Genomic DNA, 139,528 nt, shown 5'->3' with positions numbered 1-139,528 from the left:
ATAGATGAAGGCCTTTTAGATTTTCATTTGCAATCATTTTTTTTGTTGTGTTTTGTTTATTTGGAGGAAGATTAGCCCTCAGCTAACTACTGCCAGTCCTCCTCTTTTTGCTGAGGAAGCCTGGCTCTGAGCTGACATCCGTGCCCATCTTCCTCTCTGAGCTGACATCCGTGCCCATCTTCCTCTAAGTTTATACGTGGGACGCCTACCACAGCATGGCTGCCAAGCAGTGCCATGTCCGCACCCGGGATCCGAACCAACGAACCCCGGGCCGCTGAAAAGCGGAACGTGCGAACTTAACCGCTGCGCCACCGGGCCGGCCCCTCATTTGCAATCATTTTTGAGGGACATTTGTTTGATCCGTAAAAGAAATAAATCCTTTCCTGAAGATTTATCCGATCAATGATCACACTCAAAGGCAGACTATTTAAGCAAGTTTCAAAAATCATCAAGCTATTAGTGCTTTTTGCTCTAAACAACGAACTGGAACTTTTATTTCTGGGTTCTTTTGTATAAACAAATCTTTTTGCTCTGTGCACTACGGTAATACTGTGCCATTTGAACTCGCAGAGAGGTGTATTAAATAAATAAATAATTTTCAAACAACAACAAAAATCTTTAGGCAATTTAATAAGTACACAACTAAAAGAAAAGCAGTCCTTTCCAAATCTTTCCTTAGTTGCAGAAGAATGTGAAAATTCTTTATAAAAGTTTCACTGTTATTTATAAAGAATTTAGGAAGTATGTTCTTTTCCTGCTGTATTGTAAACTATTTTGAACTTCACCATCATGACCTGAAAAAAGAGTGGAGAAATACTTTAAGACCCAACTAAGCATGGACAGTCAGATTTTAATCCAGTCTCTCACCGATTTCCTTTAGAACGTTGGTCAAGACATGAAATACAGAGTTTTCAGCATGAAAATGATCTGAAAGCTCCCAGGGAATTGAAACAGGAATTTGAGTGAGGTCGTATTTGCATTTTCTGAAGCTATCTGCTGCTTTTGGGTGCCTATTCTTTCACTAAATATTTATTAAATACCTATTTTTTTGGCAATGCATCACACAGATATGAAGATAAATCAGAAAAGGAAATTGGTCGGAAAGATTTTACTGTCTTAGGAAAGGAAATGGAAACTTATAGGATGAGAAGAGTTTGTGATCTTGACTAGGAAACTATATTAAGTGATATTTTAGTCTCTAATTTAAAACCTTAAGGAACTTATCACATTCTATCTAGGGTTTAGATGCCCTAGTTCTAACAAATTTTTTTTTTTTTTTGCTTACAAATTTCATTTTAGTTTAAATAAAAACCATAATTAGGGGCTGGCCCCGTGGCCGAGTGGTTAAGTCTGTGCGCTCCGCTGCAGGCGGCCCAGTGTTTCGTTGGTTCGAATCCTGGGCACGGACATGGCACTGCTCATCAAACCACGCTGAGGCAGCGTCCCACATGCTACAACTAGAAGGACCCACAACGAAGAATATACAACTATGTACTGGCGGGCTTTGGGGAGAAAAAGGAAAAAAATAATCTTTAAAAAACAAAAGCACTATATTTAAAAAAAAAAAACCCATAATTAGTGCTTAGTAAATATCATGCACATCTGTGTGGGGGAGGGCCTCTTTGTTCTCTATCAGGCTCTAAGATCTCAGACTGTTAATTTCTTAACAGGAGAAATGGTTCCATGTTCTGCCAGTGGTGACTGTGTCCCATCAAGTCTCACCCTGAGCATTCCCAGGTCTTGATTTATGCACTCACTGAGGGGAGCGCCTATCTTCAGGGCCACACCTCTTATCACCTTTGCTGCTTTTGGCCCATGGCCCCAGGAAAGCAAAGAGTACTGCATTGTGAAGTGATGAGGAAGGAGGTCTCTTCCAGGATTCCAATGTACTGTCTGGCCTTGGCTGGTCTCTCTACCTCCCTGGGTCTCAGAATCCAGGAGTGGGATTCTGTGACTGTGTGCCTGTGTTGAATGACAGCTCTTCTAAGCTCTCCTTCTGTGTAAATACAGCTCAAGGAGGGAGCTGGATCAGGCAGCAACTAGTCAGTCACCTGGAGATGCTAGAAAGGCTCTGTCCCAGGACTTACAGCTTTACCTGGCAGAGGCTTTTCTGATTTCACAAATCTGTAATGCGTCTGACCGTGATTTGTTCTTAACCTCGTATCTTGGGGAAGTGGCTCTTTTTTATCAGTGAGCTTGATGTTATTTTTGCAAATGCTTTTCATTTCAGTTCTAGTTATTGAGACAGTTCTAGAAAATGAGGAACACAATTTTAGAGAATGTGATGATGTTGGCTACAAAGTGACATTTTACCCAAGTGACTCAAAAGACAAAAATGACTTTGGCTACAAAGAGAGACCAGAGGCTAAGGCCTTCCAAGTCATATTAGATCTGGGGGGAATGCAGCATACCAGCTCTGGCCTTTTGAAATCAGAGTGTCTCAAAATTTTTCTCCAAACATTATTTGGTGAGTTAAACTATTGTTTCTAGCTAATATTTTTTTTTCCCTCAGTAGAGGAAGGGAGCCATTACTTTTGGAATGATTATTATCTTAATAAATTCTAGTGCCACCAACCTACATTTGAGAATCAATGCAGGTGTTCCTATGTGAAATGGTCCCATTACAGAAATGTTAATTAAATTGGCAATTGTGGATTTAACTGGGCAGAAAGACTCCAAGGATAACTGTCATTAATTCTGCCCTTTACACTTATTTTCTTTAGATGGATTAGATTCTACCTATTTCGACAACTAACAATGATGCTTTAATTTCTATTATGAGCTCTTCTCTTAAAATCTCTTCACTGTGATTGAAGTATAGTTTCCTTCTTTCTAGTACCCTCATACTGTTAAGTATATATAATATATATATAATATATATAATAGCTGCCGCCTATTGAGATCTCACTGTGTGCCCTGTCCTGAGCTGAGCACATCAAATACTTCAGCTCACTTAATTTAATCTTCACAGGCCTACGAAAAAGGCATTATTACTCCAGCATTTCGGATGAGGAAACTAAGGCCCAAAGAGATTAGGTGACTTTCCCAAATTGTCACAGAACTGGTAACTGACAGGAATAGGATTTGAGCCTGATTTTGACTTCAGAACCATCCCCTTAACCCTATAGCCATTCTATGGGTGTTCATCAAGGCCCAGAGCCAGCTTTACTCTGACTTGTGTGGGCCAGTGATTTGGACAACTGCAAAACTAAATCACATGTAGAGAGACAGGGAAAGCACCAACCAAAGATGAAGACTAAAAGGAGGAAAAAAAAGAAAGAAAATGGTGGAAAGGAAAGAAAGATGAACGGAGAAAGGAAGTGAGAAAGAAAAGAAAGAGAACAGATACAGCATGTGATGAGCTGTTGACTTTCTGTCTAGGCTGTGGTCCTCACTGTGGGGTAATCCTGATCTCCAGAAGACATTTGGAATGTCTAGAGACATCTTTTAATTGTCATATTTTGGAATAAGGGGGATGCTACTGGCATCTAGTGGGTAGAGACTGGAAATGTTGATAAACATTAAACAGTGCATAGGGCAGCTTCCACAAAAAGAATTACCAAAATGTCAGTAGTGCTGAGGTTGAGAAATCCTGCTCTAGGGTTTGCTGGCCCAACCATTAATATGGGAATAACTTTGTAATTTTCTTTTTTTTTTCAAGTATACTTTGTTTTTGTTTTTGGTGAGGAAGATTGGCCGTAAGCTAACATCTGTTGCCAATCCTCCTCTTTCTCTTTTTCTTCCCAAAGCCCCAGTACCTAGTTGTATATCCTAGTGGTAAGTAATTCTAGTTCCTCTATATGGGACCCTACTACAGCATGGCTTTATGAGAGGTGGGTAGGTCCACGCCCGGGATCCAAACCAGTGAATCCTGGGCTGCTGAAGCAGAGTGTGTGAAATTAACCGCTCGGGCACGGAGCCAGCACCTGTAATTTTCTAAGAGATCTTCAATTACAATTCTCAAATAAGTTTAGTGTACACAAAAACATGAGAGAAGACTTCGGACGGTTAATCTCTCTCTTTTTTTTTTCCTGCAAGATCTGAGAGAGAAAAATTCTATAATGTAGTTTTAGAGTGACACTTTTTATATTTTTAATATAAATGGAAAATACATGTTATTCAATATAAATTACAGCTCAACTAAATTCAGTCAACTCTAAGGAAGCAGAACTGGGTTGAACAACCAGTTTTAACTGTTCTGTGTGAGGACTTTAGAAGCCCAGTGTCAGAAGTAGGAGAAACATAAGGGGCCATTATGTCTGGCCCATCATTTTACAGAGGAGGAAGTTAGGGCTCAGAAAGGTGAAGCCTTAAGGTGACTTGCCTAAAGTCATAGTGGCTGGGTTGGGACAAATCCCCTGCACCAAATTTGCTTCTGCAATTCACTACTAACCCTCACCATGGAAACAACTGAAGCATCTTTCTCTTTAATTCCTCAAGTCTATTGGTTAAAAGCACCCAAGGACACAAACACGTACCCTAACACACACATTAACATTTACAGACTCTCTTAAAAGTTTTGTGATGATTGATAAATATTTGCTCTTCCTTCTGAGAAGAGAAATGTAATAATAATGAAGTACTGCATTTGATTGAACCAGATTATAGTTTTCCCATGTTGGTAATTTTTGTAGGTGAACTTTTATAAGTCACAGTAACCAATGAAGACACTAATAATTTGAAGTGTGTCTAACTTCCTTATCAGTGTAACTTAACATGGAAGAATGGAGCTCAACAATTAAAATCAAATGCATGAATGAACCATGCGTTAATATCCAAACGCTTGTTAGATGCCCATTACTTGTTTTCAGCATTTTGGGTAATGACATGATGGCTATCACTTATTAGGTGCTTCTCTGGGCCAGGCAGAGTTCTCAGTGTCTGTGTTATATGTGTTGTCTCGTGTACTGCACTAGCTCCTGTACAATCTAGAGATGAGAAGAAATCGAAGTAGGGTTCCTTTGTCCATTGAGAATGTGTATTTAATTAGGGAAGCAATGCATATGAGGCTGAAACCCATTTATATATGGAAATTCCAGACCCAGTCTAAAAGGAAAGTGAGTAGGAGGGAAAGCCAGTACTAGTCAGAACATGATTTTAATCAGACAGGGTTTCTAGGAGAAGGTGGGTGTACAGCTAAAACCTAAGGGAAGCAGAGGTGAAGGAAAAATACAAAGAGAGAACAGGAGGAATGGGTCCCAGGCAGTGTGAAATGTAAAGAAACTCCCTCCCAACTGCAGTTGGGAAACCATGTCAGTGATACTGGAATGTATATTTGATTGATTTCTTCTATGGTTATATTTGAAAGTGGAGTTCCAAAACTAATGATATGACTCAGGTGAATCGAATTAACTTGACCACCCCAAACCTGGCACCTGAAGCTTTTGCGTGCAGGTCAGAGGGAAGATGGGCAGAGCTAAAAGGAGCTCTGCAGAGGGACTATGGATCTCCCAGATGCAGAAATGCCTGGAATTTGCCTTCCAGGATGGTGCTAGGGAGTCAGTCCACACCTCCACAGTGCATCTTGTAGTTTGCTTCTTCATCCAGCCAACGATCTTACTTGGTGGGAGGAAAAAAGGAAAAAACATTCTTCTGTTTTCTAGGTGACCAGAAATGTGCGTACGATGGTGGATAGATTGGCTCACTGATGTAGTTCAGAGGTATAACTCACTCAAATATTACATATAGTGAGTTGATTAAAAAAAAGCAATAACACTAACTTTGTTTTAATAACACTAATGAATTACTTTAAAATAATATTTTAGAGAAATTGTAACAAACATTCTAAATCTAGATATGACATTTCAATAAAAATATGTTAAAAAAATATAGCCTAGGGTCCGGCCCAGTGGTGTAGAGGTTAAGTTTGCGCTCTCTGCTTCAGGAGCCCCGGGTTCAGATCCTGGACACGGACATACACACTGCTCATCAAGCTGTGCTGTGGCGGAAACCCACATACAAAATAGAGGGAGATTGGCACAGATGTTAGCTCAGAGGTGATCTTTCTCACCAAAAAAAAAAAAAATATATATATATATATGTACGCAGTCTACTAATTTGCCATAATAATTTTGGGGGCACTATCTCTAGTTGAACTAATACAGGAGAGGCTTGATTATCACTTTTGTTATGTAGGAAAATCAAGAGGAATGGTGAGGTTGAGGGACGACCCTGGGTCCACGCAGTGAGTGAGAGGCAGCCCTTGTGTCGTTAGGGAGTAGGCTATTCTGTTTTGAAAGCAAAACTGGCTCTATTTTTATTTACTGACTTACATTTGCTTTTACCTCTTTGATTTTTTTCCAGTGGTTCTTATTTGCCCCATTCCCTGGATCATTACTCCTGTAATCTTTAAAAGGAAGTTATTAGAGGCTGTTGACATACCCTGTCCACAGGATTTCAAGTTAGGAATAAACTGTATTAAAAATCATATTTTAAAAGTTTTGTATAAAGGGGATTTGTAATTAAAATAAGACATTCCAGATTAATCTGTGATACAAAATGAAACAAATAAAATGAATGAACTATGGTGGAGGAGATAAATAACAAATGCAGATAAAGAAAACATGTTTCTTTTTATTACCATGTAGCGTGGCTTTCATGAGGAATGAAACTTCATATGGATCTGAAAATTCGAATTTTGGCATAGTTTGCTATTAGGCAATGGGAAAAATATAGCTTTTATTCTCTATGCAAATAATAGCCATATTATAATTTGGGCATTCATGGGAAGAGACTGAAAATTCATTTTAACAACTACTTTAAAATCTTTTTTTGATATTTTGATCTGAGCGAAGAAGCCTAAACCAACTTGAGGAATTGGTTCAAAAATAATACAATGAGCAGTATTTTATTTTTCAAATTCTGAAACATTGACTAGGGACTGAATTTTCCCTTCAACTTTCCAGATTCTGGGTCTACGTATTTATATATAAAGAAATAGTTGGGAAGATCATTGGTTAGATACAAAGGGTGGAGGAAATCATGGAAGCCTAGAAACGCAGAGATGATCACGAGTGAAAGAAATATACTTGAGACTCTCATTGTAGAACTCACCATGCTCTTGAAAACTCTCTGATCTAGAAGTAAATAAGGTGGTTGGACTGAGTACTTGTCATATAATCACACATGATTCCTTATGCATTTACACAGATAGCCAAGGGAAGTGTGGAAAAGAAGTCATTTGTCTTGAATGGTCGCATATTACAAGAAATAAAAGAGTGAAATTAGATTCAAGTTATGCATTTTTGGCAGGAATAGCACAGAAATTATGTGTTCTCATCGCATCACATTAGAAGGCAAATGATGTCAATCTGTGCCACAGCTGGTGATCTTAACATTGATTGCTTGGCTCAAATGGTGTCTGCCAGGTGTCACCACTGCAAATTCTCTCTTTTCTGCTTATAAGGAGGGAACACTGGACAAAGGCAATTTGAGAGATATACTACAAAATAACTGCTGATATCATAAAAGACTGAGGAACTGTTCCATGATAAAGGAGATTAAAGAGATTTGATAACTGAATGAAATTTTCTTTTACTATAAAAGACGTTATTAGTATAATTCGTGAAATCTAAATAAGGTTGTAGATTATAAGTAGTATTTTATTAATACTAAGTTCTTGATTCTGAAAATTGTCTTGTGGCTATATGAAAGGATGTTTCTGCATTTAGGAAACGCATACTGAAGTATTCAGGATAAAGCAGCATTATGTCTGCAATTTATTCTTAAATGGATCTATATAAGGCAAATGGAGTAGAATGTTAATATTTGGAGAATCAGAGTGAAGTATATACTAACACACACCTCAGCAATCTATAAGGCAGAAGAAAAGGCCCAGTTTTAGCAGCTGGTCTCTGTTTGTATTTCTTGCCTAGTCCTGGGGAAAATACTTAGACATCTTGCTCGTTAACTACCCCAACTATCACTCTCACTATTTTTCACTTTGTTCTGTTTGCATTTATACAGACTTTATGTTCAGATTTTCAAATGCAGTTACTTTACAGCCTTAGTGAACTCAGCTTTGTTAGGAATAAACCTGGTTGAAAAGCTATCTTTCCCAGCCTCTGATGGGCAGATAGTCGTAGGACCAGTGAACTCTAAGTGGCGTGTGGTGTGAGACTTCAGGAAGGGTGCTCAAAGAGAGCAGACTCAGCTGCGAAGGGCACATAACCTTTTCTCTCTTCCCTCATCCTCCTGCTTGCAATATGGCTATGACGGCAGTCATTCTGGGCCTTGAATTGAATCTTAGAGATGGAAACCAGGGCTCAGATGGTTCAGCTGAAGGCTAGAAGGAGCCTGGGCCATTGACCACTCGGGTCACTACACCAACCCTGGGCTGCCTACCTCTGGATTTCTTTTGCATAAGAGAAAAATAAGCTTTATCTCAGTTAAGCCATTGATATTTCGGATTTTCTGTCAAATCTTTTCTTAAATGATTGACCACATTACTTTGAATTTCTCAATAAGACAGTTTCTCCAGGCACTTACTATATTAAGGTATCAAATTAATGTTAATTATATTTCCCCCAATCTTTTGTTTGGCATGCCTCATGGAATGAGTATATGACTGAAGACCAAGAAATTCTTCTTTAGTTTGATAAGGAAGGTTAAGTCAAAACTTTTGCTTTGCCTTTTGGATCTTCCCAAATGGGTGAATGTGGAGGACCCAGAGATGCAGTGATGACAGTTTTCTTCTGGTACACAGGACATATATATGTTTCTCCCCCTCTTTCAAGACTTCAGAAATTCACTAGTTCTGGAAAGGGAAGGCTTCTGATCACTGGGAGCGGCTGACAATGTCAGAAGATGCCTATTAGGAGAAACTTACAGTAGAATCGGCATCCAGCACAGACCCTCCTAAGACAGCGCTGTCAGCACCTCTCCTTCAGGCCTGAGGATTCCACTGGCTCCCCGCTGCATCAAACTCTCTGTCTGGACCGTAAGGCCTCCAAAATGCTTTTCCATGCCCTTTATTTGTCTGATTATTTCTCTAAATTCTTATCAATTGTACATCAGTTACATCATTCCAATTCTCATCTCTAGACTTTTCTTACTCTCTACCTAATTTTAATATTATTTAGGAGCCAGTTCAAGTTCTACTTTCCCTTTGAATTATACCCCTGTTAGTTCATGCTCATTGATTTCTCCAATTACAGTTAGAGTCAACACCACACATTTAGTAATTAATCATCATTACATCTTTCATGGCATAGCCTCTCTCTGGGCTTGATTCACATTTCCTTGAGGGTAAACTACACGGCTTATCCCTCAGTGTATCCTATAGATGCCTCTTCTGTTCTTCGGTGTATACAGCTTTCTGTATCCATGCTGTTTTATTAAATTTAACACACAGGAATGAAGTGGGTAAAAGGTATTTTAAAGAACAATAATTTAATAGGAAGGAACATTGTGAAGCTGAGAGAAGTGAAATGAATCTTAGAAGATAAATTTCAAAATAAGGATTAGAACCCAAATCTTCTTGTTTCCTAGATCTTCCTCGTCCGTTAGGGGACACAAGTTAGAATGTAGGCTCCGTGAGGGCAGGACATTAGTTTGTTTTATTTGTTGACATATCCCCAGTGCCTGGTAGAGTGTCTGGAACACAGTACAACCTCAATAGACATTTATTAATAAACAGAATGTGGGCTTTTGATCCTAGACAATAATTTGGCTCTTTATTAAAAAAGGACCACAAATGTATAAGCTGATTTTCCCATGTCTTCAGGAAGGGGCCAGAAGAAGTTTAGTCTATTTGACTGTGGGAAGCAAATAAAAATAGAAGTGACATTTACAACAAAGAAAAATATGCATAAATATATATGAAGCACCTCTTTCTTTCATGTTCTTCATTAGCTGATAAAATGAACCATCGTTCAACTGGTTAGTAAAATTATTTTTCGCATTTGTGAAATAAAGCACATTTTTAAAACTTTAAAAGAGATTATAAAAAAGGAAACTGATCATTTATTTTGTGAAGTGAAGAATTCTCTATAAATGTGACTTTATTGCTATATAAATATGTATATTCACATGACAGTTTTGCTTGAAGTGTGGCCAAGTGATAATGGGGGAAAGGGAACCAGATTCTTTTGCCTATCAACTGTCTTCAAACTTTACACCTATATTAATAAATCTTCATTATTGATAGATGGTGGGATTCCTAGATGGAAATATTTACAGGGGTAGGAATTAAGTGTGTTTTTTTAAAAATAGAGGGGCCAGCCAGGTAGTACAGTGGTTAAGTTCGTACACTCTGCTTCAGCAGCCTGGGGTTTGCAGGTTTGGATCCTGGGTGTGGACCTAGCCTCACTCATGAAGCCATACTGTGATGGCATTCCACATAACATAGAGGAAGACTGGCACAGATGTTAGCTCAATGACAATCTTCCTCAAGCAAAAAGAGGAAGATTGGCGACAGATGTTAGCTCAGGGCCAATCTTCCTCACACACACACACAAAATAGAGACATCACATGCAGCAGGAATGTCCTGATGAGTACCATGGAAACTAACCTGAAGTTAAATGGAAATCCCCTCAAATTTCCCAACTTAGAGTCATAAAAGCCTGTTTCACCAGAGGGTTTTTGAAGGAACCATATAATTTTGTGTCTCACAAGTAAGGTGTGGTAAAGATGCCTTCCCATTTGTTATTTGCTTATGCATGTTGGAGCAGCAGACACATGAGGAAACATCTGAAGAATAATATTTTGATCCTTTGGAGAAGCCACATCAAATGGTTGAGGCAACCAAGGAGTGTCAACATTCTCTGCAGGAGGAGACATCATGGAATGGTTAATGGAGTAATCAGAGTTGAAGACATGCTGCAAAGAAACAAAAGACATCTCTCCTAAAAACTACAGAAACTGCAGGAAGGACACCTGCCTTGCCTGAGTGCTCTATGAGTCGAAAGTGACAACTCTAACACATCTCCACTGTGGTCTCTGGAACTTTCCTGGATTCCAAATAATGGCTCATGAGAATAAATTGATTTCCACTTGTTCTATGCATTTGGGACATAGATTCTTAAAATAAATAACGTGTTCAAATAGGGTGGGCTGGTCCAGACCTAGGTAAATCATGGGGTTGCCCCATTAGTTAAGATGTGAGGGCTGGGGGTGGGAAAATTGCACCTTCATAGTCACTCTGGTTGTGTACACAATCTCAGGTAGGGGAAAGGTAAACCATCTTATGGCTGTGTGTAACCCACTTGGTCATGTATAGGTGAGAGGAAAGGAAGAACTGGGGAGCCATGGTACCTGTGAGAGAAGGGTATTGTTCTCTCTTCTTCCAGTGCTCCATGGGGACTCCATTTTCTCCCAGCTGGTCACATTCTCATGGGCCTCCTCCACCCTTTCAATTAGCCTTTCCATCTCCTGCCTGCCCACCCCCACCACCCATCTCTCCTTTATCCTGGATTCTCTGGCAGCGCCTGAGCTATTTGAGGTGGGTAGGTGTGCCTTTCTGTGCTGCTTTTTCTCCCCTTGGCCATTTTCTCAGCAGACTGGCTGGAGAAGAGTCCTTAGAACCCAGTAACCCTACAAAGTCCTAAGATGACTTTAGTCCACTTGATTAACTCACCCCAGACTGCCTAGTGATTTTCACGGAGATTTGGCTGGTGTCGGAAAGGAACTATGATATTGAATCTAAATATGCTGCAATCAATTAAGAAACATGATTAAACCCAACAATTCTTAGCACGTACTTATACACATTCATCAATACTCATCTGAAATGCATAAGCATCTTCTAGCTTACACAGATCCCATTTTTACCAAGATGGGAAAAGGCAAAAAAGAGAGAGTCACTATGGTGAGGGGTGGGTGGGGAGGGGTTGGAGGAGTCGAGGAAAAACCCAGGGAATCAAAACAGACTCCTCAGTCCTGGGAATGCAGCTCCAGAGGTTACTTTGCTGCCCTCTGTGTTTGACCTTAGCTCTCTGCTCTAAAATGGTAGTTTTCAAACTTTAAAGCGCTTTAATGGGGAGTGCAAAGTTAATACAAATTCTCAGGCTCCACCCCTAAAAATATTGATTCGGTAAATCAGGCACAGGGCCTAGGGATTTTCCTTTTAATAAAGATTCCAGAAAATTCAGATTCATGTAGTCCTATGAAGTTTTGTAGGGAATGGTGTGTGTGTGTGCATGCGTGTGAAACTTCCTTTAGAATAAATGTGACCATATGGAAATTCAGAGTTGTTATTTTGACAAAGGAGAAAGAAAGGATGTCTGAATCAAGGAAGGAGAGGGGAAACCTTTACTTATTAGATGCCATGAGGTCTAATAATCTAATAGGGGAGGTGTTCTGTAATTATTTTTCTTGTGCTTTTTCACCTGACATGTGACTTGATTAGGTTTAAGATCTGAGCTCACAAAAAAAAGCAGTCTAGAATTCCACATAAAACATTAGGGAGGTGGGGCTCTTCAGACAACAAGCCATTTGAGGAGAGAATACAGAGTGATGGAAATGACAAACCGATCTGACAGCGAGGAGTTCTGGGGTCCAGTTTCGGCACTTCTTGGGACAAACATTTTAAGTTCTCTAGGCATTGCTATTCTCGCCTCTAAAATGAAGGGTCTGGGAAAGGTGGTCTTTTGGTTCTTCTAGCACTGAATTCTGGAGAAGACTTTGTAGTGGCCTTACTGAGTGATTCATTGCTGCTAAAAGTTGGATAAATGAGGCTGGCCCCGTGGCTGAGTGGTTAAGTTCTCGGGCTCTGCTTTGATGGCCCAGGGTTTCGTTGATTTGGATCCTGGGTGCGGACATGGCACCACTGGTCAGGCCACGCTGAGGCAGTGTCCCACATGCCACAACTAGAGGGATCCACAACTAAAATACACAGCTATGTACTGGGGGGATTTGGGGAGAAAAAGCAGAAAAAAAAAAAGAAGATTGGCAACAGTTGTTAGCTCAGGTGCCAATCTTAAAAAAAATATTGGATAAATGACAGGTAGTCCATACGCACGAAGTCTTTAAGGGACAAGATACTACCCACAATTTTATTCAGCAATTACTAGGTACCAAGATCTGTGCTTCATGCTTTTTAGGTATGTTTACCAAACCTCCCCCATATCCAGTAAGCTGTGTTTCTTTACTATGATTCTATAAATGAAGATAATATGATTCAGGGAAGAGACACCACCGCTTACTAACTCTGTGACTTAAGTAACTGAAAGTTACCTGACACTTTCTGTGCCTTAGTTTCCTCGTTGGTAAAATGAGGATTATAATGGTACCTCCCTCATGGGGCTGTGACAAATGGTACATATTATGCAAGTGTTTGCTTGAACAGTTATTACATATTTTGTTAGAGGTGAGATTCAAACTCAAGTTGTTTGAATCTGAAACCCATGCTACTTCCTTGCCCAATGACTGGAATAGCATTATTCCAGTGTTCGAGCCCAGACTCAACTCTGTGAGTCAAGATGCATCATTCAGACTTGAAAGCACCTGGCAAGGGAGGATCCAACATGTTCCCAAACTAGGACCAATTAAAATTTTAAGCCATTGTATTTCACGTAAACCTTCTGGAAACAGAATTAAATCCATGGTTCCCCAAAAATATGAAATTAAGTATAACATGCATATTTTAAGAAGATTCACCCACACAAACACACACTGTTTATTTGTCACTCTCAGTGTGCTTGTATTGTTGGAGTAAAAACTTTAAAGGTGGGTGAACTGAGGCACAAAGCAATGCAGTTGTTTACTACCTAGTGTATCAAGTGCTCTCATGGACTTCACGGTCCAGTAGGGCTCATAAGTAAATAGAGAAATGTAAGAAAGAATTATAATGTTGGGATAAGGTCTTCTTTACCCATCCATTTATTCTTTGTTTATTTATTTGACACCAATTTTCTTGTGTTCTAACCTAGATCTTTTGCCTCCCCTGACAAGCTTCAGTTTATCAATTATCTGCACGTTGCTTAGGGTCATCTCCTTCTGCGTCCTCTACTTGTCAAACGCTTATCATTTTTAAAGTGTTATCCTAGTTTTATTTTGCAGGTTTGTAAAAGTTTAACTTAGTTCTGTAAATAGACCTAACATAGTTGCTGAATGTAGATACTCAGTTTTGTCTCTGAATAATATCCTCTCTATCTCTCTATCATCTATTTATCTATCTATCATCTATATTAGAGGATATATTAGCTGGCAGGTGATAAATAAATAGTTGTTGAATGAATTATAGAGAGAGCAGCCATTTTCTCCTCTCGCTCTTGCATCTAATTGATGGGCGATAACTCGTTCCATCTTCCAGCAGAGGGCAGTAGAATACGCTCTCTGGCTTATAAAAGCCTTGGGAGCTACTGCTGATATTTTGAAAGGAAGTACTGTGTTCAGACGTGTTTGAAGACAGAGTAATGTGAGTTTTTGGTGAAAACAAATTTAGAGGAAAAGTGGGGGTTACATTAATTCCTGTTAGAAATCAGAATAAAAAATGATTTCTCATTGTAACTTTTTTCTTCTTCAGGGAATTGGTAATTGGTACAAGACTCAAAGCATTCATCACCACATAATCCTGTCATTTTCAAGTATCTTCATTAATTATATTCTATATTTAAATGATATTTAATCATATTGTATTTCCTTGTGAAATGGGTTGTAGAACTATAAATCTGCCCCTATGGCTACTAGTTTATTTTGTAAAGTAAATCTATGCCTTATAGGTACTAAACTATTCAGTAGTCAGATAAATGTGTGCCCTATAATTATTAGTTACTTATCAGTTATCCAAGAAACATTTTAAAAAATAACTTTAAAAAGTGTTTTTAGGACAGAGATCCTTTTCCAGAGCCCCACCTCTGTAGATTTTTCCCCCAAACCTCATTTATTTGTGCCATACCTGTGAATGTGTTAGGATTTGCAAAAAGTTTTCTCAGCCCTCGCCCTTTGATCTCATGACCTGTTTGACCGTATTTTCACACCCTCTCAGTCACATGTACACATCTCTATCATCCACAAAGATCTGCCCACTCTAGTCCCTCCTTCCCCTGCGGTTATCATGGTCTGTGCCAATTTCCAATTAGGGAGACAGAAAGGAAAGGGAATAAGAAAATCCAGACATTCCCTCAGATCACAACTCCTCGAGGGATCCTGGTGTTGGAGACACTCAGCAGCTCCTTCTCCATGATGGAGGTGAAACTGGAGTTTGGGGAAACAGTGGGTAGGAAGAAGAATGGGCCACAAGAGAGCTCATAGTGAATAGAGAAATGAAATGAAGAATTATAATGTTGCCCCTCTATTTAGCCTTTGTTTATTTGACTAATATTTATTGATGACCTACTAACATTCATTTAAATGCAATTGCTTAAAGTTTTGAGAAATATTTTCTGGGTATGCTTTGATACTGGGTACCATTTTCTGCTTTATGAACTCTTACTTTTGGGATAGAAGAAACGTTTTTTTTTGTAAGGACCTTGTATTAGACAGGTGTTTTCCAAAGAATACTTTTAATTTCATTCTTTTATTCATCCATGTTTAAATGAATGCTTCATGTCAGGCACTGTGTTGGGTGATAGGGATACATCAGTGACAAATAGATTAAATTTCCCCACACAACAAGGTTAATTTGAAAGCGTAAATTAAAGAGAAGTCCTCAGACAATGGTTTTGTCCAGAACTGTGGAGGGTCTGAGATTTTGTCTAACTTGCAAGTTAACAAAGCCTGCCACAGTTTCACATAAGCTGGCAGAAGACATGAGACTCCTACGTCAGAGACAAAGGACTTTATTACTCACGGTAATAGCGGAAGCCAGAGTGTAAGCATTGGTATCAGCTTCTAATTCCCGCAAGACAATGTAAAGAGGGCTTGTTGATACCTATACACGTAGTGGATTGTGTTATAAGAAAGGGAACCTAAGCTTATGGAACACGAATCTTTTAAAAAGGACAGTAAACAAAAGCATGACTACTCTCTGCTCCAGAAGGAGACATCATCTCTATCTCCCACAACTGTTCACAGTACAAACATCCTTGAAAAGCTAGTTCAGACCAAAATAGTCATTGCACAAGACATGTAGAAACACAGGAGACCCATGGAGCACTGTCTCCCAACAGATTTGCCTTTGTTTTAGTCAACTTACAGCATGGGCCACAAAATTATTACATGGCCAAATAAGACTGAAAGTTCACCTGCTTCTTCTGTGAGAAATAGTATGTCTGGAGATATGCTTAGTGGGTCTGCACAGGTGAGCTTTTGTGAACAGCTGGCCTCAGTGCGTTAGATCTGCACAGTTTGGTCCCATTTACAGACATGTTCTCAGTGAGGCTGGGAGGTTTGAGGGTTTTATATACTCCCTTTTATGACTGCTAGACGTTTGTTACACCTTTTAGCAAACTTTAAGCCTGACTTTTCTGTTTATGTTGAATTTATGTGCTTATGTAAAAAGATAAGAAATAGGTATGATAAAATATACTTGGAAATAAATTTCTCCTCAAACATTAACTTGTAAAATTGTCAAGGTGGTAGCTCTTAAGAAATGGTCACAGAGAATTTTCTGGCCAAACTTTTAACAGATAGTGAGATTGGGGATCCTTTGTGATTACATAGATAATATTTAATTATTACAATTAATTTGAAATTTAATGTTACAGTATTTTCATGCAATATATATTTAGTTCCTTATGCCATAATTGTCATGAACTTGAAAAATGAGAAATGATATACTTGTGAAACATAGAAAACATCCAGTTTTGGGGGTTGCATAGATAAAAGTATTTTAAAATAGAATAGGAGACAAGACCAATGGCTTACTTAGGTAGGAAGAGGATTTTTTTAGGAAAAAAAATCACACTTGAAAGATTCAACTTCACATATGAATTTTACCCAAAATCCCTTGTCCTCTCTTTTTTGGATAAACAAATAAATTGTAAATCTAGATGACCTCAAGGATTGATTGATTGATTTTAAGATTGGCGCCTGAGCTAACATCTGTTGCCAATCTTTTTTTTTTTTTTTAAGATTTTATTTTTTTCCTTTTTCTCCCCAAAGCCCCGTGGTACATAGTTGTATATTCTTCGTTGTGGGTCCTTCTAGTTGTGGCATGTGGGATGCCACCTCAGCGTGGTCCGATGAGCAGTGCCATGTCCGAGCCCAGGATTCGAACCAAGGAAACACTGGGCCGCCTGCAGCAGAGCACGCGAACTTAACCACTCGGCCACAGGGCCAGCCCCCTGTTGCCAATCTTTTTTTCCTTCTTCTTCTTCTCCCTAAAGTCCCCCAGCATATAGTTGTATATTCTAGTTGTAGGTCCTTCTAGGTCTGCTAGGTGGGATGCTGCCTCAGCATGGCTTGATGAGCGGTGCCATATCCTCGCCCAGGATCTCAACCTGCAAAACCAAGGGCCACTGAAGCAGGGTGTGTAAACTTAACCACTTGGTCACGGCGCTGGCCCCAACCTCAAGGATTTAAATAGGAGTAGCTTTTCCAGGTTTTCTCTAAAAAGAAGGCAGGCTTAGCATTTTTATACTGATGTCATCAATGTTTGTAACTATGACTCACTCTCATGCTGGGCCATCCCCTCCAAGAACACCCCATCCAAGAACAGGCAGACCAAAAGGAAAGACTTTCCTGTCCTCCCTCTCACCCCTCCAGATTCTCTCTAGCCTTGTTTCCCCCTCCATATTAAAGAGAAGTCCTTTTCTGCTTGACCTTTGAGACCCTGCAGGCTTTACAGTTGGAGGTTCTCCCTATTGCAGTAGGCCCTGCTCCTTTCTTGCAACCATCCCTTTGAATGAAATTTCTCCTTAACTAAGCCCAGATTAGTTTTTATTTAACACACATTTAGTCTCTAGTATTGTTCTTTTCACTGCTCTGCAGGAAAATTTTGAACCTTGTCTATATGGAAAATTAAGTTCAGTTCACAGACATGTGCAAACCACTTGACTATGTATGATGATGGATGTTAACTAGATTTGCTGTAATCATTTCCCCAAATATCCAATTATTGAATCATTGTGTTGTAGACTTTAAACTGCTGTAATGTTATGTCTCAATTAAAAAAGACCAAAACAAACAAGACCACATGACTATTATTTCCACAGATACGTGGAGTACATCTAAAATGTCAAGTTCACTTTCAAAGGAATCCACGTTGAAGATAAAATGTGATGTAGCTAATACCTGCAAGTCAACTGGCTGTCAGATCCACTATCAACATTCCTCCTTCCAGGGAACTAGAAACCTTGAACACCAAAAGAGGAGGCTTTGTGATGATCTTTGGTTGGGTGTCTTCCCTGAGGGCTTCAGTGACCCTGGGTTTTGAAGATGAGAATCATCTGGCTCACTTGTGTGTCTGAGGGTCAGGGTGGGGGCTGCGGCTGGACAAGTGCTACAGCATCCCCTCAGGATCTTCCTAATGCTCCTTGTCCATGTGGTTCCACCAGCACACATCAGTTTTCCTAATAAGATTTTAAAACACTTATTTCCAAGCTCTCCCAATCACTCACCCTGTTTCCAACTAAAAGGGAGCCTGAAGAAAAAAGGAGTGGGATAAGAGGTCTACTGGGGATCTATTAAGAGTTGTCATGGACTGAAAACTCCAATTGGTTTCATCACTTTCTGGAATAAAAACCCTCACTGGTTCCCTATTGTGCTTATGAAGAAACACAGGATCTTCAGTGGGGCCACATGGCTGAGAATATTTCTGCAGCCTCATCTCTACCCGCTAGGGCTGGCTCACCTGCCCCTGGCTCACTGCAGAGCAATCTCACTGACTTCTGACAGTTCCTACAAATACCAGACTCTCTCGTTCCTCAGGTGCTCAGCACATGCTATTCCTCCACCTGGAACGCTCTTCCCTTTCTCCTTGGACTGGTTAACTACTACTCATCCTTCAGGTCATTCTCCCTTCCATTAGAGAGGTTTGCCCTACCTTCCTTGCCTAAATTGAATCTCTGCCATTTTGTCTTCATAATAGCACTTACAATTGGTGTATTTGTTAATTAATTTTAATAACATTATAGATAAGTGAATGAGCATTCACTGTGAGTCAGGCATATGCTAAGTACTATGCATGGTTTGTCTCCTCTAATTCTCGCTCTATTACATATCCCATCTTACGCAGGATTTAGAGACATCACGGAACTTTCCCAGGGCACACAGCTAGGAAAGTGCTTGAGGCCAAATTCCAATGGAAGCAGTCTGACTCCAGCACCTTCTTCACCCCTGACCCTTTACAAAACTGCCTCCAAAATGACTTTCTCTGTGCTAGGCTCTCTGGGAAGCAATTTGCACAAACTCACAACAATCCTGCAAGGTAGTACTGTTAGTATAATCATCTTCATTTTACAGATAAGAAAAACAAGGCATGGAGAGTAATTTCCCTGAAGTTACACCCAATCTTAAAGTATATATTTACACAAGCCAGAGACCTTACAGGAAAATGACCAGGCCGAGGTCACAATCCAGGCAACTTGGCCTCAGTCTCTGCTTTAAATTCATCTGGTATGTGGCCCCCCGTGCTGCTCTCCCCCTCTGGCTCCATGGGTACAGGGACCCTGTCTATTTTGCTTAGCACCACATATGCAGCACAATGCTAAGCTCAGGGGAGCAAATCAATATATATTTGTTGAATGAATGGAAAGACAGTGTTGGTCTTTTCAGTCATAGCTGAAAAATTTGTTTGCTCAAACCAGCATATATTTTATTAGAAATTATTCTCCAAAAACTTACAAATACATTGGTTACATTAAACTGTGAAACAGTTCCATGCTTTGATCACTCGTCAATGCTTTTGGTGACTGCATAGAGCATTTCCAGCAGACACATTGTCAGCTCACTGAGAGCAAAGGTGAGAAGTTCTTCATTGGCCCCTCAGATTTCAAAAAGGATGTCACCCTGTTTCCAGGATAGCAGATTTTAATTGACAACTGTGTCACTTACAAGTGATGGGTAACAAGTCAACCCAAAACTCAGTGAATGTAAACAACAACCGTTTATTACTTCTTGTAAGTCTAAGAGTTGCCCAGGCCATTCTGCTGATCTGGATCCAGCTTTGCTGTGCTTGATTGATCTTGCTTGTGCATCTGGCTTGAGCAGGTTGGCATGAACAGATGATCACCTGGCAGGTTGGCTGGTAACTCGTCTCTTTTCCACGAAGTTTCTTCTCCAGAAGGCTGGCCTGGATAGCTCCTCTAGGCAAAGGGAAGAATTCAAGAGAAAGAGACAGAGAACAAGCAAGTGCTTTTTCAAGCCTCTGCTTGCGTCAAATTGTTACTTTCCCATTGGCTAAAGAAAGCCGCATGGCTAAAGCCCAGAGCTGGTGTGGGAGGGCACCATCAAAGGGTATGGGTACAGGAAGGTGGGGAAATTAGGGCCATCAGTGCAATCAAAAAATGCAGCATGGAATAGTATTTACCTAGAAGGACGATCTTGAAGTCATTGCAACCCAATGTCTATCAGAAGGTCAGCTGAGAGGGACAGTCTTCTTAAAGCCCTGATTTGTGGATTTAGTTTCTCTAAATATAACCCTGGACTAAGTCAGGCCAGTAGAGGACTAAATAACTGGACTATAGTTCTGACCAAGAAGGGTCTTGTTTTCACTGAACTGTGTTTTGATACAATGCCGTTTGTCTAAGAAACAGTCTTTCTTCTTGTTGGATGTACTACAGTGGTTCCTAATGAGCAGGACATAGCATGGTAGGATTTTGGCCTCCAGGGGGACATTTAGCAATATCTGGAGACAGTTTTGGTTGTCACAGCTGGGGGAGGGTGGCTGCCATCATCTAGTGGAGAGTCCAGGAATTGCTGCCAAGTGCCCTACAATGGACAGGACACGCACCCACAGCAGAGAATTACACAGCCGATATGTCAAAAGTGCTGAGATTGAGAAACTCTGATCTGTTGAAAGAATGTTGTTCATAGTTCTTTTTCCAAGGATTCTTTTGAAAACTTTTTTTTTTCTAATCTAAGTGTGAGAAATAGTTGCGTTTCTGCTGAGCAATTGGTTTCGCTTAGTCCTAGACAGAAACACAGTGAATGAGTAAACAATCAACTTTTCCATTTTGCAATGGCTATTAGAAAGCTCAGAGTTATATGTGTTACCACCTATATGTAGCAAATACTCATAACTCTATTTTTTACTATTTCTGGCCCTATTTTATAACTTTACCATTAATTTGCCTTTTTATTTCTCAGTTATTTCTAATTTATAGTATTTTCTTATTTGTAGAAGTTCCTGAAAACTATGTTAAATCTTATTTTTGAAAACTCCAGGGGCAAAAATGAATAAATGAATCAAATAAAGCATTTCTTGTCTGTGACCAAAGACTTACTCAAAAATTAGTACATAGTGAGAATTACTATTTATAGCCACTGGAAATGAGCATGAGCTCTCAAATCTAGAAATTGAAATTAATATGAACCTTAAAGAAACAGGAACAATGAAAACAAAGGTTTGACTAAGATTTAGTGTTCTAGTGCTAAACTCATTCAGCATCTTCTATTATATGTTTAGCATAGTGACTGGCATATACTAAGTTCTCAATAAATACTTGTTGAGTAAGTGGATGAGCGAATGAATGAATTTAGTTGGTCTCCATTCCGGCAAAGACTGTGAGAGAATTTTATTAAAAAGATTTCTGGGTTCAAGAACATCTTTGATGATTAAATATGATTTATTGCTTATGGTTAGACTTTTAGCTTGATCAATTTGCAAAGAAATCTGGGATTTTCAAAGTTACCATTGTGTGTTCTAGGAGTTATATGTCCATGTGGCAATGAAATACGTGCTTATATACAGGGTAAGTTTAGCCGGACAAAGGGGCAAATCATACGCAGTATGCTCTGAGCATAGTACTGCTTTTTCCTCCATGTTCTAAGGAAGTCCCGGGCAATCTTCTCCAAAACCCTTTCAATAAAACCATTACAACAGTCTTCTGTCTCAAAATCATTATAATAGCTTTATAACCTCTAGGATAAAAGATAACTTTCAGTGGAATTCTGTCATTCATTAAGAAAACAAAGACTGATCCACTATAAAAAGGAAGTTAACTAATTAGAGAAGACATTTATGAAGCCAGAAGGAAACGTAGTTTTTCTATACCCCCACAACTACTTTCAGAAAAAAAATACCATCTTGACTGTGCTAGTAGGCTTCAAATAGATAATTAGGATAATTAGAAACAATAAGCATTGATACCCATTTCAGTGCTGTTTGAGGATGCAATGATTTGCACAAAGAATGCTTTGCTGTAGATGAGACAATAAGTTGTCAGTTTTATTTTTCATTATTCTTGTATTTAAAATCTTAGTTTTAACATGTGCTTATGGGATTTATACATTGGAGACTGAGGGTGATAATGACTTTCTGTGTCAATGCACGAGATATATTTTGCCTATCACTTGTCACTCTGGCACTATGAATCTGAGAACACTTCTGGGGCTTCCAGTAACTTATGGTTGTCCCATCTCTTCCAGAGAATATTACATATTTTCTTTATAGACCTTGGATTGGTCCTTGAATTCCATTTCATTCATTTTCCCGTCATTCATTCCTCTCGACCATATGCCAAGTAGGCACTGGGCTAGTTGTTGGGAATACAATGGTAGGCAAGATACATGGATCTCTTCAAAACCTAATGATATTTAATACTAACTATTCCAACATTTGCAGTAATATTAACAGCTAACATCATTTGGGCCCTTACTATGTTTCAGGCACTCTTGTTATTGTTTTACATGGAAAATTTCATTTAATCTTTAAAACGACCTAATGATGCAAATTCTATAATTATCCTCATTTTGTGGTTGTGGAAACTGGGAATACTGGAAGTGAATTCTTCCCTAGAGGCTCCAGATAAGAGCCCAGGCTGGCTGTTGTCTTGAGCTCAGCCTTCCAAGAGCCTAAGCAGAGACTCAGCTGAGCCTGGCTGGACTTGTGACCCGTAGAAATGTACACTCGTAAATGGATGCTGATTTACCTTACTAAGTTTATGATAATTTGTTATGTAGCAATAGAAAACTCATATAGTTGCATTGAATCAGTAACTTTTAAGCTGGTACCTGAAAGATAAGTAGGAGCTTGCTTGGTGAAGGAGGTTAGGTAGAACATAATGTTCCAAGTTAAGAGGACTATATATGCAAAGTCTTAGATTGTGGAGGTCTTCAGGAATTCAAAGAAGCTTAACATACCTGGACCATGAAGTGTGTATGTGGTGAGGAGGAGGAGGGAATGTGAAGGGGGAAGCAGAGATACAAGATAAAGCTGGAGGAGGCTGGAGGAGAAAGAGAAGGCCAGGTCAGGAGGATCTTGTAAATCCTCTAAGAGTTTGACTTTATTTTAAGGGCAACAGCAAGCCATGAAAAGTTTTATTTGGGATGTGCAAATCAGATTTACTTTTTAGAATGACTCTCTACAGGGTGGAGAATGGAATAAAGAACAGCAGGACTGCAGGCAGGAAAACCACTTAGGAGGCTATTGCAATGATGCAATTATGAGTTGATGGTGCCCTGAACTAAGAGAATGGCTGCTTCATACTGCCAGTCACAAGGCTCTGACAAATTAATTTATTATAATATTATGGTATTAGTTTGTCAGAACCTGGTGATTAACTGAAGTAAGGGGTAGAGATAGGGAAACATTTAAGATGACTTACAGGTTTTTGTCTTGGGCAACTGTATGAAGACATCATTAACAGAAATAGAAAACTCAGGAGGAATAAGAGTTGATTGAGGGAGGGGATGATTAGGAATCCATATTTTGATATATGTTGAGTTTGAAGATGCTGTTTTTCAGAAGGAGATACCCATAAGAATTTGATTACAAGTATCTGGAGTGCAGGTCAATATTCTGGGATAAAGAGATGGATTTGTAACTCATCACCTTGTGTTAGGCTAGGCTAACAAATAGTGACAATAGACCCTCCTGCCCCTCCACAGTTTCAGCGGTTTAACATAATGGAAGTTTAGGTCAGAGTAATGTGCACTTCTCTTCCATGTGGTCCTTCAGGGATCCAGGTACTTTCTCTCTTGTGTTTCTGGCATCTCTAAGACAGTGGTTCTTCCCTAGGAGTGATTTTGTCGCCCAGGAGATATTTAGCAATGTTTAGAGACAATTTTGGTTGTCACAATTAGGAGAGACGCTACTGGCATCTAGTGCAAAGAAGCTAAGGATCTGCTGAATATCCTACAACACAGAGGACAGCCCCTCACAATAAGGAATTATTTGACCCCAAATGTCAACAGTGCCAAGGTTGAGAATCCTTGCCCTAGCACTTCATCATCACCTCACGCAGCTGGTAGAAGAGGACATGGCATGGAGGCGAGGGCATGGCTAGTTCTTACTGGTAAAATCTGGAAGCAGCAAATATCACTTCCACCCCTCCACTGAGGAGTGAACTTAATCACGTAGCTACAAACAGAAAGGGTGATAAATTTAATCTAGGTCAAGGGTTAGCAAACTACAGCCCTCAGGACTAGTCCAGCCCCATTCCTGTTTTTGTAAATAAATATTTATTGGAACAGTCATGCCCGTTTGTTTACATATTGTCCATGGCTGCTTTCATGATACAAAGGCACAGTTGAGTAGTTGCAACAGAGACTATACGGATGGACTGCATAGACTAAAATATTTACATCTGGCCTTTTGCAGAAAAAGTTTGCCAACTCCATGTAGAGATATATAACCAAGACAAAGTTAAAATGAATTTTGTTAGATGGCTATTGGTCTTCGCCACAAGACATGATAGTTGAAATTACGATAGAAGATGATAATGTCCGGGGAGAATGTGTGTGGTGAGAAGATAAAAGATCCTAATATTATGTACACAGATAACTTTATTGACAGCAAGAACACCATGACTGGACTTGGAAGGAAGACTAAACACAAACTTAAATATCATCTTAGTGCTCTTTCTCCAATAGCCATTGACGTGAAAGAAATTAAGAAAATACAATGTTAAAGAAAGGATAGCTTTGGAAACTTACATTAGACTTTGGCATCAACTCACATGTCCATGTTTCCTTTTTATTTTTATTCTTTTCTGCCTTTTATGGGGGATTATTGAGTTATTTCAAATTTTCTTAAGTATCTTGGTCTTTTTGAATCCTCTATGATGGAGATGGGAAGTAGCTGAAATATAGTTTTTAAGTGTAGTAGGTATGAATGTCTGTCTGCCAATTTGGACATATGAGAAATGTCACTTTATTTTCCGTAACGTGATATAATTTCTATATTTTAGCCTTCATTTTAAACGTGGCAGGAATTTGATCTCAGCCCACTTAGGGTCTTCTTGGGTGGTAACTATGTCTCAGAGTTGGGTGGGGAGGGCTTATGTAGCACCAAGCTATGTTGGGGAACATGTGCCTGGATTTTCATTTATTGATGTTGGCATCTGCAGAGATGCCCATTCTTCTGTATTGTGTGACGGTAGGCCTGGAGATCTGCAAACTATCTTTCTCATAACTCTTTGCCTGCTGGCTTCTAATTGGCTTCTGACAATGGGAGACAATGGTGGGAATTCAATGGAAGGAGGAGGGGAAGACGATGTTTCACATATTTCCAGTTCCTCTCAGCATCCCTCAAACAAAAGAAGAGGGTTGTGGCTCCAGCCTCCAGGTTCTTTTGCATTCCCAGCATTAGCCGTGTTCTCCCCCACCCTGAGAGGAACCACCAGCAGCAGTCTCAGAAGTTCAAGCAACAACTATGCCCTCCTCTAAACTTCCAGATGCAGGTAACCTCACCTCTTTCCTTTTGTTCTCCTTTTTCTTATTTTCCTTTTCCTTTTTTTTTCTTTTTAAAATTACTAATATTTGCATGATTCAGTGCCTCATTTTTGCTCTTTCAGCCTTCTAATACCTGTTTAACCTGTTCTATTTATTAAGTCCTTTCTCTTTGAAATCCCTAGAGCCATTTCTGTTCTCCTGCCTGGACTCTAACAGATACATCTGAAGTTCTGTCTGGGCTGTGATTGACACATGTCTCAGGTTTCTCCTGTGTGTACTTGTGTCCAACCTGCAAGAATGTTGAATGCTTGCCAGCTACCAGGGTTGCTCCTGGATGTGCATGAAATATCCTTTTGCCGCTGCATCCCTCTGGGTGGTAGGAATTGCTGCTGCTTTGTTTTCTGCTTGCATCCACATCAACCTTGTCTCTCCATGCCATGTTGAGAGAAACTCCTTGGGAGAAACCCTGTGAGGCTGTCTGAGAATCGTCTGCCTAGACACACACCACATAGACAGCTCTCCTGCTTCTGCATTATGCTGGGTGTTCTTCCTCCCTGGTCTTTTCTCTGGGATAAGGACATAGCTCCCTCTGCACCCAAACTCACCCCTAGGACATGGTCCCTTCTCAGAGATGCAATGATAGCTAAGCTTTCTTTAATTCTTTCATCCTCTCCTTCTTTCCCTAAACTTGGGACTATTTCTGGTCTCCACTGTATGTGTGTGTGTGTGTGTGTGTGTGTGTGTGTGTGTGTCTTTTTCTATGTCTGTGGGGAGGAAAGAAAAGTTTCTGATATGCTTTTAAACTTCAAGTCCTTCTTAGGGCCTAGGATTTTGAAACTGAAAACTTGTACAAAAGTTCAACTCTTTTCTTGCCCACATTCCGTTGGGTCACATTCCTGCCCTGAGGTCATACAGACAAAACATGAGCTGCTTAAAAATGGGAGGGGCAGGGGACAAGGTAGGAATACCAGAAATACAAGGTACATCTGTTAATTTCCAAAATAGTATCCTGCCCCAAATGTTTTTAATTCACCCAAAACCATAAAGTCTCTTTTTTCCTGATCTCTACCTTTCCTTTTCTCTGATCACAACCCTCTTTCTTGACTTTCCATCCTCCCCTCTAACCTTCACACCCTCCCGCCAGCTCCCTTGACCCTCGTCTGGTTTGTGTTGGGGCAACTTGTGCACGTTTGCATCATGGCACTCACCGCATTCTAACGGCTGGGGTCTTCATGGGAGATTGTGGCAAATTTGTGAGAAAAGTGTTCTGTTCTATTGCATTCTGCATCTTCAGTCTCTAGGACAGAGCCTAGCATATAGAAAAAGGTTCAATAAACTGAGGAGAAACTGATACCTAGGTTTAAAAAAATTGTTTGTCCAAACTCTAAGTATTAAAGACAACAGCTAACACACCTAGCACTGACCATGCCCCTGTGCTGCTCTTAGCAGCTTAGATACATTGACTCTTTGATTCTGACAGTAATTTTGTGAGAAGGTATCTATTATTATCCTCATCTTAGAGATGGGGAAATGGAGGCACGGACAGCTTCAGCAACTTGCCCAAGGTCACATGGTGGTAGCAAATGAAGGAGCCATGATTTGAACCCAGGCAATTTAGTTTTAGAGTGCATGTTCTCAGTCACTAGGCCATGCACCTCTCACAGATTGACTTGGCTTTTGTAAGAAGAGGGCACGCTCATTGTGTAAAGGATTCTGACACATTTTTAAAATTGCACAGGTCTAAAATGCCTCCAAAGAGGCATAAAAGGAAGAAAATATAGGGACATGCAATTATATTGTTTTACTCATTATTAACAAGGATAATTTATTGACACATTTACCTTAAAAGCACCAGGTGACAAAAGGTCAAATTCTTATCACTGTCACACTAGTGTCAGGATGCTCATGGTGCTAAAGGGTCATGTTTTGTTCTGGACATTGAAGAGAACATACCCCAAAGAAGGGGAAGGAAAAAGGAACTGTAAATCCAGGAAGAATTATCCCTATTTTTAAAGCATCTGAAAAGAAGGGAGCAAGAGACTAGACATCTTTCAAGTGCTCTGATCTTTCCAGAGAAGAAAATATAGAGTAATTCAGAGTTTTATTCAGTTTCCAGAGATGCTAAACTTAAGCCAAATGGTAACTCTAATGAAATAGCCATGGAGGTGGCATTTAAATTGGTCATTGAAATAGCCTTGAAACAAACATTCCTTTCCACAGGAATTTGACTCAATCCTTTATAAATTTAAGTATAAGAAGTTTACATTAATCATCATTATTAATTTTAAGTAAGTATGAGAGGTTTGGCCAATTTTTCTGGGCAAGTAATAGTTAATCTGAGAAACTTTTTCATTGCTTCATTACTTATTATAACCCTGAAAATCAGACAGATTGTTTTGTGTGTGAGCTCCCTTCCTTTACTATAAACTATGATACTGATAATGATTATACCTTCACTTTTGTTGAAATTCTGATACTTTTCCTTATTATTCTATGTTAAATACATATAACTTGTGTCTAATATGATATAGTGGAACTATTTCCTTATTCAAATAAAAAGAATTATCCATAAATTACCATGGAAGAAGCAAGGCAGATTGAAGCATTGAGTGCTGAAAAAAAATCAAAAGTAAAAAGTCCTTTGGCCCATTTTGGACAAAGAACACGCACACATTCATTTACTCATTTATTTAAAAAGTGTTGAGTACCTATTATATACAAGGCAAAAGTTGGTATGTTAACAATGTCTATTAGAATATGATAATAAATAATGACTCTAAAAATGACCAGTCTATCAATTCATTTATGTCCTAATGGCTGGTTAAGTTAACGATGGGTGTTGTCCATTTAAGGCTCTTAAGACACCCCAAATCCTGGTAAATAATATGCACTGTAGTTATAGTAATGCTTTTGTTTCCAAGACTAATAAATAATAACACCCCATTGAGGTGTTAAGAATCTGAACTAGTCACAACTATGGGTGGAGAAGTAAGCTGGTACCATAAGCCAGATCTAATTTTTCATCTGATTATTGGTGAACATTTGACATAGTATATAACTACATTAAGTACCTAGCAGATATGCATATCAAAATGCCATATTAAATACATATGTATTGTTATAATAAAAGGAGTAAAAGTTAATGCGGAAATTTCATTAAGGAAATATTAGTAGCCCACATTATCTGTATATAGCTTCCCTACTACTTATTAAACTGAAATATTCATCATTTTTGTTTCATGTGTATATTTTACAATATGGGAAATTTCATGTAAAATGGAATCATTTATTTTGTGATGAAATTTGGAACTGCAGTGGAATCTCAGCTTTATTCTATTTTATTTAAAAATATTAAAGCCATGAATAATGGTAAAATTTTAAAAATGGAACTAGATAAACACGTGAAATCACAACTCATCACTTTTATGTTTCTTTATTTTAAACTCTTCTACTGTGTAACTATAAAATCCCTTTGTTATAGAATTCCTTAGTTATGTCTTCTTTTACTTAAATTTAGTCTAGGAAATTTAGATTTTCATTGATTGTGTCTCTCTGTATAAGATTGAAGATAAAAGTCAGATAATTTTAAGAATTATTGTTAGGTAAAAATACTTTTTGTGATCTCTATATGAAAACTCTTGAGCAATTTCCTCTCAATTAAAAATAATGCTAATATTTCCCATGGGTTATAATATGGCAGCAACTTTTTGAAAGTAATTGAAATATGTTAATGAGAGGAGTATATTTTGATGCTGAACTTAGTGTCAGCAGTCCACATATTATTGAAATGATTTTTTTCATAGATGATGACCTACGTCTTTATTTGCCTAGAAGTTTGAAAATTGTTAACAGTAGAGAGGTTAGTACAATGTGGTACCAAATCATACACATCAGATTTCTTGACACATTCAGGTTTGAATGGACCAAACTTTCATTCAATTAGGCCCTGGCCTTTGCAGGCAGGAACTTCTTGTTTTCAGTGTCTTAACTAAAGGACAATGAAACTATAAGAACAAGCTACAAAAAAAGGAAGCATCTTAAAAGCAAAAGTCTTCTCTGATCATTCTGTTTTTGTTTTCTTTATTGAACACAGACCTGAATGCTTCTGCGCCTCTAAAGGTTTAGAACATGGCTATCGGGCAGGTCAAAGAAGCACAAAGTTAGAAAAAGATTGGCTCTTATTTTAACCATACAATCATTGGCCACCAGCACTTCCCTGGGCTCCTCTCCTGTCTCTGTGGTGCAGAACTTTCTGGAAAGATCACTGTTCCTGTTCTCATGCTTTTCCAGGAAACACAATATCAATGCTTTCCATCAGGAGCTCAAGAATGGCAAGGCTACCCTTTCCTGTATCCATCCTGCCCCCACCGACGAAGCGCCATCTGTTTTCTTAACTGCTAGGTTGGGGATATGACGAGAATGGATAGAAGAGTTCATCTCTCATCTCTTCAATATTATGCTAAGTCTCTTAGCTAACAGGAAAAAAAAAAAAGGACTTAGGATGGGGTGGGAATGGTCATACATAGAGGGGACAGTGTTTTCTGGAATTTTTAGATACCACCAAGGCACTGGTAGTTAAGTGGCTAGGGGAGACCAAAATTTTGGAATTTCTGTCAATTCACAGGACAAAGATTCATGACTGCCCTTTCCATTCCCAAAGCATTTATTGATGGATTGATTACCAGATTGATCTATTTAACGAAAAGAGGCACTCTTCTGTTACAGGGAATTAAGTCAAGAAAGGTTGGAGCTGTAAGCACTGGTGGTGGATTCCAGTTTGGCCATGCTTTCTGATCCCTAACTACATAGTTGGATAAGAAAGTGCATCAGTTAGATGTGAAAAAGCATATGCTGTCTCTCCAAAGTCCAGAAGTGCTTAAAAACTGTGATGTATATAATTCGGAACAATAAATTACGTGCACAAAAGGAGTTTATCATAACATAAAATTAAAAAGTGACAATTTCATCACACGGTTACACTGCTGTTTTCCTTTTTTTTCTTTTTTTTTTGGTTTTGTCCTTTTTTGTTTCATTTTTCATTTCCATTTTTGTTTTTTATGGAGGGTTGGGGAAGGGTAGAGATTTGGTCCACTGAAGATTAATCACCCTCGATGATATATATATTAGAAAAAATATCAGCAGCAAGACTCTCTGGAAATAGATTCTGTTTGATGTAGCTAGTCTGTCTTTTCTGTTTTGCCCTCTTTCACGGCAGCCTCTGAAGTTTTCCGCAGGGGGGCTTTCTCCGAATTGGCATGTCCTTGGCCAGAATCCGCTGCTCCGCCGTTTTTGTGGGTAGTGTGTTTTTCCAAGTAGTTCAGCATTTCACTGAGGACTGTTTGGAAAGTGCTTAGGGCTGCACATATTGCTGGAGTCCCAAAGCCATGAGTGATCAAACTGGAAATGAGAAGTGGTAGGAAAAAGAGATGAACAACTTACAGCATGAGGCAGGACAACAAATCCTCTCATTAGATCCAGAATATTAAACAGGCATTTATTGTATTCCTAAATGGTGCCAAGCCTTGTGGAAGTTAGAACATGAGTCAACGTATTGCTTTTGACCATAAGAAATTTAGGACATATTTGGAAGAAGACTTGTCATTGATAGACTTGATGTGCACTAGTTATTAGCAAGTCTCAGTGTTTAGCACATGACTTGATTCTGATTCTATGTCTCATTAACAACCAGAAAATACAACTTTCTATGTGTGGGAATCATTTGGCTTTTGAGAACGGCATATATACTTGTATGGGCATAGATCACACAAGAAGAGATCAGAATTGGCTGAGTGTGCCCGATGGCCAGCTATTCCTCTAAATCCATTCTTCTTTTCTCCATAGTAATGGAGTTTTATCTGGGTACATGGCCATCCAGCTGGAGGCTACATTTCCAAGCTTCCCTTGCAGCTAGGTGTGGACATGGCACTAACCACCCCCCCCCCCACTAGAACATGATGGGAATTGTTGTACGTGATTCCCACCTGCTTAAAATGAAATTGAGTGCCCTTTATTTCCTCTCAAAATAGTTCTGCAGCTATGCAGATGAGGATAATCACCTTGGTGGTGAGGACAGAACAAGATGGAAGGAACCCACTCACCTCCAGTCTCCTAAATGAGAGAAAAATAAAATTCTATCTTATGTAAGCCACTCTTTGTGTTAATTAGCTAACTGATTAACTAATAATCATAACTAATGAGCAGATGTAAGGAGCATTGTGGTAGCCTCAGCATAGGTAGCCCTTCCAACCATGAGAAATATCATCTCTAGTTGAACAAATGCATAATTATAGATTCACTCTCCTTGTGAACAGAATCCACCCAGATTGTTCATTTGGTTAATTGTTTCTGAAGTGACACTCTGCCAGGTTGTTCTCCATAATTCATTTCTTGTAATAATATAGAAAAACATGCTTGACATATGCATAACATAACATATGCATATGTTATAATGTATATACAATGTGGCACATATATTGTACATTCACTAAAGCAAGCTATTAACTGCTTACAAGTCCTAGGTCCTAGGTTGTTATAGTCGCCATGACATTAGCAGTTTTTGAATCAGATAGTACCATCCTCCATAATATGTTAACTAGTTAGTTACCCCTCATAGGGTATATAATCTTTAGGAGCAAAAATAATAAAATCTTAAAAGAACGCAAATGAGGAATTTAGGCTCCATGGCAGCCTACTGATATGCCTCAGTGGTGATAATAATAGGATCTACCACATGGAATTGTTATTTACCTTAAGCCATGCAAAGGGCTCAGGATGATGTCAGACCTATAGTAAGTTCTCAATAAATGGTAGATATTGTTGGTTGTGGATATTCACGGTGAGAGTAAAATTTTCTGCAGGTCCCTTATTACACTCGACAAGTTGCTGGCATCTTTCATCTGGAGATTTTACAAAGCTTGCCCTATGCCTAGGTCATCATTAACATACATTAAAAACAAAAAAGACTTCAGTCTCCAATTATTTAGAAAACAAGGATGGTCAGTACTTGGGCAACTATGCATGCCAAAATTTGTAATATAAAACATCACCATAGTTCAAGCGTATGCATATCTTTGTTGCAGTGTCTTGCTTTGCTGAGCAGGAAAATTGACTTCAGCTCCATTTCTACAAGGAGATGACTAGAGGGGAATTCGTCTGCTTTAGGTTCTATCAGGGAGGCTGGACAACAAATGGAACTGATTAGAGTGGTGGAAGAATTAATTGTGTCTGTGCCCACAGAAAGACCTGAGTGAAGCCATCCATTAATGTCTAGATGCTTGGCCTTGGGTACAACTGCCTCATTTCTCATGCTTTATTCCTGTTTAGGGCTCCTTGTACCATTAGATGAATTTTGTTTTCCTCTATACTGCCATATCCTCTTGGTTGTGACTGCCCTCTTCACCTATAGCTGAGTGTGCAAAATTTAGTTTCACTAGATTAAATATTAAAGTTAATAGCGGTATTTGAGTTCTGACCATATGCCAGGCCCTGTTCTAAGTGCTTTATTCTGTATCACCTCATAAATCCTGGCAATAACACTAAGATGTAGGTATTATTATTTCCAATTTACAGATGAAGAAACTAACAGCCAGAGAATTTAAATAATTTGCCTGAGAAATCTGAAATTCTGTAATGCCTCTGGACTTACGTTATTCTCAGGCTGAGGCTGTGTTTTACTCCTTTCCTTTGAGAAATCACTTTCTCCTGGCAGTTTTAGCTTGGTTTCTCTGACTTTGTTCTATGTGCAGACTTGTAGGCCTGGAAGATGATGAGTTTTCTTACTCACTTTCTTGTCTAAGACTAAGGTTTTAAAACATCAAGTACAAAGTGGAATTGTTTGTATAAATGCTTTAAATCTCCATGTCAAAAAGAGTTGTTGCCATAATTAAAGATTCTTAAATTGGTATCCCTTCTTGGCTGATGGTCTTGCTTGCTCCTAAAATATGTGTCTGACCATTAGCAGGTTGCGTTGTCATCTGCCATGCACTGAGAACCAGCTGTACCAAGTCTTCACGTTGGCTCTGACCTTAGGCACTTTGTGACTGAGCAAGTTACTTAGCCTGGTAAGATGACAATGGTCTGATTAGAACATCTGCAAGTTTCTTTCTACCTCTAAGCTTCAATTTACCAGTATTAATACTTATGGTGCTCTTTTGCAAACCCACATCATGGACAGAGGTTATGGAAGTTGAAAGACCACTGAGCTGAACAGAGAAGTCTAAAATTGAAATTGGAATATTCAACATAAGCAAAGTAACTACTTGAAGTGTTACTTTTCAACATGAAAAACATTACACAAATTTTGCTAGTTTCCTTAATTTAACATTACTTGCACATAAAAAATATGTGTGGCACACTGCATAGGATGATACTTAATGCAAAGGATAGCCTCTGTTCTAGCAGTTTTCAGTGAAGTTTATGAAACCAAATAATTAAAGCCATCTAATATTGTATTAAAATAGCACAGAAAAAAGTGTGAAATCGCAGGATAATTGTAAAGAATTTCTGGGAACATCATGCTATTCTGCTAGCCCCAACCACTCCGGAAAAATAGGTGCATATTTCATTCATACAAAAGGAGGAAACATACAAAAAGGAGGAAAGCAATAAGATGGAATCTACAGGAAAACAAAACAAAAACAGAAATGATAGGGCTGACTTTCAGTCCCAGACTGAAATAAACTAAGGTAATCTATAAGGTAATACACTGTAGTCAAATCTCCAAAATCTCTGATAATGGGGATCATTTTTTGCCTTTAGAAAGTCTTATTTTTCAGCCACAGACTTCATATTTAAGTTATACTTGGCATTTGCATATATTTTCATCAGATTAACATCAGAGAGCCTTTCACAAGCAAATATTACCTAGGTCAAATTGCAGCCATGATGGTTTGAAGTAGGCAGTCAAAATCCAACAGTTCTTCTAAAATCAGATTCATCTAAAAGTTTATCCTCAATGAGACGAGGGAAGGAGACAACTAGCATTGTGTTAGATGTATTGTCTTCATGCCACATTTTAAAAATGTTACTGAACAGTGGCAGAGGATACAAATGTATCAGATTTCTTAATATATTTGCATTTCCCAGGTCTCCTTCCTTCACCCTTTGTAATGAAGTGTTCTCGACTTTATTCTTGAAAGGCTTATCTCTCTTCTTTATCCTCAACCCTATGATGGCCATTCCTATTGCACACCTTTGTCCTTCCTCTTCTTTTCAGCCAATCTAAAGTCCACTCACCCTTCAAAGCTCCTTGGGCAATATTGAGAAAAAGGAATTAGTTTCCTGATTCTTTGATTAAGATATTGAAAAAGGGGTGCTCCTGCCAAAGCATAGAAACTTGCCAAAGTGATGAGAAGACTTAAATAGAATTCTAAGGAGAAAGGAGTAACAGTCCCCCCCCAAAATGTAAAACTAGAGCTCAGAGAAGACAATGGGAAGAAAATAGACAGGTGAGGGTAAGATCTCAGTCATCGAAGCGAGGAAGAGGAGTGGGAGCCCTAGAGCATAAGTGATAATCGAAATCTACCAGAGTTTAAGTTAAGAGACAAATAAGATGCTGTACATATCTCTAAAAACTTTTCATTTGGGCTCTTACTATAAATTGGTAATCAAAATTATAGCCTAATCTTAAAAAAAAATACAAAGAGTGTTAAAACAAAATAAAAACAAAACACAAACCAACAGCAACAACAACAAAACCAAACAGGGCTGAGATGAAGCACCTATGCTCTCCCTGATATTGTCTGCTGCCAGCATTTGAGGATTAGTCACCACCAGGAGGCAGCAGCTCAGTAGAGAAGGGGTGGGACTCCAGTGTAGGGAATAATTGAGTTAACAAAAGGCTCAAAGTTCCTTGGTTTCATCAGGGAAACTCTGATGCCCAGGTAAGTAGGATTTAAAGTTATATTCCAAGAATGGAGAAGAAGAACAATGCAGGGATAGGCCCAAGGCTTCTCGGGGGAGAGAGTGCTATGTTAGCACATGGAAGATTAAATGGTCATTAAGATACTTTGCTTTCTTTAAGGAGAGTTTAATCATTAAAATTGGCAATGGTATAATTAATGGAGTTGAGACTTTTTTAAAAGTATGTATAAGAAACTCCTATTTCAGGATAGAGAAAACACAGGTGTGTTTCTGAGACACTGAGTTTGTCAGGTAATCTTTGAAAAATCATGGAAGATGGGAGAGGAAGTAGTGAAATGGAACAGAGAAACATGCTTTAATAAAGCAGGGGAAAAAGAGATTTTAGCAACTCTGGGTTATTAAATTACATTTAGTTAGTCCTTTAACAAATTTCTTGAGATATTTAAAAAAATCAGATTTATTTGGTTTGAATTTACGTACGGTAATATTTACCCTTTTTAGGTATATAGCTCACTGAATTTCAACAAATCCATACAGTTGTGTAACAACCAACATTAGCCAGAAAGTTTTCTTGTGCTCCTTTTCAGTCAGTTCACTCTCCCCAGCCCTCACCCCTGGGAATCGGTGCTCTAATTTCTATCCCTGCAGCTTTTACTTTTTCCCCAAAAGTCATCTAAATTGAATCATTAAGTCTGTAGTTGCTGTAATTTGTTCATGCAATGGGTTATTACAAATCTGAAGTGTTAACACTTAAAAAATAGAAGTGCTCACTGAAGTGCTGGATGGGTTCAGTAAGGAGCCCAATATGGTAACTGTATTTCCTTTTATGAAAGTGTTATTAGAGCAGAGCAGTAGCAATACAATTTACTGTAGGATTTTTAGCAATGCATCCGACAAAATCTCCCAAAATACCATCTGATAATTTTGGGGGGAATAATGAGGTAGATGACAGCAGAGTAAGGCAGATTCACGGCTGGTTGGATGACAATACCCAACGTGTGGACTTAAGGGCAGTTGTTAACCTTGAAGGACATCTCTAGGGAAGTGTTGCAAGTCTCTCTCATTAATTCCACTCCGCGCAGCATGTTAATTGACAATGTGGTTGAAGCCATCATGGATTTGTAACTGCATGGCTGGCATTAAAATAGAGGAAAATTACATCATTGGGTAGCAGAACCAAAGTTCTGAAATATCTTAATGCGGCAAAAGGCTTAGTTGGTGGGCCCAAATCAATGATGTGACATTTAGAGGAGATTAAGGAAAACATATCCACTTGCAGTATAGTGAGAGAGCAATTCTTAGGGAAAAGTCTTATGGAATCAGTAAGTCTAAATCAAAAAAGCTAGGGTCAAAATTTGAGGTTTAGAACACAGCCAGCCAGATTTGGAAGCTATTTTTACCTTGAACTATTTTCTCTCTCTCTGCCTAACTAGATTCCAGCTCATTGATTTCATTTTCCTATTACTAATTTCACACCGAGGAGCAGGAAGTTTCTGACAACTGACTGTGAGCAATGCAGTCACCCGCTGGGAAAATCGAGACTGCGATGGTTTATGGCACCTGATGTTAGAGAAAATGTAACTTACATTTAACAGTCATCTTCTTAATTTTATTCATGGTTTTAAAAACTCTTATTTTGCTAGACCTCCCAATTAACATTCTCTAGAGCATCTTTCTGCAACATAAACCATCTCCCCTAAGCATTAGGGTACGTTCACATTTCAGCAACCTGGGAGACACCACAGGGTAGAACCACGCTTTCTAGAGAGATCGTATACGTGTGTGTGCGTGCCCACCTGAGGACCCACACTTTTTGCCTTTTTACAAGGTGGTGTCCTAACCTCTTCTTGACCAATGAACTTGACTTAAATAAGTTCTACCAATACAGACTTTAACTTTTTAAAAGAAAATATATCGCAACAGTTCAAACTGTATTCTCTGTCAGTGGGGTTAAAAATGAAGAAATTGAGACTCAGAAAGGAAAATGGTAATCGAGGATGAAAGAGAAGAGACTGCAATATGAAAGAGAATAAATTATAATCCTTTCTTCTTTTTCCTTGTGTGGTTTTGCTAATGTGACAATCCATCTTTAACTCAGCATTTATACTTATAACTACTTGACATTAATGATGAGGGCTATGAAGACACTTCCGTATACTAGAAATTTCACAAACTTCTCCTCATACCTGTGATTCCTGGGTAAGTGCATTTTTTCCCTCTAGCCAAGGTCTTATGTATTTATCTTTAAAATCTCCAAAGCTTCAGTGTTTACTTGGGATGGAAGTTAAAATAGGATTCTGAATGGACATCTACCAGAGGAATAAGAGCTATTTGACTTTCCTTAGTCTGAGTAAATATAGTTTACATTTCACTAGAAATGTATGCTAGAGAAATGTCACAAAGCTGTTTCCATATTGCTCTAATTGTCCTTCAGAAATGCTTTATCGTTTTTATTGATTTTGTCTAAACTAATTTAGATTAAACCACTACAGCAATTTTCTGAAACACAGCCTGAAGCAAACGTCTATGGAATCTCCCCCTGAATTCTTCCTATCTTGGCAAGAACTGGGCCTGGGATCCAGTACATCCTTTCCACCTCCCTAAGCAAACACTGATTTTATATGTATTGAAAAAAAAATGAAAGCCACATTAGTATTTGCCACTGAAGACTGGGCCATTCAGTTGTGTCTGCCAACCATGGATGGATTTTTTCTGGCTTTCTTTTGAGATACAAAAAGCTGGAAGTAGTAGATACTATGATGCTACAAACTAGAATATTGAAAATCAAGAAAAAGTAGCGTGCCATCATCATTTAGGCAATTAGAGTAAAAGGTAATTTCATTTTGTTAAATTTCTACTTTCCACCTGGAAAATGTTTGACAAACAAACTTCTCTTCCTCCACTTCTTTTCACAGGGTAAATGTTGAAAAAGTTTGGGCTAATATTCCTATTTTATGTTTCATCGTTCCAATGGGTGTTTGCTATTATATATCTTTGATTTCTCAAATTGCATACAGATGGCACTGTCGCCAGCCTCAGTTCTGCTTCTTGGTCTCCAGGAGGCATGCAGGCAGCAAGATTTAAAGAAGAGACAAGCCTTTTCCTTCCCTCCTGGATTATTCAGCTACTTCGAGCTTAGGTCCAAATGTAGCCCGAGGCTCAGTCTGTATTTCCCACTACAGCTTTAGGTAGCAGCCAGAAAAATGTCTTCTTGCACTCTTGAGAACAAATGTGAGGTCAGGAGGCTGGAAAACAGACCCTGGAGAACAGCAGCAAAGGATTGTGGGGCTTCTCGGCAAAACCTTACTTCTTTCCAAAGCTATGTGGATAAGGCACTTCATCTCTCTGAAGCAGCACAACCCCAGAACAGGCCACGGAGAGAGACCTCACTCGGAGGAAAGTAGCTGGACTTATCCTCCCAGAACCTGATGGCATCTATCCTTTGTAGCCTAACTGGTTGAGGAAATAGAGGAAAAGGGAAACTGGTTGATTGTGCTCATTTCCTACATAGATTATATTGTCTCATGGACCCAAGTGCTTCTAAAATGGAGTTTAATTAAGGTGCATAATGAAGATATATGGTTCTCTGGTGGCAAGGTTTCTTTGAAATCTATTCATTAGCAAGGCCTTGGCAGCATTCACAAATGTTCTATGGTTCCTTCAGCTGGTGGTTCTCAACCCTAGATGCACATAAGAATCACCCGGGAGCTTATTAAAAAAAGACCGTGGGTCCCACCCCAGAGATCCTAATTTAATTGGTCTGGGATGGGTCCAAAGCATTAGTATTTTTTAAATAGTACTTATTCAGTTTAAATTCAGCTAGGGAATTGAATGTTTTCCCTTATGGCCAAGAAATAGCACTTAACTGCTGTGTCTGCTATTCTTCCCAGGAAAAAGAGGATGATAAACTTCTTCAGCATTTCCCCTAAGAACTTCTGCAGTATCTTAGCTGCATGGGATGTTACTAGGTAGCCTGAGAGAAAATAGTTTCTGTGATCAAGTTTTGGAAACATGGGGCTAAGTATTGTGATCAAATGTTGGAAACATGGGGCTAAGTAAGCACTCCTTCCACTCAAAAATGGTCCAATTCAAAAAGTTCTGGGAGCCCTTGATATGCTAATGTGCAGTGGCATACTTCAAGAGGAGTGTAATAGTCAGAGTTTCTTGATCCAAAAAACAGTTGACCATGAGAGACTTTCAAGGAGCATCTCTGGGGACGAGTGCTCTATGAAATTCACTTTGGAGAAATGTGTTTCTGATGCCCTAAATCTCTGCCAGGTTGTGAGATGTGTTGCCCATCTATTGCCCAAAGGTCACATTGTTCCTGCTTTTCTCAGCCACTTACTGAGGTCCCAAAGGGGAATGGATCCTTGTGATCCATTTTACTTCCATCCAGCTCATTAGCAAAGGAGGCTAAGGATACAGTCATTGCACAGCCATCAGGAGAGACCAGAGTCAATCACATCCAAGTCAACTCTCTGATGGCAAAGACATTCTTTGACATCTGCATCCTGTTTTTTACATATGGGAATAAAGCTCTTAGGGATAAATGAACCATTTCCTTATATTTCTCTCTATCAGACAATTCACATTTTCTACTTAGAATAGGGCAATAGAAATGCTAAGCTTAGGACTCTTGTGCTTTTTTAGATGAATTTTATTCAGTTGTTGACTTTTTACTTTTTTAAACATTGGCACCTGAGCTAACATCTGTTGCCAATCTTCTTTTTGTTTCCTTCCTCTCCAAAGCTCCCCAGCACATAGTTGTATATTCTAATTGTAGGTCCTTCTAGTTGTGCTATGTAGGATATCACCTCAGCATAGCCTGAAGAGTGGTACTAGGTCCGTGCCCAGGATCTGAACCAGTGAAACCCTGGGCCGATGAAGCAGAGTGCTCAAACCTAATTTGTTGACCCTAATTTGTTGCCATTTTTTTGGGGGGGGGGGGCGGGGAGATTAGCCCTGAGCTAACATCTACCACCAATCCTCCTGTTCTTCTGGGGAGGAAGACTGACCCTGAGCTAACATCCGTGCCCATTTTCCTCTACTTTCTATGTGGGATGCCTACCACAGCATGGCTTGCCAAGTGGTGAGTAGGTCCGCACCTGGGATCCGAACCAGTGAACCCCAGGCCGGCGAAGCAGAACATGCAAACCTAACTGCTGTGCAACTGGGCCGGCCCCTCTAAATTGTTGACTTTTTAAAATGAACAAGTTGCTAAAACATAAAGAAATGAGGTCATATGGAAACACAGCATAAATAATGATTTAAAATGGAGCAGTAAATCAAGAATGGGGTAAATCATTGTTGGTCTAGAAGGAGCCTTAGGGATCATCCAGTTTAACTGCATCAACTTTATAGATAACATGCAAGGGCTGGACCAGTGAAATGTCTGCTCTAAAGCCACACTTCCAGCTGGCAGCCAAGAGGAGACTGAGCTAGACCACCTAACATCCCACCTGAGAGTTTCCCACAATTCTGTGCTGTCTCCTTACAGACTCTCCCCCAATCCGTAGTTCAACAAAGATAGAAATTATTTCAATAAAAATTGACTAAATTTCTTCCTCAATATATGCATTCCTCAAATTAATTACTCACACATGTAGTTATTATGGGCCATGTTTGTAACTTCTTGTTGGAAACAGTTGCCTCTGGTTTTCTGTTGTTTGAATTACTAGTCTCCTACATGCTGAACCTAAAAACCCAGAAAAATGCCATCCAATGACCTACAACGGATGCTTTTATGTCTGTCTCTCCTGCAGCATTTGGTTTGGTGCCATGCGACTTGTGAAGTACAATAAATATTGGCAACTGATTTAATTCTTTAATTTTCTGCTTAAGGTTAAGGGAATGTAAGTAATTTTATGTAGATTCATACAAGAAGTGCATCATGGTTCCATTTGTCTGCTAAGGAAATGAAAGCTGTTGTCTGTTTTATTTTTAGTCCACATTTTTGCTAGTGAAAGTTTTACTTCAAGAGAGACTCATTTTTACTCTTATGTAAATACAGACTGTCCTTTCTTATTTAAGTAGTGAACAAGACCTGATCACTTACAGGTACGTTTTTCTTTGCACCTGGGAACGGCACTCAGTTTTGGAGTTTCAGTTAAAGTTTTAAAATTTAATTTCAACCTTACACGAAGGAGCTTAAGTTTGGGGAACACAAGATTTTTTTTCTTCACAATTCAGGCCCACTATTTTCAATATTCTTAAATAAAATGGGCTGAGACATTCCCTTGAATGGGCAGAACATCCTGAAAGAGTCTTAATCATTTTATTTCTTAAATGCTGAGCCTAGTTGTGCAATTTATTTCATGACGTTTTCTTTTGGGATCAGAGATTTAATTGAAATTTCTTCATTTCTCTTCCGACATTAAACAATACTTGCGCAAGATTAAGAAAGTCATCCACTGCTGAATACCTTCCTCGCCACTTTCCCATACCAAGAAAATGAAAAAAGAAAACCAAAACCTGAAACTATTCACATTTTAGGCTCCTTGGAGAAGAGCAAACATGTTCACATTTAAGCAGGACATACATCCTCTCTTCAGTATGTTGCCAAGCACACAGCTCTCAGAAGACACCACTTGAGTTGACTGGAATGCATGTCATACGTGGAACACTAGCAAAAACAGGGATGAATAGCCCAGAAAGAGAAAACTCAGAGAGACACGAGAGCTGCCTTTAGAAATTGGGAGGGAAACAGGATTAAAATGACTCTGTAAGGCCCCCAAAGATGGGATGTTAGGGAGACAGATGTTGCCTCAATGGAAGGAAGCCAGTTGTCAGAGATAGAAGGGATGCCTAGGTAAGGATAGAGCCGTCTATCATTGAAAGTTTTCAAGCCTGGAGTGGGTAACAACTTCACAGGGATGTTGGAGAGAAGATCCAAATATGGAAGGAGAGTGGAAAATGTAAGGGCCTTCCAACACTGAGAATCAATGAAGAAAATTTAATCACCAGCAAACACACATATATCTGGGACTGCCTATACATTTCTTATTTCCAACATGTTATGGGAGCAATGGGAGGGTCTGTTTCCAAAAAGGTGTGATGTCAGTAGACTTTTTGAGTCAAATAGAAGAATTAAGCACATTGATCATTTCGCTTCTCCAGCTCATGGTCCAATTAAAACACCATGGCCCTGGGAATGAAGCAGTGGAGAATACAGGCAAGACCTAATAGAGATATTACCATAGTCTACATTTATTAACACATTTATTGGACACAAACTACGTGCTAAGTACTGTGGATAGACAGATGAAAGCCTTTCCTAATTACCCTAGGTAATTGTACTCTGCTTAATCCTCTATTATAAATCTCTCTCATATATTAGAAGTCTTTGTATGTAATTGTTTTCTACATTAGAAGTTCATGGAGAATGGAACAATCGTTTAGTCATCTTTGCACCACCTGCCATTAGCACAGTAAAATGCAAGAAACAATAAAATTTCAGCCTCCTAATGTGGGTGCTGAGGAAGAAAACGTCCTCAATTTTCTGATAGGCCATTCTCTCTGAACTGAGCGTTACAGATAGTCTAACTTCCTCCCCTTACGTAAATTGTCAGATGTGCTTTTGCTTGACTTCAGATTCAAGGAGATCTTAAGACTGTAAGAGACAAAGAAGGGAAAAGTTGTTGAGATTTCCTGAGATCTCAAAGAGAGAAATTCTTAACATTTCAGAAACTTAGGGCTCTGGGTTTCTATCTGAGCTGAGTCTGTTCTGTCCGCAAAGCCCCATGCCACCTCTGTCTAATTGTCATCCCCATTCCTGGGAATCACGTCTTCAGGGTCTTCTGTAGATTTCAATCAAATCTCTTTCCTTTTCTGTAGGTGTTGTGGTGTCTGCTGTGTTCTCTACAGCGATACACACTTTTGATGGTACTCAGTAAATTATAAATAATGAACAAACCTGTCTCCTGTCATTTGGATGGAGACAAGCAGTTTTCTAGGCCATGAATCAGGAGAGGGGTCACTGCTATGCACACAGTTTCCCAGAGCACCCTGATATGTCAACTGCCAAGGAAAACTGGAAGTAATCTGTGCTTTACAGGGTCAGAGCATTCCCTAGCTTTACCTGCACGTATTCAGCCTGCTGAAAGTAAGCCACAGAGCTCAGGGTACCAAATCAGCCACCCTATGAGGTGTAATGCAGGTGGTCTGCGTTGGGAAGGAGATTTTGACTAAATAAAATAGTAGCACACGTTGAGACTACTAATTAGAGTATGCTCTCTGCCTTTGCAATCACGCTGTGTCCTCACTTCTTTCCAGCCAGCAGTCAGCAAAAACACTGGAAAATCAGACTCTGCCAATTGACTATTTTCAAAGTCAGATGTGATACGCTTCCTTTCTAACTCATTTTTCTCTTGAGTTCATGCTTCTATCAAAATTAAAGTTATCGCTCTCAGTAGGAATTGATGACAGAGACACACTCCATGCGGACACCTTTTTGCCCAGATTATTAGCGCCATAACAAATGTAGAATCTTTTTACGATGTTAGTGTACAAGACAGAACTTTACATAACTCTCAGTGGCACTTTACAATGAATTAGAATTATTTTTCTTCCAAAGGGAAAAAAAAGCTAATAGTCTAGGGATATCCTGGGACTATGGTTCTTAAAGCTGCCTAACTATCAGAACCAACTTCAGAGTTTTGCAAATAACACAGAGTCCCGAGTCCAATCCTAGACCTATCCTATTGAATCAGATCTTTAAAAGTGTACTTCCATCCTTGAGGTTTTTAAAAAGTTCCAAGAGAGATTTTGCTGTGAAGCCAGGTTTAAGGGCTATACCTATAAAGTGGGGAGTCTTTCTCAAGTCAGGCGACAAGCTGACTTTTACTGTTCTATTAAGATATTCTATTGAGGCTTCTTTTAATAGATGCATGGTAAAAAAACGTATGCACATTTAAATTCAGTCTACATCAGGAGGCTTCAATTTTGGTTTTAATTGGAAATGTCAACCATGTATCTTTTGTTTAAAAGGCTATAGTTTAAGACAGGCAGAAGAATGAACTTGGACACTTACCTTACAACACATACAAAAATTAACTCAAAATGGATCAAAGACCCAAATGTAAGACCTAAAACTATCAAATTCTTAGAAGAAAACTTAGGGGAAAAGCTTCATGACTTTGGATTTGGCAAGGATTTCCTGGATATGATGCCAAAAGAACAGGCAACAATGGGGCCAGCCCTGTTACTGAGTGGGTAAAGTTCCATGTGTTCTCCTTCGATGGTCCTGGTTTGTGGGTTCAGATCCCAGCATGGAGCTGCTCCACTCATCAGCCATGCTGTGGAGGCATCGCACATGCAAGGTAGAAGATTGGCACAGATGTTAGCTCAGGGCTAATCTTCCTCAAGCAAAAAAAAAAAAAAAAAAGGAAGATTGGCAATGGATGTTAGCTAGCTCAGGGTGAAACTTCCTCACCAAATAAATAAATAAATAAATAAATAAAGCATAGGCAACAAAAGTAAAAATAGGCAAATCGAACTACATCAAAAAGTTCTGTGCATCAAAGGATGTACTCAACAGAATAAAAAGGCAACCTACAGAATGGGAGAAAATATTTGAAAATCATATGTCTAATAAGAGGTTAATTTCCAGAATATATAAAGAACTCCTACAACTCAACAACAAAAAAGCAAATAACTAGATTAAAAATGGGCCAAGTACTTAAATAGAGATTTCTCCAAAGATGACATAGAAATGGTCAACAGATATGAAAAGATCTTAACATGACAGTTCACCAGGGAAATGAAAATGAAAATCAGGATGAGATATCACCTTGCACGCATTAGGATAGCTACTATCAAAACAAAAACAAATCAGTATATAACAGGTATTGGCGAGGATGTGGAGGAATTAGAAATCTTGTGCACTGTTGGTGGGAATGTAAAATGGCGCAGCCACCATGGAAAACAGTATGGCAGTTTCTCAAAAAATTAAAAATAGAATTCCTATGTAATATAGTAATTCTACTCCTGGGCATATATATACAAAAGAATTGAAAGCGAGATCTCAAAGAGATATTTGCACACCCATTTTCATAGCACCACTATTCACGATAGCCAAGAGATAAAGCAACCCAAGTATCCATTAATGGATGAATGGATAAGCAAAATGTGGCATATTCATACAATGGAATATTATTCAGCCTTAAAAGGTAGGAAATTTAACACATGCTACAACACAGATGAACCTGGAGAACATTATGCTAAGAGAATAAGCGAGTCACAAAAAGACAAATACTGTATGATTCCACTTATATAAAGTATCTAGAGTAGTCGAATTCATAGAGACAGAGAGTGGAATGGTGGTTGCCACAGGCTGGGGAGAGGGAAAAATGGGGCATTATTTAATGGTTATCTAGGGTTTCAGATTTGCAAAATGAAAACGTCCTGGAGATTGGTTGCACAACTGTGAATATACTTAACACTACTGCACTGTGCGTTTAGAAATGGTTCAGTTGGTAAATTTTATGTTATGTGCTTTTTACCACAATAAAAAGAGATGTAACTTAGGAAACTTGCTATAAAGTGAATTTTGCTTAAGTGATTTCTATCATCCTACTACCTTCCATTATGAGATCAGAAGATTTCATCTAAATAAATAATCTGGAAGGTAGTTAAAGCAAAATAAATGAAACATCTGGCAAACATTAAAAAGGCATAATAAACAGGACATCATGACTTTTTGATATCAAAATATTCAACATATAAATAATAATACCATAATTTTATAGATGACACTTGTATAAGTAGATATACCATGCAGTGTTAAAATATTTTAAAGTATGATTATATGTTTCAAATTGTTGTGACTGAGAATCTGCAGTCATGTATACTCTTGAGAGTTTTACACCAACATATCTTTCATTTTTAGAGGATGGGAGGAGCAATTTACTGAATATTTAGCTCTTTTCTGGGTAACACCAGTCTAGCTTGCCTGTGTTACACCAGACTGGCCTGTTACAATACTCTGCACAGAGAGGTGGAGAAGAGCATACAAAGCTCATGTAGGAGACATTCAGCTCAAGTTTAGAAGTGAAAGTTTCCTTTAAAGAGTTCTGTGGCATTATGTTGGCAACTAACGAAAGTATCAGCAAATTAGCAGATTGTGCCTATGCTGAGCAAACAAATGGTTTGCCTATTTATTTCACACTGTAACTAATATTCAATTTACACATTGATGCTCTATTTTGTTTTCAGCCTGAAAAAGGAAAGCTCACTGTCCAGTGCAGGCTGTGGCATCTGTCGTTGGAAATAACCTAGGAGATACGACACAAAATTTGAATTCTCTGTATTTTGACAGTAAGTTCCACCTGAGAGTAAATTTGTAACCTAACAAACTTTTCCTTAAACCCAGAATTGAAACTGTATAAAAGTTATTAAGTTATGAATTGAACTGCTGTAAAAATTATAAATCTCTTTAGTGTGTACACAAATAAAAGTGTGGAAAATATTTGCACAGATACGATAGTGGAGCAATCCATACCTTTTGAACTTGGATCAGGGGTGGAGTAAACAATGCATCATTTATTGAATGCTTACTTTATATTCATTATCTCATTTTAGCTCACTACCACCATATAGTGGAGGGGTTCTTGTTTCACTTAAAGCTGGGGAAATAGAGGCTTGGAAAGAGTGGACGTTACCCCAAACAACCCAGCTCACATGTATAAGAGGCTGGATTTGAAGACGGTTCTATTGACTCCAAAGCCTTCAGCTCTTAACTCCTGGGCATTGTATTTTCTCCTGGTTTTATTACACTCGCTTCACTAACCCAGTTGAGTGGTAGGAAAAAAGTCCTGTGAAATATACCCTACATTTGGTGCATTTTTAGAAGATAAATCCTGAACTTAGGCTTCAGAGATGTATCTATTACCTATTGAGGAGCCTTGTAAAATTATAGAAAATAAAATATTCTATTTAAAACTGTCTGATGTTGCAGATAAAATTCCAACCTAGTGAATACTCATTATTTTATATAGTGGAGTATCCTCCTCAACAGCATTACAATCATTGAGAGATACTGAAGACATTTTAAAATTTAATGTACAATAGTCTTTCCTCAGCATTGTTTTTAAACTAAATGATAATAATTAAAAGATGATAAACTATTTTTCACAGTTCACATCTCATCAAGTAAGGCAGTAGAATTCTAGAGTTTTAAAACTAGAAGTCACCTGAATAATCATCATCTTCTTTTTCACATTGCATCTAGGGCATAAATTAACCAGAAAAAATATTCTATTCTCTTCCAAAGCATCTCAGAAAAATGAAAGTTAAAATATGCTTTCAATAATACATTCTAGGATCTTTAAAATATGCTTGTGTAGTCTAACTTAAGAACGATTTACAATTTTTAATTGGGTAGAAATTATTAACATACTCCTGGAAAACCAGTCCATGATATCTCATTCATGTCTGTCATATCATCTGTCCATTTAGCAATTTATCTCACCAAGATAAAGAACTGTTTAAAAATTCTGATCCAAAAGAGCTGTTATTTGAAATAATAGTGTTCACAATTTCCTGGTGATTGCACAAATATATTAAATTTTCTGATCTAATATGCTTCATGCATCATTTATTTTTATAATTTGATGTTAAATGCTTGGAATTTCAAAACATTCAGTCACCATATGGATATATAAGTGATATCTCTAAATTGAACTGTGATAGGAATGCAAAAATATCTGGGTTAGTAAGGATGGTTAAACAATTTAAGAGAGAGTCTGAGCAAATTGGAAAACCAGTCTTACCTGAAATGCGTTAAGTGTCTCTGGATGTCCAGGTCTAGAATTGGAGTGGGTCTGGAGGAGCCCAGTGGTGATCGATCTTGACTCAAGAGGTCTTGGAATTCTTTACAAATTTGCCTAAAATAAAACATTCAAAATTGAAGTTGAACTCTTGAAATGGGGCTTTAATTTCATTCCACAATATTTTACCAAAGATTTGTTTTCTCTTTTAAAAATGGATTGGAAAATTTCATAAAGCAAGCTCCAAAGTTCCATCCACAACATGCAGTTGAAGTTCACAATGGCAACTTTGCTCTCAAGCGTTATAGTATTGAAAAACTTTTCAAGTAAATAACAGTCCATGGGCACTGACAAAACCAATGTTCATTGTTTAAGGTGAATATTCATAGATTAACCTCAGGATAAGGAAAAATCTATATGAAAGGATCACAATTAATAATTGGCTTTTAAAAACTTAAGTTGTGATTTTTTGTGGGATCTCATATTTGTAAACAATGTTAAACCAAGTTAAAGGCTTATTTCAGAGCCATGATTCAAGTACTTTGGAAAATCTTTTTTCCCAAAATTTCATTATAATTCAGACTCTTGTAGACTAAATTTCTATTTTAATATTTGAAGTAGACAATCACTTAGAATTTAGCTCACTAGCCTCACAAAAATGATTATGTTCCATGTAAGATGGTTTCTTTCAAAAAAGTACCCTTAAGAGCATTTTTCTGCTGCTCTTCTTACATTAAATGATTATGATTTCTGGTCATTGGTTTCAGTTTAAATTACCACATTACTGTGTATGTTGGATAATGGTAAAGCCCTTGTGATACACAGTCCAAATGATACTATTCTAAAGAAGCAAAACATATAAAGAAAATAGTTCTTTTTTTTAATAACAAAACACTAAATTAATGCAGTAGCTGAAGAGTGAAGTACAGGACTGCCAAGAAATTGCTCAAAAGAATCCATCATTGGGCCAACTCCATGACCTAGTGGTTAAGTTCAGCACACTCTGTTTCAGTGGCCTGGGTTCAGTTCCTGGGTGCAGACCTACACCACCCATCAGCTGCCATGCTGTGGCAATGACCCACATACAAAATAGAGGAAGACTGGCACAGATGTTAGCTCAGGGCAAATCTTCCTCAGGAAAAAAAAAAAGAGAGAGAGAGAAGAAGAAAACTCCATCATCCAAGTGAGGCCACTCCATATTCAAGGGATGGTGTGACAGTGATTAGGATTTTTGTCTAGATTTACAATGGGCAGTCCCAAAATTTAATTATGTAGCCCTGACCGTAATTATCAATGTAGCCAAAGACAAGAACAGAAGGGTCAAATTATTCCTAGCATATGTCACTCTATGGTCCCAGCCACTAATTCTTCTCCAAAGCATTTGTGTCACTGACAAATAACTATTAAAAAGTGACAAATGTCTTGAAACACAAATAGTTGATCTCTGAATTAAAATCAGTGGAGCCTTATTTATAATTAGGTGCCTAAAATTTCTTCCAAAGATCATTTGCGATTTTTTTTAAATTAACAATGAGCCTCAGGTTTATTGCCAGTGTTCAAATATTGTGTCATTTCATAGAATTTGCCTTTTACATTTTGAATGCAGGTGAAAGTAAAGGAAGGTCCTAGGGAGAGGAAAAACAAACAAACAAACAAAAATAAGCCCTTATCAGCTCTAAATCCGACAGGAGCCTCCATATCCCCCTGCAACTGCCATTTGGTGGGCATTGTTATCTGTCCTGCTTTGTGCTATTTAATACAGTTGGAACTAAAATTTTAAATACAGACTCATGCTATCATTTTTCACACTAGCAATACGGATTACTATGTGGTAGGCTGTCGATGCAATCCATTATTACAAGGAATATTGAGGTTGTTTAGAGAAAATTCTTTTAGTTTTCTATCAGATTAAGACACATCAAAAAATTAAAATAAAGTTGAAACATTGCTTTAGTGTTTGAGTTATGATATGGGAATTATTTGGATAATTGAACAAATTGATTTATAAGTTGGCAAATCAACTTCCTTACTGTATAAACAGTACAGCAAGTTACAATAAACTTAAAGTTGATGAAGAAATGAGGAAAAGGCAAAATGTGGACAAATTTAACTTATGCTAAGCAATTCAACTACACCACACACGAAGCTGTATCAGGAGAAGTTTCAGAATTCTCAGCCTTTGATATTCAATTCTGCTGCTTAATTCACTGACTTAGGACAGCTTCCAGACTTAAAAACAGATGACAGTTTTGTAGGTTTCCCTTAGGCAATTATCATCCTCATCTCATTATGACAGTTACAGAGTTATTATTTTTATGACTAGTTTCATTCTTATTTAAACTTTTATTTATGACGCTACAATAAGAAATACTCATTGTTCAAAACAAAATGTCACATTATGAATTACGTAACACAAGATGATCTTCGATGAATCATAAATTCTAACTTTATCACTTACATCATTGTCCTTAAGAACAGAATTTTTTTGCTGACATCTGAATGTAAAGTTCTATGTTTCTCCTTTTTTCGATTAATGTTATGGTAACAAAACTTGTTAACTATTCTGCTTTCCCCTAATGTAGATTAAATGTTAAGCATATTTAGCTCTAAATTCAATGAAGAGGCTTAAATGTGTTTTTCATGAATCAAATAGACGTTTTGCCTGGTACATTTTTAGAATTCAAAAATTGTGTAACTTGGTTTCTATCCCTCCTCCTCAATACTTGTTAAATTACACCAAAATATTTGGTTAATCAACAAAACAGTAGAAATAAAGAGGAATTAGGAGGCTAATTGCATTTAATCATTGGTCTGCTTACAATTGTATACTTGGCAATATAATCAAATACAACGAAATCTGGTAGTCATAGAGGTAAAAAAGCAATATATAAGCCAATCTGACAATGCAGATCAGAAACTGGATCTCTCATCCAAAGAATTTTGGATTTCATATATATTTTTGATACAAATTATCACAGTCTGGTGAACAAAGGTGAGCTGACTAGAATGTAATGAGTATCCATGTAGGCTACTTAATTCCAATTTTGAGCATTTTAATTGAAAATATCCAATACTTTACCATTGTAAACTTAGAAACTGCTCACAACACATGTTGGATCCATTCATATGTTGCAGAAAATGCATACTATTCCTACACATCCCTTAATTTATCTACTTCTATTGATGACTATTTGTATTGTATATGTTTGCTATGACTGCAGTTTCTAATTCTTTAATTCTTCTCTCATATTGTCTAATAAGAAGATGAGATGATATAAATAACCAAAAAGACAAAGAATTTATAAAGACTGTCTCCTAATTTCTAGATGTTTATGGTCTATTTAATCTTATGTAAAATAAGGTAATAGGAATTAGTGAACTCAATTCTTGCTTGACATTTATTGGTCTGCAAATGTCCAGCTATGGGCAGAGGGATTAAAGAAAATTACATGTTTTCACAATATTTTATGAAATCAAAGTTGAAAATAGCACCTAAAATAATATGTATTACTTAGATCCAGAGTAAAGGAAAATGTTACTCTGTAGTTGAAACCACTCTTCTAAAACAGATGTCTCAGCAGAACTTTGACAAATATGGAAGTACTTCTCTCACTTCCCCCAAGTTCTTCGAACATTTACTTCTGTAAAAACAAATTCTTAGCATCAATTTGAATGCATTGACTCCCAAACACTTCAACAGATTGATGGGAGCTCCCAAGAAAATGGAAAATTGAGTTTGGAATGTTAATGGTGGCACTGCTGTGGGTGGTACGGGTGAACAGTTGTACAATCATTCCTGGGGGAAAGAGGACAAGACGAAGGATTTCTCTGAATTAGGGGGTGAAAGTCTTAGAATATGCACAATGAAACCACAACCAAGTAATTTGGAGGTAGAGAATATGAAGGTGTTTTCTCCTGAGTAATTTGCATTTGGGGGTAACAGTGTCACTCAGAGGTATCACATAGGTATGCATATTGGGAAATCTGTATGATCCTGCCAGCTAGAATGATATTATGCTTTGGGAATACCTGGGGGACATTACCTAACTTATAGCACTGTATATTTTTCTTGATCCATCACATGTCTTTCTATTTCTCCTGAGATTATATTTAGGATCAAACCAACTAACTCCATGTACTGTCAGTTCCTTTTGGAGAAACTGAAATACGACTGATGAATGCATCTCTCAGCCAAGAAACTGTTTGGAAGAAGGAAAGAACACAAGCAAAATAGGTACAAAGACCCCCAGGAGATAAACCATGCAAAAAGCCCAAGTGCAAAATTCTACTACCAAGTTTTCAGGAGCTTGCACAGCACAAAGTTCCTCCCCAAATTTTAAGTCCAAATTTGATACCTGCCTTATAATTTTCTTTCTCTAACTCTTGGTCTTAATTCTCTTTCCCCTTTAGCTCCTTGTGTTGCCATTTCCCTTCTCCTGTTGCTACCACATTTTGTTTTCCTTCTCTTTGGGGCAAGATGAGAGAATCATCTAGTACTCTCAGAAGAGCGATGTATGAATATATCCTAAACCCAAACAGTGACAGCTACGAGTAGCACAAACCACACAGAAGACACTAAAGTGTCTTGGGCAAGCCTGTTGGGTGGCAGGTGTCCCACATAAACCTTTAAATTTGTAAAAAAAAAAAAAACACAACAAAACAAAAAAACCCAAACCTATGTGACATTAAAGTTGGTACAATGAATATTTAGTTTTGGTTTCGTGCAATTCGAACCAATTTAAATTTTTTAGCTAACATGCAGTAAAGTCAGTTTTTCATCAGTTTCCAAGAAGCAACGTCTTTAACAATATCTACCATATACTCTCTCTTTAAAAGTTTTCCCCAAATAAACTAATTTCTAAATGATAATTTAACCATATGGGACTATTAGTTCTAAAATATGAATAGAGAGTTAGGAAATTAGATAAGATTATTAATGGTCTCCTTGTAGCAATAACTTATTTTAATAGAGAAGAGAGCAAGAATTAGCTACCACCTGAAAGATTTTTCTCTAAAAATTTGAACATGACATGCAGCAGCACTTAACAGTTCTGCTGGGTTTTCACACAATAAATGCAGTCCTTCCATTAATTATCAAAGACCTTTCAAGTCGAGAGAATTTGAAGTCATCTTATGCAAGCTTCCCCTTTCCTACATCATTCCCATTACTATTTTAATTCACATTTTAATTGGACTTTCTACAATTTTCAGAAGGTTTCACATACATTATACCTTTTCTTTTTGACAATATCACCACAGGGGGTGGGGCACTACAGGGATTATTTGCTTAATTATACACAAGAAAAGATGGGGGCATTGATGGCGATCTTTGGTCCCAGAGGTCTCCCTGTTACCTCTCAAGCATCTGGGTCCTCATCTTTTGTCACATTCCCCAAACACTCATAGTGTTTTAAGATCTTTATCCTCATTTATTAAGGCACAGTGAGTGGCTTAGACCAAATTACACAGCAACCAATGGCATATATGCCTGGAATTTACATCTTCTAAATATGCTTTTCTCCTAGGAATTCCTGCTTATTCTGAGGAGATTTTCTAAGACTTTTCATCAGTGTCAGTGACAGCCCCATCACTTATCAAGGGCAGTTGGTAAACTTTGCTATGGGCACAAGACGGTGTATGTGGGGGGGAGTTGTGGAGGGTCCTTCTTTAATACATCTTGTGATGCTCCCTTGTTTGAGAGAACCGATATTTTCTAGACTGTTTCCCTCATTCAAAGAAAATGGAAAAACTGAGAATGAAGGCATATAGAGGCTTCCCCATTCTGCTTACTTGGTCGCTAGGATCATCTTTTTTCTTGCTGTCTGTTCTTTCTGTTCCATATGTTGTCTGGCAAGATGTTCGCCTACTGCTTTGGCTGGAAACTCTGTTTCACAAGTGTAGCCAAAATCCCGAGCCAAGTGTAAAGCTTCCCCTGTTGGCAGACAATAAAAGTTAGTTCGTTACGAATGTCCAAACTCAATAAGAATACCCCTTAGATTCTTCTCAAGCCTCATTCCTGGTTGTGGTCAGATGAACCATTTTTCCTAATCATTCTAAACAACCCAAGAGAAAGGACTTTGGAGGTGAGGTGGGTGGGATGAGGAGAAACTGAGAAACAGAAGCTGCTTACCAGAAGCTACTTATATCACACCTATATAAGCATTGTCTATAATCTGTACATGTTTATTGACATTACGTTGATATTATATATAATGCAAGCTATTGTATTACAAGTATCAAGTGAATGTTAGAGATAACATGTTTTGCATAAGCTCAAAAAGAGAGAAGGTGGTAATCATGGAGAGGTGATCAGGCAGGGGTATGTGGAAAATTGAGGGGAAAACCCAGAACCATTCTCTAGGAATTTTGATTCCCCTCGAGGCTCTGGCCACTAGAACAGACTGACATCTGAGGTCCTACATGTTAATGCCCTGGGGAAAATGTTTCATGGGCATGTCATTTTCTTGCTGCTCACCCTACAACCTGTTCTCAATATATCCGAAATATTCACATATCTTTTCCATGAGACCTATTAAAATATCAGCAAAGGGTCTTAATTATTCAAAGGAGTTGGAACACTTTGAAAAGGGAGATAAATGAATTGTATCAATTTCATAAGATTACATGGCTAAAGAGAGTATATTGCATGATGGTAGTCCTAGCATCATTAGGCTCTATGGTAGGCTTCAGGACCTTTTAGCACGATGAACAATGCTTTTGTTGTACGTAACTTTTATTCGTTCACAAAATCTTAAACCTGAGTAAATTTTTAAGAAATGGGGTAAATATGGCTTATTGGCAAAGTAAGATTTGGCAATGGACTTCAGTCTGGAAAACAATGGCCAGTATTTTTAAAGCTCAATCAAGCCAAATTATACTTGACCATTAAAACTTTAAAAAAGCAAGATTTCACTCCATATACATTGAGCACAGACTTTGTTCAAGGCTCAGGGCTCAGTAGGAGTAACAGGGAGTCTAAAAGGACACCAAAGATGGTCCCTGTTTCTAGGAAGATGACACTCATACCAATAACAGTAGCAACAACAACAACAAACACAAAAAAGCCTCAGCAGCACTTTATAATTTATATCACACCTGTATGAGCATTATCTATAATCTGTACACGTTTATTGATATTACGTTGATATTATATATAATGCAAGCTATTGTATTACAAGTATCAAACGAGTATAAGAGACAAAATGTTTTACATAAGTTCAAAAAGAAGACAAGGTGGTAATCAGGGAGAGGTGACCCAACAGCCACATGGTCAATCAAATTTTGCCATGAAGAAATAAGAAAATAGGCTTGATGACCAAATCACATGACCCTTGCTTGGTGGGTGGACAAAGTAACAGTCTAAGAAGTGATGGATTTGATCCTGCTTTATACTCATAGAATAACAGAGTAGTGGATGAATTAATACCAGAAAGAAATAAAAATGATTAATATTACCATAGAGAAGAAGGAAAAGTTTATAGGCATACAAAATAAATATATAAAATAGGCTAGTTAGTATCAATGAAAGTTTCCTTAGTAAAGATATTATTTTTTCTCTAGAAAAAAGAAATCTTAATCTTTCAAATTAGGAAAGATATTTATAAAGATTGACAAAGAAAATTGTTAACAATCAAAACCAGGAAAACATTTTAGGATGGTATAGAACTGAGAAAATAGAATCCTGCAAGTAATTTTCCCTTTAATTATTCTTGGATACCTTGCCTTTCCTACAGCTAAAAATCCTAAGGAAAAAAATGTAAATAAATTCCTAAGGATTTTTTCCAAACATTCTAATTATAAAAATTTCAAAGATATAGCAAAGTCGAAAGACTTAGACAGTAAACACCATATGCCCACTCTTAATGTTATACTAAATTTGTTTCATCACATATCTATTCAACTTTCTTTACCTCTACTCATCCATCAATCTATGTTAATTTTGCTTCATTTCACAGTAAATTGTAAACCTCAGTATCTCCCTAAAAACTTCAGCACGTAAATAATTAGAGTTCAATATTTGTTTATAGTTTTTTTCCTAAAAGCTTTTATCTCAAAAGTTTTCCCTGATATATATTAAGAAGAAGAAGGAATAAGACTAAGAAGTGTTTAATGATGGCTTATTTGTATGATTTATGCCAACAGAGTAAATTGGAACTGGTGAGATACCTACCCTTGTATACTTGACAGAAAAGCACATTTATACACTGAAAGGCTCCACCATGACTAATATGCAGATATTAGTTAAAATCTTGATTTTAAGCTTCAACATGTACAAATATTAACCAATCATTCAAATGAGACTTTTGCATTTATGCAAGTGTATTTAATTTTTATATTACCAAGAGATGCAATGTTGTCATTCATTTTTTCATCCATTCCCTGAGTCTTTAACAACTCTTTTCATCCCCACCAAGTGAGAAGTCCTGTTCCAGGCCTTGGAAGAGTCTAATTTAATATAAAAATATTACAATGAAGTAAACATATTAAATCAGATAACGTTTTGTGAACGATCTGATCATGATTTTCCCCCCCTCTCTTTTTAAGCAGCAGTCTTTAGTTAAGATTTTTATGTATCTGTGGTAGAAAACACCATTGTTTTTCCTCCATTTTAAATAGGAAGATGACATAACTAAATGGAAAGGGTCTTTATATTGACCAGTCTGGGTAGTTGTTGGAGATCACATTGCGGCAATGTACAAACAATATTTTCAAAGTGCTTATTACCAGCAATTTATCACCCTAACCAATTAGGAAAGAAAATGTGTGCAAATTTGGTAGAAGAAATGGAACAAAGATTTTTTTAAAAGGACATTGTAATGCCATATAGGATCATCACTTTTGCTAGAAAAATGAAAGAAGGAAGATAATTCAAGAAACTTCAAATTTGAGGTAAAAAGTCTTAAAGCTTGACCCATCAAATAACGGCCACAGCTCCTGACCAGAGGCTAAACTCATGTGACCTTAGGACTCACAAGTATCTTGCAACTAACAAAATAACACATTCATAGTGTCATCTTTGTATAGCAAGTCATGTGTATTGATATATCTGCATTTTGCAACATTCACACAGAAATAGATATTTAAATAACATTTTAACAGAGACTATTATATATATTTTTTCCTCTACTGTTTGTGCAATAGTGGGAGAAGTGAAGCAGAGCAAACAGGAGGATGGCAGCATGCCTCTTAAGTTTTGTGTTAAAACCTGATTCTTGAGGATCTGGCCCATTTTATGCAAAGCTCTCACCGTGTGGTAGTTTTAAAAACAGTTTGAATGGAACAGCTGCTATTTACATTTACACTGACAGCCAGATCTTTCCTTCCCTTGGTTCTGTTTACTGCTTTCTCCTGCTTGCGATGTAACATTGTTACTGGATGTATAGCGATGCTACATCAAAAGAAGTGGCAAGTGAAGACACTCTGATAAGTAGCTAAAATGTGTATATCATGCCACAAAAGCTTTGTGTGTGAGGATTCAAGAATGAATAAACAAATGGATCCATGAGTTAAAATACACACGATATTCAGGAACGATGACAAATCTATAGTTAAGTCCTGTACCCCATATATCTTAGAGTCAACAGATTTAAGAAAAATAGAAATTTTAGGATCAGAAAAGCACATGGCTGAGACTCTAGGGGATTTGACTGATTTGTGAAAATAAAGATCTAGAGTTTTTCTGTCTCTGTGGTGGTACAAAATGCCACATGAACAACAAGCAGGTGCAGTAAGCTGTGGTGAAAAGAGGCATCCATGAAGGGCTGAAAACATTTTCCCTTCTGTTCCCATGTGGCAAAAATGGCTGCTGTCACCTCATTTCCCTGCGAGATGAGGTAGGATGGTCTAGTTCTTTTCTTTTTTTTCAGAATGGGTTTAACCTAGTCGTTTATTTCAATGTATTGTGCCGCTTGACAAACCGGTCTCCCCTGACAGCTGAAGCAACACATGAACCTTGGCATGTACATCCATTTCATGTCATGTCACTTTAAGAATTAATATTTTAGAGGTATGCTAGATGGATATTTTGGGGGGTTGAGTTAGCACTTGGATAGGAGTATTCTTGAGTGCAGTGTTGTTAGGCTGTATACACCAAGCAGTGCCACCCTCCTTTCCAAAAGAGTGGAAAACACTGAGGGATATTCATTTTTCCAACAGCAACAGAGGAGTTGATGACTCATATTGCCTATCTCTCTCAAAAAGCCAGCACAAGTAAATTACAGAATACAGGAAGAACATAAAAAGAGAATTTGGTCCCTAGTTTCAGGGCATTCATTTTTCACACTCAAAAGCAAAAAGGGAAAAACAGGGGAAAATATTAGGAAAAATTTAAATGGCAATCATTGATGTAGCCAAGAAACAGGAATTTAATGAAAAAATATTCTCTGAAGAAAGTTGATTGCTAATTTTACTAAGATTCTGGGTTCCCACATTGTTTACAAGAAGTAGATCTAAGTGCATTTTTAAATAGAAATAAATACAGCTGATTTTCAACCTTTTATATGCTCATTGAAGATTTTTCCTTCTTTGAAATTATTGTATTTTAGGGAAAAAATATATTTTAGACATCTAAAAATCAATATCTGGTACACTAATTTGTACTAAAGGGTACTTCTACATTGTTATTCACTAGATAGTTCTTACCAACTGTCACCGTAACAATATTGCCTTAAAAACAATTCAGATTTAAGTTAGTATTGCGATACTCAATGTTATTAAATAAAAGCAACAATTCACATGTGCTAAATTAGTCACATATCTATGTATGATTTCAGTCTTAGCTACATGTATGGGGAAACAGCACATTTAAATCTATCTCTGGGATTATTCTAAGAAATACTGATTAGAAAACAAATTTGAGAATATTTTCAAACCTGGATAAGATATTACATTAAATAAATTGTTTTATAATATCAAAGTGCAGTAAACCCTAGAGCTAGAAGGACAAAGTTAATATATTTGTTACAGGTTTCCTAAACTATTCTGAAAGGAGAGTACTGTACAACACTATATATCATACAATCTATGATATGTGCCTTATAATGTGTAGTTCCCTGGTTTAATGATGATTTGTTTAAACACCAATACTTTTTGTTAAAGCAATAGTTTTTTTCCCCATTCCATAGCCTACTTGGCACAGCACCTGATTCATAATTGGTACTCAATAAACATTTGTTAAATAAGAACATTTTCAAAAGTTTTATTGGTTAATCATAGCAATAGTCTTGGGAGGCACTCCTTTGAAAGAATATAGTGAAAAACTAGAGCAAAGGAGAATTGCTAGAAAGAATGAAATATATAGGAAACCCATAAAAATAGAGTATATCATTATTTCACAGAGTCATTTAATAAAATAGACTATACTAGAAGGCAGTGTTTTCCTCACTTGCTACTCCCATAACCTGGGAATTTGGTTAAAAAAAAGGTCTGGGTTCCTCCTTATATTGATTAATCTTTGGAGCCAGAACATCATCATTTTTTGAAAGCTCCTGAAGTAATCTCAGGTTAGGATTAGAAACGCTGTCCTAAGATGAAGGGAAAGCATTATGTAAGAATTAACTACACATCTTCCCCAAATACAAGGATTGTGTGCCTTATACAAAGGGAAGGCAGTCACTACAGAGTTAACATTAAACTGTAAAGACCTCTATCTGGGCTCTTGCATGATGAGTTCTGCCTCATCTGGCTGATATGGTATGAACTCTAGAAACAAAAGAGGAAATGTGGTGGTAGAAGTAGAGATACTATGATTGGAGAAGCAAAGGCTATTGAAAAAGTATATTCGTGTAGGATGATTTAGTATAAGTTGAAGTTTGCTTTTCACAGTAGTAAGGAAAAGAAGGATTATCAAAGAAGGTGTTGGCACAACTGGGTGGCCATCTGGAAAAAAAAACCAAATTGGATCTATCCTATACATCCAACAATGAAACAAAGTCCAGGTGGATCGATGATTTAAACACAAAAAAATAGAACCCACAAAGCAATTAGAAGATAATATAGGAGAATTCTTTTATAATCTGGAAGAAAAAAATGTCTTTTAACGTATTATAATAAAAACTAAAAGCCGTGAAACAAATTATGTGAGAAATATGATTATATTAATAATAAAAAGTTCTGCATGAAATAGACCTGAACAAATAAGCAAAAACAAAAAACTCATAAGAGCAAACAGGCAAACCAAAGCCAGAGGTGGGGGTGTTTTGCCAACTATACAAAGACATTTGGCTAATTTTCCTGATATATAATGAGTTCTTACAAATCAATGAGAAAAATATTTTAAAAATTCCATAAGGACAAAGTAAATGGACAGAAAAACTCATAAAATTCTCCCAAGAATGTACTGAACCTTCTCTATAACAGAGGTAGCTTTTTTTTAAAAAAAAAAAAAAATCATATTAGCAAAGATCAAAAACTTGACAGCATCCTGCTTGGGTTAGAGTACAGAGAAGCACTATCATATCAATGCTTCTCATTCGCATTGCTGATGGGATTATAAATTTACAACCAATATGGAGAACAATCTTCCGATAATCTGCTAAAATTACAAACGCAAATCTTTGACCCTGCAACACGTTGCTAGGAGTTTATTGAATGGACGTACTTGCATATCTGCAGAATTCATTATGTGAGGTTTCTCATTGTAGCACTATTTGTGATAGCCAAAGACTGAAAATAACTATATGATATTCAGTAGGGGTCTGGTTAAATACATTGTGACGTGCTCTCACAATAGAATACCGTGAGTCCATTTCAAAGAACGGACAACGTGTAAACACCAAAAAACCCCCACTAACATAAGGTGTGAAAAAAACCCCACATGAAAATAGTGTGCATAGAATACTAGAATTTCTTTTAAAAATAAAAAGGAAACCTGCATGCACACATATATCCTTGGAGGGAAATAGAGAAATCAATAACGTTTGCTTTCCTCCAGGAGAGGAACTGAACGACGGGAATAAAGAGAAAAAGAGGTATTTCACTACATACTCTTGTAACTTTTGAATTTTTTACCTTTTGTATAAATTATCTATTTACAATTATACTAATTCAAAGCAAAATTACTCTCTGATCCCATTCTTAGAAAAATTTAATTCTATGCTCAAATATTTGTTGTATGTTAAAACATGGGCAATTCCAAAACTTCCATTGCTACTCGGTAAGAGTTAGACATCAATAGGAATAACCACAGTCTAAAATTTTATTAGCATACCTGTGAATTTTGATAAATGTAAATAATGGAAAAAAGCAGAAACTGAGTGTTTGAAAAGTACATTGGTTGAGGCATAAAGTTTGAAAGAGAGAATAAGATAAAAAAGAAAAGAAAATCACCAGGAAAGCAATTCAGAGACATGCTTTTAGGTGAGCATCCTGATTTACGTGAGTGAGTAAGGAGCTGGACCAAAGGGAAAGGGCAGGACTGAGCCAAAAGGCTTGGATACATTTGCCTTTTGGTGCCACAGTCACCAAGAGCAGGAGCAGAAATAAGGGCACCCCAAGCACGTAGTCAGACACAAAGGCATATGTGTAGTAGCCTGTTTCCTCTGCCTCTACATGTAAAGACCTTTCTCCTGTAAAAATGAATGAAATCATAAGGTGCAGGTCAGGGGAGTAATACTAGGAAGTAAGCAAATGATTTAAGAGGATGTCATCTGAGATGGTGTCCATTTGTCCATAATATTGTATGATACAATCTCTGGTTCACTGAGACCAATTGAAAAGTTTGATAAACACTTGCTCTTAGATATTCGACAACAATATCTAATTGTCCTCTAATTACCAGTTATGAAGGCAAAGTCTCTCAGAAACTATTCCATGACTTAGAATAAGAAATTTACAGATTAGACAATACCTATTGGTCTGGGAAAAAAGCCATTTTCCAAGAGTGACTTTAAAATGAATGGCTAAAATAGGCTCTACTAGCATTTACATTACTGAGTCCAACTCCACTGGTAGCTCTGAAGCGCAAAGAGGCATTGTCAACGCCAGAGTGTTTGTGTGCAAAAGGGAACACCAGGGTCCCCGAGTGATTGGGCTTTTCCAGGTGATTGTCTGACTGAAGTGAGCACCAGTTTGAGTTATTATGACAAGAGGTCAACTTACTACCCTATTTATATCATGTACAGTTTTAGAAGAAACCTGGAAACCTTTATGCCAAAGGAAAAACCAGTGAGGGAATGTGATGTCTGGAATGGCCAGTGGAGGAGTTATTTTGGGACGATGGTCCTTTCAGACCTGCAATTGTCATGAGTCCCTGGAGGCTAGGCTTAAGCTCCACATGTCCACAAAAACCCATTGTGCTACCAGGTGAAGACAACTAGAATATCAGCTTTGTCCTAAATCCCATAAGAAGAACAACTAATGATGAGGATGCTCTATGCGCACATTATCACTAATACCTGGCAAAAGGATTTTGGTGTTTGAATCTGATGAGGCTCAAGCAGTGAACAATACTTCTTCCTAAAGTAAAAAGCCACAGATAACCATATCCAGAAAACTGGATATACCCATGCTTGCTATATTTTATCTATAGGAAAGAATTTATTGCCAAGTCTGTTCTTTTCCCGTTTTTCCTGGAAATGCAATCATATAGGCTCAGGATTAAAGAAAAAGGGGAAATAGCACGAAGTGATAACCTTCCTTTATCCTACCTTTGCTTGGTTTGGCTGGAGTGGAAAGAAAAGTTTTGTATTGATAACTATTCCAGAAAAGAGGAACAAACCAAGATTTTATGTCATCCTAACTTTGGGGAAGTAAGCGGCAGCAGAGGATTCATTGATCAGGACTTAAAAAACTTGTGCTAGTGGATGCAAGAAAGCTGAACAAACTTGCCCAGGATTCCCAGCAGCAGGGGAGGTGCAATCCACAGTGAAAAATAGGCTGAAGCATTGATAACTTCTTGCTACCCCTCAGTCATACTTTAGTTAAATTCAGAAGTAGTTCAGCAATGCAACTGTTCATAATCGATGTCACAAATACAAATCCAAGTAGAAGATAGATGGTGGCATTGAAAGTCAGAAGACCTGCATTCTCATCCTCGCTGCTCCCACTTTTATGATTCTGTTGAGAACGGTTAATCTCACTGCACGTTAGCTTTCTCATTTTAGGATAATGATAACTAAAATGTACTGAGCACCAACTTTGTGCTAGGTACCACGCTAAGTGCTTTACAAACATTCTGACTGAACGCTGACAATGACCTCATGAGGAGGATACTAGTATTAACACTTTATACATAAAGACAGTGATGCTTGGAAAGGTTACGTGCCTTTTCCTATAGAACACAGCCAGCAAGCGGTAGAAGTGAGTTCAAACAAGGTTATTTGATGTCAGAATCACACTCTTAGCTGCTAGGACCTAGTACCTTTAGACTACTTAATTTTCCATTTTTCTCCAGGGCTAAAGTTTAATGATTCTGAGTAAATTCCACTATTAACTAACACTTGTTTAGGAAGAAAGAAGGTAGAGGACAGGTATTAATCTGTATTAAGTGCCTCTGTGCCACCTGGTGCCAAGCGTTTAATTTATGTGAAGGCATTTAATCCATGTGAATTTATTTAATCCTGCAAAAAACACACAAGGCAGATTTTGCAGCAGAGATGGGTGCTGGACTGTCAAAGATTTGTCCTTTCTTTATATGCCATAGAGTTGTTGCTGAGAAGCCTGTCCAGCTAGAGACTATATTTTCTCTAGTCTATATGGAATTAGGTATAACTATGCAACTTGTTCTTATGGAATGTAAACAGCAGTAACGTTCACATTCCTGGCCAGGAAGCTGTGTACTTTCACCATCATGTCTTTCCTTATCATCAGCTGAATGACTAGGGCTCCTAGGACCCAGAGGAGGGCATAGCTACAGATGGAAGGAGTCTAGGTCCCTGAATGAGACTGTGAGAGGAAGGAAGGCCCCCGATGAGGAACACCCACATCAGACTGTGATGAGTGAGAGATAAGCTTCTATTCTGTTAAGCCACTGACAATTTGGGAATTAATTGTTGTAACAGCTAGCATTGCCCTATTACAGATATTTTGATCCTTGTTTATAAATTAAGAAAATGAAGCTTAGTCAGGTTAAGTAACTAGTTTAAAGTCAGACAAAATTTAGAAAGTGATATTATTGGGCATGGGGGATTGGTACTAAGCCAAGGGGATAATACATTTTGTGAGTGGTACGAGTTCCCATGAGGTAAGAGTGCAGGGTAGGGAACATACATTATTTTGAAACTAAATAAGGAGGCAACAGTTACAGAGGGTTTAAACTTGAAAAGAGTGAATGGAGATCATACACAATATCTGTAAATGGTCCCCTTTCTTTTGCTGATATATATTTACACCCTTCTCTGTCTCAAACTGTTTTAAAAATATATGTATATAAACAGAATTTGACTTTCTGTCATGACAAGCTATAAGCTTTCAGAACTTAAACTATGCTTTCAAAACTCCTGGTATTGCCTAAAAATGTTATGTGAGCTTTTGCAAATTCAGCACAAGTGTCCCAGGAAGGCATCCCACTCAAGTGAACAAAACTTCCCTCCAGCAGCACTCTGCAACTGTGGCCATCTTGGAAAACCTTAAGTAGGGTGGGAGTGGGAGTGATGGGGAGGAATGACTACACAGCTGACTCCCCATATTTGTTTTTACACCCACCAACTCTGCAAAGATTGTTCTGGAGTAAAATACAAGGGAGGCAGCTACAGATGTTGCCAATCAACAAATAATAAATATATAGAAAGACTATTTGAATTATAATGATAATATTGGCCAAATTTTTTGAATGGTTTCCAGAGACAGAATTTTTTCCACTCTAGAAGAGTCTGGGATTAGCCCAAGATCTCAGGAAGATCAGTGCATTGGGTTAAGCATCTCTAATCCACTGTATTTTCCAGAAAGCAACACGTCTCTGATAAATAGATACCAGAATGGACAAAGGAGAAGTTGTAGCAAGGTGATTAACAAGGGGAAATAAAAAGAACTTCAGGCCTATGATAAATTGGGGTGCAAGAAGTTGTATAAACCATCATTATGTATTTAAACCCCATGAAACAAAGACATATGGGTAAAAAGTTAATATGATCTAGTAGTACATTCAGGGGACTCTAGACTCCAATATTTATATCTCATTCTAGCTCAAAAATATTTATGTTACATAAGCAAAAAAAATATGTACTTTACTAAAATGTTCACTTTCAAACAACTTTGTCAGGTGAAAAGAAGTCAGTCAGTCTTGAGTTCTTCCTCCCACTGTTACTAGGTGCAACGATATTTGTAACAGAAATGTTGTGAATTATTTAAATATATTATAAACTTGCATTAAATAGCCCTCTTATAAAACCCTAAAATAATGACTCTCATATGTTGATCTGGGAATGATGCTAGGATGGAGCTATTAGTAGAGAAAGTCTGTATAAAAGAAATACAGGGAAAAATGATGATAAATAACAAAAACCCAAATGACTGAAAACCCAGGGTAAGCATGGAAATATAGGAATATCATGATGAAATCACTGTTTTGCTAGTGACAGGAGGAGTTTTTGAAAAACATATGTTCATTTACTTATTTCAATCCCCACCATCAGGTATCTTACTGTTCATTGATTGGATCTTTACAAAGGTTAAATTATCTCCGCATGGAGAACCAGCAGAGTCTTCATGTGCTGCACTTTCTGTGGAATTCCTATCAAATTAGCAACAATGGCCAGGCTGTATTCAAATCTTCCCTAGGAAGGGGCAGAGATAAGTGCTATAAAGTCACAGAAGACTGACCTTCATGAGACTTGGTTTTAAGTCTGCTCTATGAGGAATAAAGTCAATCCAATATTATCTATCTTGTGCTCAAGTATTGTATCAAAACAGGGAAGGAAGTGTGATTGGATGCCAGCAATGTATTGGGCCATCAGAATGTTTGAAAAACAGCTAGTCTAGTAATGGCTAGACTACTTTATGAATTTCAGTCAACAGTTTTAAGTGACATTTAAGAGAAGCTAAATTACTAAGTATTGATGATTCAAATGTATACATGGGTTAATGTAGAAAACACAGGAGATAAAGGAGAGACGTCAATTTCAAAAGAGAAGAAAATAATGATATTCTTTCCCACAAGACCATAGATTTATAAGAAAGATGATGGGCCATTTTTGACAACTAGCAATTTAATTTTAGGATTTCTGAAAAATAATTAATTTAAAATGTTGCTGGCTCTTGCAAAAATGTTTGAGTGAGGGGGAAGAGTGTCAGTGAAAGACCTGGTCGATTCAAGGTCTAAGAATACCAACTGGTAAAGAGGTGAAGTTTTAATTTACCACCTAAAACTGTACAAGCAAAACAAGCCTGAAAGAACTGATTCAGATTCATGTCAGAGGATCAAGGTCTCAAAAGTGCTGAAGAGAAGCATCAACTACTTCAATCTTCCAAGAGGTTGATAAACCAGAGTTGGCTCACCGTTATTCTGTGTACACCCAGCATCAGCTACAGGATTCCAAGGAATGTGAGTCTAATGTATAAAATGGCATCTTGCTAGCTAGAAAGGAGCCATCAGCTATCACCACAAACTCGACTGAAATGTGGGAATAGAAACATATAAGAGAGTCTTCAACAATGAAACTGCTCTTCTTGTCAGCCCAGGTATAGAATGAAGCTTATTTTAATCTAGATGGAATGTCCTTGATCTTCAAATGTTAGGTTTTCCTTATGTCCCAAGACAACTTGTAGCTTTTTAAATGGTGGATCATGACCCATGACTCAACGGTGAGTCTTGAAATAAATTTGGTGGGTTTGCAATCAGCATTTAAAAATAATGCAAAAATATAGAATAGAATAAAATATCAGAGAACATAGCACATGGTAATGAAACAAAACTTTTATGTATGTGTGTGTTCGAGGGTCATAACATAATACGTGGGGAGTTGAGGGTTGCAAAAAGTCCCTCTGCCCCTAAATCTCTTTTCTTCAGTTCCATCAAAGTGCCTGGAATTCAACAATAAACGATTTATTTCTCTACATTGTGAAGATGTGGGGGATTTCAAAAGCATCCAATTAAAGTATGATGCCTCTGGGAAGAATAAAGTCTTAGGTTTTATCAGCCAAGGCCAAGGTGGCTCTTCTGTGAGCAGAGGCCAAATGAATAGAACACAAGTTGGGCACTTTTGTGATAGGAAAGGCATGCTGAAAGAGTGACGGCAAGACCATGAGATCATCCTAGGATTTCACGTATTTCACCTGCAACCCTTTCTGTTAGCATCAATCAATGATTCCCACACAGGATACTCCAGTGCTTTTGGCTACCATAAAAATAAAAACGAATTATGAATATACACTTTTATGGCTCTTCAATTGTACTGGCTAGTATATTCATAGACATCGTGGATATAGGTCTTTCTTAGGACCTTTACTTTTCACACCAGTTACAAATTTCATGAGAATTCATAGTCAGTCCATCCTGGGTAGTGGGAAGGATCTCTAGGAACATTCAGATCAATGATCCTTAAACCTCATTAAACATAATGGGATGTTTTAAAAAAATATAGATGCCTGGGCCATACCCCCAGAGACTGTTTCAATTGGTATGGGAATGGGGTCCAGGAATTTTTCAATAGACCTCCTCAGTTGATTCTTTCATGGAGTTGGGTTTGAGAACTAACCAAATCCTACCATCCGATTCTTGAATCCACTCCATTATATCCTGAACAAGTGTTTTCTTTTATTGTTAAACAGCCATAATTTTAATGAAATTTTTACTTAAATTGAGCAGGAATCTGTCTCCCTTTAGAATCAAGCCTTTAGTCATTTTTTCTACTTTGCCTTTCCCAAGTCCCCCCAACCCTAATCAATGGATGATAGATCAACCCTCTCTCCCGTATGTCCACTCTCAGTATAAGCACACACAGGGAAACATAGCACAGGACATAGAACATAGTAACAGTGACACATTAAATGTTCATGGGCAATAATATTACTGTTGTGGTCATTATCTTTGTTACAACTAGGGATCAAAGAAAGATAATTATTAATAGCAAAATCACCAAAGCAATTTTACCAAGACAAATGTCAAGAACATACTACTTCACAAAGTTGTACAGTAAATGGTATGTATTGATAATCTGGAAGAAGGCAAGATGTTTGTTTGTGTATTTCACTGGCTTTTCACCTCCTACAGTGCCTTATAGACAAGAGAGTAACCAATACAAGGAAAGTGTTGCAGGTGTGGAGTCAAGGCAAAAAAAGCCCCTTTGTTCATATTTAAAACAATAGCATTCTGGGTTATGGAATAACTCTCCATTGACATCCAAAAGCTCCCCCAAAAAGTTAAGAATGTTTCCAATAATAACTCTTCTCAGAAGATTGAATGAGAATATGCAAAGTTTAGTCCATACAGAAGAAACAAAAGGGAAAAGGTAAATTGGAAAAAAATAACTACTGGGAATATATTCTCACCTCTCTCCCTACCCTACTGATAACCCTAACCTTTCTGTAACTCAGCTTATCCGCCCATAAAGCCGTGGAACTTCACCATACCTTATGAGATGTCTACGAGGATTAATACAATGTGACCCCAGGCTCTGTATCATGACTAGACTCCTGTGAACTCTTTATAAAAGATAATTATTTATCCTGTAGATTATGTTGCACTGAATTACGAGTTAAGTCAGATTTATCTGAACTCTAAAGTAAACAATAATAAAAATGACAATAGCACAGCCAGTTTTTTGTTGCTGTTATTTATGGAATACTTGTTGAAGTACCTAAGTCTTCCATTGTTATCTTCTTCCCTATTATTGCCCAGATTAGTAAATTAAATGGTGTTTTATGCATTATCTAAGCCTTATATCAAGTCTAATTTAATTATCATTGTCATGATTAATTGGGAAATTCACCTGTAACTCTTAACTGTCTTGCTTAGTAGTATAGACAAAAATGAAACAGCATAATCTAACAAATCGGAGTTTCAAAGAACTGCTAACCCTCCATCACTACTTTGCAGAGCTAAAAAGTCATACCTTCAACTAAGGAAGTAAGGAGGGTGACATTGGCTGCTTTCCGTCTTCCTGCTGGCAGGTTCAGGCCAAGCCTATCCAGTTTCTCTCTCAGGCAGCGGCCCCCATTCTTGGATTTTGCTCTGTCCAAAAACAAATAAAAACTAGGTTTTGAAAGTCCACATTCTGAGGAAAATGAGAAGACTTCACCACATGGGGAAATCGACATTGGACAGAAGACAGAAGGGCTGAGGCTGAGGAGTGTGATATCAGAATAGTTAGAAGACCCACAGTGCCAGAAAACAACTTTGTCTTACCTTCTCAAAATACCTCCCAGGAGTGAAGCGTTGAGGCATTCAGGTGGTGAGAGGCGCCTCTTCACCTCAGCAATGGTCACCTTGTATTTGGAAGTAGAACTGAGAAGGGACAATCGACCAGGGACAGAGCAAAACAAGTCTGTGGGGTTGACCACACAGGTGCCACCTTTAGAGGAAGAGGAATATTATATATCAGTCACAGTGAGAGTAGATACTGCATGAAAGACAGTTAATATCAAGGCATGACCCAGGACTTGGGAATGCATGGCACCCTGTTCCTTACAGATATGTCACCTGGATCAGCTCAGAAAGCCACTTGGAAGATGTTCTTTCAAATAATACTCAAGACTTTGTCTTTCAAATATCATACAGAAAATGTTTCTGAGGGTATGATTTTGATTTTGGTGAAAATTAGCATCATTTGGAGTGTCAGCTGGCCCACCAGTGTTAATTTTGATATAACGCACACCAAGAAACACTTCAATTAATGAAAAACCCCAAACTCCACCTGTTAAGTCTGCAAAAGGCAGGTATTATTTACGCATGGCTGTGTGTGTGTATGTGGGTGTGTGTGTGTGTGCACATATACACAATGGTTGGATATTTTTTTATCCATGATTTACTATATAAACAAAAGTTTTAAAAGTTCTTTTCCAAAATGTTTGAGAACTGCCATCTCCTTTCCCTCATCCACCTACCAACTATAGGCACCAGAGTCACTCACTCGCCAGGTACCGCTAAAAACTATTTGCCCATTGCCAGAAACTTCCAACCCATTTGGATGGATGATAGGTCAAATCACTCTACCACATGTCAACCTTCAGGGTCAGCACACCCAGTCAAACACAGCACAAACCTTAGAACACAATAGCAGCAATACATTAAATGTTAGCGGCCATTAATATTCATGTGATTGTTACTACCATTATTACTATTAGGGAACAAGGCAAAGATAACTGCTAATAGAAAAATCACCAAAGCAATTTTGCCATGCTGGGGCTTCTGGAGCAGAAGCCTTCTGTGTCCAAGGTCCAGAAAGCTCCTTGAGCTTTGCTCTCCTCCAGGAACAACAGAGTACATTCCCTAACCTCAGGCAGCTGAAGTAGACTTAAAGCCCCAAGGTGATCATCGGTGGGGAGAGTTTCCTGCTGCCCAATCCTCCCTTACTGCAAAAATCGTGAGCCAATGTCCACACTGCTAACATGGTGGCCGTCATAGCCCCAGGATCAAGGCTGCCTTCCTGTGCACTGAGCCATCAATCTGAGGGCAGAGCTTTTAAGATTCACTGGTAAGTTCAAATTCAAAGCTTGCTTTTCTGAGCATACATTTGATTTCTTCAGTTATGGATGATCTTAAGACCCATTTCCAGAAAATGGTAAAGTTCTATGAGGGAATAGAGAAACAAGTAGGTGAAGGAAGAAAAATGGGAAGGAGAGTGCTCTCCAAGATCTTTTTACTCAAATGGTGGTCCTCAACTGGAAGGATTGGCATCTCATAGGAGCTTGTTAAAAATGCAGAATCTCAGGTCTAACCCAGACCTTCTGAGTCAGAATCTGCTTTTTTTTTTTTTTTTTTTGCTGAGAAAGAGTCACCGTGAGCTAACATCTGTTGCCAATCCTCTTTTTTTTTCTCCACTTGAGAAAGACCAGCCCTGAGCTAACATCTGTGCCAATCTTCCCCTATTTCATATGTGGGACACCTCCACAGCATGGCTAGTGAATGGAGTAGGTGTGAACCCAGAATCCAAACCCACGAACTTGGGCTGCCCATGCAGAGCACGTGGAACTTTAACCACTTGGCCACAGGGCTGGGCCCCAGAATCTGCATTTTAACAAGACCCTCTGGTGGCTCATGTGTGCATTAAAGTTTGAGGAATACTGGTCTTGGACTCACCACTGGCCTCCCACATAGCTCTTCTCTTCCTTTACTGAGCAGTTCAGTTGGAATGTTCTATCAGTGGAGTCTTTGGCACACCTACTCAGGTGTATTCTCTGGGCACTGTGGCTAAGGAACCTGAGAGGATGTTTAACAAGGCCAAGGAGAACATGCCAGCAAGGTGGCTGAGTGGTGAAATTTCCACATGATCTTCTTCGGTAGCCCAGGGTTCACAGGTTGGGATCCCAGGTGCAGACCTACTCCACTCATCCAGCCATACTGTGGCAGCGACCCACATATAAAGCAGAGGAAGACTGGCACAGATGTTAGCTCAGGGCTAATCTTCCTCAAGCAAAAGAAAGAGGAGGATTGGCAATGGATGTTAGCTCAGGGTGAATCTTCCTCTCACACACACATACACACAAAAAGGCAAAGGAGTCCTGGACCTCGGTGGAGAGAACAGGCTAACTGTGTCCCACTCTTAAAGTGTTTCTACACCTGTATTTTCTGGAATCCCTCCAGGTTGTCTTACGGTCATCCAAGTTTCTCCTGAAAGTGCTGGGAAAAAGGTCTTTCTCCCTAAGCATTCTGAGGCTGGTGATCACCCCCAAATGCTCCTCACAAAGCAGAAGAGAAGACGTTGAGAACCTCAGAGTACCCAGCCCTCTCCAGGCTAGAAGACTGGTCCTGTACACTTGGCCAAATCCCCAGCGCTAGTGCCTGGAAACTTGTCTTCAGTCTGAAACCTGAGAGGTCATAATCTCAATTGTCAAACTGAAATCCTTTTCTTGGCATGAAACTTGTGGCCAACATAATGGAAACCATGCAAACGCTGCCTCAGGAGCTGGAAACACAAATTCACTTGTGCTTCCCCACTCGCATTCTCAGAGAGAATTTTAAAACTAATAATAATGATAATATTAGTTTTTCCAGATTTCTGGGCTCAAAACTACTGTTGTACTTTTGTTGATCGTCTCATTTTATACCTATAGACACAAAATACTTTTAAAAAATAAACTCAAGTGATTTCTCAAAAGTTGAGATGAATAGGAAAGTAAGCTATATATCAATGAATCTGGGTTTTAGTGTCATATTTAGTGTCATATGACGCTGATAACGTCAGGATTTAGGTCATTGTGAGGTCATCTGAAGAAAGAATATTAAGAAAAGAAATCATAACATCTATATTCAAAATTCACACAGCCCTCTCCTGAAAATGGGCCTCCACCCACCGTCACTATGAATCATAAGCAAATTTATATTCTTACATAAACCCCCTTCTCCTGCACACTAGCTAGTACACAAACAAGGACACAAGGAATCTCACCCAAGGGATCTCAAGATTATCATGAGTGAGAGAAGAGTGTTTGTTATGTGTTGTTTTCCTAGCTCCTGAGGGAAAGGACAGGATTTTAGACCTCTCCTGTGTTTACTAATCTGTAGTGGGTAGAAACCTAATTTAGGGGGATGCAGAAGATTATAATTTTTATAAAAGGAGTAAAATCAGGCTTTCTCCAATTGGAAAACCACCTCCTTTTGGCAAAGTGAACCCCATGTGCTGAAAATCAGCTGCTCCCAGGAAATCACTGGGTCTGCTGCCTAGCCAAGTGCTAACTCCCTGTGCCCCTGGTCTTTCTCTCCTGCATCCAGGTTGGGCTTCTGGCTTATGCTCAAATAAGCATTTATTAGGTAAAGTACACAGGCTGCATATTAAGAGTATGCTTTATGCACACACAAATTGCCTGGAGGATTTATTTTGTATTCAGGATTAGCCATCAACTCAAGAGTCTTTTATTTTTTATGTCACAGCATCTTTAAAGGGAATTTCTGTTGCTTTGATACTTGGCATTGCTGCAGCCTTGGGGAACTCTCTCGTCCTGGCTAAAGATTTGGCAACTTGTAGAGTTTACAGCAGCATGGGGAAGCTGATATCTTTCTTCACAGTGGTTTATTTTTTAGGGAGGAAGAAAAGAGTAATAGGTCAACATAACCAGAGTACTGTATTTGGAATGAAGATTCCGAGGAGGTGGGGTGTCTTTACAGGGATCCAGAATACAGATGGCAACGATGAGAGTTCAAGGAAGGAAAGTCATGAAAGAGTCAACCAGTACTCATCCCCATGTTACTAGTTGAAGTTCCTCGTGGTGCCTGTGTTGCATGTCAGCTCTTATTGAAATTATGCAACATCCATCCTACATCCAGCACTTGGGTTAGGGGTGACTTTGGTGCCACAGCCAGGACACTCATGCAGAACTTCTCTAGAGTATATCCCTTTTCCATTCGGAGTGCACTGAAGCAATACTTCCAGGGAGGTCACTATTTTTAAAATTGAAATTTGGAGATAGGGCTTCCTATTTCCAGTGATGTAGCAAACTCAGGTAGGTAGCTATAGTAACAGCATAAGAAATCAGGCACTAATCTACTCAAGGTCACTTGTCTAGGACATGGCTATCAGAAAAGGGATAACTTTGCCATAGTGACAGGAAAAAGTCAGCCAAAGACTTAGAGTGTGTGGGACAAAACCAGGCACAATACATAGATGCCGATCCTCCTGCTGCCAGACCTTGTTAGACCCCATGCAGCCAGAAGCAGATCAGGTTGGGACCGTCCCTTTCTTGGTGTGGTTGTCTGAAGACAGGTCTGGAGGAGCGGAACGATCACTGGGCTACAAGCAGAGGTTGGCCGACTAGCGACCCAAGCGACCTTAGGTGAGTAACTAGTCTGTCCGTCTGAAAAATGGAGATGTTCATACCTGCTCTACTCATTTCCCAACTTGCGAGGAGATGCAACGGGAAATGAACGCACCCATGCTCAGCATCCTGAGTAAAGGCCACAAACCCCACCGTTGTGTTGAGCAACCACTAAGTCGCGAGGTGCGAGCTAGGCAGCGCGACAAGACCCCCATCCACCTTTTGCGCCACTACCAGATGGGAAAGCCGATGCCTGGGCGCGCTTTTCCTCTTCTCATCCCAGGCAATTAGGGCAGAGGAAACAGCCGCAGTTGTCTCCAAGGAACTGAGGCTCCCCTGGCGCCCCCAAATCTGCCTCTAAGCCACGCGCCCCATTTGGGTGCCCCCTACTCTAAGAAGAGAGCGAGCGATGGCTAGAGGCCCTGCGCGCTCTCCAGGTGCGATCAATTCTTCCCGGCGGCCTCCGGGCGCGGGACCGGAGCGCGCAGCCTCTCAAAGCCTCAGTGCCGCCCCACTCGCCGCCGCTTCGGTGTTGACATAATTAGACCAAATCTTGAGAGCAAAATAAATGTTCTGTTCGCCTTACAGCCAAACAGATGTTTACAATTCAAATGAAAGAAATACAAACGGCAGGGATTTTTTTCTCCCGTTCTTCATCTCCAGTGATAGCTCGTTTTTTTTTTTGTTTTTTTTTTCCTGACACATTAAAAATGTGTAAGCGATTACAGGAGTTTCCTGTCCCTGTTTTTCTGCGGGTGCATTTCTGCGAGGTACGCGTCTAATCCGGGTGGGGCAGGATCATTCTCGACCGCTTCCTCTCTACCCTCTCCCTTCTCAATCTCAATCCTCCCTTGTAATCCCCTACCCCCAAGGCAGCAGATAGTAATTGTAATTAAACAGCAAAGGGATACGGGCTTAATTGCATTCAAATAGGCCTCAGATGACGTATCAGCAGCGAATTGCGCTGTTTAGGGGAAGGATATACGATTGCAGGTATAACCGGATTACCAGGTCTGACTGAATGCGCTCCTTCCGGTGGAGATTCCAGGCAGAACAAAAGAAAGGGAGGTCTGCACCGGGACACGTACTGGTTTAATGTGGCGGTGGGTGTGAAATGGTGTGTGTGTGTGTGTGGATTAATTCCCATTTCCCAATGCAGAGAGCGCTTTGGCTTTTGGTGATTTTCAAAGCAATAAAGAAAAGCAGCTCCCCCTCCCCCGCAAAAGATTTCCAACAAACCATGCCTCCACATCCTTTGGTATATGAATTTTGATTCAGATAAAGGAGGTTGAATTCCGAATCTGCAGCATCTGTATTTGGGGACTAACGAGGCAGGCAAGGCTCCAGGTATATTTCTGGCTCTAGTTTCACAATGCCATAGAGATGAGTTTTGACGATTCGAGTGAAGAGATGGTTCCTGGGGCTCTGACAAAAGAAGAGGAACAAGGCTTCCCACCCGCCTCCAATCTTACTCCTCCCAGGAGCTGCTGAAGGAGCCAAAGGCTCTCTCTACCCCGAGTTCCAAAGCCTCAGGGCCTTCTCGCAACCTGAAGCAGCAGAGAAAAGCTCATCCACCTGCCCAAGCAGCCTGTGGGCAGCCGTGAGGGCTGCAGAAAGGAAGAGCGATCAGGTCCATCCACCCTGTTATTGGCAGAATGGGCGATTGATGCTAAAGCTCCCTTTCACGGAAGTTTTTTTTTTTTTTTTTTGTGAAATTAAATCAGATCTGACAATGTTTGTACCGCAGCGTAAATGCCTCCGCCTTGGCGTGCCAGTCACCTTTAAGCGATCTGACAAACTACAGCTCTCTTAAAACGTGCAGAGTTCAGATCATATTAATTCCCCAAAAATGTTTTGATTCAAAGTAGTTTGTATTTTGTGTAGCCACGGGCAATCCAGAAAGCGCTCCTGCCAGCCCGTGGCCGGGTCCGCTCCCTCTCCGCGTGGCCCAGAGGCTATGGCGGTATTTAAGCTTGTGAAATTAGCCTGGGGCTGCAAGGCAGAGTGATCACAAAGCGAAACAAGGGCGCTTCCCCTCTTCACTTTTTTCATTTTTTTCTTTCTTCCTTTTTTTTTTTTTCAGTTTGCCATCCCGATTTTACAAAAAAGACCAGGGCCAAAATGTCACTTTCCACCCAAATATGGAAAAGCTGGGTCTTCTCATCTCACCTTCATCCTCTTCTGAAAGCCACAGCCCCCTACCCTATTGAACCCCTACCCCTGCGATTCCAATCCGGATCCGCTCGTTATTAGCTTCATCATCATCGTCGTCGTCGTCATCGACATCGTTCTCCCACTATTGAATTCTCAGAGCTAGAAATGAAAGGGACCAGCGCCTGACAAAGGGGAGGGGGCCATGAGGGAGCCTCAGAAGATTCATGGGGAAAAGAAGAGTGGGTTTTCCTTTCTTTTTTAATGATTAAAAACACAGACGACTCCTGTAAATAGAAGCCTCATTTCTTCAAGAGACGCCTTTTGAAACCCAGTATCTGAATATTCAACGAAGGCAAAGCTCCACTCTGTACGTACAACATTAATATGATCTCTGCAGAATTTGTTACTCAGAAATATTAACATATCAAAGCCGACGCCGGAGGCGAGAGAAGCTATCGATACCCGAGCACAGGGTAAAGTAAAGATTATTGGTTCTGATGGTTGGAGTGGCGGAGCTGCGGGCAAAATCGCGCACACCATTAACCGAGAGTGAGCGCGCAGGGAGCTGCACCTTGGAGGCGGTGGCAAATATTTTATCTAGGTGGTAATTACCTCGCCGCTGCCCCTCTTCCGCGCTTTCTTTGGCTACCGTACGGCCTTCATTATAGGCAAAAACAGTATAACTGCCTCTTACCAAAGTGAGTCAGGGAGGTGGTATTTTGTTCTTTGCCAACAGCAGTGGCCAAATTTAAAGAACTGAGACTCCCCTCCCCGCCCCCGCCCACACACACACACCACTGCGAACCAAGACAGCCTCTCCCGGTTGAATTCGGGGCACTTAGTGATCTGTCTTCCAGAAGAGCATTCAGGGGTCTCTGGAAGTGCAATCTATTTTTTCCCTCCCACAGTAAATTCTGGAAATCATTAGAGATGTAAGAGCTTAGCAGGAGAAGGAAAATGGCAAAAAGTTGTGCTTTTCAAGAAATGATGTTTCATGTGGAAAGTCAACTGTAAGGCATGGATTAGAAGAGAAACAGACATTCGCACCTAATATGGCGATATGGCAGAGCGCTAGAGTTAATGTCCTCCCGATTTTTGATGAACAACGGTGACATGAGCTACTGATATTAGGAATCCTGTGCACTACCGTAGTAACAATCGAGAAAAGAGGTTTCCTTAGCGTTTCTTCAAAAACGGGGAGTCCTGAGATGAGCGGCTGGGCGACTCCCGCAGGATATACACTACCTTTTAATGCAAGACTTTTGCTACCCATTTGTAAATTGTCATAAACATGTACCGTTTTAGAGTAAACAGACACACACAGACACACACCCTGGGCTCCCGGCTCAACCAAGTTAATTGGCCTTTCTCTAAGACACGTGGCAATAGAATAAACTCAGCAGCTAAATTCTAAATTCCTTTGCGGGGGGTGGGGGGAGGAGTAGGGTTTAGTCACACAATACAGACATAAACCCTAAATTACCTTTCCTTTCTCTTTGGAGCCATGTTATTCTCCTAAAAGATCAATATTTGGTTTACAATAGATTTGGCGCTGATTTTTAGATGAAACGAAGTGGCACCGAATTCTACAAGAACAATAAAACATTGCCTAAGGAGGACCATTTCTGTGGCTCTGATAGGATAGGACCGCAGTTCTCATCTAGTAGTTACCCAAGAGCGTTGGCCTTTCTTGGGAGGATGGTGAGGAGGTGTCTCTTAAATCTCTCTCCGAAAATTCGACTCATTACACAGCCGCCTTCCTTCCAGCTCCCGCCCTCGGCCTCGAATAATTCCCACCCTCTGTCAGCTATTGTACGATCTAATGCAGTTTCCAGCGTTTGAGAAGGTGATCTTGGAGCGAGCGCGGAACTGAACGTAAAGACCGCAGTAGCGCGAGCCGGGCTCTGGGAGGAGCCGGCTTCGGGCGCTAATTAGTGGCGCTGTCCTTCAGCACCACCGACGTCTGCGTGCACCCTGAGTGCTCGGCCTCACCTCTCGCGTGACCACCCCAACAGACCCAGATCAGCGCATCTGACCCGGCCCCTCTTTCACTGTGTATGAAACCCCTCCCCACAACAGTATGTATACTTTATTTCAGTTTTCACTAGCCTTGGGCCTATTTCATGCCATTTCAATATGGCTGAGTATTATTGGCCTGACAAGTGTAATATTGCTCTTTTAAAAGCAACACAAGTAGTTAAAAAAAAAAAAAAAGTTTCAAATCTCCGTGGAGTGAAACAACAGAGGTGGAAAGCTATTTGACATTTAATGGAAGTTCCAAGTCTCCACTATGACAATAGTCCGTTCCGAAAGCACTCTGTTTTCTTTCCTTCTTTTAATGGAGTTTCACTTTGGACTTCGGGTTGCAAAATTTGTAGTTTAAACATGAAAGAATACACCGTTTTCTATCAATGCATTTCTTTTTTGGGAAAATCACTGGAATCTTTCAACAAGCTTTGAAAGTTATGGAAGGACATTTATTTGGTGCCATCAGAAATGACCCAGTATTTAGTGGTTCAGTTACTAAAGATGACTGAGGCCCTGGAGCTGGAATTAGTCCTGGTGAATAGGCCATATCTTATTAATTCGTATGAAGTTGGGATAACAGCTGGTCCCCCTTGCCTTGTGTGTTCCTTGGGTTACTCAGCTTGCTAGGAAAATAAGCTTCAGAGGCTCTGGGTACAGTTAAGTGGGGAAGCCAGCAAAATCTGCACTGCCTTGAGGCCCTTAAAATGTCGTAGTTCAAAACCTTTTGTCAGAATAGAACATCTGAGATGCAGCCCCCTTCAGTGTCTGAGCTGAAATCAACAGCTCTCAACTCTTTCCTTCCCCCCACCTTCCAGTTCCATGGGTAACTCTGGATTCAGATGTTTTCCTCAACAGATGGGAACAAGAAAGCTTTATCCGGTACAGTTAACACCACCTCCTCCTCCCACCCTCCCTTAAAGAAAGAAATGTTCTGGACACTTAAAAAAATAAGGGCAGCTACAATATTGGTGTTTCATTAGCTTTCCCTGAAGCATCAACGAATGTAGCCTTTCACAGACTCCTTCAAAGCCTCAAGCTAACACCATCACCTCAAACACCCAGGCTGTGGCTGGCACATTTAGGGCTAAAAGAGACCAGAAATTCTGCTCGAGGATGTGCTGATGGGGGAGGGGATGTGAGAAAAATTTCTTTCTTTCTTTTCTTTCTTTCTTTCTTTTTTTTTTTTTGCCTCTAACTTTGATTCTGTCACTGTTCCATGATGAACAGCAAATCTCTTCTATCACAGGTCTTTTGGGCACAGTCTGTGATCAAGCCTCGGTGGAGAAAGGGAAACTTTTTAATGTGGGTATGTCTGTGTGGGATAGGAGTAATCGACCAAGGGTAATTATTTTCTTAGTCGTCAGACAAGGGATCTGATGTTTAAAAGCACCACCAGATCTTCAAAACAAAGTAACACATGAGAGAAGAATGTTTAGTTTTAACATGTTGTTACTTACCTCTTCTTATCACTCCACCTTGGCCATTGAGAACAAGCCCACACTGAGCTTCCACGGAGCCCTTAATAAAAGAAAAAGAAATAAAATCACTCAAATAGATGTTAATAGGTACGACAACATGAGTTAAGTCTTTCAATCTGCCCCATCCCTGAGCCCCATATCCCCATAATCCCATAGTAGACATTTAAAAGCAACATTGAGCTGGAGCAAGTTTGGCACCACACATGATTTTAAGGAAAAAAATTGCCAGAAAACCTACAATCTAAAAGTTGTATAAATCTTAAGGTATGCATTTTACAGCACCATACAATATTGCACTTCAAAGTGCCTGAGTACCTTTCATCTTGGCATAAGAGAATGAGAAGCCCTTTGAGTCCCATCAAGGCACATAGGATATATACAGACAATTTCCATGGCACTTTCTGCGTGGAGCAAATTACACCAAAAGTGTCAGGTCTGGCGCTGTAGGTTTCTTTGGAGCTCGGATGGAGGAGCCATTTCAAGTGCAGAATTCAAGACATCTTATGAGGGCTCTGCTCTACCCCAGATGTAGGAGCATCCTATAATGCTACCCAAAATGTGTCTTATAGAGGAAACACCTTCAGGTTCTCTCATGGTAGATCTTCAGGCACCTAATGGATTGAGGGATCATTTGAACTAGCAAAGAGGAAAGAGTTGCTGAGTTTTGATTAAGAAAAATAAAAATTTCTCTCTCTCTGTCTTTTTTTTCCCCTGAGTCGAAATGTGTTAAAGGCTCATTTTCCTTTACAAACAAACGAGGTATTGGACATGAAAGAGGCCTTGAAGGGTGTTAACCTACCCAACAGCCCGTGAAGAGTTAAGTAAATGCGGAGAGAGTCGGTGCATAATAAAAACCCACTTTACAAAACAACCTTTACAGCCCTGGCTCCCTTTCGCTTCCCCATTTTCACCATATTGAGGCAGGCCTGCAAGACCCCCCTTTTCAACCTACTCACGCGCTCTTTCTTATTTTAAATGTTCTGCCTTAAAGTGATTATCAAATCAATATGAAAAAAAAAACTTGGAGACTGAGCATAAATTAAAGCGGTGATGGGAAAAGGTGTGACAGTTTCCTTTGTTGGCCATAGCAAATCTTTTTAGGGGACTCAAAGATGGAACTGAAGCCACAAGACTGTTTGCATCTGTTAGGCAGACTTAGACCGCCCTCCAAACCATTGGACTTTCACTTAAAATTCTGTGCAGGGAAAAGTATATTTACATTTGTTGCATTTGAAATGAGGCATATGCTGATGAATGTTTTAAAAAGGGAGAAATAAAAGGAGAGAGACGGGTTTCTCCCACACATCCCCTCCCCATTTCTCTTTTTAAAAGTAGCTATGACTTTTTTTCTCTTTCTTTTTCATTCTGCCAACTACATCCAGGAGGAGTGGAAGAAAATAACTTGCCAGATTTACAACTTGCTTCATACATATATATGTATATCATATACAATGATATATACATATATAGTTATGTCTGGATCTGTGAATATACCATATACTATACTCTTTGATTTCTTCTAGTATCTTGGAGTGTTTCTCTCAGTATGAATATTCCCTTAGTACGAGTAATAAACGGGAAAAAGGAGGTTAAGAATATAAAAAGGACATGGGCTGACAAAAAGGTTTCAAAATATCTGAAATGTACAAGGTCAAGAGCCTCAAAGCTCTCCAAGGAAGTGAACTTCTTTCCCTCTCACTCTTTGGCGCACCGTTAAGATGTTTATTTTCTTAGAAGAAACAAATCTTGGTCTCTTCACTTAACAAACTTTTCCCCCTCATAAGTAAAACATGTTGTCTGGTCGGATGACATTGCATAAATGACCAGTTGAATGGCACTAAGTCGAAAATTGGATAAACTACGGTGTTCTTTTGCACGGGATTCGCTCTTTGTCTGGTGCTTGCAAATGTTCTAATCCCCTCTTTTGAAAAATGCCCGGCTTTGTGCCTAGCACAGAAAAAAAATTTGTACAGATACAAAAAAATCAGCAGCAGACGCGGCTATTAAAAGGAGTAAATAGGTTTTAGTTGAGCTAAGCATTGAATGGCAGATTTTTTTTCCTCTTGAGACATAAGGGGATCCTTGTGAAAAATGTAAAAATGCCCTGAGCGTATAAAATTATTTCGTGAATATAAATGTAGAAAGTCAAGGTTTATGGAGCCAAATTTTTTTTCTTGTGTGCCGATCTCTCGGCTACGGCTCTTTGTTAGGACTGTAAGGGCTTTCACTTTAATTTTAAAATAATCCCTTGCTCGGAGGTAAATGAGGGGGAAAGATTTTCTGTGCGCAACGAGGGATCTCTTACGTCTCCAACTTGTGCTCCGCGAGTATCTCCCCTGTCGTTGTGGAGACCGTGGGGAGGGTGGCCAGCTTTGTGCGGAATGAAAAAGTAGGGATTCGCAGGTAAAGCTGCACTTTCAGCCAAAAGAAGCTGCAAATTCCCATCTTCTGTGTTCTTTTTTGGACATCTGTGGGTTTATTTGTTTGAAATGTGCCTGTGACAATATGTTTTCATAATTGTAAATTCTATTGTTGCAAAGAATATGCAAAACGCATCAAGAAAGAAAGTGGGAGAAAGAGATCTGGTTGAATGTTGGCCTCCACAGTATCTGAATTTCTTTCGTTTTTTATCTTTCCTTCCTGCCTGCCTTTCTCTCTCTCTCTTTCTTTCTTTCTCTAGCTCTCACTTTCATGTTCCTCTCCATTCCTTTTCTCCTTTCTCTCTCCCTTCCTATTTATTTTCTTTCCCTCTCTCTCTCCCTTTACTTCTTCATTTCCTTCTTTTTAAGGAGTTGCATCTTATGTAAAAGTTAATGGCCTGGAGAGGAAAAATAAAGTTGTGAATCATCCACCTGGGCGGCGGGATTGGGCGCTCCTCAGGCGGAGAGAATTAGGATCAACCCCACAGACTGGCAAAGTGCATTGTGCATATTCTTTCACTGGGGTAAATTTTTGAGGATTCCATTTGCGATTCTTTCCACAGCAATTTAGTTATATTTGGTGAAACTTTTCTCAGAGCTCAGGGTCCCAACAATGTCCAGAGAACAAAGCAGCCCCCCAGTTTATAGTAAGCTTCCTACAAGCTCAGTCTGGGGCAAACGCCTGGGACACGCGGGGAGATACAGAAAAGCACCGAGACTGAGGGTGCGATTGGTCATCAACTTATCGGGTCTTACTCTGAGTCCAGTTGGCTCAACCCCAGCTTCCTTGATCTCCCCCACCCCATCCCCTCAGGGACAGAAACGTGGATTCACAAAAGACGTCTGTGCAGACCGACCGAAAGTGGGGGCCCGAAACTAGCCGGACTCCCGAGCGTCCAGGTGAAATGCCTTGATCCAATGAGAGGGAGAGAATGGCACACGCCTCCTCTAATTGTTTTGATAACTTTCCATAAGTGGTGTGTGTGTGTGTGTATGTGTGTGTATGCGTGTGTGTGTGTGTGTGTGAGAGAGAGAGAGAGAGAGAGTGGAGACGGCTTACACTCAGAGCACTAACGGAGCGGGAGGGGGAGGGCGAAGAGGGGAGGGCGCAGACAAATTCGCTGCATGCTTATTTACCTGCAAGTCGTCTGCTCCCGCGGCGGCCAGCCCCAGGCTGGGCCCTGGCAGGAGTCTTTGATCTGGGTGCATTCCATACTGAGAGCCATGGCTCATGAGGGACAGGTCGTGGCGGCGGTAGGCATCGAGGCAGCCCAGCTCCCGCCTCTGCTCGTCCAGGCAGGACGACTTGAGCGCCCGCGCATTGTGCAGGTTAATAAAGTCGGTGGGCTCCCCGTGGTGGATCTGCTGGTAGTACTGTTGCGAGTGGTGGAGCGAGTTCAGAGAGTAGGCGTCGGGGGTGACGGCCGGGTGGCTGTGCTGAAACTCGTAATGGAAGGACTGGTGGTGGAGCGGGGTGTACTGGTGGTTAGTGGAGAAGTAGGGGGACGCAAACTCGGTGCCGGTGGTGGAGTAAGTTAAAGGAGAGGAGGAGGAATAGGCGACAGTGGAATTGGCTACGGACTCCAGACAGCCAAGCTGCATCAAACGGTAGCTGTTTGATCCGTCGTGACGTATCTGGAAGGAAGAGGGGGAAAAGGGAGAGCAGAAAAACTTGAGGTTTGTCATTTTGCAACCAAGGCGCCGCTCTTCCGGAGCCAGGCGCTTTCTCGGGCTCTCCAAGGAGAGCGAGAGCGCAGGGCTCGGGCCGAGCGGCAACCGGGGCTCGGCGCCTTTGCCAGAAAGCCTCTTCGAGCAGGCGAACTGGGGGTGGGCGGCCTCGTCCTCGCAGTCAAGAGAGCGGAAAAAAAAATCCCCCACCCTATATAGGTGCGGGTGACACCACACACACACACACACACACACACAGCCCCTGCCCAACTTGCGCAAGAAGCTGGGAGTTGGGAGCCAGGTTTGCGTCTGACTCCGGGGCCGCGGGGAGCAGGAGAGAGTCCACACGCACAGAGCGCGGGCCCGCGCCTGGCCACTGCCACCAGATCCCAGCACCGAGGTGCCGCGGCGGTCCCTGCTGAGATGTTCCTCCAGAGCTGCTCAAAATCATGGTCCAGATATTTAAAAATCCAGTCTGTGTAAATCGTTCAACTTGCTCATTTTGTTAACTATTAGGGGCAAGGAATCCGACCCCCCCTTTTCTGCTTCACTTTTCCAGAATAAGCCCATTCCAAAAGGAGTGCGTCGCTGCCCACCCTCCTTGTCCACCTACCACCCCCCCATCAATCTCTTTACTTTTCCTTTCTGAGTATCTTTTTCAATTTCTATCTCTTTCTCCTTGCCCCCTCCTCCCTTTCTTTATTATTAGGATTATGTTTTCCCCCTCATTATGGCAAATGTTTCTTAACGTGGCAGAGAGTTGCCCTTCTTGGCGACAGATGTCATAACGAACTTTCTCCCCTTTCCTTCCTTAACTTCCCCTGAAAGCCAGATTATAATTAAACGTAACGGTCCAATATAGATTAGAGAGAGGGGAAGCCGCCACTGCCGCCGCCACCGCCGCCGCCGCCACACACACGCGCGCTCAAAAAAAAAAAAAAAAAGTAATAATACCTCGGCATCGTGGACTAGTCCCGGAAAGGTAGTTGACATGTTGGGTTTCTCCGAAAGCTTACGATGCAATTTCCCCCTCCAAAAAAAGAATCGGGAAAAAAATCCAAACTTCTTGTATTTTCCAATTTTTTTTAAGGAAAAAAAATGTTCTATAGATAGAGATCTAAATTGTAATGGCTTTTCCCGGATCAGATAGCTCCTTGCCTCGTACCCACTTAAAAACCTGTAGGAACAAAATTTTCCCTCTGCACAAAAGCAGCTCCCTGGAACAGATTTTGTACTTGCTGAGTATTTCTTTGGCTGATGTCGTAGGTCCCTTGGTAATATAGAAGTTTTGAAAATTAAGCATCAGCACTGAGAACTGGGAGGACAATAGGCAGAAGAGATTTATCCCAGGAGACAAGGAATAAATATTGTATCTTCGCCTAATAAGGAACTGGAGGTTCTTTCAACATTTTTATCCATTTTTTCCAACCTTTATCATGCTTTTCTATACCGACTGAAGTGGGGATTCATCTCTGCAGAGACCATTTGCACACATTTTATTGTGAAGATAAAGATCTTGCTCCTGATATGTGTATATTAGAGATAGAAATATATATTAATTAAAGCTTCCTTTTACATGGGTAAGTGTTCATTCCTATTGGTTCCACTCCCTGGATGCTGAAAGCTGTTTTTTCCAACAAGCACCCAAATCAATTTCACCCAGATTGGGGTGTCTGCTTTTGCCCAAATGGAAACAATGATGCTCTTTCCATATTTACATCGAATTTGGGTTCTTTTCCTTTTTTTAAAAGGCAACACCCGGCGGTAGCTTACACTTTCAGCAGCTTTTAAAATAAATAACCATGATGGACAGTCTCAAGTTTCCATCATAAGGAAATGGTGCAATTGGTAATATATTTAAGAAAAATACAAGAGAATAAAGATGTGTGACGAGATTCTACATTTAGGTAAAACGTTGTCTTCCACTCCCCAACCCAACTCATTTTCCCCCTCTTTTGTGTTTTCCTTCTTCCCTTTCGGAAACAGTGCTGAATGGGGGGTGGGGGGGGTGTAGACCATTCAGAAGTGGCACCAGGTATTTGAACACCACTACCCCAAAATAACCCTTAAAGACTTGAAAGTTGTATTTTACAAAGAGAGGGCAGGAAGGAGGCAGCACACGCCTATCTCTATCTCTTCTGTGGATTTCTCGACTTTCAAACAGTATCTGAGCTTTACTTCGTTCAGAATTCAGCTTCCCGCACCAAGTGTTCCGGCACCCGAAGGGGGTAGCGGTGGCTATATGCCCGAAATACTGAGGCTCTGCAAGGTCCGCTCTCCACCCGTGTCCATCTCATAAGAACTGGCTGGCCCCACAGACTCATCTCAGAGATAGAAGGGGTAATTTAGTCTTAATTGCCATTTCATTTGGTTAGCTTTTAAGTATTTAAGCTGAGAAGGTGTCTTAATAATAAGCCGCAGGCAAACAGGCATGTGGCTTTTTTTTTTAGGTCGGGGTTTGGGAGGGTTTATTAGGATCTGCTCATGCAGGCTAACTGGGGCTGTCACTCAGCGCTCTTTGCTTTATATAAATGGACAAAGGCACACGACAAGAATTGAAATGCACTGTCTGAAATGGAGATCCGTGAGGCTTCAGCCCTGCACAGGGTCAGCAGCCAGCACTTGCTCCTTTTTCAAGGTGCGCAAGCACCCCCCACCCCAACTTCTTGAAATTCCATATTTTGCTTTAATGAAGTCAGGACACTGAGAGCCCAATGAAAAGGAAAGGAAGAATGCCCCACTCGGTCTTTAAGTAGGAGGGGTAAGATGAGTGCTGTTGGCACTGAGGGGTTGAATCCCCAAATGCTTGCAGAGGAATCTTTTGTTTGCCAGGACTGAGTGAGGCCTCTATATTCCACTCACAAATGAAATAAATAACCGTCCATGGGATCTGGGCCCTGCCCCACGACCTTACACCGGGAACCCCTGCCCCTTCAGAGGTGCAAACCTCCCCCTCAGAAGAACGTGCGGGGCCCTCAGGTTATGTTGGGAATGGCTAGACGCGCTTTTCCTGGTGGATGATGCTGGTTTCCCAAGACCGAGTTCAGATGGAAAAGGATGACCCCTTCTCAGACAAGCCGCAAACCCCTCCCCCATCTCCTCTACTGTCAGATATATCTTCATTGGAGGCGAAGGGACCTTCTTCACCGGCTTAGGTCCAGGCAGCAGACCTAAGCAAAACCCTCTCCCTCGGGAACAACCAGGAGGCTCAGGACGTCATGGCCGCCTGCTCTGCCTGCCGTCCCAGCGCGTTTGGTCCACGTATTTGTTCCCGTCCGGGAGAAGATCCACACGCAGCCCCCGCTCTTCGGATACCCTCAATAATGAGCTCTGGCCTGGAGCAGAGTACATCCACAGAATGACCTCTATTTGTCTGATCCGTCTGGATGCTTCAGGACATCACCCAAGAACTGTACCTCTCCATTTCGCTCCCTATCCCAAACCCGTTTTCCCCAATGACTTGTAGACAGCAAGGCAAAAGGCGTCCAGGGGTTCATTTTCTATGCTTCTTGAACCCGTCGTGGAATTAGAGGAAAGTAAAGATGACGCAGAATGAGAAAAAACTTGTATTTGTCTTTAAAGGAGATGAAGCGGGGAGGGTAAAGTGCATCTCTTTCAGTTTAGGGGACTACTTTGCCAGGGCCCACGCCTCCTTTGGAAAGCTATCCTCCCACCCCAGCGTCCCAGCTTCCCACACCAGCGTCTGAACTGTAGGGGAACTCCATTTGGCCAACTGCTCCCTCTCGCCTCATCCCAACCAAAAAAGGAAAAGAAAAAAAAAAAAAAGCTGTTTGTCCCTGAAAGAAAAGTTAGGGAAATCATCCGCGCCATATGCACATACTGGTCAGCGCTCCCTTCCATCTGCTCTGGGGTTGCTTGGCGAGCCCCTTTTCTAAAGAAACTCATCGAGGCAGGTGTGTGGTGTGCTTGGGGTCTGTGTGTGTGTGATGTGCGCGCGCGCGCGGGATTTGTTCTGTCAGACAGCCCCCCCACCGTCTCCCCTTCCCATCCAATTAATAGTCTTGACCAATTAATAAGTGCCATCCTGCTTGACCCAAAGGCTGGGCTTTTCAGCAAAGCTAATTCCCCTTTCTCTGTTTTGCCCCTTTCTGGGAGAGCGATCGGCCACGCATTCTCCAGCGGGCGGCGTAATTGAATTAACTGGCCACAGACACAGTGACAATTGCCTGGGGCTCCCTCCCTCGGGAAACCGGTAGTGAGCATCCCAGCCTAAGCCCCAGGCCCGGCCGGCTCCCGCCCACTCGAGATAGCTCATAAAAGCACGGAAGAAACCCCGCCAGCCCGGTGCCCTAGAAGCTGGGGAGGGTCTCCCTTAGCACCCAGAGCTTCTGTTCTGCCTTCTGATTCCATGTTCCACACCCTGGGAGGGATTGTTCTCCTGCAGTCGCTTTAGGAATCTGCAGAGAAATCTCTATATCTGTCATTGTTTTGGTTAGGATCCAGAGCTGGAGGAGAGAGTTTCTGAACAGTTTCCTACTGTTGAGCAGTGGTCCAGGAAGCACAAGTCTCTCCCTGAGCTTCTGGGCTGGCTACTATACAAGTCACCCCAGTTTTCATTCAATCCCAAGCATCTCCGCCGAAAGGACCTGCCACCCACTGCATGCTTGAGGTTGGTGGACAATTACCAGCAAAGAAATGTCTACCCTCGGTTTATTAAACATGCCTTTCCCCTCCTCCTCCTTCTTTTCCTATGTAGGATTTCCTTTGCTCCTCCAAGTGGGTCTTATTTGTTTTCCTGTTGCTTGAATAGACTTTCCCCACAAAATTGCCTGCACAAGGCTAAGTGTAGTGGAATAGTTCAGTATTGTAATTATTTGGACATCTTTAACCAAAAATATTCCCTTGGGTATATTCACACACTTGAATCAACCAGAGCATCTCCCTTCCTCCCTCTCTTTTTCCTTCTTTCCTTCCTTGCATCCTTCCTTCTTCTTCCCTTTCATCTTTAGAGGAAGGAAGAGCTGAGACTGAATCCATTAAACATATGCCTTAAGAAAGCATGTGTGTATATTGTCTAAGAATGACATTTAGTGTGCTCTGCTCCAGCGGGACATGCAGTTCCATAACCCAGACATGAGTTTGAACAACAGGAGACAACTTTCATGATCACAAAGACTCTAGCTTTGGGAGGTACTTGCACAGGAGAACAGTGGAGAGCTGAAGATCCAGTACAGTAGGCAGATGTTCTTTCCACAAAGCAAAAGAAGAGGATATTAGCAGACCTGGATATCAGTACCTCTCCTAACCCAAGCCTCTTTCCTTCCACTCCTTATTTTGAATGCACATAAAGAGCAGACATGCAGTTAGAGAATCCAAAGAAAGCCAATGACTGCCATGCCCTATCTTAGTGGTGTCTGATTCCACCCTCTCTCAGGCACCCTTCCACCTCTTTGTGAATCCCTTGCCCTCGGAGGGCCTCCACCTTCGATAGGCTTCTAAGACAAGTTCAGCTTGGGGTCTCCAAGAACCAACCAGACAGGGAGCTCTCAGGGCCCTCTCCCAGGGGGGGTCCAAGTTTCACAGTGACTGGGGATTTTAATGACATATAAAGGTCTTCTTGTCCAAGGATGTCCTCAGGTGGGATTCTGCTAATCTCTGCCAGTTACTGATGCTTCGGGTGGGGGAAATCCTTCAGGTGGTGGAAAGGCAAACTCGTTGGGTCCACCACACAGTATCCTAATCCCTGGTTCATTCAGTTTTCCTCATTAGGCAGGATGGAGAGAAAAGAGTGCTCCAAGTACCAGGAAAATTCTGGACAGGAGCCAAGAATCTAAAACTTGACCCAGTTAGGAGGACCAGAACATTTGAAGAGAAAAGGCTTGGTAGGGTGGGTATGTGAAGGCACTGGAGGTCAGCGCCCCACCAACTCCTCCTCCCCCCAGTCAAGAATGAATTGCCTGCCTTTCTTTCTTCTATTAGCCTGAGCTGATGCTGCCTCAGAGTGTCTTTCCAAAGGTCCCTCCCTTCCTCTTTCCAGTTAGGATTTGACGGCTCTTGTACCTACTCTCCTATTCCATCCCCCATCCCCATTCCACTTTCAACAAGAGGACCACTTTGCAAAAAATGTTACCTAATTGCAAACGAGAAAAGGCAGACCAGTTTTAAAAAGAGCTTTGGGATATTTAGGGGAAATTAACATTTCTGACAGATTCTCCAGTCATTTCAGTTTAAGTGTCGTCATTGATTTTTTAAACTCCTTTTTCTTACTTTTTTTTTTTTTAAACCTCCTCCTCCGCGACCCTACCCCGCCCTCTGGGCTGTTTGTCAAAAGGCTAACGCGGATCTGTATTCCGTCTCAGCCTCGCAGCCGACAGGCAACACGGATTCCATAAGCGTACAGAGAAGATGCGTTTGCAAGCAATTAAAAAGTCTTGCGAACGTATTAGTCGAAAATTAAATGGAAGAACTCTCTCGTCTGAAGTCTTCTCTTTGATAACAGTGAAACTTGGAGCTGAGGCCCTCATCAGAGGGAGCAGACTCCTCGCCCTTCTGCAACAGCTGTCGGGCTGGACCCAGGCGGGGCGCGGACTCGCCCACCCTCTCCTCGCAGCCCGGGCGCCGCGGTGCCTGCCTCCCCGCCCGGCGGCGTCGGAGGGCGCTAGGCAGGCCGGGCAGCAGGGCGAGCCCGGGAGGGCGCGGCGCCCCGGAGGCCCCCCGTCGGCTGGGCTCTTTGAGGCAGGAAGCCCGCTGTCCGGCTAAGGCCTTGCTCTACCGTGGGAAGCTGCCCCCTTTCAACAAGAACTGCGTGAGTTCGGAAAGGGCCGCGTTCAGTCCTCTCTCTCTTCCTGCAGCTGTAGAACCTCGTAGCGCTCTGGGGGTTTTTGAGAGTACGTCTGTCGGCAATCGGTGGCCTATGGAGCCTTGGTTTCCTAGGCACTTTTACCAGTCGTGACTCATTTGATCCTGAGAACACCCCCCCCACCCCCCACAACTCAAGTAGGGAGGGCTTGCATAATTATTACTTTCTTTTTATAGAGCGAAAAATAACAAATAGCAACAGCTAACATTTATTGAGCACTTACACACGTCAGGCCCGGACCTGAGCTCTTTACAAGCATTGTCATAAATTTTACTCTCACGACAACCCCGTGAGGTAAGGATTAGGAGGTCGGTGTAGTATGTATTCGATTAGTATGAGGTTGGGATGAGCGCAAAGGAGGGGACGGAAGCACTTGGCGGTTGCTCAGGATCCTGCCTCCTGACCCCGCAGGTAGGCAAGCCCGGAAAGCGAGGCTCAAAGAAGGACAAGTCATTGCCAAGGTCACACGGGGCTTTGAACTCAGGGATTTTGGCTTCAGATCCAGAATTGTTTTTTCCTACTCCATCTTCTGGGCTTTGCTGCTGCATCTAAACTTTTCCAAATTTTTTAGTTCCTCCTTTTGTCCCATGCCTCCATTCCTTTCTAGAAGCCTAACGGAAAATCCCCACGTAGAGGCCCTGTCCAGGTTTCCTATGCAGTAAGGGAGGCGTCATCTTGCCGCCTTCGAGCAGAAGTCTTACGGACTCCTGCGGCGGCAAATGCAGCCTCCCTCACCTTACCCCTCTCTTTCCTGGTGATGGATTGTGCGCAGGGCTTCCAGAGCCAGTGTCGTTGTCGTCGTGGTGTCCCCCCTCTCTAAGCCCCCCATCCCCACCCCGGGCCGGTTGGTCTCCGACTCCATCTCCCGGAGTCAGTGGCCCCGCATGGATCTTCCGAGGCTGCAGCACGTCCGCAGAGCCAGGCCAGCGGCACCCGCCAGTCTGTTGCACCCGCTCTCCTGTCCCGCGGTGGCTGCGGCTTTGTGGATCCAGCTCGGGCCTGGAGGATCCCCTCGTAGGGAAGATTACTGAGCGGCGTTGTATCTGGAACCACAGGGCCTGAGCTTCAATCTCAGTTCTACTTGAGCCTGTTATTTAATTTCCTCACTCGTAAAATGGGAAAAATAGTACTGACACTTAGCTCGTCCGGCTGTTGTGAGGCATAAGTAAATTAATATGTATGTATCCCTTCGATCAGGCTGGACCGTGGGAAGCGTTTAATAAATGTTGGGTATTATTATGGAAGGAAGCGGTTGTTAAGGAGGCCTCTGAAGAGAGATGTTATTAGTAGGGCATCCTCTCTTCCCTAGAGTCGGCTTTCCCAGCCCTTGGACAGATGGCACCAAAGAAGATCCTGCTGGGAGAGACTTCAGAGGCCATAAGATCCTACCCTTTGCTAAAGTATAAGATACAAATTCACACAGCTAAGCAAGCGACAAGGCCAGGGCTGGAGCTCCAACTCAGATGCTTGCGTCTGCTCCATCCAAAGCCTCTCATTCAGGATCCAGGCAATGGACAGCTCTGTCCTCCTCCTGCACACCCCAGTGACTTTTGTTTTATGGCTAATTAGTCTTTCCTCCTGGCCTAACATTTTAGAATTTTGAGTTTCATTTTTTCTCTCTTTTTCTTCTCACTCTCTCTTCCCCACCCTCCTTCCCTCTCTCTCCATCCTGCTGTTCCTCCCTCTCTCTCCCCTCTTTTGCCCCAGGGTCCCCGTATGCCTTCCTTGGATTCTGCTCTGACTTAGCTCTCTCTCTTGTAATCTCCAAGGTTTCTGTCTCACTTTTGCCTCAATATCCTGGGCATCTTCTCAATGACATGGGGATGGGGGTGGGGTGTGCACTTTTCCATCTGCAATACTTCAAGTCCTGGCCATCCTAGTACATATCTCATCCCCTACCTTCTAACCACCCCTGTGAATCTGTCTGGTTACTGACCCCCAGCCCCTGCCTCTTCTCCCTCCTAGCAGCCTTGGGGAGATTTGAGGCAACCAAGGCCTTCAGTTACTTTTTTAAATTCTTTTTTTTACTGAAAGAGCTTTGTCTGCCTCTTCTGTCAATTACCCCAGCAGCCTCTCAGAGGTCCCGTTTATTTTTCCATTGACCTTTTCTTCCTTATGTACTGGAACAATGCCTTATTATTTTATTTATCTTAATCTCTGGTGCAATCGCCCTTTTATTCTTCAACTTGTCTGTGCTAACGTTTGCCTTTACACTCTCTTGACTTCATTATGTAATCTTGCCGAATCTCCACGCTCCGTGCATGCTGTTTAGACCTCACGTCTGTCTTTTACTTACCCTTGAATAGTTTTGTTTTGAAACTCCTGGTCCATCCATATTTACCTTATTCCTTTGTTTCTGACTATCTGTCTGCTGCCTAGAATGCCCAGGGATATTGTCCAGAAATTCACGCCAGTTTTGCCTTATTGCACGTCTTACCCAATGGGACATTCCATTTAAAAAAATTTGTCCTACTTTGGCCCTGCCATTTTTGGTGGCCTGTGGTAATGCCCCTTGCTCCCAAGTCAGTTCTGGTTATAGGCATCATAAGGGCATTAGACAATTGTTAGGTTGAATTTCCCTCTTTTGATTTCTCTTTGAGCAAGTGGAGGATGGTGAAGAATGCACAGATGGTGCCACTGATTGGCTTTGTGACTTCAGATAAATCACTTAACCACTCTGCTCTTTTTCACAGCCAGGTTGTATTAAATGGGTGTAAACATATATAAAGCAACTTTTTAATTGATAACATGCTTTAAAATGATTAGCTATGACTTATTTCTGCAAATCATCTTCCTGTTGGTAGGCCAAGCCTCTTCACTGGGTTTGTATCAACCCTACTAGTGGTAAAGAGGATTGCTTCTCTTCCATGAACTATCCTTTCCAACACTAAATTCTAGTTCTTCTGTCTTCATTGTTGACATTTCTGCTGACTTCCATGTTACAGGACTGTGTTCTAGAAGTCTAGATTCAGAAGAGGACACCTTTTGCTCAGGCCTCTTCTCCATTCTAATGTCATGAAAAGCCTTAAGGGAACCCATAGGCACCCTCCTGAATCCCCTCTGTCCCTCAATGTTCTCTGCAAAGGATGGAGGTTGTAATCCCAGAAACAGCCTGTCACCATTCCTGCCCTTTGGTAAGCCTCTCCATCAATTTTCTCTCCCGCTCTCAATCACTCATTGCTTTTCTCTCTCTGTCTGCAGATACAGAATCTTTACTGAAAAAATTACCACAGAAAAGAAGGCAGCCCACACTATTGATTCTTAGAGTGGCTCCCCCTTAGGGGTATCCTCCCAATTTGGCTGGGAGTAGGTCATGTCATGGAATATCCATTTTAAGAATTTCAGTGAAGTGGGGCAGTATGGGTTAATTCTTTGCTATCTTCAGATGTGAAAATCATACCTCTCAAGCCCTCCTTTTTGGAGGAATTAGGACTAAATCCAACATTGAGAATTCTCCCTAGTACAAGACACTGGAAACATGTATAGATTGTGATGTATTAAATATGTACCATATATTAGAAATATCTGTAATGAATGCAGACATTCTGCTAAATAATACAGTGTAAGGTTCTTTGTATGACTGAATACTATCTACCTGTCATATATTTATGTGCCAGCAGTTAAAGAGAACAGGTTTCTTTTCCTAGTTAAATAGGTTGAAACAGCATTAGTCTTTTAGGAGTGTGTTCCAATCTGAATGCTCAGATTTAGATGGTGACAAAACTAAGCACATGTAGGTGCTCTGCCCTGGCACATCCAATTTTGACTTAGAAGAGGAAGCCCTTCCATTAATTTTCTGGACTCTGGTGATGGAGGAAGAGCAGTAATGCAGAATGTTAGGGAGGCATCATTTTAATGTACTTTTCATTGACAAGGTCAAGTGTGTCTCGGATACAACTGAGAGCAAAATTCAAAATCCTTGAGATGTAGAAATTATATATCTTGACAGTGTACTTGTTTGCTATTGTTGTATAGATTATGGTGGCCAAAATAACCCAAGCTCTGAAGAAATCTGGCGTTTCAAATTGTTCACTCTAACATTTTTTCTCCTTTTTCAAAATCAGCAGACAGAAGATCACTCAAAAATCTGTGTTTTTCCAGAGAACATGGAACCTACTCATACTTCCATAAATAAGACTACTGGTCTATTATGAAACAAGTATAGAAAGTTCATCCTGTTCCTGCTCAAGATGGTGTATCTAACCTGAGAGAGGCTATGTCATGACTCTTACTAGGTTGGGAAGAATGCCAGTTGCGGGGCTTAGAATGATAGAGTTAGCATTCATATGACACCAGAAAATCTACTCTTAAGAAGTGATGCATTGACTGGACTTTATAAAATCTAAAGAGTAGGGAGCTGTTTCACCCACTTTATTTAACTGATTATGCAACTCTACCCCAATGCAGAAAATTGGGCCATCTTAACACCTAATTACAGAACTCTTTACCATGAAGTCAGTACATTACATTATAGGGGAAGGAGATAATAAAAAGAAAGACCAAAGAAAATGTAGAACTACTTTACCAGCAGTGAAACTTGCAAAATCTTTTCGATTCTACTGAGAAATCTCTTGAGTCAATGTGAGTCTCTAGTAAATAGACACAATGAATTTCAGATTGTCAATAACTGTGCTGTCTTATGCAGTAATGAGTAACCGCATGTGGCTGTTGAGCACTGTTATGGACTGAATTGTGTCCCCCCCCCCCCCCCAAATCCATACAGTGAAGCCCTAGTACCCAATGTGACCATATTTAGAGATAGGGCTTTAAAGAGGTAATTAAGGTTAAATGATGTTATAAATAATCCATTATGACTCATGGTCTTATAAGAAGAGGAAGAGGCACCAGGAAAGGCCATATGAGGACACAACAGGAAGGCAGCGATCTGCAAACCAAGGAGAGAGGCCTCTGGAGAAATCAAACTTGCCAACACCTTGATCTGGGACTTCCAGCCTCCAGAACTGTAAGAAAATACATTTCTTTGTTTAAGCCACACTGTCTGTGGTATTTTGTCATGGCAGCCCTAGCAGACTAATACAAGCACTTTGAGATAAAAACAGAACAAAACAAAAACCAAAATGGCTCCTGACATCCAGGACTTGGACTAATATTATCGGCTAGGCCGTGGTGTTGCTACAGGCTGGCCTGTCACTCACAATCAGGTCTTGGCGTTCTGTTGGACACAAGTCATCTCACAGAACATTGGCATCAGACAGGGCCACTCTGTGACCATGATGGATCAAGATGAAAACAAGACTGCTCTGTAATCATGTGTGAACACAGACAAAACATGAACACTGTGGTAAGCCCTGAAATGCTAAACATATTCCTCTCCTGGCTAATATGAGTGACTGCTACTTCTTTACCAATTACAGTGTTAGCTTTCTTCTTCTCTCCCTAGAAAATGTTTATTCAGGTACTCAGTCATAAAATTCTTCCCTCTTTCTGAGCGCACTCAATCCTGTGTGAACCTGTGCTTCCTTGGACCATCCCTGAAGGCTCCCAACCAAAGTCCAAATCCTATAATAAGTTCCTTCTAACACCTTTTATTGGGATGTTCAGTGATGCCCCATGATGTGTGTCCTCCCTTGCCACAACAGGTTGTAAACCCAATTTCCTCAACTGTAGTTGTGTGTTTGGTGGTCTTTGGCTATAAGGCATTGACAATTTGAAATAAAGCTAGTCCAAATTGAGATGTGCTGTAAGTATCAAATACATACCTGATTTTCAAATACTAGTATAAAAAAGATAATGTAAAATACCTCATAATTTTTTGTATTGATTATACTGATAATATTTTGGATATATTGAAAATAAATTATTAAAAGTAAATTCACTTCTTTATTTTTTCTTCTTAAAATGTGACTACTAGAAAACTTAAAATTGCTTACATGGCTTATGTTACTTCTGCTGAACAGCATTGGTTTATAATGTCCCAAGAAAGGTCGATCATTGACAATTCTGACCATGGGCAGCTTGCTGTTTTTTTTCTTTTAAAGGAGTTTATTAGTCACATTAGAACACATTGCACTATGGTAACAAACAGTTCTCAAATCTCTGTGGCTTAACCTAAAAAAAGCTTATTTCTCTCAAACACACAATCCATTGTGAATTTGGACACTTCACCAAGGCTGCTATCCTTTGTTTGGAGGCTGAGGGATCTAGTGAGATCTTTATCTCTGCATTATCACAAAGCGGCGGTTGGGAGGGGTCCAGAGCATCTGGCACAAGTAAATAAGTCGTTGTTTCAGAAACACATTGGTCAGATCTAGTCACGTGGCTCTGATTAACTGTAAGAAAGAGAGAGACTGTAATCTTCCCATATGCCCAGAAGAAGGAGAAAACTGAAAATGAGGAACAATAGTAATATCTACCATAAAGGGAGAAGTTTAAATAGAAATGCATGTTCTAGGTTTTAGTTTAACACAAATGTGTGGCATATATGATATATGCCTATTGTATTTCATTTAGGAGACCTAGATTCAGAGGACATCAGCACTCATGTTGAACATACAGTCAAAAAGATCCTTAAATTTTCCAACTCATATTTCTATAATAACATTTTAATGTTTCAGAGTACTTAAATGAATGCAATGTGTGGTTACCAGTAGATCATAATTCCTTACATCTTTTTCTTATACTGAGATGAGCTTTAAAACAAAGTTCAAACTTTGTTTGAAAACAGTATGTAATTGGATTAAATAGAGAAGATACTTTTTAAGATCATGGATATTTTTAAGTTGGTTGATCACATTCTACTTCTATCTCTATCTCTATCTACATGTATTTTCTTCTCCCTCTATATATACTTGTACATATACACACATTCATATATATATATATATACACACACACACACACACACATATATGTGTATACACACACGCACGCACATGTATTACTTTATTCAACAAGGTTTCTTAACATTAAAAACAAATGTGATCCTGGAGATTTCATTAGTTAGAATCCTCCTATCTGCAGGAGGGATTCCTAAAATGCAGGCGAACTTGCCTTTCTTATCTTCAAAGGTCTTCTCTTAGCATCAGAAAAGTTGTTTGTAGTAAGCCCAGGGGAGGGAGGAGGGTCTGACAAGCTTTCTCCTCCCCTTTTGTGGCTGAACTGAGAAGGCTTCTAGTATGACTAATTTTACCAATATAGATCAGTAGGCTAATTTCTGGAGAAGGAAGCCTATGGCTGTGTGGGGTATAAGAAAGAGGGGGAGTCAGCACTTGATCTCACTCTTCTGCCCACTCCTCTCCCCTCTCTCTCCAGGGTCTGCCACTGCCCTTATAGACTGCTAGCCCCCAGCGCACAGCCCAAGAGAAAGGAGCTGTCCGTTCAGTACCAGGGCCACGTGCAACCTGCCCGCCAAAACACAAAGAACTGAAATATTAATTAAAAAAAGCCAATCTGCTCAATCCTCCGCCCGCAGGCAGGCTCTAACGGAAAACCACATATGCTTTCCCTTTCTCCTCAATAAATCTTCATGTGGGCATTAAAATACCTAAAAGGATTAGTCATTAAATGCTTGTACATTTGGCTTAATTCGAAAGAAACTGTATGTCACAGGGTTACATCAGAACTGCAGTTTAATCTAATTTGCAGTATTTGCGTAAATGCTTTATTTCTTCGGCTGATTGTTACAGAGGATAATATTAATATCCCAAGTGTCCAGAGGGAGAAGGTTAACACACCAGCAAGAAATGAGCTGGATGCTGACTGATGTATAAAAATATCAAAGCTTCTTTTAAGGTAAAACACAGAAAAGAATAAATGGGAGTGTGGCTTTTCCTCCTCAAGCTGCATTTATTATTATTATTTATTATTTGATCCTAAGGTAATAAGGAAAATGCGCTTTTTGAAAAGAATTTTTGCACTTCAGTTGGTATGCTATCCTACATATTGCATTCAAAAGCTGTCTATATGGAAACAGTGAAACAGCTCTTCAAAGGATTTAATTGCAGAATCATTCTTATTTTCTTCTGAGGAGTCTCCATTGTAGCAACAACATCCAGTCCAGTTACGTGAGCCATCCCTCCCTCTACACCCCGCCAAGCATTTCTCCTTTCTCTGAACTACTGGAGCGTGCATCGTCTGTATTATGCCTCTACATCTGGCCCTGATAATTTACTTTTTGGTGCTCCTACTTATTTTTGTAAGTGGTTTTTATAACTTTACTGTACAGTAAGACTCTAGGCAAAAAGGCATCAAAGCTCCAAAACTATCTTTAAAAATGATTTTACTCATTAAATACGTATTTATTGATTATCTACTCTGTGTAAGTATTCTGATGATTTTTGCTCACGGTATAGTTTCTGAAATTATTTTTTGATTGCATATTTGGACACATCCTAAATCAATGAAAAGCCCTTAATTTGGGTTAATTCTTGTTTTCTTTTGTCAGAACATTCACGGAATACAGGTTAAAGTATTTATGAAAGTTTTTTTAAAGATAAAATTTACATTAATGTTGGTGGAATTAGTTTTTAAAAATACAATGAGGTATTTGAATATGAAATCAACACTTGATTGCCCAAACTTTATCGGTTGTTGAAAAGTAGCCTCAAGCTCTGGTAAAGAGTCCATTTCAATCTAGACTTTTCCTTTACTGATGATGTACTGTATGACATAGACATTTAGGTTTCCTCTACCAACTGGGAAGGTTAACAGTTAGTACTCTATTCCCATATTGTGCAAGTGGTGACAAAACATGAAAAATGGACAATATCAGGCACTCATTGGGAGAGAAATTTTTCAGGGTATTAGAAATAACAGCACTTACAATTGAGCCAATGTGCATTGTTATTCATGACAGAATAGGTGAATATTTGTATATTGTTGTAAAAAGAACACTTACAGAAAGTTAGATGTTTTTTCTATTCCTGGTTTAGTCAGTAATTTTCACACCCATAGCAAATCTCAGAAGCTCTCTTGGTCTCTGATGCCTCATCTCTTACGTTAGGCAGGTCTACCAGGCACCTTTAAGATTTCCTCACACTCTGATCTTTTGTGAGTCTAACGAACATCTTTAGCTCCTGAAGTTTCCATTCTGAGTCCTATCATGACATTCTTATCTAAATTAAAAGTTATCTTCTTTGAGTTACCTTTTTTAGTTTACTTTTATTCAGACTTGAATAACATGGAAATTTTAATTACTAAGCAAAGCTGAAGTCAGCATTTACTAATTTTTTTCCTGACAATTTACAGTTTGCTATTTTTACTCCTACCATCTTTATCTCATATTATTGCTGAATAATTGTTTGTCAAAGCATAAATTATTATTATTGCTGAAGAAGATTCACCCTGAGCTAACATTCACTGCCCATCTTCCTCTTCTTGTATGTGAGCCACCACCACAGCATGGCCACTGATAGGCGAGTGGTGTAAGTCCATGCCTGGAGACTGAACCCCCACCACTGAAGTGGAGTATGCCGAACTTAACCAGTAGGGGCTGGCCCTGTTGTTACTTTCTTGATAGTCAATCAAGGTCGTGCCTGGACTTATTTATCATCAAAGTTTTAATTTGAAGTGGCTAGTTATACAAAATTAGACTGATTCTGATACTCACTGCTAGTTTTCCTCTTCTTTAGATTCAAATTTAACATGTAAACTCTCCATAGTTTAATAAAGTCAAACCAAAATAATTAAGTAATTATTAAGCACCTATTATATTTATGTCCAACACTTTATTAGATAGTGAGGAAGGCATTAAAAAAGTGTATAAAACAATTATTCGTACTTGGAGGAATTTGCAACCTAGTTGGGGAAACAGCATTAACATATAAGAAAAGTTAATTAAGAGTAGGAAACCAATATTTTGAAGGGCAAATGTGGTAATAAAATGTGACATCATGAAGTGGTGCAGACCGTGCTATAGGTTAGAAATTTCTGAGACTTGGTGGAGAGAGACATTCTAAAGCAATGTGGTCATAGTGTAGGCATTGATATGTGGCATTAAAAATCAAAATGTCAGAATCATCATAATTTATTCACATTTTCAACCTCTACCTCTTCTTTGACAGATAATTTTTTCTCCTACTTTTACATTAGAACATGGCTATCATTTTGTCCTTCATATAAAGCCTTTTTCTTTCCAGGAAACTCTCATGTTTTCTTTGCTCTAAGGAAAGAAATGATACTCACATTCAAAGCATAAACCTGAGCTTCCCACGGGACTGCTTGGATGATAACCGGACAAGAGAATTACATTAGGGCAGAAGTGCAGGTCATATCATATCAAACTAAAAGCAGGAGTCTAGAGTCAAGTTTGGTGAATTTTGTTTGTATCTGATCGTTTTCAGGCCAGGTCTGCAATTTAAAGGCTTCCCAAATAAGGATAATATTCTTGTCACTAAACAGTAAATTGAGTTTATTTTAAAGTAATAAACTAGCGAACAGATACCACAGACTCAGAAATCAGACTTGATCTGGAACAAATTGAAATGAATAATTCCTAATTAAAATAATGACAATTAAAATACGTGAACCATAGAATCGATTATACGAGCTTTTAGGCCAAGGATATTGTTTTTTAACAAGTGCATGATTTCTAATGCACTGGTAATTCCAGGGGGGAGGTTTTGGGGAAACTTTTCTACAAGACTATTTAATATCATCTGTCGTCTACAAAAATACATAGCATTTACATCTAATTTGTATTTTTAACAATTATTTTGAGAAAGTTCTTTCTATGACAAACGCTTTCCTGCTAATATATTCTGTCTGTTAGTTTTGATACATATTTACAAACTCTGAAAAGAGAATTCAAGATAAAGGATGCCATAATAATTAAAAATAACTTAAAAACATATATTATGTGCTATATAATAGCTTTGTTTAAATAATATTTGAGCTGTAGTCTTAGATCTCAAAATATGTGATGTGTTCAGACCCAGACTACATAGGTAAAAAATTTGCACCTGAGTCCAAAAATACAATAATACATCACATGGGAGTTTTAAAACTTGTCTGCAAAATCTTTTACACACTTTCAATCAAGAAGTGTATGTGTACATATGTGTGTTGCTTATCCTTGAATCGAGACTGACTTTAGTGATTCTTTCTAACTATAGAATACTCTGGAAGTGATACTGTGTGACTTCCAAAACTGGAAAAGCTTCCACCTTGTGGGTAGAACACTTATTTTGGAGCTTTTTATTTTCTTGTTCAGCCTAAGAATTCCTATAGCATCCCAAAAACATTACAGTGGGAAGAAGCAATGAGTGACTGCTGGAGTTTTGTAATATCCAGGCAAAATTCTAAAGTACTTAAAGGTGGCCATTTCTCTTCTGTTTCTTCCTATTTTTGTATGTTTGTGTCTCTATTTTTCCTTTGACACCCTCCACTAGATATATGGAAGTCTTCACATCATCCTTGGTCTAGCTGAAGGTGAACAAAAGAATATGGCCGTCTTCATGTGGTTTAATGCTACTTTTAAACTACTCAGTCCAGCAGCTGACCATAGTGATGCCTACCCTGGTGTCCCACTCCACCCTGCCTTTCTTGGGAACTAAACAGACCTATCTTTGCCTTACTCAGTCCCCATAGATATGTAGTTCTTAATAATGATTGATTTGGCCCATGCCATGTCCCAGATACTGTGATAACTACTTTAGATATATTGTCTTTTTTATTTATCACCAAAATTCTATGAATTACTCATTACTGTTGTCCATAATTCATAGATGAGGTTAAGAGTTAAAAGGTCAAGTCACTTGCCCAAGGTGATCTATATAGTAAGGGCAGGAGCCAGGATTCAAACGTAACTGTCTTGTTCCAGAGTCTGAGATTGTCTGTGTTTCATTTCCTCAGTCTTGTTAAGCAACACACGTGCAGGCATGCACACACACACAAGCAGCCGTTGGTACAGTCATTATGGAAAACAGTATGGAGGTTCCTCAAAAAAGTACGAATAGAACTACTATATGATCTAGCAATTCTATTTCTGGGAATATAACCAAAGGAAATAAAATCACTGTCTCAAAGAGATATCTGTAGTTCCATCTTCACTGCAGCATTGTTCACAGTAACCAAGATATAGAAACTATCTAAATGTCCATCGATGGGTGAATGGATAAATAAAAAATGTGATGTAAAAATACAATGGAATATTATTCAGTCTCCAAAAAGAAGGAAATCCTGCCATTTGTGACATGGATAAACCTGGAGCACATTATGCTAAGTGAAATAAATCAGACACAGAAAGACAGATACTGTATGATCTCACTTATATAGTGGGATCTAAAAAAAAAAGCTGAACTCATAGTTAAAGAGAGTAGAGTGGTGTTTACCAGAGACTAGAGGGAGGAGCCCATGGGGAGTTGTGCTTTACTGGGTATGCAGTTTCAATTTTGCGAGCAAAAAAATATTCTGGAGAGGGATGATGATGATGGTTGCACAACAGTACAAATGTACTTAATATCACTGAACTGTATGCTTAAAAACGGTTAAGATACTGACTCTTATATTATGTGTATTTTACCACAGTACAAATAAATCATAAAAATAAATCATAAAAAGAAAATAATATTTGAAAGAGAATTATGTATTTTCCCATGAACTTGCTTACTCATTTCTATGGTGGTCATCACCCAACTTCAACCAAGCGGAGGGATATATATCCCAGGAGAGAAAGAGCGACAAGATGGCAAGAACCTGGGCTGCTGAATGACCATGCTGAGCAGACCTGCCCCACTTGTGTAAGCTGCTTTTTAGTAATCTGGACTATTACGTGTGAGAGAAATAATCTACTCTCTCATTGAAGCCATTGTGGATTTTTATTCCTTCTGTATGGCAATTTAGCCTACAAAATAATCAACTCATTCTTTTAAGGTCAATTTTATTATTAAGAAAAAGAAAACTAGAGAGATTAAATGATTAGTTTAAGATTCCACAGATCTGCCAGTCTTCAAGTTCCATTCTTTTTTTCCTGCACCACAGTAGTTCCAGATAAAAAGGAAAGTGTCCTAGAAGCTACAGTGACTTCGATTTTGGGGAGCTTATTGAAAACTAGACATCTATAGTCCATATGTGAAAGCTGTCTGAGTGCTTTCCTTTTACACTTAGTTCAGACCCAACAACATATTCTGAGAACATTTTGTGTGCTAGGCACTTCGCTAGTCACTGGGATTAGAAGATGAGTAAGATCCAGCCTCTGTCCTTAGACTCCCATATCAGCCAGGGTAACGGAAGAAAAGAAAATTCAGCTAAGATGGTGCAAATGATGAGAGTTTCAGGAAGGGTGCATTTACAGAGATGTGGCCAGGGTTAAAGGAACAAAGGATATTAAGTTACTCAGGGAACAACAATTGTGGGAGGCCACCATAGACGTAATAGGAGGAGACGGCTGCTAAGATTGATGGGGAAAATTAAGGAAATAGTTTTGTTAGAGACTGGTGAGAGCCGAGTCAGATAGAAGGGGTTTCTGAGTAGGAGATGAGGTCAAGGTGAGACACAACTTCTGCCAAAGATATTGTACCATTGTTGCCATCCACTGAGGAATACAAATGGAAAATTAAATGGCTAGGTAGACCAGATGATACAATCTACAGGGTAGGTCTACCAGGGCATAGAGAAGGACACAGAAGGGTAGAGCATAATCTTTTTTTTTTTTTCCAGAAGAAGCTAATTGAGCATAATTAGCACAAGATATTTACAGTCTATTTGGGAGGTGGAATTGTGGCAGTACCTATATATGTGGATAGACAGAATATAATTTTAGGAATGTATTTTAAGTCTTTAGCTTTACCTAAAATCTACACTCATTACTGAATAGGAGAGGTAGGCAGGCTCCAGTTTGCCTATTGAGCTATCATGGTGAAGAAGCATGTCAAGGGAAAGCTATCCACTACTTATTTGGTTTAATTTTAGAGTGACCAGCTATTACTATCTTATTAAGAAATTCTGACTAGGAGATTGTATGTCTTGGTTCCCTCAAAGATTGCCATAGACAACAGCTAGCATATTTTGTACCTCGATATCTTTCCTGCAAAGCTCTCTATGTTTCCATCATTCACAGAATGGCGTACTAGTCAAGATTCCTTGTCACAAGCAACCCAAACTGATTTTAGCTGATTATGCTTAAATAGAAGTTATTTGAAAGGATTTTGAGTGGCTCATTGAATTGCCAGGAGATCGGGTCAATTGGTCTGGAGAACAAACAAGGTAAAAGGGCCAAGAAGCGTGAACCTCAGATGTAAATCATGCTTTGAACCATGCTGGTGAGGGTTGAATGAGTAAGAGACTGCCTCTGCTTCTTGCACACTGGAGGCTTTCCTGAACCATTGTTACTGCCTCCAACATGGATCCTCCACCACTCCTGAGTTTTGTTCTATTGGCTCCAGGAATCAAACCCCAGGCAGCTATGTCTGATTGGCCAATCCTAGTTCACATGTCCTGCTTAGCCGTAAGAGAGGCTAAAAAAGAAAGTGTCTAGATTTTTAGTCCCCCCTCCCCCAGGAGATAGGTTCTTCCTCATACCAAGACTTAAAAAGTGAGGAATTCTTAAAATATAGGAATCGGATTAAAACACTGGTGTCATACATGTTAACTTCACATATGTACCCATTTTGCATCTATATTCTAGGTTTATATTTATATACCTGGGAGATATATATAGTCCAGATGACACAAAAAAGCTGTATCTTAGGCGGAAAAGACAATGACAATTACTGACTGATGTTCTCCCAGCTCTACGCACAATATTGATCTGTCAATGATAAGACAACTTTTCAAAATGACCAAAAAGGTCATACTGGTAAAGAGTAAATGAACTCATAAACACTTACATGAGTTGTTACATCTAAGCAAAGAGAGAATCTAAATTATGGAATCCTAAGTCTTTCTTAGGCGGCCCACACATGATTAATAAAGTGTTATAAATTTCATCTTAAGTCTCCAAATCATAGGTTCAACCAACTGTTTAGATTCAGTGTTAGACCATACACATTACATATATATTTCATACTGTTTAAAGGCACATTTCAACAGCTATGCCTCTTGAAGGGCCTAATTATCAATGTACCAGCAAAATTTCATTTGTTTTCCAACTCAAAATAATTTATGAGGATGTAGCTTTTCCCAGGTTATCCTACAGATTTGGGACTGAAACCAGGACTTGGACTCCATTTCAATGTTCATTTCCCCTTTCGTCTGCTTGAGGAGTAATTGCTAGGACTATTTTTCTTTATTTGAAGAAGGCAAAACTTGAGTTGTGGATCCCAACCCTTTGCAATCTCAGCTATGATCACGCTATACTAAGAGAATCTGGTTTCTTTTGAACAGGGTAGACAATGCCGAGGTTTTTAAATTCCATTTTGAGCTGACACTGAAATATACAGAGAATAGCTTAGCCGTGGACAGAATATGTCAGAAAAATTTTATGTTTAATTTTTATGTGGAGTAACAAGAATCTCTGCTTTTGAATAATGATTCAGGAGTGATTTTCTGGTTGGAGAGACAATATGCTTCAAACATATGTTATTCAAGATTGGAACAATTTTCAGAGTCCAGCCTTAAATTATTTCTGAGAATGTCCTGTAGAAAGAAAATGAATTAGAAAGGATCTGATAAGGAAAATTCATTTGCATCCCGTGTACAGCAGAAAACCTGTTGAATGACATTTAAAAGAGGATTAGAGCTGATTTCTTACAAGCTCTAGGATAATCAGATTTCTAAGCTAACGCAGAATTAGGACTTCCAGTTCATTTACAAAGTAACTGATGTCATTGCCAGAGCCCTTGCAATGCATTTGCTTTGGGATATAGGAATTCTGTATTTTTTTTTAACTCCTTCAGGACTTTACTTCATTCCTTTTTTTTTTTTTTTAAAAGATAGGCACTTGCGCTAACATCTGTTGCCAATCTATTTTTTTTCGTTCTTCTCCCCAAAGCCCCCTGTTACCTAGTTGCATATTCCAGTTGTGAGTGCCTCTGGTTGTGCTATGTGGGCTGCTGCTGCAACATGATCTGGTGAGTGGTGCCCTGTGCGCCCCAAAGATCAGAACCAGGGAAACCCTGGGCCGCCAAAGCGGAGTGTGTGAACTTAACCACTCAGCCCCAAGGCCGACCCCTCCTATATTTTTTAATGAGAGGGGGCTAAGGATGTTTTGTTGTTTTGCGTTGTTGCTGTTATTGATATACACACTCTGGAATGGTATTTTATAGTCAAGACAAATTAGCCATACGGTACTTCTACAGGCTCTATTAAATTTACTTGAACAGCACAGGTCCTTGGTTTTATAAATATTAATTTAAAGACATAAGCACACTGTTGACTGGAGCACATTCCTTGAGTGGGTAACAATGGGACCTTTCTCATGTTGTCAGTGCAATGTACACTTTTGAGATCATCCCACTCTGCTTTTGGAAGCTCTAGATGCTGGGGTCTTTTGGATCTCCTTGTGAATAGCCTGATATTCCCATTGCATTTTCCCTCTGTATTTGTCATATTTGACTCTCTTCATTTTAAAATGAGAAATGGATCTTAAATGGATCTTAAGTACGATTTCTGGCTATCTTCTTTACAATGAGAATCTTTCCCCAAACTCTCATTTATTTATTTATTTTTTGAGGAAGATTAGCCCTGAGCTAACATCTGCCGCCAGTCCTCCTCTTTTTGCTGAGGAAGATTGGCCCTGAACATCCATGCCCATCTCCCTCTATGTTATATGTGGGATGCCTACCACAGCATGGCTTGACAAATGGTGTATAGGTCCACACCTGGGATCCGAACTGGTGAACCCCCGGCCACTGAAGCAGAACTTGCGAACTTAACCACTGTGCCACTGGGCTGGCCCCCAAACTCTTTTTTTTCAATTGAGATATAATTGATATATAGCACTGTGTAAGTTTAAGGTGTGTGTGTTGGTTTGATACATTTACATATTGCAATATAATTACCAACTTAGCGGTAGCCAACTCCTTTATCATGTCACAAAATTATTCCTTCCTGTGGTAAGAACAGTTGAGATTTAATTTCTTAGGAACTTTGAAGTTTATAATACAGGATTATTGACTATAACCACCACTCTGTGCATTAGATCTCCAGAACTTACTTATCTTCTAGTTGCAACTTTGTACCCTTAAACAACATCTCCCCACTTCCCCACCCACCGGCCCCTGGTAACCACCATTGTACTCTCTGCTTTTACAAGTTTGGCTTTTTTAGACTCTTCATATAAGTAGAGTGTCAAACACACAGTGTTTGTCTTTGTCTGATTTACCTCACTTAGCAACATGCCCTCAAAGTCTATTCATGTTGTTGCAAATAGCAAGATTTCCTCCCACTGTCTTCTTTCTTTTAAACTTCTCCTCTTGGTATCAGTTGGTGTGATAGTTACTATCATTGCCCAACACATTTTCACTCCCTTCTCCTCCTACTGAAGCTAGAGTATGCTTTACTGCCCCATGTAATGTTGGCTTAGGCCGTGTGGCTTGCTTTGGCCCATAGAATGTTACAGAAATCTAAAGCACGTTTTCACAGTTTTGCTTTGCTCTTGTACTTCTTTGTTCTTGCACATCCATTACCATGAAAATATGTCCTGGTGGCTACTGGCCCTTCAGCCTGACCCCAGAATGAGACCCACAGAATAGGCCTGACCTAGTCCTAGCCCTAGAGCCAAGCCTGGCTGAGTCTGCCTGAGATCGGCAAACCTTCAACTCCCAGGAACAAGAAAAATATATATTTGTTGATGTAAGCCACCAAGATTATGTGACTATTTGCTATGCAGCATTATCACAGCAACAGCTGATTATACAAATGGGTAAAGTTATTGATCTAACATTTCATGATAGATACATCAAGACAAAGAAAAAGAATTCTCAGGGTGTAATTGAATTGTTAAGAAGAAACTGCTCCTATCACTTTATTATTTTGAGAGTAAATTGCTTATTTTACATTATTATGAATGATACTTAAAATTAATTGAGGACTTGCTATATATCCTGAACTGTGCTAAATGCTTTACATAGAGCATCTTATTTAACCTTCACAATAACTCCGAGAGGTTGACCAAGCTATTACCATTTTAGAGCTAAGGAAATGAAAGCATAGAGAGGTTAAGTAACTTGACCATAATCACTTAGCTGGCAAGTGATGGATCCAGAACTCAAACATGGGCAAGTGGACTCAAGTCCAAGCTCTTGATATGGACATAATAAAGAAACACAAAGACAATAGTCCATCGTGCTCAGTGCTGACACACCATGAGGAATGTAGAATAGTATTTTTTTGTGAAAGCAGCATTGTCTTTATTTACTTTTACTTAAAAACTCAGACATATATACCAAGATTTCTTTTCTCTAGCAATAGGTTTACCATTTTGACCTCTTTTCAATGTTTACATCTCTACTTCTAGTTTATGCTACTACTTGACATAATCTGTATCACAAATTTGCTACTCACAAAGGTGATTTGTTTATCCTAAACATATCTCCTTCAAATTTCGTGGTTTAGGTCCTGGTTGTGAAATTTTCTGATTTGGTGAAAAGTTCTAATTGACTTTATTCGTATATTATTCTTCAGCTTTCATATAAATTACCAACCTTGATACCTTCTCAAATTTTATTCTTCTAGGGTTCTCCCATCTCTCTAGTTACTCTGGTTATCTTCTGTTGAACTTCCTCCAAACTCTTTCTTAAACAGGAAGTAGTCCTTGTTTTGCACCAGAGTTAAGTACTACTTAGACTTTTGTTTCCATTATCTTTCTGGAAGATCTTCAGAATCATTCTGAAACTTGAGGCCTTGGCCTTCTTGTCTTCAGGGATGTGCACTCCTCAGAGGGGCTTCAGCTGACCTTCTGAAATATTCAGCAGCGCTTAGGCCACATTTCACCAATGACACTTTACTTTTCCAAAAATAAGTTTCCTACCAAATTACAGTGAGTCAATTTTGAGCTTCTCTCTCTGGTAAGGATGCCCAGACTACAACAAAGTTTTGTTGGCTTGATAATGCAAATATTGATGGAGCACCCCTGACAAATACCATGCCATAAGAGGATTCTAAGCATGTCCTTGCCAGAGTATGTGTTTGGTGGTGGTGGTGAGTTGTAGAGTGAAAGTGAAAAGTATGTTGTGTTTCTGCTTGGTTATGATCTTCTTTTAGCCATGCCAGGAACAAGAGAGGACATAAATATCATGGTAGTGGTCAGGTGGGGTTCGTGTTTACTCAGACCAATCCAAAGCAATTATATACAATCTAAAGCAGAGAAAAATCTAACGGATAGATTGGGTTGAGCTGGGATTTGGTTCACGATAGGATCTGTTAATTACAGTTTATCTGACTTCCCATTGCTCCAGTGGGAATGTGTTGGATAGTTTGCATAGTGATGAAGTAAGCCTTCCAGAGTGTATGAGTAGAAAGTAGCAAGATACACACATACACATACTCTCACACATGCACATATACATACTTGGCTTGTGTTTGTTGTCAACTGGACTACTAATATAAATGTTTATTCCCTTGAGCCAAATTTTCACAAGCTTGCGATTTGGGGTCTGAGGGCTCAAGGCCAGTCATGTGATAATATTACCACTCTAGATAGATTTTCTTTTCATCCCATTCCTTGGTTTATCACAAAAACAGAATGTACTAATAAGTCTGCAAAATCAATTTTCATCCATCTCAATGGCAAATATAATTTTTACGTTTAATATTTTATATTCCTAAGAAAGGCTTACAACCTTATATGAAAACACAAGGGACGTGACAGCCATTATATGGCAGTTTGTCATGGAATGGAGACTAATACAATAGTTTAAGGCTTTACCCCAGCCACCAGTGGAAATGCACAGGGATATAACAGAAAGAAAGAAAGGAGAAATTATATTGCTTCTTTCCAGAGAAAGGAGTACTGCAGAGATTGGAGAGATGATTCTCAGCATGATTTTTAGTACTCTTGTCACCTTAATTGGGATTTGTTTGGTGGTGCTAAAGGTTATACACACATAATGATAGTTTTTTGTGCAAGGTTATCTAAAAACATTCTTCTACTGATTTCTTTTTCTAGGAGCAGCAGGGGCCTTGGATCATCTTTTCTCTGTCACTCAGGTTTATAGCTAACTAGAGAGGAAAACTCTGTAGGAACTAAAGGGACATTCTTCTCCCTTTCCCATCTCTCCGGGGAGATCTTCAAAGAGTAGAAAGTTAAAACCACTGGATATCTACTACTTATTTTTATAAGTGTCACTAATTTCTGCCTGTGACCATCGACCTTATATCCTTCCTTTCATCTTCCTGTATGCACCCCTGGACAATACTCTGAAAAGAAGGAGGGAGGGTGCTTTGATGGGTAAATGAAAAACGGTCTACTAAACAATAGATTCAGTCACATCTTTGAAAGAAAGTAATATAATGTCCGGAGGAAGGGTAAATCACTGAAACAAACAGAAGTAGCAAGTGACTTTCTGCTTCCCCAAAATTTCAATGAGCAACCCCTGTTCTGAGCAGCTTGGCTGCAGTTCAAGAGCTCATTTGAAACCAGGAGAGACTGGCCCTCTGGATTAAGAACTAATTTCATAGTTCTTCATTTTTTTTTTTTTTTAAAATCCTCTTTCTTTGTTTCCCTAAATCTCTCCAGACTTTGCTGAACTTCAGTTCTCCACTGTCATTCTAGCAGCTTATATTCAGAAGCTTCCCTCCAGGCTAAGAAATCATCAGAAGGTGGCCAAACATCTTCCCTCAAAAAAATAATGATTGCATTTCTTTTCATTTAACGTTTACTTACATTATATGATGAGAAGCTACTAACCAGGTTACCACCCTCTCACTCCTTAATATCCAAAGTATAGTTTAAAATTTAAACCAACTCTTGTTGTGTTCATGACGTTTATTTTTCAGACCCTTCAATATTTTAAATGCTAAATATCTGCAAGAGTAATTAAATAAGATAATTCATGAAGTCAAAGTAGCAAATTTCCTTCTCTAAAAAACAGTAAAACAAATAAAACAGAAAGTCTTCAGTGTCATTCTACTTAGTGACCAAATTCCTTTTTCGCAGAAAGGTGTAAAATTGGGATAAACATTTTAAATTGCTGAGGAAAATACTGTGATTATGTTGGTACAAATGGTTTGGATAGTAAATTATAAAAATACTTTACAAAATAATGATATGTATAAAATACTAGAAGAAGGAAACTTCCATTTGCTATTTTCCTACTGTGATATGCTAGTTAGATTCTATAAGTTTTTGTGTGTTATCTATTTTTCTTTTTCTTAGTTGATGAAGATCAGATTCAACTTACATTTAAACTGTTTCCTCTTTTTCCTAGGTGTTCTTGAAGAATGAATTGTGCTTAAGTCTGTGGCAAAGATGAGCAATCATTATTTCTGTGAAATTTTCATCTGTTAATATTTCTCATTCTCAAAGAATCTTTTTTTCAAGCTATTTTAAGTATGTTGACAGCATCCAATTGTTTCCAAAAGGTTTTATGCCAATTACAAATAACTTTTATCTATTAATTATAGGAAAGCTTTAGAGAACTTTCTTAGGCAATGCTTCATGAATCTGTTTGAGACATTTGAAAATGTTTTATTTCTAAAAAATTATCTCAAGTACAGATTTTGTGTTATTGTTACTCCCTTTCTTTCAGTTCATTCACTAAATATATATATTTTCAAGATCTTATTATGTTCCAGAATAGAGCAGAAAAGGGGGTTAGAAATTGCTGGAAATTGGTGGGGAGGAGTTGAAATTTAGATAAGGAGGACAGAGAAGATCTCATTGAGCTGACGTTTGAGTAAAGACCTGAAGGAAGTGAGGGAGGGAGCCACCTAGGAGAGGAATGCTTTAGGAACAGTGAGTGCAAAGGCCTGAATAGGAATATTTAGAGTGTTCAAGGGGCAGCAAGGGGGCAATTGTGCCTGGAGGGAAGACAGCAAGGAGGAGTATAGGAGGGCAGAGAAGTTACAATGGGCCCGATAATTTTGAGGAGGCTTTGTTTTTCTTGTGCTTTTATCTTGAATGAAATGAGAAAAGATTGCAGAATTCAGACCTAATTTGACATAGTAAGATCATTCTGGCTGCTGTGCTGAGCATTTTCTGGAGGCAAACACAGGCAAAAAAAAGTTAGCTATTGCAATAATTCAAGTGAGAGATGATGTTAGCTTGGGCCAGAATGGTGAAGGTGAAGGTGAGAAAAAGTGATTGGATTCTAGATATATTTTAAAGATGTATCTGATAGGATTTGATTACAGGGATGTGAGAGAAAGAGAGAAATCAAGAGTGACTACAAAGTTTTTGACTTGAACAACTGGAATTGTTGAGTTATAATTATTTATGATGGAAAAGCTTGAGAGAAGAACAGATTGAGGATGAAGTTTGTGACTTTGATTTGGGGATGAGTGAGTTTGAGAAGCTCATCACACTTCAAAATGGAGATGTTAAGGAAGAAATTGAATATACAAGCTTGGATATTAGGAGGTAGGTTGGCTCTCAAGGTATAAATTTTGGAATTGTCAGCATTTTGATGATTTTAGAACCAATGGGTCTTGTTCAGATCAATACAAAGATAGGAAAAGAGAAGTCCAAAGCCTGAACCCTGGAGTCTACTGCTGTTTAGAGTTTGGGAAGATGAGGCGAGATCAGCAAAGGAAGTTGAGAAGGAATGCAGTGAGGTAGGAGGAGAACCAGCAGGGTGCGTGTCTAGGAAGATAAATAAGAAAAGTGTTTCAAGGAGGAAGGAATGATGAACCAAGCCCCTTGCTGCTGACAGATCAAATAGGATGAGGACCGAGAATTAACAACTGTAATTTAGCAGGTGGAAGTCATTGGTAACTTTGACAAAAGCAGATTCGGTAGAAAAGCGGAGGGTCTGATTGGAGTGGATTCAGAACATGAAATAGAGCAGCAGTAAGCGGCAGAAGTGGGATCAAGAGAGAGTTTTCTTTTTAAGATGGGAGAAATAATAACCTGTTTGTGCATTGATGGGAAAGATCCAGCAGAGAGGGAGAACGTGATGATTTAACAGAGAGTGAGGAAAATTACTGAAGGAATGATCGTTCTCGTGTTGATGTGAGAAGATGGGATCTCCTGTACAAGTAGCTGAGCTGACCTCCCTGGGAACATAAACAGCTCATCTTTAACAGCAGCAAGAAGACGTCATATGGGTACAGGTGCTGATAAGAATGCACATGGCAGCTTGCGGGTGTTCTCCTTTGAAGCAAGCATGAGGTAGGAGGTGTTCGAGGATTGAGGATAGAAAAGAAAGTCTGACATAGACATCTATGAATGTCACTTGAATAAACCAGGGAAATACACAGTATGATTGCCAGGCAGCACTCGAGACCCTCTTGAGGTTGATGGTCACGCAGGGGAAGTGAGATCAAGTCAGCAAGCTTTTCTTCCACATACTTTTCACCAGCCTAGACAAGCTGTTCAGGTTAATCATTAAAACTGTCTAATTTTTTTCATCCTAAACGTCATGCACTAAGGTATAAAATGGGATACAAAAATAAGAAACAGTACCTTCCTCAGAGGAGGTCATAGTCTACTGAACTGGAAGAACCTATAAACGAATAGTAAAAAAAGTACTGTGACAATTTCTATAGTAGTTGTACAAAGCAAATTCATGATTTACTTTACACTGAGTGCATCTCAGTCTTTTACATACCAATTGGTCATAGCAAAGCTAAAAAAAAGATCTTCAGGGAATGTTTATTCACTTTGATATTTGGCGTGTCTGTCTGAAATATATCTGTGGTATTTGTAAATGATCCTGAAGTATATGCTTTAGGGAAGTTGTTAGAATTACGGAAAATTAGAGCTGAAATGAAACACATGATTCAATCCCTTAATTTTACAGATGTAGAAATTGGGTGTCAGAGAGGGAAGGCAAATTGCTCAAAAGGACAAACCTAGTTACTCTCCTCGCAGGGCTCTTCCTCTCACCACTGCCTGAGCCAGACCCAGGCTTCACTCAACCCCAGGCTTAGAGGCAATTAGTGCTTGTTCTAACCAGACCTGGGACAGGACTTCTCCACTTGAACAGACTTTCCGCCTTTCCAGAATTTGAGAACAGAAATTGCTCTGGTTTATTTCAGAGTTTAAACTTGAAAAGAACTAAAGCAACTCAGAGGTAAAAAACAAAGGAACGTAGGAAATTCTTTAGGATAAAGTCACCATGGGGGATTAAAATCTTCTCTAAATTTCTGCCTTTCTTACCATAACATGTAGTTGGTGAAGATTCGTTATCTTCAGGCATTGTATAGCATGTAGAAAAATACAGAAGAAGGTCCTCACTCGCGAAAAAAATTAAAATCCTTGGGCAAAGTGGGTTCTTTACCTCTCCATTCTGTCCTTCTTTTCATAGGCTTCTCCTTCATTTGTATTCCAGACTGATAGGAACTCATAAGCAAAAGGAAGCATTGTATGTAATGAAATCAGTCAGTAACTTTCTCCTTAAATCTTTGAAAATATCAACTATGTTTGGGTAAACAGTACCTAAGGGAAAAGAGGAAAGACTTTTTTTTCCTAAAGGACTTGGTATGGTCACATAGACCAACCAGTCCGATTATTCAATTAGTTAACTATTAAACAATTAAATGAACATTTGGGTGTCTATTATGTGCCCTGAACTGTTTTAGAAGCTAAAATACATGTATCAATTACCATGCATAATATATAATATAATGAAAATTAATGGCTGGTAACGAGTTTAAATCGATAAAGAATTTTAAACAAAATTTTCTGTTTGTATACCTATGTAAGAATCTTTGATTTCAATTTTTTGAGTCATATACCACTTGTTAATGAAATGGACACGGGCTGGAAATATATATATATATGTACACACATACACAAACACACACATATGGTAAAGGAGCAGTGACAATGTAGTCGATGACTTAGTTTGGTGTTTGAGTATGGAGGCTGCTGGGAATTAGAGGGGACAAGGCCAGAATGGAGAGCACAAAAAATCTCTTCTTAATGATCATAAACAAATAGCTGGATGAGACGTTTATTATTATTATTTATTTTTGACTTGTGTTTCCCTATTTACAGACAAAACAAGAAAATTGAAAAACTGCATCCATCTCACACCATTATTCTTGCTTTTTCCTGCTGGTGCACATTCTCCCCTAGTTCTCCATTGCTTTAATTGGTCCTTGGAGAGTCCTCTCAAACCTTTACAATGACATTCAGTGAACATTTCTGAGAGGTGCCAAGCCAGAATCTCTGTGATAGCTCACAAATTACAGACTGAACTAAAGCTGTATTACTTCCTTTTGAGATGTTTAATGCATGAGTTTTCTTATTTGGTATGGCTAAGCTGATAACATACAATCTATTTTTTTCTTAAAGCTTCATGAATTTCTGTGAATATGGCTTAAAATATGTTCTTTAAAAATGATGACGTGGCAAACCTTTCCTTCTATTGTTTCCTCTGCACATGGTTTAAAGCCAAATGGTTACGCCTAAATGGTATATTTCTGAAAAAAATAGAAATAGTCTGTAGAGATGGATTTAAAATACTTAAAAGTCGTTGATTCTGCTTTGACAGTTTCACACAAAGAAAAGTGAGTTTTGGAATATTTGCAGATCTCTTCAACATCTCATAAATGAAATAAAAGGCATATTTTGGTGCCCATATTACATCAGCTTCAAAATATTTTTAGTGTTGACTAGATAAGTTTAGATGTAGAAGAAACTTTAATAGTTTTTTTGATAAAGAAGAAAGAAGCAAATTTCAAATGTTACTCATGAGTGATTGTTATTTTCTATCTGAGTTTCTCTGTATTTCAAAATTATTGAGCATATTGTGCATAAAAATTCAATAAATGTTATTTTGAAAACATTTATTGACATTAAATAATGCACTTCCATCCCCCTTATACTTCTTTCTTTTTTAGCATTTATCATTTTCAGACATTTTACATGTATTAATTTTTCTGTTTATTGACTTTCTCTAATGGCTAGAATAAGAACTCCAAGAGGCCGGGCACTTGGTCTATTTCGCTGACCTCTGTACCCTCAGTAACGAGAATTGAGGCTAAGGAAGAGGTGAGGTTTGCCTATCTGAACAATCCATAATAGATTCTCCATTAGAAAAGAGGATTTTTTTCCCAGGAATTAAGAGCTGCCAGACAGATAAAATAACAGTCTACCATATTTGACTTATTAGTTTCTTAAACCCAAGTTGCACATGTGTGCTTTTTCCCATTTATAATTTTAAGAACCATCCCAGTTGCAACAAAAAATGTGCTCCCTTCTCCCCAGTGGGAGACGCATATTGTGACTTTCAGCTACCGCATCTAGTCTGGACTCCAGATGATATGTTTTCCTTGAGGTTGCATCCAGATGTGGCTCCACATGGTTTGACAATGAATAAATTACAAACTTACCTGTCTCTAACGCTGTCTTGGGCAGGAAGAACAAGGAATCTCTGCCTTGACAGGAGAAGTGGTTTCTTGGTGAGCCCAACAGAAGACTCTACTTTGTTCATTGTTTTCCATGACCACAGCCGAAGTAGATAGAGAGGGATTTCTCTTCTGGGAGCTGCACCATCTTAGCCTCTCACCCTCTGTAGGTGTGGTTTGTTGGGCGAGGGGCAATAAGTAGAGAATGAATGAGGAATGGCAAGCCCCTGTTTGACAGACTTGGACTTTTTTTTTCTTGGCAACGCAAATGCTGTAAAAGTCTGGTCAACTGCTACTTTACTGAATTTTTTTTCCCCCACAGTCAGCTATCCACCACCATTAGTGTTCTTATCTAGTCATAGTCCTTGAATATAGACTACCATCAGAATCCTTACCCTTGCCTCCCTTTGTAGTTTCTGTTCCTTAGCAACTGTCTTCAGAACTCTGCCCATTTCCCTAATCCTCCTAACATTGGCTTTAGTCTTTGCCTGTTCCTTAGATCAACAGGATAGAACAGGGTTATAGCTCCTTCCTCTAGACTTCTTCTATATGGATGGTGTTACTTATTTGATATTTCACATATAACATTGTGCAAATTTAAGGTATACAACATGTTGATTTGGTGCATTTATCTATTGTAGTGTGATTGCCATTGTAGCGATTGTTAGCACCTCTATCACTGCTACAGAATTATCATTTCTTTTTTGTGGGAATAATAATTGGTTGGAATAATTAAGATCTAGACTCTTAGCAAGTTTGATGATTATAATACAACATCCTTGTCTATATTCACCATACTATGCATTAGATCTCTGGGACCCATTTATCTGGTAGTTCAAGTCTGTACCCTTAAACGACCTCTCTCCTATTTCCATGCCCCTATCCCTGATGACCACCATTTTACTCTCTGTTTTTACAAATTTAGCTTTTAAAGATTCCACATGTAAGTTATATCACATAATATTTGTCTTCCTCTGTATGGATGGTGTTTATAACGCGTATAATTATTACTTTTCTCAGGCTGGAGGACATTGCAGAAAACGGTTTGGAGAGTCCTGTCAGATCATGGCTGCCGATTTCTCTGGCTCTTCCTGGATCACAACTTAGTTTCCCCCAAGTCCTCCCCTCCCACACCTAATTTTTGCTTATACTTCATTTGGTTGGAAACTGCCTATTGAGCTTTTGCGGTTCTAAAAAAATGCATGGTTAATATGACCCTTAGCAGTCTTAGAGTTCTTGCTCTGGGCAAAAAAGATCTCTTATAACAAAGATTCTTGCTATTCCCTTCTTTCTTTTCAAGGAATGTATCAGTCTGAGGAATCTCCCTTTTTGTAAGACCTTACTGAAGTAGCCAGCAAAATCTAACTTTATGATATTTTTCTACCACATTTCTTGTTTCCAGTCTAGGTATAAGCATGAGTCGTAAGATACAAAATTCTACAAAATATGTAAAGATAAGGTTATCCCACAGCTAATTGTACTCTTCCTGGGCATAATAAAAGAAAGAAAACTTTCTAATTATTTTAATTAAAATTGACATAAATTTAAATTAAATTGACATAAAACCTGACAAAAATCATGCCAAAAAGAAAACTATAGCTTATCAATGCCAAATTTATGAATCAGATATTAGCAACAAGATTCCAAGAGCACTTAAATACGCATCATGGCCAAGTGGGATTGACTTCAGGAATGAAAGGGTAGTTAACAATAGGAAAACCATGGATCTAATTCAACATATTAACAGAACTAAGGAGAATAAACACAGCATTTGATAAGAATAAAACATTTGACAAAATTCAAGTTATTAATATTAAACATACACAATTGCAAATTGTTAGTTACTTCCTTAACTTGATTATATAACTAAATTCATATCCATCTATAAATGCATACATACCCTAACCCAAGAGTGCCACCATCTTTCTTAATGGGAAAACACTAGAAAGTTTTCTGCTGAAGTCAGGAAAGAGATAAGAATCCCTGCTATCTTTTACTTCATACAGTATTAGTCAGTAAAATTAGATAAGAGAAAGCAAATCAAAGGATGAAAATGTGAAAAGAAGAAATAAAACTTTCTTTTTTTGCATACCAATATCATTATTTATATGGAAAAACAAGAAAAATTGATAAAGGGGTGGGCCCGATGGTGTAGTGGTTAAGTTTGTACACTCTGCTTTGGCGGCCCGGGATTTGGAGGTTCAGATCCCGTGTGTGGACCTACACACTGCTTATCAAGCCATACTGTGGCAACATCTCATATACAAAACAGAGGAAGATTGGCACAGATGTTAGCTCAGTGATGATCCTACTCAAGCAAAAACAGGAAGATTGGCAACAGATATTAGCTCCGGGCCAATCTCTCTCACACACACAAAATTGATACAATACTACTACAAATCATAAGAACATTTAATAAAATAGAATTTAAAAATACCATGCAGAAATCAATTGCCTATGTATATTCAAATAATGACCAATTAGAAGAAATAGTGGAAAAACAGACTCCATTTAAAAAGGTAAAAGTAAAAAAATATAGGTATAGGGGCCGCACTGGTATATTTGTGTACATATATACAAAAAATATTTTGCTTAGCCAAAAAAATCAAACACCTAAGCAAAATAAAAAGGCATAAATATTTGTATATTATACCACAGACAAAGGCAATTATCCAAAAAAAAAATAGCTTCTAAAAACTGAGAAGGCCAACAATTCCACAGAAAAATGGGTGAAACAGAAATTTCATAAAAATGCAAATGGCTCCTAAATATATGAAAAGATGCTTAATGTTGCTAATGAGAGAAATGAAAGTTAAAACTGCAATGAGCTATGATATCCAAAAGTTTGAGAACATACTTTGATGGCAAGGATGTCGGGAAGCAGGCACTTTCATATATCACTGGAGGGAACACAAAATTGCATGTGCATTAACTCCCAGATAAAGAACCAAATTACTTCTAAAAATTTATCCCACAGATATATCGGCAAAGAAAAAGGAAAGAAATTATATATGTACAAAGCTATCCATTGCCACACTAGTATCTGTCATAGCAAAAGACCAGAAACAACCAAAATGTCCATTTATAGGGGACCAATTGAAAAAAAAAAAAATCACACATCGGTGCAAAAGAGTCCTCCGAAGTTGTAACAAAGGAATGGGAGAGATTTCTATATCCTGTTATGGAGTAAATGACAGAGTATATAGCTAGGTAAAAGAAAAGCAAAGGGAGAATAGTGTGTATAGAATGTTTCCTTTTGTGTAAGAATGGGGCGAGATATGTGATGGACAGACTCCAAGATGGCCCCCAGTGACCCCTGCCTGATGGTATTCATGCCCCTGTGTACTACTCCTGAGTGTTCGTGGAAACTGTGACTTGTTCGCAACCAATAGAATATGACAAAGATGATGGGATGTCACTTCTATGATTATATTATTTTTCTTTGCTTTATTAATGTGCAGCAGTTCTTTATATTTTCTGGATTATACATATGTATACTTTTCACTCTCTTAATTTTTTTCTTTTTGACCTACAGATGTTCTTACGTTTAACGAAGTCCAATTTACGAACTAACCCTTTCTTTTATGGTTAGTGTTTTCGGTGTTCTTTTTAAGACATCTTTGACTATCTGAAGGTTATAAGTATGTTATTTTACATTTTCTTCTGGAGGTTTATATTTTTAGCTTTCACATTTAGGTTTATGAGCCTTCTCAAGCTAAGTTTTGTGTATAATATGAATTGGAGATCAAGATTCAATTTTTTTCCCATATAGACACCCATGTCCCAGAGCCATGTATTTAAAAGGCCATACTTTCCCAACAGAATTGAAATAATCTCCTAACCGGTCTTCTTGCTTCCAGTTTTGCTTCCTCTAGAGTCGTTTTCCAAGATGACTTTTTTAAATGATGCCTTATGTGATATTATTTCCATGCTCTAAACTCTCCCATAGCTTCCCATCACAATCTAAATAAAATTTAAGAGCCCTGTGACTCACAAGAATCTGCAGTATCTGGTTCATACATAACCTGTCCCTATCTTCGACCTCATGTTCCACAACCCTTTCCATCACTCGTTCTGCTGTAGCCGTACGCACATTGGCCCCTTGAGGTCCCTTGAACTCTCCAAGTATGTTCTGCCTCAGAGCCTTTAATCTAGTGTTTCCCTCTACTCAGAGTGTCCATCTCCAGGTATTTGCATGACTCACCATATGACAGCACCTCCCCTGTCATTTCCCCAGAGAAGTGCCTCCTCAAAGATTGTTCTAAATGGTCTGTAATAGCCCCATTTCTCTATTCCGACTCTATTTTTCTTCATGGCCCATTTCATTACCTGACGTTGTACTTGTTTATTTGTTTATTGTCCGTCTGACTCCCACATTAAAATGTAAGCTCCATCTAGGTGGGGACTTTGCATTATTTGCCTCTGCCTCCCAACACTAGAGTGGCACCAGATATACGGAGGTATTCAATCACTATCTGTTAGACAAATGAATGAATACATGCAAAAATAAAAATTGATGCCAATGATGTTGAAAGATGTGAAAAAAGGCAAAGAGAATTGGGGGGTTGTAAATGCTCTTCTCTTCTTCCTTTGAGCTTTTAATTATTTTTTACTGTGATCCTGAATGTGCTTTTGCTGTTATTCATATAGCAAAGCGCAAAAAGTTTTGGATTCAAATATTGATTCCATATGTACCAGTTATGTGGTCTTTGAGACTCTCTGAGCCTCAGTTTCCTGTAAAATGGAAATTAAAAATACCTGCCTTGCTGTGTCATTATTGTTAGCAGTATAAATAACTCATGTAAAACACCTACCCCAAAGTATATATGTAGAATTGCAAAAACTTACTATGTTTATTATTATTTTGTCTCCTATTTATAAATTAAATGAGGGTGTCACTGGTTTTTGAAAAATCTCTTTGCATCCTCCAAAGTTGCTAGTAGGATTGTTTTGCACATATTAAGAGTGTAATAAATGCTTGTTGAATAAATGAATAGACGCAGACGGGCTCTTAAGAACAAGAATTACAGTAGAAGCCTGTTTCCTTCTTTCTCTCTGTCTCACATTGATTTATCGATTAATGATGGAATTAATCTGTCCTTGGGTTAATTAGTTAGAAAAATTTCTTGAGAAAAAAAATTCCCATTTTACATAGTCTCTTAGCCCTTATAAAATCTCTTTGACTTCTTATTTCTTCTCTAACTTTAGAGCTAAACCTTTTTGATTCCTCAATTTGCATGACTGTATATTTTAATGATTTTTTTCAATAGACAAAATAATTCTCCCCCTTCCCTTTTCACTTCTAAAACCTCACAAGCTGTTAATATGTCCATCCCTTCTGCTCCATTTCCTCACCAAAATCCTATCACATACCATATGAATTTTTAACCCTAACACCTGTCTACCCACATGGTTCGAGAGGGGTAAATTAAAAAAACAACAAAGCCCACACATATCCCTATGCAACTAGCCCACAAAGTCTATAAAAGAGAGTTTGTCAACACTGATTGCCTACTGTGTACACAACTTCAGTGGCCAGAAGACAAATTACATGTATAAAGGTCACTTTTCCACTTTTCTTGGTTCCTGACCAATGACTTTGTTACTCTCCGATTTGTATAGCTTCAAAAACCTTGGAATTAAAGCTTTTGCCTCATTATCCAGGTGCCACGCAGTCCTCCAGGCTGCAGAGTAAGCTGTTCTGTGAGGTCTGCTTCTGCCTTAGGGTGTGGTGTATGACAGGAAAGGACAAGAAGGAAGGGTATTATTGCCAATTTTAATTTGCTTAATTAATTACACAAATGCTTTATGTTATAATTTTCTTATTCTTTTATTGGATGTGGGTAAGGAAAACTTTAAAGAAAGCTTCTGTATGAAGCTTTAGCTCTGTGACTATCTGAATTTTTGCATACTGGGAATCAATTAACACCCCTGTAGGGCACCCAGAGTGATTGAGAAGCTTCTGCTCCAAGCATCCTTTATTATCCCATACTTCTTCACATTAACCTCATTTTTTTTTTTTTTGCTGCTGATGATCCGGTTGGAAACCAAGGTGAAATGGTGTGTGGGAGGAGCCTGCTCTGGCAGGGAGAAATATTACTGACATTGTTCAGAATTGCTGGAACATGGTGATAAAGAAAAGCAGGCCAACTTTTAGTTGGTTTTATCATTGCTTTAAGATTTTCTATAAGGGCCAGTCCAGTGGCACCGTGGTTAAGTTGGCACATTCCGCTTCCGTGGCCCGGGGTTTGCCAGTTTGGATCCTGGGTGTGGACATGGCACCGCTTGGCAAGACATGCTGTGGCAGGAGTCCCACAGAGAAAGTAAAGGAAGATGGGCACGGATGTTAGCTCAGGGCCAGTCTTCCTCCGCAAAAAGAGGAGGACTGGCGGCAGATGTTAGCTCAGGGCTAATCTTTTAAAAAAACAACTTGGAAAAAGAAAAGAAAAGATTTTCTATAGACAGCATAATTTTATTGCTGGTACCCAGGGCATCCCATTCACACCCCTCACTCTCTCTTGACATATTACTGATAACTTGCCGCAGTTGATGTCTCAAGAGATAACAAGATATACCATTGGGAAGTCAATTCAATAATGAAGAGACGACTTTTGTTGGGGAAAAGAGGAAAACCTATCTTAATATCACTCTATGTTAAGTATTTTATTTGGGGAATTGAACTTAGCTGTCTTTTTTTTCCCTTTGCTCATTCTTTTTTTCTTCTTGTTTTGGAAGTTTGCATGCTTTAGGGAGTCACTGATATGGCAAAGGAATCAATTTATCAGTTATTTAAGTAGCCTGGTGTACTCTTTTCTCCCTGCTTTAAAGGTCACCAAGAAAGAATAAAATAAAAACAACAAATACGGTAGAGCAGCTTTTTATGGGAGAAGCAATGATTTTTTATCACTGGTTAATGTAATACTAATGAGGCCAAATTTGGGGCTCCTAACTCAGCCGTTTCCTTTGCTATGTTTATAGCCAGAGAGCACAGTCCAATCCTAGTCTTTATTCCTGAGAAACGTGCCCTCTTTCATAAGGTGTTCAGGAGCTGTGATGTGCACAGAAACCATTGATTCCACTAGCACTTTGGAAAATCAATTCAAAAGACATGTCTTGTCCAGTGACAAGCCATATTTTATTGTATCTAAAATGCCTTTGATCATACGATGCCCCTTCATTTCACGTACCCTGAAGAAAGAAAAATGATGCCAATTATATACGATACAATGCTTTCTTATTACTTAAATGTTTATTGAAAATAGGTTTTGATACTTATTTAGACACAAATTTTATATTTTATCACACCTGGGTATACATATAAAGAAAAGATATAAATAACATGATTTGTCCTGGATATTCTTAAAGCTTTATGACGCTCAGAGTATATTCTATTTGGAATCACTTTTAAACTTAGAATTGTCAATGTCTATACTTTTCCAAACAATACTGTCCTCTGTGTCATCAAAAGTTTTGGTGATTTAGTATTTCTTAAAAGACTATCCCACTATTGTTGCCAGGATTTTTATTCAAAGTATAGATACCCGTTCTTCAAATTTGATAATGGCATGCTTCACCTTACTGCAAGATGTACAAGCAGAAGAATGACATCTACGTCATGACTGCCAACTTTCTAACAGCAATTGTAAGATCAATTATAAGATTTATCATAAAATGAGTTCCTATTTCAGATGTTTTAAAATTAACAAGATATGCTGTATCTCAGTTAACTAGAATCTGATTCAATTATCTTCCTATTAAACGAGCAAAATAAAAAAATCTTTAAGGAGACAGTGTAGGTTAGCGTAGGATATTGACTAAAGAGCATAGTACCTGATTTCAGAAAGACCTAGTTTTTTCTACTCTTTTGAAACCTGTGCAATGACAATCTACCTGAGTTTCAGTTCCCCTGTAGTAAAGTGAAGATACTAATATCTCATCCTTGTTATGAGGAGTAAATGAGATACTGTAGTTATGGTACTCAGTGTGACTCTTGGAAAATAGCAAGTGCTTAATAAATGATAGCAGTGATGATGAGGATGATGATTTGATCTGTAAGAGCTCTATTTGTGATGCAAAAACTGTCAGTCTCAAAGTTACACGCAAAACAAAGCAGGGAGGGACTTTTACAAAGTTACATTTGAGAGTGTATTAATCTTGGCCATTAATCAGAGTATCTAAATATACCAGACACATAAAAGTTCAACAATTAATCACCAGTAGACTCTCATTACAAGAAAGATTCTAGAAAGTTCTTCAGGCAGAAAGGAAATGATATCAGATGGAAACAGGGATCTACACAAAGGAATGAAGAATAACGGAAATGCTAACAGCATGGATAGACACAAGCTATTTTTCTCTTCTTGCTTAAATCCCTTAGAAGATAACTGACTCTTTAAACAGAATAACACAATGCTGCGTGGGGTTAGAACAGGTGTAAAAGTGAAATGTATGACAGCAGTAGCACAAGAGTTGGGAGTGGAGGAATGGAAATATGATATTCTGAGGTTCTTATAGCACATGTGGTTTCTCTCACCTGAAAGTAGACTATTATAAGTTAAAGAAGTATGAAGGTGTGATAAGTTAAAGATGTAAATATTTAAAACAACCTATAAAATAATAAAATAAGAAGTTGTAGCCTTTCACATTAGTCAACGCTAATGTGAAGTCTTGGCAGAGAAATAAATAATAAATAACTAAATAATTAAATGCCTCAATTTATTCAATAATAAATTAATAAATAATTTTTATTTAATAAATAAATGCCTTAAGAGTATTTAAAATATGCTTCCATATTTCAAAATATAAAATGTAACATGACAGGAGATTTTGGGTTTTTTTTACTGAGTTCATAATAGTTTACATCCATGTGAGATTTCAGTTGTACATTATTTCTTGTCTGTCACCACTTAAGCGCTCCCCTTCACGCCCTGTGCCTGCCCCTCACCCCCCTTCCCCTGGTAACCACTGAACTATTTTCTTTGTCCATGTGTATGTTTGTATTCCACATATGAGTGAAATCATCTGGTGTTTGTCTTTCTCAGACTGGCTTATTTCGCTTCGCATAATTCCCTCCAGGTCTTGCCATGTTATTGCAAATGGGGTGAATTTGCCTTTTTTTATGGCTGAGTAGTATTCCATTGTGTGTGTGTGTGTGTGTGTGTGTATGCACACACACACCACATCTTTATCCAATCATCAGTTGATGGGCACTTGGATTGTTTGCATGTCTTGGCTATTGTGAATAGTGCTGCTATGAACATAAGGGTGCATATCTTACTTTGGATTGTTGATTTCAAGTTGTTTGGGTAGATACCCAGTAGTTGGCTAGCTGGATCATATGATAGTTTTAATTTTAGTTTTTTGAGGAATCTCCATACTGTTTTCCATAGTGGCTGCACCAGTTTGCATTCCCACCAGCAATGTATGAGGGTTCCCTTCTCTCCACACCCTCTCCAACATTTGTTATTTTTAGTTTTAGTGATTATAGCCATTTTAACATGCGTAAGATATCTTAGTGTAGTTTTGATTTGCATTTCCCTGATGATTAGTGATGTTGAACATCTTTTCATGTGTTTATTGGCCATCTGTATATCTTCTTTGGAAAAATATCTGTTCATCTCCTCTGTGTTTTGACATTGTGTCTGGGAAGGAAGGGCCAGACCTTGGAGCATTTGGAACCTGCTCTTCTGATAAAATGGAAAGAAGAAAGATAAAATGGAATTGTAAAAAAAAAATCACAAAATCTAAAAGAAGGTAGAAAAAGAGAAAAAGTTGAGAAATACAAATTGGACAATTAGAAAACAAATAGCAAGATGATAGATTAAACATATTAAAAATAACATTAAATGTAAATGATCTAAAACCTCAATTAAAAGTCAGAGATGGTCAGATTGGATAAAACAAGCAAGACCTAACAATATGCTGTATATAACAAAGGCACTTCAAACATAAAGACATAGCCAATTTAAAAGTGAAGTTTAGATGACGATATAACATATTAACAGAAATTTTTAAAAACACCCTAGAGTGGCCATATTAATATTAGAGAAAGTAGATTTCAGAGCAAAATTACCAGTGATAAAGGAGGCCATTTCATAATGATAAAGGGGTTGTTTCATCAAGAGGACATAACAATCTTAAATGTTTATGTACCTAATAACAGAACTACTAACACTGGTAGAACTGTAAGAAAAAATAGACAAATTCACAGTTGTAGTCAAGATTTCGTATCCCCCTCAACAATTGACAGAATAGAAAATAAGTATGACTATAGAAGGTTCAAAAATTATCAATCAACTTGATCTAATCAATATTTGTTGAACAGTCTAACAGTAGAAGTGTATTTATTCTTTTCAAATGCACACAAAACATTTACCAAAGTAGAAAAGGATTCAAGTTATACAAAATATGTTGTGACAATGTAATTAAATTAGAAATTAATAACAGAATATCTCTGGAATATAAACAAATATTTGGAAATTAAATAACACACTTGTTCTGAATAATCCATGGTTCAAAGAAGAAATCAAAAGAAAGATTAGTATTTGGCACTGAGAGAAAATGAAAGCAAAATATAAAATTTATGAAATGCTGTTAAAACAGTACTTAAAGAGGAAATTTATAGCACTAAATACTTTTATTAGAAATGAAGAAAGGTCAATTTCTACCTTAAGAAACTAGAAAAAGTGGAGCAACTAAAACCTAAAGAAAGCAGAAAAAGTAAATAATAAAAAACAGACTAGAGGGGCCCGCCCCATGGCCGAGTGGTTAAGTTTGCATGCTCTGCTTTGGTGGCCTGGGGTTTTGCTGGTTCGGATCCTGGGTGCAGACATGGCACCGCTCATCAGGCCATGCTGAGGCTGCGTCCCATGTAGCACAACCAGAAGGACCTACAACTGGAACATACAACCATGTACTGGGGGCTTAGGGGAGAAGAAGGAGAAAAAAAAAGGAAGATTGGCAACAGACAACACATGTTAGCTCAGATGCCAATCTTAAAAAAAAAAAAACAAACTGAAAATCAATGAAATACAGTACAGAAACACGATAGAGAAAATAATTGAACGTAAGAGCTGTTTTTTTAGATCAGTAAAATTGAGAAACATCTAGACAGATTGATCAGGAAAAAACAGAACAGACACAAATTATCAATATCAGAAACCTGAAAGGTGATATTATTCAGGCTATACAGACATTACAAGAACAATAAGGAAATATTGTCAACAACTCTATGTCAATAACTTTGACATCTTTGACGAAATTGACAAATTCCTTGGAATATACAAACTATCAAAACATACTCATGAAGAAATAGATGACTTGAATATCTGTATTAAAGAGATTAAATTTTGAAGTTAAAAACCTTTCCAGAAGGAAAACTCCAGGCCCAAATGACTTTACTGGTGAATATTATTAAATACGTAATATCAATTCTACACAAAATTTTCTATAAAATTGAAGAGCAGGAAATACTTCCTAACTCATTTCATAAAGTCAGCATTACCCTGATATCAAACTAGACAAAGGTATTAGCAGAAAACTTTTGACCAACATCCCTTGGTGTTGCAAAGTTGGTTTAACATTCAGAATGAATCGATGTAATACATCCTATTAACCAACAAAAGAGAAAACCTTTTTGATTATCTCAATAGATACAGAACAATATTTAATAAAATCTGACATCTGTTAAAATGGCAGAGTAGGAATAGACGGGAACTTTTGCAACCTAATAAGGTCATCTATATACAACCTATAGCTAACATTGTTCTTAACTGTGAGAGACTAAGTGCTTTTTCCTTAAGATCAGGAGCTGTATGTGTACATCAGCTTTCACTTCTATTCAACATTGTGCTGGATATACTAGTAGTGTAATAAGTTAAGAAAAAGAAGGAAAAGTCATCCATATTGGAAATGAAAAAGTAGAATTGTCTTTATTCATAGATAATATGACTGCCTATGTAGATGATGTAATGGAATCTACAAAACAGCTATTAAACTAATCAGCTAGCTTAGCAATGTTACAGGATAAGTGATCAATATAGAAAATAATATTTTTCTATATACTAACAATGAACCATTGGAATTTGAAATAAAAAATATGACACTATATCATCAAAAATATAAAATATTTAGAGACATATCTTACAAGATGTGAAAGCCTTATACACTGAAAACTACAAAACTTTGCTGAGAGAAATTAAAGAAGACAAATAGTGGAGAGATATATTGTATTCACGGGTTGGAAGACTCAGTATTGTTAAAGCATCAGTGCTTCCCAAATTGATCTTAGATTAGTGAAATCCCAATCAAAATGCAGCAGCCTTTTCTTTTGGTATGAATTGATGAATTAATAAAATTTCATTCGTAAGTATAAAGAGACTAGAATAGCCAAAACAGCTTTGAAAAAGAATGGATTTGAAGGACTAACGCTATCTGATTTTAAGATACATTATAAAGTTATAGTAATTAAGGTACTATGGTATTGGTGTAAAAGTAGACAATTAGATCACTGGAACAGAATAAAGAGCACATAAATAGACCCTGATATATATGGACAACTGATTTTCAACAAATGTGCAGAGGGAACTCACTGAAGAAAATAGTCTTTTTAATAAATGGTAGAATGTAAATGTTAAAGGACTGACTAAATCAAGTATTGTGAGAACGGAGAGGAACTGGGATTCTTATATACTGTGGGTGAAAATGTAAAATTACTCAACCACTTTGGAAAACATTTGGACACTTTCACAAAAAATTCGACATACATCTGCCATGTGATCCACTTATTCTACTCCCGGGTATTTCCCCAAGGGAAATAAAATGTATGTTCATCCAAAGTCTTGCACATTGATGGTCAAAGCAGCTTTATTTAGAATAGCAAGAAACTGGAAACAATTTCAATGTCCATCAAAAGGCAAATTCACTAACAATTTGTGGTTTATCCATACAATGGAATACTACTTAGCACTGAAAAGGAATGAACTATTAACACCACAACACGGATGAATCTCAAAATAATTGTGCAGTTAAAAAAATTACACACTGTATGATTTCATTTATGTAAATTTTTAGGAATTGCAATAAACCACAGTTTTACTTATATATAGTGACATAAAGCTAATTAGTGCTTGCCTGGAGACAGGAAAAATGGTTGGGGAGGAGCAAAAGAGTAGGATTACAATAGGGTCTAAGGAAATTTCAGGAAATGATGGATATGTTCACTACCTTGTTTGTGGGGATGGTTTCCAGATCTCTATATATTTATGTACATATAGTACACTGTTTATAGGTACAGGTTATTGTATGTCAATTTTACCTCGGTAAAGCCATACAAATTTTTAAAACCAAAAACCCAATTTTTTAAACCCAAAAAACATTAGTCTTTTATTTGCTGTACTGCAAGGAATTTTCAAAAAGCTAGGATTGCTCACCTATATTTCTGCTTCTCTTTCTTCCAGATACAGCATAGAATTGCATTTTTACACATCCCTCAAGTGAGGTACAGCCATATGTCTTATTTTGATCAATGAAATATATGCAGAGTGTCCCTTCCTAATGGAAGCACTCACAACATTTTTCAAAATACTTACTGTTTACTAGACCTTTAACTAAATCATCTAACATGAGTGTGAAGCCTGTTTGTCATTAAATTTTATATGGTAATTTAATATATTGATTGGCATGGTGGGGTTTTGTTTTTTCCAATTTACAGTATTTTCCAAATAATTCAAATAAATTTGTAATACTAATATTTGCTCAGGAAATGTCATCACCTCATCTGAACTCTTGAAATTGATTATGGAGCATGCTCCTCTTTTTACTAAGTGTAGCCTGCCTCCCGACGTATAGAATAATACTTTCCCTCCATCTCCAAAGGAGACAACCTAGTTCCCCATAGAGTCACTACTTCCAGTTAAAAGTCCAGGGACTCTAGGTAATTTACAGTCCTCAGGTCCATCATGTCCAGATACGTGTGGCTCTTTGTGTACCAGTGGCAGTGATGAAGCAGGAGTCAAAAACTGCCATAAAATTCCTGTTTGGAAAAGTGAGGGATGGGAGACACAGAAATTGGTGGTGGGTAGCAGTGACAAAACTCTACCAGGTAGCGCTGTGAAGATTCCTCATCCTGATAGTGAGAGAGCCCCTTGATTAGAAGGCAATTCTACTCTCTGGAGCAATTATCTTCACTGTTCTCCACCGTCCCTGGCTTCATGATTGGGAAGGTTTGTCCTTATCCCATGGCCTCTATGGTTATTTCCGAGGTGGACACTGGGGACTGGGTCCTCCTCGGGGGTCACACAGCATTCCCAACAAGCCTTCTTCTAGTGCAGGTTTGAGAGACTGAGAGTTGTTTTCTTCCCAAATTTCTTTTTTCATTTGGCCAGCCTTGTGGCTTTCCTTGACTGTTCAATTCCTCAAAATCTGAGTAGACTTATGATCTCTTTGCTTCTAGTCAGTTTCAAGTGCCAGAACCTATATGGAAAGTTATTTTCTAGACAGAACTCTCTATTCTGTTGTATTTGTTTGCTTCCTCCCCACCCTCCTCGCCCTATGGCTTTCTCTGTCTCTACTTAATGGCAGCTAGCCAGAGACCATCTCAAATTATAGGTTTCAGTGGGAATGTAACACCACTGCCACAAAGCTGAGTTTTCTATTTAACTGAGGTTTCTCAAAACCAGTTTCTATTTCATCTCAAGACAGAGAATCGCCAACATTCTGGTCTCTCTTCGTTTTTTCCATTTCTGCTCTTACACAAGCCTGAGCGCATCTATGTAACACTGTGATAAAGGCAGCCAGCAGCAATACACAACTGACACTCTTCCTCTAGACTTTACGGTAGACAGCTCATGACACGGCTCCCAGAGTTCTTGTGTAATCCCCTTCCCTCACTGTGGGCTAGACTTAACTACTAGGGAACCGAATCTGGAAAAAGCAATAGGATGATGCTTCTAAGATTAGAGTATAAAAGACTTCTGTCTCCCTGACAGTTTTTTGCTCTGACTCTTCCTTCATGCTTGCACTGAAGGAAAGGGCCACCTGGCAAGGAACTAAAGGGGGCCCCTGGTCAACAGCCAAGATGGAACTGAGGCCCTCAATCCAATAGCTCTCGTGGAACTGAATCCTATCAACGACCACTGAGTGAGCTTTGCTGTGGTCTCAAATTTCATGTCCCCCCAAAATTCATATGTTGAAAACCTCACCCCTAAAGGTGATGGTATTAGTAGGTGGGGCCTTTGGGATGTGATTAGGTCATGAGAGTGGACCGTCATGAATGTGATTAGTGCTCTTGTAAAAGAAGTCCCATAGAGCTCCCCAGCCCTTTCCACCATGTGAGGACACAGTGAGAAGTCTGCAACCTAGAAGAGGACCCTCACCAGACCATGCTGGTTCCATGATCTTGGACTTCCAGCCTCCAGAACTGTAAGAAATAAATTTCTGTTTTTCATAAGCCACCCAGGCTATGGTATTTTGTTATAGCAGCCTGACCAGACTAAGATGAGCTTGGAAGCTGATCCTGCCATGGTTGAACTTCAAGATCACTGCAACCCTGGCTGACTCCTTAATTGCAGCGTGTGAGAGAGCCTAATCCAGATGGTAAAAGTATCTGAAAGTGTACCGTTATGCATATGTATTTATATAACAGGAATATATTAGCTAAGGCAGACTAACTGTTGTGATAAGCAACCTCAAAATCCCAGTAGCTTTTCAAAATAGAAGTTCAGGTCTTCCTCATGTAATCATTCATAAAGAGTATGTGAAGGTGACTTTTCATGAAGTGATTCAGAGACTTGGCTCCTTCTGTCTTGGGACTCCCCCATCCCCTAGAGCTATGCTGTCCAACGTTGTCATTCCTAGCCTGCAGGTGCCTACTCAGCATTTGAAATGTGATGCACCGTAGACTGAGATGTACGGGAAGTGTGAAATACACATGGATTTTGAAAACTTACTGTGATGAAAAAGAATGTAAAATATTGAACTAATTTTTTAATTAATTACCTGTGTAAATAACAATATTTCATATATATCAGATAAAATAAAATGCATTATCAAAATTAATTTCACCTTTTCTTTTAAATTTTTTTTGTGTGGCTACTAGAAAATGTAAAGTTTCACATGTGACTGTATTGCATTTCTATTAGATTGCACTGTCTCGGAGTTTTCTTGGATATTCTTTTGGATCTTCTGTAACTGGAGGGAAACAGAGGAAGAAAAAGAGCGAAGATGATTGTAAGTTTTTATGAACCAGGCCTGAAAGAGACATACATCACTTTTGTCCCAATCTCTTGGCCAGAACTCAGACACATGGCCTCACTTTTTTGAAGGAAGGCTGGGACATGAGGATAAATGTGTACTCAGGAAGAATAGAAAATAAATTTTACTGATTACACAAGCTGTCTTTTCTGCATATATTTGTGTCTGTGTGTGTGTCAATAAATATCTTACTACCGGTTTAGAGATCAGCTCCTTATCTTAACATTTTGCAATCTTTCCCTACTGAGCCTTGCAAGTTGCTTAAGGAGAGAGTCTCACTAAACACTTTTTTGACTTATTTGAATATCAGTGAAAACAAGGAGGCAGAGATGAGGATAACTGAACTGGGAGATATTGAAGATACCGACCCTACTAAAATGTGTGAATGTCTATGAACGTGTGTAGGTCAGGAGATGGGGAGGTGGGGAGGTGAAGTGCAAATTGAGGAATAATTGGAAATTTGACAGAAGAAAAAGTTTTACAGAAGGCAACAAATACCAGGCAGAAGAATATAGACCTGATGCTGTAGAATATAAAGTGATTTAATGACTGCAATGCAGGGGAGATAGTGAGACCATTATTTAAGGAAATTGATGCTTTGTGCCTGATATACTGGAGTGGGGAAAAGCCTTGAATCGGAGAGGTCTGAGAGCAGACTATTGATGATGTATTGAGGTCAAGTCAGGTTTATTTAAAATATGTATTCGGAGGCAGAAAGGGAAAGGTGGTGTGTTACTAACCTGCTATCTCATCTCTTAAACTTTGCTGCTCCCCTTTTCTAAACAAAGACATCAGCTCTGTTTTTTTTGACATGGTACACAGCAGACTTCTGTTTGTTTATTCTTCACATGCAAATCGCTTCTTGTTTTTCAGCCAGTCTGCTCATTTCAAAGCCAACACAGGATAGGTGGGAGGCTTATGGCACTGCAGCCTCAAATAATAAGAAAATGCTAAAGTTTCTTCATTTTTAGAAAATTTCCATGTGGTGTGCCATGAAGTCAAGCTGTGACTGTTTGGTGTCAGTCTCTTTTGTCATACCAATTGTTTCAGAAACTTTCTCCCACTGAAGAGGGTCGTGGGAGTCCAAATACCTGAGAAGGGAGCCATCTTGGGGCCCAGAGATGCCCATGTGGGTTGGAGGGAGTGTCAGTGATGGTCATAGGTGCTGAGTGTTAACCCATCTGCATTGTTTTAAAAAGAGATGTTATCTTTTATCTTCTGGTGAGGACTAAAGTGGAGACAGTGAAAAATCTGCCACTAACTTAGTAGTGGCAACTGTACGTGTGTGTGTATGTATATGTGTGTTCACATGCCCAAGTGCATGTCTATGTGCCTTAATAAAGGATTTTCTACAAGCCATAGTGGTTTTGGATGGGCACTAACTAGGTCGAAGTGCTTATGGAGGTAGACTGAATGTCTAACTATTGTTTGAAATATCATGATCAGGTACCTCTACATCAAAGCATCCTGATAAGCTTTGTGTTGTGTGTTTGTTGTTATTAGAATATATGCTTTAATTCTCTGTGTTTTTAAACAGCACTTTCTGCTGTTATAAACGCTGTGGCATCTATTACGTCATTTGATCCTCACATCATTTCCTTTGAGGTAAAGAAAATGTAATTATTTCCATTTAACAGGCTAAGGAACCCAGGACCCAAACAGAAAAAGTGGATTACTCTTGTTTATATCATATGGTGATTGGTAGTAGAGCTGAGACTGTAGATATGTATAATCTTGCTTCATCTCCAGAGGCGGAAGAGAGGAAAAAGGAGTAGTCAAGTCTTAAGAAGAATGGGATGCGGGCCGGCCTGGTGGCGCATCGGTTAAGTTCAGATGTTCCGCTTCAGCGGCCCGGGGTTCACCAGTTCGAACCCCGGGTGCAGACATGGCGCTGCTTGGCAAGCCATGCTGTGGTAGGCATCCCACATATAAAGTGGAGAAAGATGGGCACGGATGTTAGCTCAGGGCCAGTCTTCCTCAGCAAAAAGAGGGGGATTGGCAGCAGATGTTAGCTCAGGGCTAATCTTCCTCAAAAAGAAAAAGAAACAGTGGAATGGGATCCAGTTAATTAGAATATAAATGACTCGCTTCAGAACAATCTAGGATGCTTGATAAAAATTCAGATTCTGAGCCCAAGGAAGAGCTACTGAGTCCCAATCCCCAGAAACAGTGCATGAGAATCTGTGCCGGCAGCAATTCTCCCAGGTGTTTTTATGCCGCCTTCAGTTCGAGAACAACTGGAATGCAGGCTGCCATTAGGACTTGGAATTTAATAGTTCTCGATTTGAATCACAGTTGGCCTGCTAAGCTGTTTGACACTGAGCCTCAGTTTTCTTATATTTAAAATATGGATAACACATGTAACTACTGAAAATTATTCTCAATGTACAAGAGGAAATGCAGTGAAAAAAAGGTTTCTGAAAAAATGGTGATTACAGCTTTATGCCAAATGCAGGTTTGCTCTGTTGCTGAGGGACACATGCAAATTCAAACCCTTTTGTGTTACCCACAAGAGACTGACGAAAGAAAATAAAAATTGCTAAAAATAAATAAAGAAACATTAAAAGATAAAATAAACTTGGCTATAGGTCATGCAAACTTATTTGGCTAACTTAAGAACGCATTTGAAAACCATGGGCTCCACATTTAGCAGGAAGCAAAACTTCTGAACTTCAGAGTTTAGCTTGTCTCTAGTACAATACAACTCTGATCGCCTGCTTGGTTAAGTTTTTTAAAAATTTAATTCCCCTGGCAATCCGAGAAGCAGGACATGAATAAGTTTCAAAAGAAAAAAATCTTTGTTGTTTGCATAGCACAGCTTTCCATCCAGTTAGAAAAGATTACTAAAATTTCCCTTGAAAAGCAGTGATTGAAATGTTCTGAAAAATTCAAAGAACTTTTTTGAAAATATCATCTTCAAACAAAATTTCTCAAGGTTTTTATAAAACCAAAACGCCAAACCCTGATGAGTGCCCTCTTATCTCTGGCCCATATGTCGTCAGCTAATCTGATGCTCTGAATATTTTGGGGAAAGGCATTTTAGGTATCCTGGAGCCAGAGTTTACTATATTATCATGGTGCCTCAGCTTCGTGAGGGGATTGGGTCAAACACTAATGGAATCTTACTTATTTCTGCCAGGCAGAGAAGTTAATAAGAATAATCAACTTTTCTTGAACCCATAGTTTGGGCCCCACCCGGAACCAAACACTTGGGAAACATGAGATGAATGAAACAAGATTCCTGCCCCGTAAGCACTGACAGTTTCACATTTATAATCTATGGAAAAGAAATTGAGATTCTGGGGAATCTACATCAGCATCTATCATTACATTAGAATCCTTTAGGTGCTCAAAGCATGGAACTGTCAAGTCGATTTTGGGGATCTTTAGAAATGAAAATTTTCCTGTGATAGCCATTATACAAAGAGACGGTTAGTAAGGGGCTTAGATTTGGTCACCTGGGGAATCAAGAATTTAGGATGCTTTCTGGTTCTGACTTGGACAACCTATGTGAGCAAGAATCAGCCATTTTGACATTTCACCCAAACTTCATAAAGACAAATTATTCAGAGAACATTTAAATTACGTTGAGAGGCATTTTTGCTGAACCAGCTGGCTAGCTCAATGTTCAAGACATAGATCAATGAAGGGAATTGTTTTAATTGATTGACTGTGTGATTGATGAAAGTCAAGAAAATTGATTTAGAAAACAAAGTACACATATGTAGGAGAAATATTACCTTGTGTATTCTGGATGGGATACCAACTCATTTGAAGAAAATTCTAATCAAAGCTGCTAGGTTGACCACTATCCTAGTGGTTCTGCTGGTGAAAATTTTTTAAGTATAAATTCAATTCTTTAAATCTGCATTTCTGTTGTATCATCATGATTACTTTTATACTATACTTGATAAGACAGAAGAATAAACATTTGCACAGCTGATAACAGACAAACCCAACTCAAAAACAGATAACACAGCTGGGCCTCTAAATCAAAAAATAGACCTGAAATACGACTTGTGCGTCAGATGCCACATCTCTGGCTCTTCTGCTGCAAATGGACACATGTGCCATGACTAGTTCACAGGGATTTTGGAGAGACTTAAACAAATGAAGGAAAGTTCTTTGAAAAATGTAAAAGTAGCTTGCAAACTTTGCTTATGATTGTAAAGTTCTTAAAAATTGGCATTACATTTAAAATTTCTGGTGAAGTTGCATAGTAACCTATCCTAGCTGTATTTGAAGGGGGACTATCTCCAACATTGGAATCAAATGAACTAAAGCATTAAAAAAATTGACATCTCACAGAGTCAAATTGCAGTTAGATTTCATGAAGAATTGTTTGCTAATTGTTTTTCAGACCTGAGTTGGGCTTGGTTTCAAGGAACTAAGCAGGTCCCATGAAGCATTATTTCCTCAGGTTACTCTGGACTAAAGGGTTAAAAAGTTTTGAAACAATGGCATGCTTCCTTTCACAATTCACAAAGAACATAAAAAATATTATTGACTCTGAGAAGTCCTGCAAAGAAAAAAACCACTGTGTTTATTTTTGTTTAACCTAGTATTTCTTTCATTATTATTATTATTATTATTATTATTATTTCTGCTTTATCTCCCCAAATCTCCCCCGGTACATAGTTGTATATCTTAGCTGCAGGTCCTTCTAGTTGTGGCATGTGGGATGCCGCCTCAACGTGGCCTGACGAGCGGTGCCATGTCCACGCCCAGGATTCGAACCGGCTCACCCTGGGCCGCCACAGTGGAGCGCGAGAACTTAACCATTCGGCCACAGGGCCGGCCCCTTTTTATTATTTTTTTAATTGCAAGGTTCTAACCTAACATTTCTTAAACTTATTTGATGAGAGAAATTGCCTCGCCTCCTTTTTTGGGTAGAGGGTAACATCTATTCATATCTGTTTTTTTTTAAAACTTGGATATAGGCTCATCCGGGGAGTTTTAAAAAGTTAGTTAACTAAGGTGGAATACCTTAGGCTTGGGAATTGCTTAAGAAGCAATCTTCTATGGATGTCTTTTTCTCAAGTTACACCTAGTACCATCCCATGGGATTTATGGTGTACAGAGCACAATTCAAGAAATCCTGGTTGCTGGGAATGGTAATCCCCATCTATTCCAGAAATCAGGCATGCTGAAGGTCTGTGGAGATCCTCAGTGATGACTTACATTTGGTTTAGAGATATTAACTGTCTATCAGAAGCAGCTTCTGCCCACAAACTCTCCGAATCATCATATTATTTTCAGTTACCTGTTGACTCAATGCTAATCACATGGAAGGGCAGATTAATGGGCAGAAGTTAATTCCGCTGGTTATTGAAGTCTTTGTATACATGACATTCTGTTAACTTTCCGCTCTCCATTAGTTTTTGTCTACCAAATCCTTTTTAAGCCTTGTCTTGTCTTTCATTCATTCAAGGGATATATGAGCACCTGCTTTATGCTTGGAAACATGCTAGGCCCTGGAAGGCCTGTGGACACAGCAGAGAACAAGAACAATGTTTCCTTCACTCACGAGGAGCTTCTTGTCTGCTTTTACGGTTCTGGTCCATCCGCCTGGCTTCTATCCCACCGCAAGCTCATATACTCATATTTTATCCATTCCTCAACTATGATCTACATAATTGATTTCTGACTTTCAACTCCTCCATGCTACATACTTGGTTACCCAGCTTGGCATTGACAACTAATTTCTCAGAACTTCTCTAGACCCAGGGGACTCTCTCAAGCAGGCCTACTGGGGCCTCAGTTTTGCCTCAAGGCTTTCAATTTGTCCTGGCTGCACAAGCGGAATGAGGAAATGGTTAAAGGTTATGTAACTTCATCAAACAAATTTTTGGAATCTACTTCCCTGATCTTGTCAAACAGGCTCGACGTCTGTCTAAGATGATTTTGGAATGCCAATGTGAGATGTTTGGTGCTTTGCAGTTTTTGTGCACAGAAAAGATTTTAATGTTTCCTTTGTCTTTTAAATTGATATTAAATGTATTAAAGCATTAAAGTCAAAATCTTGTTATTCTTAAGCTTTTTTTATATTCACATGCATTTTATATGTATTTTCATATGAATTTTAGCAATCATTTTCAAGGCGGCTTTTGATCAATGTTCAATCAACTTAGAACAGAATAAACACCATTAATAATCCATTTTCAAAGTTCATTAATTTAATTTCCTTAAACATTTAAAACTGTATTTATAAATTCAATATATTCAACTTT

General features: G+C 39.0%; 1 protein-coding gene across 1 annotated transcript; it reads right to left on the bottom strand.

The window, feature by feature from the left end:
- Positions 1-28,330: 28,330 nt before the first annotated feature.
- On the bottom strand, positions 28,331-83,970 carry TFAP2D (transcription factor AP-2 delta). Its single transcript, XM_001502872.5, has 7 exons — positions 83,345-83,970; positions 79,767-79,827; positions 69,563-69,728; positions 69,270-69,388; positions 54,073-54,214; positions 48,286-48,399; positions 28,331-31,054 (listed from the first exon to the last, which is right to left on the bottom strand). The coding sequence occupies exons 1-7, from the start codon at positions 83,891-83,893 to the stop codon at positions 30,835-30,837; spliced, it is 1,371 nt and encodes a 456-aa protein (XP_001502922.3). The 5' UTR covers positions 83,894-83,970; the 3' UTR covers positions 28,331-30,834.
- Positions 83,971-139,528: the final 55,558 nt, after the last annotated feature.

The sequence above is a fragment of the Equus caballus genome, chromosome 20 (genome assembly GCF_041296265.1).
Source record: "Equus caballus isolate H_3958 breed thoroughbred chromosome 20, TB-T2T, whole genome shotgun sequence".
Taxonomy (NCBI): Eukaryota; Metazoa; Chordata; class Mammalia; order Perissodactyla; family Equidae; genus Equus; species Equus caballus.
Note: the sequence above shows the minus strand (reverse complement) of the source record. Positions and strands in the feature narration are given on the sequence as shown.

Bases quoted from the DNA above. Each gene is read 5' to 3' on its own strand.
- TFAP2D (XM_001502872.5), bottom strand. From the start codon at position 83,893: ATGACAAACCTCAAGTTTTTCTGCTCTCCCTTTTCCCCCTCTTCCTTC. The intron at 54,215-69,269 runs GTATGACTTTTT...GTCTGCCAACAG, and splicing joins CCTTACTTCCTTAGTTGAAG to GGGAAGCTTTACACTTGGCT. The intron at 48,400-54,072 runs GTAAGCAGAATG...GTTTTATTTTAG, and splicing joins AAGATGATCCTAGCGACCAA to GCAAATTTGTAAAGAATTCC.